The sequence below is a fragment of the Xenopus tropicalis genome, chromosome 4, assembly GCF_000004195.4.
Source record: "Xenopus tropicalis strain Nigerian chromosome 4, UCB_Xtro_10.0, whole genome shotgun sequence".
Lineage (NCBI taxonomy): Eukaryota > Metazoa > Chordata > Amphibia > Anura > Pipidae > Xenopus > Xenopus tropicalis.
Genome location: NC_030680.2, coordinates 33,614,131 through 33,758,309, shown reverse-complemented (window position 1 = coordinate 33,758,309; position 144,179 = coordinate 33,614,131). Strand labels below are relative to the sequence as shown.

Genomic DNA, 144,179 nt, shown 5'->3' with positions numbered 1-144,179 from the left:
TTGGGCGATTAACATGGAAGTGAATAGTAGCAGTTTCTGGGTATTTTAGTTCAGTGGATTAGCACTACTTAAAAACTTGGTGCTCAAAGAGCCCTGCAATACCACCTGTGCCATTGCCCTTAAGAGCAGACATACAAAGAAGTTTTGCTACTGGACAGAAGCAGGAAAACCAGCCTGGATCTCCCTGTCAAATATCTACCCAACAAGAAGGATTATATGGGGTGCACAATGCACAGGTATGTACAAATACAAGCATGGTGGCCCAGGATGAAAAGTACAGAATCTCTGCTTCACCCCACAAATTTATTTCAGGACTGTGCAACATGGAGCTATCATTTGTTGTCCAGTGACCCAAAACTAAGATGTAGCTCTATAACAGCTGGAAACATGCAAAGTGAATGATAAATAGTGGGACAATACATTAGGGGGTATATTTATCAGGCTGTGTTAAAAGTGGAGTAAAACATTACTGGTGATGTTACTCATAGCAGCCAATCAGATGCTTTGCTTTGGTTTGCCAACTGTTGAAATCTAATTGCTGATTGGTTGCCCTGGGCAACATCACCGGTAATGCTTCACTTCACTTTTTTACACACATGATAAATATACTCCTAAGTGTTTTGACCAAAGCCCAGTCAGTACATAGCAAAAGTTTGGTCTGACCATATTAGAATCTTCAATTGCTCCCTTCATTCAAGAGAACATTCTGAATCTGCAGCTATTAATAATATGTAAAATGTAGAAATTGCAGAAGCAAGGCCTAGGGGGCAGGTCCAATATACAGTGGCCACCTTGCCCCTCCACCCACACTATCCCTGTAATATTAGCTTTGTTGAAGGTCATTGCCACGAGGGGCACTTTCCACCATGCTGGCACCTGAAGTTGCTGGGGACCCAAATCACAGACGTGTATGGTTGCCATCGTTTAAAAATAAATAAATAAATAAATAATAATAATAATAATGAATAAATAAATTAGTTAATACTGGCCTTGCTGTGTTTTGTACCCTTTTTCAATAATAACATGGTTAAGGTTTCCAGTGGATGCAGCCCGGGTAAATAAGCATATGAGACCTGGATGGTAAAAATCTCCTATGGTCTATAGCAGCCTCTCCCATGCATACCCCGGGAGCAGGAAGTGGGACAGAAATGCTACAGTAGAGAGTGCAACTGCATTCACTCCAGGCCACAACTGGGGCTAAGCAGGTGGTTTAGGCACAACATTTCCCAGTTGCTGTGCCATGACCTCTGTATGTAGTGTCGGGGCACCTGGCAGCAAGTGGGCAGGGCTGACAGCAATCCAAGTGGACAGGGGACTGTAGGTGGTCTACACTACACTTTAAAATGATGGTTTAAATAACAGAAATTAAGCTCTTAAAGTTGAAAGGGTCCCGAGGCAAGGTTTTTACCATCCCTCATACCAAAAGCAGCACTGAAGCAGCTGCCTGCCATTCCATTTATAGCACTGGTGATAACTCTTTCTGTCATGCGGTCTACAGTCTATTAGTCTATTCCTAAATACATTAAATACAGGGCTGTTATTAAACCATGCAAATTGTAATCTCATGATTCATAAGATCCTGAATGTTGCTGTAGTACCGACATGTGATACTTACATACGCCTGTTTAAGAATCAGCAGGGCCTAGCACTAAGATGCCTATGTTTTGTAACCTAATCTGGAAAATGCTAGGAGCAAATAGAAACATTATACATCAATCGACAAGTCAAATCCATAAAAGTGTTCAGCTTCTCCATTATCTACTTAACAAGCTGTGCAAGTTGTCAGGAGGCATCCTCAGGACACACCAGAACCCATCCACTAGCCCTGGACTCCAAGCCTCTAAGATGCCCCTTTGATAGAACATTTTGAAGGTGAAATAATATTACTACCCTATATTATATCTGTTTCTTTTAGTAACACCAGACATGGCTAGAGCTGTCCATACATGGTAAGATCTGCTCGTTTGCTGAGGTCACCAACCAAGCAGATTGTTACCCAATCTGGCCACAAACAGAGGGGGCTAAATCAGCATGATCACCTGAGAGTCAACAACAGGATCATGTTAGGGCCTACAGAGACATGTTGGCAGAGAACCACATCAGTGTACCGATGCTCTCCTTTTTAAAACGCATTTTCGAACCTGCCTGATTAATATCTGGAAGATATTAATTCCAATTTATTGCCATTTATAAGCAGGAGAAGGCTTCTAATTATAGGCTGGCAGAGTGAGTGCCCCAGAAAGAATTTTCAGAATGTAAATTGGGGTACTAAATTTAATGCATTAGTTATTCATACCTGTAATCCTGTGTTCCACAGCACAGGAATGTCGCAGGCCCGGACAGGCAACCTGTGGATTCTGGCAAATGCCAGAGGGGCTGCTGCAATGTGCCATAGATAGCCACTATTTATAGGGCCATGCTGTGTTTTCAATCTAAGTTCAGACTTGGAATGCAGGGCTTAACTGACCCAATTCTTTACTGTGGGGACTGTACCCACAGGAATGTACTGAAGCACACAGATTAAACCAGGGATCCCCAACCTTTCTTACTCATGAGCCACAGTCAAATGTAAAAAGACTTCGGGAGCAACACAAGCACCATAAAAGTTCATGGAGGAGCCAAATAAGGGCTGTGATTGGCTATTAGGCAGCCTCTATGCACCCTATCAGCTTACAGGGGCTTTATTTGGTAGGAAATCTTGTTTTTATTCAACCAAAACTTGCCCCCAAGCTAAGAATTCAAAAATAAGCACCTGCTTTGGGGCCACTGGGAGCAACATCCAAGGGGTTGGGGAGCAACATGTTGCTCACAAGACACTGGTTGGGGACCACTGGATTAAACACAACATGGGGTCAGAATTCAGAGTATATACAGTTATAAAGGAAAACAAAACATAAGCAAAATGGGACAGATTTGCTCAACACTAGTGAAGGTGAGGACACACAGAGTTACAAGTAGCAGCTACTTGTCATGGCTACTAAATGTCAGAAAATACCCTGCCATAGACAATAATGAGAATTGCCTCTGCTAAAACACACTTAGAGACAATTATCAGTAAATGATCAGCATTGTCTATTTTTGTAGCCATGACAAGTAGCTGCTACTAGTATGTATGTAAATCGCTGGTGGGATGGCATATGCAACTCTGCCGAAGTTGCCCGAAGTTTCCTCTCAAGGCAACTTTGGGGGCGACTTCAGGAAATCGTAGTGACGCGTATGCCATCCCACCAGCGATTTACATTCTACCTGGTGGGATGGCATTGCGGGGAGATTAGTCACCAGCGGCAATGAAGATTTGTTGACTAATCTCACTGTCTGCCACTGCCCTTAGGGTTAAGACACATGGAGCTACTTAGTAGCAGCTACTTATCACTGCTACTAAACTCCAGAAAATATCCTGCCATTGACAAGTCTGAGAATAGCCTCTGCTAAAACACACATAGTGACAATTATAAGTAAATAATAAGCATTGTCTGTTTCTGTATCCGTAGCTGTAGCTGCTACTAGTAGCTTTGTATGTCTTCACCCTAAGGGCTTTGACACACGGGGAGATTAGTCACCCGCAACAAATCTCCCATGTTGCGGGCGACTAATCTCCCCGAAATGCCATCCCACCAGTGAGAATGTAAATCACCGGTGGGATGGCATACCGGATACCGGAAATCGCAGAAGTTGCCTTGAGATGAAACTTCCGCGATTTTGGGGAAATAAGCAGGCCGAGAATCAGCCTATCTTCTGGCCTATGCTGGCTTCCATGTCTGTACCAGGAAGCACTGTGTCGGCCTGCACACATCTGGAGCAAATTTAGCCATGAAAATGCATACTCATGCTTTTCTGTTCCAAAATCTGCTCTGTGTGTCTGCACCAAGGCTGCGTATAAATGGATGTGCTGGATATAGCCTATATGGAGATGTTACATTGGGCATTCACTTCATGTACCATCGCCACCTCTCATTCAATTAAATGAGAAACTCCTGACAGGTATAGGATTAGCTTTTTCTCAGCCTAAAAAAACTGTATTAAGCACTTTCAGTCGCTTCACAGTCATGTAAAATGATGGTGTTTGGGACAGTTATACAGGGCTTTTCCAAGAACTGAAATATGCCAGCCCCATGTGCCATCAGCCTAAAGGGAAGCAGACTCTGTGACTGTGCAACAAGATAAATTACTCCCATATCCTGCAAACCCGGATGCGTTTTTTCTTTTTCAATTATGGTTAAGTCCAATGCCATCTTGCCAAAGGCCATCTTTCAAACGTATGTCTCATGAACATTTCTGATTTATATGAGTTCAATCAGAACCACTGCTCGCATATATAAAATTAGATGTGAAAACTTGCACGGGGATTCAAAAAATTATACAGCATGAAAGTCAGATTTCAATTAGGACAGTTTGCACTGTAGCTCATCTTTGTTGAGATGGAATGAGCAAAGAAATTGTCCAATCATATTAGAAACTGAATCCAGCTTTGAAAAAGTGTTAATGAATGTGATGCCTGAATGCCCCTTGGAACCCTTACATCCCAGTCTGCTCTAAAATTCTGAAAATGTACATAAGGCCTTTTCTTTTCTGTACCCACAGTGCCACCCCCTGGACATTTTTTTTTACAAGAGGACATTTATTTTAAAAGGGGTAGGTTAATTTTAAATTAAAGTATAGTGCAAGTTAGAGGGTGATATTCTGAAATAATTTGCACTTGCTCTTAAATGTTTTTCATCTTGTGTTTTTTTTAGTTTAGTTTTAACTTCTTGTTAAGCATTCGCCAGTTTGGATTTTCACCATCTATCTGTTTGCTAGGGTCCAGTTTCATCTAGCAACCAGGCAGCGTAGGTCCCAACATCTGAAAAATGGAAAGAGGGACAAAAAGATCTGGCTTGTGTAGCTCTGCAATTATTGACCACGCCCACTTTGTGGCTACAACCACCCAATACCACAGCTATTTTACAAAAGCACACCCCTATTCAATGGTTACTATGCATCTAAATAAATTGCTAATTAGCCAAGTTGGATGTGGATTCAAAATGTGATTTATTGTAAAAATGTGAGAAACCAGCCCTACCAAGACCCTCACACCCATGAGGGTTTCATGTGAAACACAATGCTTTCAGTACACTTTTAGACACTGTATTTACATAAGCTGATTTCTGTCTAATGAAAGGATAAACAACTCAAGAGTGAATCAATGCTCTGATAATTCCATGTACAATAGGGAACTATAGAGTGTCTGACAATGAGATCCTGGTGATAGGTTTGAGAAGCACGACTGTCCTTAAGGTGAAGGGTGAAAACCCCCCATTAACTTTAATGCATTTGGATGAAGAAAAAAATCTAGTGTAAAAATATGTCACACATAAAAAATGACACTCATGAGAAAAGCAGTTTTGAAGGAGCCGGGAGAACCCAAAGACAACTGGCGCTCACATCACTCTTACCTCGCAATCTTTCCAAAAGTGTCTGGAGAGACCCAAAGACAAGTGGAAGAGTTAAAGGCGTACATTTACATAGCTTTCCAGGACAGAGGGATGGGCTGCAGAAAATGGGATTATCCCACTAAAAGAGGGACAGTTGGGAGGTGTGACCAGTGGTTTGAAGATGAATAAGTGAGGGCCCAAATAAATAGATTGACAGTAAAAAAATAACAGAAATGTAGCCTCACCGAGCAGTAGGTTTTTGTGACCCCATTGAGACCATATGTGAGAATATTATTTACTCATAGTTCTATGAATATCTCTGGCAGCAATTTACTAGCTTGGCTTTCACTTGTGTATACGAGAACAAATGGGTATTTTTCCCATTTCTTTAGACTGTAAGCTTTTACACCTCTTGTATTTGTTATTGGTTGCTTTGTATGTAATTCTGTATGTCCAATTTATAAACCCATGTATTGCACAGTGCTGCAGAATATGTTGGTGCTTTATAAATACATGTCAATAATAATAATTTGTTATCCTCCTTTATCTTCAGGCTTGCCCCCATTATTCCTAGTTATAGCACTGCAGGGAATACTTTACATTTCACGCCGTTTTGAAGGCTTACACATAGGGCCAGGTTCATTACAGTACGAATTACGAGTGCGATTCACGAACTTTCGGTACGATATGAAAGTTTCAAATTTTTGTATCCGAGCGAACGTAAACGGCGCAAAAACCTTTCTGACTTTGAACATTCAGTGCATGATTTTGGAAGCCTCTCATAGGACTCAATGGCACTCTGCAGCTCCAACCTGGCCCAAGGAAAGCCTCCCATAGGGCTCAATGGCACTCTGCAGCTCCAACCTGGCCCAAGGAAAGTCTCCCATAGGGCTCAATGGCACTCTGCAGCTCCAACCTGGCCCAAGGAAAGTCTCCCATAGGGCTCAATGGCACTCTGCAGCTCCAACCCGGCCCAAGGAAAGCCTCCCATAGGGCTCAATGGCACTCTGCAGCTCCAACCTGGCCCAAGGAAAGTCTCCCATAGGGCTCAATGGCACTCTGCAGCTCCAACCTGGCCCAAGGAAAGTCACCCATAGGGCTCAATGGCACTCTGCAGCTCCAACCTGGCCCAAGGAAAGTCTCCCATAGGGCTCAATGGCACTCTGCAGCTCCAACCTGGCCCAAGGAAAGTCTCCCATAGGGCTCAATGGCACCCTGCAGCTCCAACCTGGCCCAAGGAAAGTCTCCCATAGGGCTCAATGGCACTCTGCAGCTCCAACCCGGCCCAAGGAAAGTCTCCCATAGGGCTCAATGGCACTCTGCAGCTCCAACCCGGCCCAAGGAAAGTCTCCCATAGGCCTCAATGGCACTCTGCAGCTCCAACCCGGCCCAAGGAAAGTCTCCCATAGGCCTCAATGGCACTCTGCAGCTCCAACCCGGCCCAAGGAAAGCCTCCCATAGGGCTCAATGGCACTCTGCAGCTCCAACCCGGCCCAAGGAAAGTCTCCCATAGGGCTCAATGGCACTCTGCAGCTCCAACCCGGCCCAAGGAAAGTCTCCCATAGGGCTCAATGGCACTCTGCAGCTCCAACCTGGCCCAAGGAAAGTCTCCCATAGGGCTCAATGGCACTCTGCAGCTCCAACCCGGCCCAAGGAAAGTCACAATACCAAAGCTTGAATGATTTAGAAACTTTCGTACTCGTTGTGATAAATACGATTTTGTCGCACAAATTGTCGCAAAATAAGAAAAAGTTGTGCAAATAAATGAAAATATTGCAGTAAATATGCAAAAGTTTTAAACTTTAGAAAAAATACTAATTTTTTGTAATCGGACCTGTGATACTTTCATAAATGTGCCCCATACCCTGCATAGCCTGACAGAATAATTCAATAATATCAATCTGTGCTGGCTTATATCTATTTTTTAAAAGAATAATCAATGATTATATGCTGTTATATGGTATTTCTGTCATTGTGTAAAATTTGTCGCAAAGTACGAAAATGTTGCGCAAATTAACGAAAAAAAAAACGCAGAAAATACACAGTTCTATAAATTAGAAAAAATACAATTTTTTTTTTGTATTCGGAATCAATCATACTTTTATAAATGCGTCCCTATGTTTACGAAGAATAAACATAAAATCACAAACATTTGCCCAAACCCTATTGCGACAGCTGTACTGCTGAAACCAGTCACAGCCGGATCAAACTGGTTTTCCAGACGGATCTATTTTCAAACCTTAAAGCTGTTGATATCAGTGCACCGCTGTAGAAGTGTACGGAAATTAAACAAAAAACAACTGTGATGCAAAAACGCACATTTTTTTGGAAGAAGAAATAATAGTAGCATGAATAAAACACAGAAACCATACATTTATTAAGTTAAATAGTGCGAATTCTGCGGAACTTCCACAAGTTTCCGGCGGAGGAATACTTGCCTACGTCACAATGTACTGACTACGTCACAAAGGCAGTCCCGTTTGAGCCTACGTCACAAAGGCGAGGTGATATAAGGAACCCTTGGCAGACGCTGGCTTAGTTGTTGTTGAAGAGTGGAAGGGGAAGGAGCGGAGACTTCGAGCAGCAGAAAATCCTCAACATTCGCAGTTATTTTTTGTTGTTTCAGCGTTCCGTCTTACTCAAAACCATCGCTTTCTTCTGTCAGCTACTTTTACGCGTTTTGCGAACCTGCCCCTATATGAAGGTATTTATAACTAGCTACAATACTGTGCTATTGTGCCTCCCTGTTTCTTAGTTATATATGTATTTCTTTGTATATATTAGTAGAGAACGCAGCGGCTGCCTTTAGTTTTCTCAGTGGGTTGGGATTCTGTTTAATGAGCACAGTGAAAGTATCGGTATCAGCCAGTTTAAAACTAAGCGAGTTCGCTAGAAAACCAAGTGGGAGAAACTATAGCTATTATATATTTAATCGCTTATGGTACGTGATATTGTGCGACTTAAACGCGCTGTTAGTGTGGGTTTATTTGCCACGTCTCGCCGGGCTTAGCGATAGTCTACAAAATGGCGCCTGCTGGTTCTTAGGTGGGCGTGGCTTAGGCTGCCGGTCGCCATTTTAAACTCTATGAAATTCCTTCCAAATTCAAGATGGCTGCCCAACCTTTTATGGGCGGGGCTAGAATGTTCTCGTAAATCTGTATGACGATACCTGTGGTTATTTCTAAGATTAACCACAATGTAATATGAGCGTCTAGTACAATGTAGGCGTATTCTATTGTCCTGAATTTTTTTTCAGCCCCTTTTCTTTCTAATCATTTATACCGAATTAACTTAATGATCATGGCTATTTATAAAACCCAGATTTCAAATGGGCTTTATTTCCCTTGCTGTGGGGAAGGGTTCCTAATGCAGATTTCATGGTAAAGGTATAGGACCTGTTATTCAGAATACTTGGGACCAAGGGTATTCTGGATTAGGGGTCTTTCTATAATTTGTATCCCCATAACTAGTCTATTAAAAAATCAATAAAACATGAATTAAACCAATAGGATTGTTTTGCATCCAATAAGGATTAATTATATCTTAGTTGGGATCAAGTTTAAAATAGTCTGAGACAAGCTTTCCGTAACTCGGAGCTTTCTGGATAATGGGCTTCCAGATAACTGATCCCATACCTGTATAACTTTTCTAAATATAGGTCCGGGGCTTCTAAGGCACAGTAGCACAGTGTTGCATTGTAATTAAATATGTTAAGTTGTGCTGTAAAAGTAGCTGACAGTATTTCTTCTTTGATGCCATTGGATTCAGAATGGACGGCAAAAAGACCGGATCAACGTCATGCATTGCTGGACTGCAATTACTCAACTACATACTCGCTAATGAACGGACATTCCACTTTTTTTTTACTTATTATTCTCAGTTGAGATTTTTTTTACTTTTTATTACTTCTCAGTTGAGATTGGTAATATTGTATTGTCGTACTTTGTGCTGCTTTTCATATGTATTTTTGTTTGTTTTATTCAGCTGTGTTCATATAGGAATAGTATGCGCATGTTTGATATTTGATATAATTTTCTTATCCTTTCAGATGATATCGGCCTCACTAACCATTAGTCTTTTTTACCTAAACCAGATCCCTCTATTGTCTATAAGAGACATGTCCCGTATGTCAAAGGGATGCTGCAGTAGCGGTCTTAATCAGCTTGTGTTACTATAGCAATATTTAACATGTCATTCCCCTGATTTTTATTTTAGTCCACAGTTCACCCTTTTTTCCATTAAATGGGATTATTTTTCAGATGTTAACCAAGTTTGCTTCCATTTTGTTCAGTTGTCATTGGATAGCTTCTTTTGATACCTCATCTTCAATGCAGCTTGGTCCCTGTGATGGCAGTGTACTGTCAGTCCCGTGGTAAGCAATAACCCCACCCCTTACATTACATTTTTTGGCCCAATTAAGCCCACATTTGAATTAAACTAAACCAGCCTGTTCATAACCGTTTTACCTACTCCCTCTTCTGTAGGATTTGCACCACTAATAGAAATGATTGAATTCTTGCCACTAAGCAGTGTATTGTAGTCTCTTGGAGAGTTGTGGCAAGACTTTCTTTAAAATAACACATTCTACAATAATGCTAACAATTGTTAGTAGTATAGTTCCACATTACTCATTATAAGCAGTATAGGGACCCTGTAAACAAGTTTACTAGTAATTACTTCAAGTTTTGTCATGCAGTTTCTTCAATTATGCTGTTGCATTCTTGCTTGAGTAGAAACTTAATGAAATCTGTAATATTAATGCGTTCAGCTGTTCCCAGTGTTTCCGTAGGTAGTTTTTTTTTTCAGATAGTAATGGTTTTGAGTGACTTGTGACATCTGCAAAGTCTTAAATGTATTTACAAGTAAGAATTGATTGTATCAGATTATCATTTTATGTGTAACAATTTTCAAAATTAAATTTACAGATTGATTTGTTTCGTCTCATTTTATTTTTTGTTGGTTATAAACACTTTCTAGTAACTGTGTTTCAGATGAGTATGAAGTGCCCTGGAAAAAACAGCACCTTCTCTCAGCTTCTTACTCTGAATTGGCTCCACTAAATGCTAAGTACACAAATGATGGTTCTCACTAGTAAACAATATGTAATACAATATAACCCGGTTATTTCCGTATAGATTTCTCCTTTCATGATCAAATGATAGGATTTCTATGATACAGACCTGGGTTACAGAATGACTGAAATATCCTAATACTACAGGAAAGTGTGGTAATATCTGAACATTGCTTTCATTTCCTTGGGCAGGTTGCGCATCCTAAGTGGAGGTGAAAAGTCCAAAAAGACTAAAGTGGGCTGAATCTGAGCGAATTCTGCTAGGCAGAAGGCAGTTTGCGTACATCCAGTTCCAGGAAGGTTATAACACTTTTGTCAGGGTTTGGCCTCTGTGCCAGCGGTTCTTTTGCTGGGTAAGGTCTCCTAAGCCCTGCACAAGGTACATGTATACAACTCAAAGGGAATGCACTGTTTCAGCTCGAGGATGTGTATGCATACCTTTATATGTTCCTTAGTCATGGTCTGCACATGCAATGCTGGCTGTATGACTACAGGGAACCCCTTGACCAAGTATATATTTAATAGTTTTAGAACAAATGTGTTGCTGCTTTGGTTTATAGCAGTGCTTGAATTTGTATGCAGAATATTACTGGACCATGCCAGCTGGTTAACTTTGCAAACTTGCATGACAATTGTGTAACCATGCACAGAAACAAATTAAGCATCGTAAACATATTTGCATTACAACATACTTGCATAAAAAGTACCCTCCAACAGTTATCCTTTCTCTCTTTCTGGTCTCCTTGGTTATAAATTCCTCTCAAGAACATAACTATCCTGATCTGCGTAAGCAAGACTTGACGAATACTTGACATCAATTTTGTTGTGGTATCTTGAGGTCTTTGTAAAAGCAACTACAAGGTAAAACAGTGGGGCAAAGCAGTGCATGAAGGAAAATGGGGGGGGGGTGAGATGCTAAAGACTACAAGTATAGAAGGAAAACAATATACACATTTCATGTAGTTGACAGATGTCTCTGTGGGCGTTTTGTACCTAACACTTTACAAAAACATGCCAATCACCTGAATTTAGTTTTTCTTTAGTAGTTAACATTTTCGTCTGATGCCACACACCATGCAAGGGTTTTGTATGTGTCTAAACATAACTTTCCTTTTACTTGACCAGTGATCCCCCAACCAGTGGCTCGTGAGCAGCATGTTACTCACAACCCCTTGGATGTTGCTCCCAGTGGCTTAATACAGGTGCTCATTTTTAAATTTCTGGTAAGAAAGGCAAGTGTATTTGGCACCCTTATGAACCTTTTTCATGCTTGTGTTGCTCCCCCAACACTTTTTCCATTTAAATGTGGGTTGTATGTATAAAAGGTCCCTGCATTAGACTATATTTGAGTATTAAAAGTGCTCAGTTTGTGCTAAATACATTAGCTGCTGCTTGGCCATAGAAGCAGCCATTCATGGTAAATTGGCCTTCATGGTCTTAGGTTTACCTAAAAGATCACAATGGCAACAGAAGTTTTTATCCCTTGAGTGATATGTCAATACTCGGTGTAAAAAAAAAAAAACCTGGTTTGGGTGAGAACTAAAAATACCGGAATGCTTTTTTTATTTCTACCAATGTAGACTATTTCATCTGCTTTCTGAGAGGACTTGAGCTTGTGCCATTGCTACAGATGCCAACAGCAGCCTTCAGTTTGGGGTGGTCTGTTTGGTAAAGATCATGCAACCAATTCACTCAGGACCACAGGTATGGGAACATGAAAGGGAGATATCTCGGTGCTTTACGGACATTGTTTCGAACAATCTCATTTTTTAATTTCTGGTAAGAAAGGCAAGTTTTGGTTGCATAAAAACCAAGTATAATGCCAAACAGCATACTGTAGGCTGCCAGTCTACATAGGAGCTATTAAGTAGCCGATTATAGTTCTTTATTGGCACCCTTCTGAACCTTTTTCATGCTTGTGTTGCTCCTACAACACTTTTTCCATTTAAATGTTGCTCACCTGTGTAAAAGGTCCCTGCATTAGACTGTATTTGAATATTAAAAGTACTCAGTTTGTGCTAAAAGCATTAATTGCTGCTTGACCATAAAGGCAGCCATTTGTGGTAAATTGGCCTTCATGGTCTCAGGTTTACCTAGAAGATCACAATGGCAACAGAAGTACTTTCATCCCTTGATTGAAATACCAAGTTGGTATAAAAAAGAAAAAAAACTGGTTTGGGTGAGAACTAAAAATACCGGAATGTTTTTTTTATTTCTGCCAATGTAGACTATTTCATCTGCTTTCTGAGAGGACTTGAGCTTGTGCCATTCCTACAGATGCCAACAGCAGCCTTCAGTTTGGGGTGGTCTGTTTGGTAAAGATCATGCAACCAGTTCACTCAAGACCACAGGTATGGGAACATGAAAGGGAGATATCTCAGTGCTTTACAGACACAAATGTTTAGAACAATCTTCCAATGAATTATAATTGTTCAAGCAACTTTGTGATACTGCATCATTGTGTGCATCTGTAAATGAGTATTAAGAGTTTTATGAGTGATGAGAAGGTTTTGTGAATATAGACAACATACCGTATGTAGGTCTCTGTTGTGTATATAATGATTTGCCCATTGAAGTGGCATATTAAAGGGGTCTAGAGAAAAAAAAAAACTATTTTCAATGCAAGAGGGGCTAGGTGCTATTTTACTGATCATAATTTATATTAAGTACATTTTAACTCAACACCCAGGGTCAAGCTTTCTGCTGCCTGTTCCAACTACAAGAAGACTCCATTTGCTCATATTCCTGCATCAGGGATTTTTTCCCTCTCAAAGGCTGGATGTGCAGCAGCTGAACTGTTTATCAAATATGTGCTTAGTAGTCGCAAGTCTGAAGAAGTTGAATAGTGGGGTAAGTTTAAAAAACAAACAAAAAAAAAATGAAAAGCAAGGAATGTGTTAGAAGGATTATATGCAAGGAAAGCAAAACACATGGAAGGTGGGCAAACCTTTTGTGGATCAGTAATGTATAGGGTTCCTTGGTTTCCAAAATGTCATATTATTTTATGCCACTTAGTTGACTGAATATTAATTTCTAGGCCTGGGAAATGCAGTTATATGCAAACAATATCATGTGTACCCCAGTCTTATAGGTGGCAAGGATGGTGTAACAATGATATGCAAGCAAATGTCAAGGTTCAATAACTTTTAGGGTGCTTACTGGAACCTGTGAATGGTTACTCTGAATTCACTTAGGTTTCCCAAAACATGAAACTCGAACACTGAAATTATGTGAATTTCATATTGACAGAATTGTAAATTATTGTGAGTATCTCTTAACTTTGGAGAGAAACAAATGTAATGGGAATATAAAAAGTGTAAAGCATATAGACCATAATTTTCCTTAAGCAAGAATACTAAAATACAAGGTCTTAATGTAGTTGCAGCACACAAGGTATACCCAAGTACACAAGCACTTTGTTAATACCTGAAAAGGGAAGCTTAAAAATACTGAAACCCTGATAAACTGGGTAACTCTTTCCTAGAACACTGTTTTCCTTGTAGTGATGTGTAATATTGCCACTAACAGGCAATGTAATAAATAATCTTCCATTGAATAGGACCATCACAACTTTGCAGCTCCAGGGCACACAAGGTGCTTACACCATCACCGTGCCAGAGCATTATAAATAATTTTAAGCACGAGTATGTAACAAAAGAGTATCTTTTTACTTCTGTTTGTCTATACAATTATTAGTGTCATGGGCTTTTTTCTGCTCTAACACTACAAACACTATCTTAAGAGAATGCTACCAGAATCTAGTGCAAACTGAAACACTACCCTTATTTAAATAATGCATGTGCATATGGAGATTATTTTATGAAATTATTGAAACCTATACTTATGCAATACAGAACACTGAACTACAGATAGAGATTATTTAATTACTGAATGTATGCATGGAATTTATAAAGCAAGGTGGGAAACACATTTTATTTTTAAACGTTATCACAAAAGCCATGTATAATTTATATGTGTAGTTGTTTGATTCAGCCAGTGGCTGCTAATATTTTTACAAAATGTGATCACTTTAGACTTAAGGTCCCCATACACGGGCCGATTCTAGCTGCCGATATCGGTCCCTTAGACCGGTTCGGCAGTGGCAGCTAATTGGGCCGTGTACGGGCACTACCGACGGGCCTGCCCGACCGATATCTGGCCTGAAATCGGCCAGATCTTCATCGGGCAGGTTAGAAAATCTAGTCGGATCGGGGACCGCATTGGCTCGTTGATATGGTCCCCAGACTGACTTCCTATGCCCATCGTTATAATTCGATCGTTTGGCCCCAGGACCAAACAATCAAATTATCCTGGATTCTCCCAATATCACCCACCAGTGATGGGGTATGGGGACCTTTAGATGTCCTTGTAATAGATTTTTATTTTTAATTCTGCCTATTTAAAAGTGGATAATTGTTCCTGCGTCTCTAGATAAAGATCCACCAAAGACGCATTTTATCCCGGAATTAAATGCTAATTAACAACTCTTAACAGTCAAGCAATGGAATTAGAAATGCAACTCCACATTATTACAATTGTATAGTGTTGTGGAATTATTTTATTTTATGTTGGTTGAACTAATATTGTGCTGCTTGATCTTTTCAGCACAAGATAAATAATTCCAGGACCTAGGGGCCTAATAAATCTATTAATCAGGTTTGGCCTTTTTGCTTCAGTTAACATTTAGGAGGTAAATCTGTGTTCTACTATGTATTTGCTAAATCTTTTTACTGTAGTGGGAAGCCTCCGGAAACACTGGCCACAGCTGAGAAAATGGAATAGTAAAGAAGTACTAGCAAAATGTCTAGAAATATACTATAAAACAAGGCTAAATGCCTTGTGGGTGTTTGCTTTGACTTTCCATACAGTATTCAGAAGATGCGCAGGACTCAAAAGCAGACACTTCTCCTTAGTTCCAATGACAAAGGAGGTGTAAGCAGGGGCGTTTGCATATGGAGATTATTTTATGAAATTATTGAAACCTATACTTATGCAATACAGAACACTGAACTACAGATAGAGATTATTTAATTCCTGAATGTATGCATGGAATTTACAAAGCAAGGTGTAATAAAAGCCATGTATAATTTATATGTGTAGTTGTTTTATCCAGCGCTTACCTCTCCAGCGCAGGAGCGGGTCCGGGGGCGGTCTGATCGCTAGTGCAGAGAGCGCAATTGCGCTCTCTGCACTAGAAGAGCCGAATTTCCGGTTTAAAAACCGTAAATTCGGCTCTTAAAGTTACCAGGAGCGGCTTTTTGCCGCCCCTTGTAACTGGGGCGCTTCTGCCGCCTGAGGCGAGTTTCTCAACTCGCCTAATGGCAGAGGCGCCCCTGGGTGTAAGAAAAATACATATAGGTAAAATAATTTCTGTAATCAGATACACCATTTAAAATTTAAATGGCAGTAGAAAATTGTGCCCTTGTGGGTGTTTGCTCCGAGTTAAAAGAATTCCAGTTATAAGGTATGCTATTTTTTAATAGAAGTCAAAAATGGGGTATTTGTGGGTTTTTGTTCTGATTCTCCCAACAGTATTGTGAAAAAGCAAAGAACTCACTGAATGGAATGGAATGGAAACTCAAAAGACTAAAATCAGAAGAGGACACTGTCTATTATGAAAAAAATTACCTGCATTTTCTTTGGGTGTTTCATCTGAGTTCCAAACAGTTTTGAGATCAAGTCAAGCACTCTACCCAACGACAAAATGAAAAATCTTTGGTATCCATTCTCTTGAGCTCTCACAACAGCTCATACAAATGACACAAAAAACCAGTTTGAAGTCATGAGAGGGTCGTATTGTAAGAAAGAATTTTCCTATATTTTTTTTTTTTTGCGAATGTAAGACTTGTGGAGTCTAGTGGAGATGTGTTGAATTTTCTGTTGGATACCTATACTTCTTTTATCAGCCAGTGATATAAAAATGTAAAACAGAACACTATGGTCAAAAGAATTCCTATATTTAGGAATGCTATTTTTTTTAATGTAAGTAAAACATTGTATCCTTCTGCTGATATAATGTGAGAAAGCAAAGAACTCAACTCATATGCAGAGCGGAAACTCATCTAAATGGTCAGGAGAGGACAACGTTTTGTAAAAAAGGATTATCTTGCAGTTTTTTTATATTTGAGACTTGTCTAGTCTTCTAGAGATGTGTTGTATTTTGTATGGTATGCCTGTACTTCTTTTATCAGCTCATGACAAAGTAGAAGAAGGAATGTCAAACAGGACCCAATGGTCAATACAATTCCTATTGTTAGGTATGCTATTTTTTAATAGAATTAAAGCATTGTGTATTTGTGGCTGTTTTTTTCTGAATGTCCCGACAGTTTTGTGAGAAAGCAAACAAGTCTACTCACAGGCATAGCGGAAACTCATCTAAATGGTCAGGAGAGGACATCGTCTTGTAAGAAAGGATTATCTTGCAGATTTTTTTATATTTAAGACTTGTGAAGTCTTCTGGAGATGTGTTGTACTTTGTGTTGTCTGCCTGTACCTCTTTTATCAGCCCGTGACAAAGTAGAAGAAGAAATGTCAAAGAGAACCAAATGGTCAAAAGAATTCCTATTATTAGGTATGCTTTTTTTTACTGGCATTAAAGTATTGTTTCTTTGTGGATGTTTTTTTTCTCAATGTCCCAACAGTTTTTTCAGAAAGCAAAGAACTCTACTCATAGGCATAGCGGAAATTCATTGAAATGGTCAGGAGAGGACATCGTCTTGTAAGAAAGGATTATCTTGCAGTTTTTTCATATTTTAGACTGGTGAAGTCTGCTGGAGATGTGTTGTATTTTGTGTTGTCTGCCTGTACCTCTTTTATCAGCCCGTGACAAAGTAGAAGAAGAAATGTCAAAGAGAACCTAATGGCCAAAAGAATTCCTATTATTAGGTATGCTTTTTTTTACTGGCATTAAAGTATTGTTTCTTTGTGGATGTTTTTTTTCTGAATTTCCCAACAGTTTGGTGAGAAAGCAAAGAACTCAACTCATAGGCATAGCGGAAACTCATCTATATGGTCAGGAGAGGACATCATCTTGTAAGGAAGGATTATCTTGCAGATTTTTTAAGACTTGTCTACTCTTCTGGAGATGTGTTGTATTTTGTATGGTATGCCTGTACCTCTTTTATCAGCCCGTGACAAAGTAGAAGAAGAAATGTCAAAGAGAACTTAATGGTCAAAAGAATTCCTATTATTAGGTATGCTCTTTTTTTACTGGCATTAAAGTATTGTTTCTTTGTGGATGTTTTTTTTTTCTCAATTTCCCAACAGTTTTGTGAGAAAGCAAAGAACTCTACTCACAGGCATAGCGGAAACTCATCTAAATGGTCAAGAGAGGACATCGTCTTTTAAGAAAGGATTATCTTGCAGTTTTCTGGAATTTAAGACTTTGAAATGTTTTGCATTTTATATGCTACATTATGTCCTTTTGGATGTTTTTTTTTTGAATTTCTCAACAGTTTTGTGAGAAAGCAAAGAACTCTACTCACAGGCATAGCGGAAACTCATCTAAATGGTCAGGAAAGGACATTGTCTTGTAAGAGAGGATTATCTTGCAGTTTTTTCATATTTAAGACTTGTGAAGTCTTCTGGAGATGTGTTGTACTTTGTGTTGTCTGCCTGTACCTCTTTTATCAGCCCGTGACAAAGTAGAAGAAGAAATGTCAAAGAGAACCTAATAGTCAAAAGAATTCCTATTATTAGGTATGCTTTTTTTTACTGGCATTAAAGTATTGTTTCTTTGTGGATGTTTTTTTTCTCAATTTCCCAACAGTTTTGTGAGAAAGCAAAGAACTCTACTCATAGGCATAGCGGAAACTCATCTAAATGGTCAGGAGAGGACATCGTCTTGTAAGGAAGGATTATCTTGCAGATTTTTTTATATTTAAGACTTGTCTACTCTTCTGGAGATGTCTTGTATTTTGTATGGTATGCCTGTACCTCTTTTATCAGCCCGTGACAAAGTAGAAGAAGAAATGGCAAAGAGAACCTAATGGTCAAAGGAATTCCTATTATTAGGTATGCTCTTTTTTTACTGGCATTAAAGTATTGTTTCTTTGTGGATGTTTTTTTTCTCAATTTCCCAACAGTTTTGTGAGAAAGCAAAGAACTCAACTCATAGGCATAGCGGAAACTCATCTAAATGGTCAGGAGAGGACATCATCTTGTAAGGAAGGATTATCTTGCAGATTTTTTAAGACTTGTCTACTCTTCTGGAGATGTGTTGTATTTTGTATGGTATGCCTGTACCTCTTTTATCAGCCCGTGACAAAGTAGAAGAAGAAATGTCAAAGAGAACTTAATGGTCAAAAGAATTCCTATTATTAGGTATGCTCTTTTTTTACTGGCATTAAAGTATTGTTTCTTTGTGGATGTTGTTTTTCTCAATTTCCCAACAGTTTTGTGAGAAAGCAAAGAACTCAACTCATAGGCATAGCGGAAACTCATCTATATGGTCAGGAGAGGACAACGTCTTGTAAGAAAGGATTATCTTTCAATTTTCTGGAATTTAAGACTTGGAAATGTGTTGCATTTTGTATCTTGTGGCTGTACTTCTTTTATCAGCCCGTGACAATTTAGAAGAAAAAAGTGTCAAGGAGATCCATATACAACGAAAGACTTCCTATAATTAGGTATGCTATTTCTTTAATGGCAGTAAAGCATTGTGTCTTTGTGGATGTTTTTTTTCTGAATTTCTCAACAGTTTTGTGAGAAAGCAAAGAACTCTACTTATAGGCATAGCGGAAATTCATTGAAATGGTCAGGAGAGGACATCGTCTTGTAAGAAAGGATTATCTTGCAGTTTTTTCATATTTAAGACTTGTGAAGTCTTCTGGAGATGTGTTGTACTTTGGGTTGTCTGCCTGTACTTCTTTTATCAGCCCGTGACAAAGTAGAAGAAGAAAAGTTAAAGAGAACCTAATGGTCAAAAGAATTCCTATTATTAGGTATGCTTTTTTTTACTGGCATTAAAGTATTGTTTCTTTGTGGATGTTTTTTTTCTGAATTTCCCAACAGTTTGGTGAGAAAGCAAAGAACTCTACTCATAGGCATAGTGGAAACTCATTGAAATGGTCAGGAGAGGACAACAACTTGTAAGAAAGGATTATCTTGCAGTTTTCTGGAATTTAAGACTTTGAAATGTTTTGCATTTTGTATGCTACATTATGTCCTTTTGGATGTTTTTTTTTCTGAATTTCTCAACAGTTTTGTGAGAAAGTAAAGAACTCTACTCACAGGCATAGCGGAAACTTATCTAAATGGTCAGGAAAGGTAGTCTTGTAAGAGAGGATTATCTTGCAGTTTTTTCATATTTAAGACTTGTGAAGTCTTCTGGAGATGTGTTGTACTTTGTGTTGTCTGCCTGTACCTCTTTTATCAGCCCGTGACAAAGTAGAAGAAGAAATGTCAAAGAGAACCTAATGGTCAAAAGAATTCCTATTATTAGGTATGCTTTTTTTTACTGGCATTAAAGTATTGTTTCTTTGTGGATGTTTTTTTTCTGAATTTCCCAACAGTTTGGTGAGAAAGCAAAGAACTCAACTCATAGGCATAACGGAAACTCATCTATATGGTCAGATGAGGACAACAACTTGTAAGAAAGGATTATCTTGCAGTTTTCTGGAATTTAAGACTTTGAAATGTTTTGCATTTTGTATGCTACATTATGTCCTTTTGGATGTTTTTTTTTCTGAATTTCTCAACAGTTTTGTGAGAAAGCAAAGAACTCTACTCATAGGCATAGTGGAAACTCATCTATATGGTCAGGAGAGGACAACGTCTTGTAAGAAAGGATTATCTTTCAATTTTCTGGAATTTAAGACTTGGAAATGTGTTGCATTTTGTATCTTGTGCCTGTACTTCTTTTATCAGCCCGTGACAATTTAGAAGAAAAAAGTGTCAAGGAGATCCATATATAACGAAAGACTTCCTATAATTAGGTATGCTATTTCTTTAATGGCAGTAAAGCATTGTGTCTTTGTGGATGTTTTTTTTCTGAATTTCCCAACAGTTTTGTGAGAAAGCAAAGAACTCTACTCACAGGCATAGCGGAAACTCATCTAAATGGTCAGGAGAGGACATCATCTTGTAAGGAAGGATTGTCTTGCAGATTTTTTTTATATTTAAGACTTGTCCACTCTTCTGGAGATGTGTTGTATTTTGTATGGTATGCCTGTACCTCTTTTATCAGCCCGTGACAAAGTAGAAGAAGAAAAGTTAAAGAGAACCTAATGGTCAAAAGAATTCCTATTATTAGGTATGTTTTTTTTTACTGGCATTAAAGTATTGTTTCTTTGTGGATGTTTTTTTTCTGAATTTCCCAACAGTTTGGTGAGAAAGCAAAGAACTCTACTCATAGGCATAGTGGAAACTCATTGAAATGGTCAGGAGAGGACAACGTCTTGTAAGAAAGGATTATCTTTCAATTTTCTGGAATTTAAGACTTGGAAATGTGTTGCATTTTGTATCTTGCCTGTACTTCTTTTATCAGCCCGTGACAATTTAGAAGAAAAAAGTGTCAAAGAGATCCATATATAACGAAAGACTTCCTATAATTAGGTATGCTATTTCTTTAATGGCATTAAAGTATTGTTTCTTTGTGGATGTTTTTTTTTCTCAATTTCCCAACAGTTTTGTGAGAAAGCAAAGAACTCTACTCACAGGCATAGCGGAAACTCATCTAAATGGTCAGGAGAGGACATCGTCTTGTAAGGAAGGATTATCTTGCAGATTTTTTTATATTTAAGACTTGTCTACTCTTCGGGAGATGTGTTGTATTTTGTATGGTATGCCTGTACCTCTTTTTTCAGCCCCTGTATGGTATGCCTGTACCTCTTTTATCAGCCCGTGACAAAGTAGAAGAAGAAATGTCAAAGAGAACCTAATGGTCAAAAGAATTCCTATTATTAGGTATGCTCTTTTTTTACTGGCATTAAAGTATTGTTTCTTTGTGGATGTTTTTTTTCTCAATTTCCCAACAGTTTTGTCAGAAAGCAAAGAACTCTACTCGTAGACATAGCGGAAATTCATTGAAATGGTCAGGAGAGGACATCGTCTTGTAAGAAAGGATTATCTTGCAGTTTTTTCATATTTAAGACTTGTGAAGTCTTCTGGAGATGTGTTGTACTTTGGGTTGTCTGCCTGTACTTCTTTTATCAGCCCGTGACAAAGTAGAAGAAGAAAAGTTAAAGAGAACCTAATGGTCAAAAGAATTCCTATTATTAGGTATGCTTTTTTTTACTGGCATTAAAGTATTGTTTCTTTGTGGATGTTTTTTTTCTGAATTTCCCAACAGTTTGGTGAGAAAGCAAAGAACTCTACTCATAGGCATAGTGGAAACTCATTGAAATGGTCAGGAGAGGACAACAACTTGTAAGAAAGGATTATCTTGCAGTTTTCTGGAATTTAAGACTTTGAAATGTTTTGCATTTTGTATGCTACATTATGTCCTTTTGGATGTTTTTTTTTCTGAATTTCTCAACAGTTTTGTGAGAAAGTAAAGAACTCTACTCACAGGCATAGCGGAAACTTATCTAAATGGTCAGGAAAGGTAGTCTTGTAAGAGAGGATTATCTTGCAGTTTTTTCATATTTAAGACTTGTGAAGTCTTCTGGAGATGTGTTGTACTTTGTGTTGTCTGCCTGTACCTCTTTTATCAGCCCGTGACAAAGTAGAAGAAGAAATGTCAAAGAGAACCTAATGGTCAAAAGAATTCCTATCATTAGGTATGCTTTTTTTTACTGGCATTAAAGTATTGTTTCTTTGTGGATGTTTTTTTTCTGAATTTCCCAACAGTTTGGTGAGAAAGCAAAGAACTCAACTCATAGGCATAACGGAAACTCATCTATATGGTCAGATGAGGACAACAACTTGTAAGAAAGGATTATCTTGCAGTTTTCTGGAATTTAAGACTTTGAAATGTTTTGCATTTTGTATGCTACATTATGTCCTTTTGGATGTTTTTTTTTTCTGAATTTCTCAACAGTTTTGTGAGAAAGTAAAGAACTCTACTCACAGGCATAGCGGAAACTCATCTAAATGGTCAGGAAAGGTAGTCTTGTAAGAGAGGATTATCTTGCAGTTTTTTCATATTTAAGACTTGTCAAGTCTTCTGGAGATGTGTTGTACTTTGTGTTGTCTGCCTGTACCTCTTTTATCAGCCCGTGACAAAGTAGAAGAAGAAATGTCAAGGAGAACCTAATGGTCAAAAGAATTCCTATTATTAGGTATGCTCTTTTTTTACTTGCATTAAAGTATTGTTTCTTTGTGGATGTTTTTTTTCTCAATTTCCCAACAGTTTTGTGAGAAAGCAAAGAACTCTACTCATAGGTATAGCGGAAACTCATCTAAATGGTCAGGAGAGGACAACGTCTTGTAAGAAAGGATTATCTTTCAATTTTCTGGAATTTAAGACTTGGAAATGTGTTGCATTTTGTATCTTGTGCCTGTACTTCTTTTATCAGCCCGTGACAATTTAGAAGAAAAAAGTGTCAAGGAGATCCATATATAACGAAAGACTTCCTATAATTAGGTATGCTATTTCTTTAATGGCAGTAAAGCATTGTGTCTTTGTGGATGTTTTTTTTCTGAATTTCCCAACAGTTTTGTGAGAAAGCAAAGAACTCTACTCACAGGCATAGCGGAAACTCATCTAAATGGTCAGGAGAGGACATCATCTTGTAAGGAAGGATTGTCTTGCAGATTTTTTTTATATTTAAGACTTGTCCACTCTTCTGGAGATGTGTTGTATTTTGTATGGTATGCCTGTACCTCTTTTATCAGCCCGTGACAAAGTAGAAGAAGAAAAGTTAAAGAGAACCTAATGGTCAAAAGAATTCCTATTATTAGGTATGTTTTTTTTTACTGGCATTAAAGTATTGTTTCTTTGTGGATGTTTTTTTTCTGAATTTCCCAACAGTTTGGTGAGAAAGCAAAGAACTCTACTCATAGGCATAGTGGAAACTCATTGAAATGGTCAGGAGAGGACAACGTCTTGTAAGAAAGGATTATCTTGCAGTTTTCTGGAATTTAAGACTTTGAAATGTTTTGCATTTTGTATGCTACATTATGTCCTTTTGGATGTTTTTTTTTCTGAATTTCTCAACAGTTTTGTGAGAAAGTAAAGAACTCTACTCACAGGCATAGCGGAAACTCATCTAAATGGTCAGGAGAGGACATCGTCTTGTAAGGAAGGATTATCTTGCAGATTTTTTTATATTTAAGACTTGTCTACTCTTCTGGAGATGTGTTGTATTTTGTATGGTATGCCTGTACCTCTTTTATCAGCCCTTGTATGGTATGCCTGTACCTCTTTTATCAGCCCGTGACAAAGTAGAAGAAGAAATGTCAAAGAGAACCTAATGGTCAAAAGAATTCCTATTATTAGGTATGCTCTTTTTTTACTGGCATTAAAGTATTGTTTCTTTGTGGATGTTTTTTTTTCTCAATTTCCCAACAGTTTTGTGAGAAAGCAAAGAACTCAACTCATAGGCATAGCGGAAACTCATCTATATGGTCAGGAGAGGACAACGTCTTGTAAGAAAGGATTATCTTTCAATTTTCTGGAATTTAAGACTTGGAAATGTGTTGCATTTTGTATCTTGCCTGTACTTCTTTTATCAGCCCGTGACAATTTAGAAGAAAAAAGTGTCAAAGAGATCCATATATAACGAAAGACTTCCTATAATTAGGTATGCTATTTCTTTAATGGCAGTAAAGCATTGTGTCTTTGTGGATGTTTTTTTTCTGAATTTCCCAACAGTTTTGTGAGAAAGCAAAGAACTCTACTCACAGGCATAGCGGAAACTCATCTAAATGGTCAGGAGAGGACATTGTCTTGTAAGAGAGGATTATCTTGCAGTTTTTTCATATTTAAGACTTGTGAAGTCTTCTGGAGATGTGTTGTACTTTGTGTTGTCTGCCTGTACCTCTTTTATCAGCCCGTGACAAAGTAGAAAAAGAAATGTCAAAGAGAACCTAATGGTCAAAAGAATTCCTATCATTAGGTATGCTCTTTTTTTACTGGCATTAAAGTATTGTTTCTTTGTGGATGTTTTTTTTCTGAATTTCCCAACAGTTTTATGAGAAAGCAAAGAACTCTACTCATAGGCATAGCGGAAACTCATCTAAATGGTCAGGAGAGGACATCATCTTGTAAGGAAGGATTATCTTCCAGATTTATTTTATATTTAAGACTTGTCCACTCTTCTGGAGATGTGTTGTATTTTGTATGGTATGCCTGTACCTCTTTTATCAGCCCGTGACAAAGTAGAAGAAGAAATGTCAAAGAGAACCTAATGGTCAAAAGAATTCCTATTATTAGGTATGCTCTTTTTTTACTGGCATTAAAGGATTGTTTCTTTGTGGATGTTTTTTTTTTCTCAATTTCCCAACAGTTTTGTGAGAAAGCAAAGAACTCTACTCATAGGCATAGCGGAAACTCATCTAAATGGTCAAGAGAGGATATCGTCTTGTAAGAAAGGATTATCTTGCAGTTTTCTGGAATTTAAGACTTTGAAATGTTTTGCATTTTATATGCTACATTATGTCCTTTTGGATGTTTTTTTTTTTAATTTCTCAACAGTTTTGTGAGAAAGCAAAGAACTCTACTCACAGGCATAGCGGAAACTCATCTAAATGGTCAGGAAAGGACATTGTCTTGTAAGAGAGGATTATCTTGCAGTTTTTTCATATTTAAGACTTGTGAAGTCTTCTGGAGATGTGTTGTACTTTGTGTTGTCTGCCTGTACCTCTTTTATCAGCCCGTGACAAAGTAGAAGAAGAAATGTCAAAGAGAACCTAATAGTCAAAAGAATTCCTATTATTAGGTATGCTCTTTTTTTACTGGCATTAAAGTATTGTTTCTTTGTGGATGTTTTTTTTCTGAATGTCCCAACAGTTTTGTCGGAAAGCAAAGAACTCTACTCACAGGCATAGCGGAAATTCATTGAAATGGTCAGGAGAGGACATCGTCTTGTAAGAAAGGATTATCTTACAGTTTTTTCATATTTAAGACTTGTGAAGTCTTCTGGAGATGTGTTGTACTTTGGGTTGTCTGCCTGTACTTCTTTTATCAGCCCGTGACAAAGTAGAAGAAGAAAAGTTAAAGAGAACCTAATGGTCAAAAGAATTCCTATTATTAGGTATGCTTTTCTTTACTGGCATTAAAGTATTGTTTCTTTGTGGATGTTTTTTTTCTGAATTTCCCAAGAGTTTGGTGAGAAAGCAAAGAACTCTACTCATAGGCATAGCGGAAATTCATTGAAATGGTCAGGAGAGGACATCGTCTTGTAAGGAAGGATTATCTTGCAGATTTTTTTATATTTAAGACTTGTCTACTCTTCTGGAGATGTGTTGTATTTTGTATGGTATGCCTGTACCTCTTTTATCAGCCCGTGACAAAGTAGAAGAAGAAATGTCAAAGAGAACCTAATGGTCAAAAGAATTCCTATTATTAGGTATGTTTTTTTTTACTGGCATTAAAGTATTGTTTCTTTGTGGATGTTTTTTTTCTGAATTTCCCAACAGTTTGGTGAGAAAGCAAAGAACTCTACTCATAGGCATAGTGGAAACTCATTGAAATGGTCAGGAGAGGACAACGTCTTGTAAGAAAGGATTATCTTGCAGTTTTCTGGAATTTAAGACTTTGAAATGTTTTGCATTTTGTATGCTACATTATGTCCTTTTGGATGTTTTTTTTTCTGAATTTCTCAACAGTTTTGTGAGAAAGTAAAGAACTCTACTCACAGGCATAGCGGAAACTCATCTAAATGGTCAGGAAAGGTAGTCTTGTAAGAGAGGATTATCTTGCAGTTTTTTCATATTTAAGACTTGTCAAGTCTTCTGGAGATGTGTTGTACTTTGTGTTGTCTGCCTGTACCTCTTTTATCAGCCCGTGACAAAGTAGAAGAAGAAATGTCAAGGAGAACCTAATGGTCAAAAGAATTCCTATTATTAGGTATGCTCTTTTTTTACTTGCATTAAAGTATTGTTTCTTTGTGGATGTTTTTTTCTCAATTTCCCAACAGTTTTGTGAGAAAGCAAAGAACTCTACTCATAGGCATAGCGGAAACTCATCTAAATGGTCAGGAGAGGACAACGTCTTGTAAGAAAGGATTATCTTTCAATTTTCTGGAATTTAAGACTTGGAAATGTGTTGCATTTTGTATCTTGTGCCTGTACTTCTTTTATCAGCCCGTGACAATTTAGAAGAAAAAAGTGTCAAGGAGATCCATATATAACGAAAGACTTCCTATAATTAGGTATGCTATTTCTTTAATGGCAGTAAAGCATTGTGTCTTTGTGGATGTTTTTTTTCTGAATTTCCCAACAGTTTTGTGAGAAAGCAAAGAACTCTACTCACAGGCATAGCGGAAACTCATCTAAATGGTCAGGAGAGGACATCGTCTTGTAAGGAAGGATTATCTTGCAGATTTTTTATATTTAAGACTTGTCTACTCTTCTGGAGATGTGTTGTATTTTGTATGGTATGCCTGTACCTCTTTTATCAGCCCGTGACAAAGTAGAAGAAGAAATGTCAAAGAGAACCTAATGGTCAAAAGAAGTCCTATTATTAGGTATGCTCTTTCTTTACTGGCATTAAAGTATTGTTTCTTTGTGGATGTTTTTTTTCTGAATTTCTCAACAGTTTTGTGAGACAGCAAAGAACTCTACTTATAGGCATAGCGGAAATTCATTGAAATGGTCAGGAGAGGACATCGTCTTGTAAGAAAGGATTATCTTGCAGTTTTTTCATATTTAAGACTTGTGAAGTCTGCTGGAGATGTGTTGTATTTTGTGTTGTCTGCCTGTACCTCTTTTATCAGCCCGTGACAAAGTAGAAGAAGAAATGTCAAAGAGAACCTAATGGCCAAAAGAATTCCTATTATTAGGTATGCTTTTTTTTACTGGCATTAAAGTATTGTTTCTTTGTGGATGTTTTTTTTCTGAATTTCCCAACAGTTTGGTGAGAAAGCAAAGAACTCAACTCATAGGCATAACGGAAACTCATCTATATGGTCAGATGAGGACAACAACTTGCAGTTTTCTGGAATTTAAGACTTTGAAATGTTTTGCATTTTGTATGCTACATTATGTCCTTTTGGATGTTTTTTTTTCTGAATTTCTCAACAGTTTTGTGAGAAAGTAAAGAACTCTACTCACAGGCATAGCGGAAACTCATCTAAATGGTCAGGAAAGGTAGTCTTGTAAGAGAGGATTATCTTGCAGTTTTTTCATATTTAAGACTTGTCAAGTCTTCTGGAGATGTGTTGTACTTTGTGTTGTCTGCCTGTACCTCTTTTATCAGCCCGTGACAAAGTAGAAGAAGAAATGTCAAGGAGAACCTAATGGTCAAAAGAATTCCTATTATTAGGTATGCTCTTTTTTTACTTGCATTAAAGTATTGTTTCTTTGTGGATGTTTTTTTTCTCAATTTCCCAACAGTTTTGTGAGAAAGCAAAGAACTCTACTCATAGGCATAGCGGAAACTCATCTAAATGGTCAGGAGAGGACAACGTCTTGTAAGAAAGGATTATCTTTCAATTTTCTGGAATTTAAGACTTGGAAATGTGTTGCATTTTGTATCTTGTGCCTGTACTTCTTTTATCAGCCCGTGACACTTTAGAAGAAAAAGTGTCAAGGAGATCCATATATAACGAAAGACTTCCTATAATTAGGTATGCTATTTCTTTAATGGCAGTAAAGCATTGTGTCTTTGTGGATGTTTTTTTTCTGAATTTCCCAACAGTTTTGTGAGAAAGCAAAGAACTCTACTCACAGGCATAGCGGAAACTCATCTAAATGGTCAGGAGAGGACATCGTCTTGTAAGGAAGGATTATCTTGCAGATTTTTTTATATTTAAGACTTGTCTACTCTTCTGGAGATGTGTTGTATTTTGTATGGTATGCCTGTACCTCTTTTATCAGCCCGTGACAAAGTAGAAGAAGAAATGTCAAAGAGAACCTAATGGTCAAAAGAATTCCTATTATTAGGTATGCTCTTTTTTTACTGGCATTAAAGTATTGTTTCTTTGTGGATGTTTTTTTTCTCAATTTCCCAACAGTTTTGTGAGAAAGCAAAGAACTCAACTCATAGGCATAGTGGAAACTCATCTATATGGTCAGGAGAGGACAACGTCTTGTAAGAAAGGATTATCTTTCAATTTTCTGGAATTTAAGACTTGGAAATGTGTTGCATTTTGTATCTTGCCTGTACTTCTTTTATCAGCCCGTGACAATTTAGAAGAAAAAAGTGTCAAAGAGATCCATATATAACGAAAGACTTCCTATAATTAGGTATGCTATTTCTTTAATGGCAGTAAAGCATTGTGTCTTTGTGGATGTTTTTTTTCTGAATTTCCCAACAGTTTTGTGAGAAAGCAAAGAACTCTACTCACAGGCATAGCGGAAACTCATCTAAATGGTCAGGAGAGGACATTGTCTTGTAAGAGAGGATTATCTTGCAGTTTTTTCATATTTAAGACTTGTGAAGTCTTCTGGAGATGTGTTGTACTTTGTGTTGTCTGCCTGTACCTCTTTTATCAGCCCGTGACAAAGTAGAAAAAGACATGTCAAAGAGAACCTAATGGTCAAAAGAATTCCTATCATTAGGTATGCTCTTTTTTTACTGGCATTAAAGTATTGTTTCTTTGTGGATGTTTTTTTTCTGAATTTCCCAACAGTTTTATGAGAAAGCAAAGAACTCTACTCATAGGCATAGCGGAAACTCATCTAAATGGTCAGGAGAGGACATCATCTTGTAAGGAAGGATTATCTTGCAGATTTATTTTATATTTAAGACTTGTCCACTCTTCTGGAGATGTGTTGTATTTTGTATGGTATGCCTGTACCTCTTTTATCAGCCCGTGACAAAGTAGAAGAAGAAATGTCAAAGAGAACCTAATGGTCAAAAGAATTCCTATTATTAGGTATGCTCTTTTTTTACTGGCATTAAAGGATTGTTTCTTTGTGGATGTTTTTTTTTTCTCAATTTCCCAACAGTTTTGTGAGAAAGCAAAGAACTCTACTCATAGGCATAGCGGAAACTCATCTAAATGGTCAAGAGAGGATATCGTCTTGTATGAAAGGATTATCTTGCAGTTTTCTGGAATTTAAGACTTTGAAATGTTTTGCATTTTGTATGCTACATTATGTCCTTTTGGATGTTTTTTTTTCTGAATTTCTCAACAGTTTTGTGAGAAAGTAAAGAACTCTACTCACAGGCATAGCGGAAACTCATCTAAATGGTCAGGAAAGGTAGTCTTGTAAGAGAGGATTATCTTGCAGTTTTTTCATATTTAAGACTTGTGAAGTCTTCTGGAGATGTGTTGTACTTTGTGTTGTCTGCCTGTACCTCTTTTATCAGCCCGTGACAAAGTAGAAGAAGAAATGTCAAAGAGAACCTAATGGTCAAAAGAATTCCTATCATTAGGTATGCTCTTTTTTTACTTGCATTAAAGTATTGTTTCTTTGTGGATGTTTTTTTTCTCAATTTCCCAACAGTTTTGTGAGAAAGCAAAGAACTCTACTCATAGGCATAGCGGAAACTCATCTAAATGGTCAGGAGAGGACAGCGTCTTGTAAGAAAGGATTATCTTTCAATTTTCTGGAATTTAAGACTTGGAAATGTGTTGCATTTTGTATCTTGTGCCTGTACTTCTTTTATCAGCCCGTGACAATTTAGAAGAAAAAAGTGTCAAGGAGATCCATATATAACGAAAGACTTCCTATAATTAGGTATGCTATTTCTTTAATGGCAGTAAAGCATTGTGTCTTTGTGGATGTTTTTTTTCTGAATTTCCCAACAGTTTTGTGAGAAAGCAAAGAACTCTACTCACAGGCATAGCGGAAACTCATCTAAATGGTCAGGAGAGGACATCGTCTTGTAAGGAAGGATTATCTTGCAGATTTTTTTTATATTTAAGACTTGTCTACTCTTCTGGAGATGTGTTGTATTTTGTATGGTATGCCTGTACCTCTTTTTTCAGCCCTTGTATGGTATGCCTGTACCTCTTTTATCAGCCCGTGACAAAGTAGAAGAAGAAATGTCAAAGAGAACCTAATGGTCAAAAGAATTCCTATTATTAGGTATGCTCTTTTTTTACTGGCATTAAAGTATTGTTTCTTTGTGGATGTTTTTTTTCTCAATTTCCCAACAGTTTTGTCAGAAAGCAAAGAACTCTACTCATAGGCATAGCGGAAATTCATTGAAATGGTCAGGAGAGGACATCGTCTTGTAAGAAAGGATTATCTTGCAGTTTTTTCATATTTAAGACTTGTGAAGTCTTCTGGAGATGTGTTGTACTTTGGGTTGTCTGCCTGTACTTCTTTTATCAGCCCGTGACAAAGTAGAAGAAGAAAAGTTAAAGAGAACCTAATGGTCAAAAGAATTCCTATTATTAGGTATGCTCTTTTTTACTGGCATTAAAGTATTGTTTCTTTGTGGATGTTTTTTTTCTGAATTTCCCAACAGTTTGGTGAGAAAGCAAAGAACACTACTCATAGTGGAAACTCATCTATATGGTCAGGAGAGGACAACAACTTGTAAGAAAGGATTATCTTGCAGTTTTCTGGAATTTAAGACTTTGAAATGTTTTGCATTTTGTATGCTACATTATGTCCTTTTGGATGTTTTTTTTTCTGAATTTCTCAACAGTTTTGTGAGAAAGTAAAGAACTCTACTCACAGGCATAGCGGAAACTCATCTAAATGGTCAGGAAAGGTAGTCTTGTAAGAGAGGATTATCTTGCAGTTTTTTCATATTTAAGACTTGTGAAGTCTTCTGGAGATGTGTTGTACTTTGTGTTGTCTGCCTGTACTTCTTTTATCAGCCCGTGACAAAGTAGAAGAAGAAATGTCAAGGAGAACCTAATGGTCAAAAGAATTCCTATCATTAGGTATGCTCTTTTTTTACTTGCATTAAAGTATTGTTTCTTTGTGGATGTTTTTTTTCTCAATTTCCCAACAGTTTTGTGAGAAAGCAAAGAACTCTACTCATAGGCATAGCGGAAACTCATCTAAATGGTCAGGAGAGGACAACGTCTTGTAAGAAAGGATTATCTTTCAATTTTCTGGAATTTAAGACTTGGAAATGTGTTGCATTTTGTCTCTTGCCTGTACTTCTTTTATCAGCCCGTGACAATTTAGAAGAAAAAAGTGTCAAAGAGATCCATATATAACGAAAGACTTCCTATAATTAGGTATGCTATTTCTTTAATGGCAGTAAAGCATTGTGTCTTTGTGGATGTTTTTTTTCTGAATTTCCCAACAGTTTTGTGAGAAAGCAAAGAACTCTACTCACAGGCATAGCGGAAACTCATCTAAATGGTCAGGAGAGGACATTGTCTTGTAAGAGAGGATTATCTTGCAGTTTTTTCATATTTAAGACTTGTGAAGTCTTCTGGAGATGTGTTGTACTTTGTGTTGTCTGCCTGTACCTCTTTTATCAGCCCGTGACAAAGTAGAAAAAGAAATGTCAAAGAGAACCTAATGGTCAAAAGAATTCCTATCATTAGGTATGCTCTTTTTTTACTGCCATTAAAGTATTGTTTCTTTGTGGATGTTTTTTTTCTGAATTTCCCAACAGTTTTATGAGAAAGCAAAGAACTCTACTCATAGGCATAGCGGAAACTCATCTAAATGGTCAGGAGAGGACATCATCTTGTAAGGAAGGATTATCTTCCAGATTTATTTTATATTTAAGACTTGTCCACTCTTCTGGAGATGTGTTGTATTTTGTATGGTATGCCTGTACCTCTTTTATCAGCCCGTGACAAAGTAGAAGAAGAAATGTCAAAGAGAACCTAATGGTCAAAAGAATTCCTATTATTAGGTATGCTCTTTTTTTACTGGCATTAAAGGATTGTTTCTTTGTGGATGTTTTTTTTTTCTCAATTTCCCAACAGTTTTGTGAGAAAGCAAAGAACTCTACTCATAGGCATAGCGGAAACTCATCTAAATGGTCAAGAGAGGATATCGTCTTGTAAGAAAGGATTATCTTGCAGTTTTCTGGAATTTAAGACTTTGAAATGTTTTGCATTTTATATGCTACATTATGTCCTTTTGGATGTTTTTTTTTTTAATTTCTCAACAGTTTTGTGAGAAAGCAAAGAACTCTACTCACAGGCATAGCGGAAACTCATCTAAATGGTCAGGAAAGGACATTGTCTTGTAAGAGAGGATTATCTTGCAGTTTTTTCATATTTAAGACTTGTGAAGTCTTCTGGAGATGTGTTGTACTTTGTGTTGTCTGCCTGTACCTCTTTTATCAGCCCGTGACAAAGTAGAAGAAGAAATGTCAAAGAGAACCTAATAGTCAAAAGAATTCCTATTATTAGGTATGCTCTTTTTTTACTGGCATTAAAGTATTGTTTCTTTGTGGATGTTTTTTTTCTGAATGTCCCAACAGTTTTGTCGGAAAGCAAAGAACTCTACTCACAGGCATAGCGGAAATTCATTGAAATGGTCAGGAGAGGACATCGTCTTGTAAGAAAGGATTATCTTACAGTTTTTTCATATTTAAGACTTGTGAAGTCTTCTGGAGATGTGTTGTACTTTGGGTTGTCTGCCTGTACTTCTTTTATCAGCCCGTGACAAAGTAGAAGAAGAAAAGTTAAAGAGAACCTAATGGTCAAAAGAATTCCTATTATTAGGTATGCTTTTCTTTACTGGCATTAAAGTATTGTTTCTTTGTGGATGTTTTTTTTCTGAATTTCCCAAGAGTTTGGTGAGAAAGCAAAGAACTCTACTCATAGGCATAGCGGAAATTCATTGAAATGGTCAGGAGAGGACATCGTCTTGTAAGGAAGGATTATCTTGCAGATTTTTTTATATTTAAGACTTGTCTACTCTTCTGGAGATGTGTTGTATTTTGTATGGTATGCCTGTACCTCTTTTATCAGCCCGTGACAAAGTAGAAGAAGAAATGTCAAAGAGAACCTAATGGTCAAAAGAATTCCTATTATTAGGTATGTTTTTTTTTACTGGCATTAAAGTATTGTTTCTTTGTGGATGTTTTTTTTCTGAATTTCCCAACAGTTTGGTGAGAAAGCAAAGAACTCTACTCATAGGCATAGTGGAAACTCATTGAAATGGTCAGGAGAGGACAACGTCTTGTAAGAAAGGATTATCTTGCAGTTTTCTGGAATTTAAGACTTTGAAATGTTTTGCATTTTGTATGCTACATTATGTCCTTTTGGATGTTTTTTTTTCTGAATTTCTCAACAGTTTTGTGAGAAAGTAAAGAACTCTACTCACAGGCATAGCGGAAACTCATCTAAATGGTCAGGAAAGGTAGTCTTGTAAGAGAGGATTATCTTGCAGTTTTTTCATATTTAAGACTTGTCAAGTCTTCTGGAGATGTGTTGTACTTTGTGTTGTCTGCCTGTACCTCTTTTATCAGCCCGTGACAAAGTAGAAGAAGAAATGTCAAGGAGAACCTAATGGTCAAAAGAATTCCTATTATTAGGTATGCTCTTTTTTTACTTGCATTAAAGTATTGTTTCTTTGTGGATGTTTTTTTTCTCAATTTCCCAACAGTTTTGTGAGAAAGCAAAGAACTCTACTCATAGGCATAGCGGAAACTCATCTAAATGGTCAGGAGAGGACAACGTCTTGTAAGAAAGGATTATCTTTCAATTTTCTGGAATTTAAGACTTGGAAATGTGTTGCATTTTGTATCTTGTGCCTGTACTTCTTTTATCAGCCCGTGACAATTTAGAAGAAAAAAGTGTCAAGGAGATCCATATATAACGAAAGACTTCCTATAATTAGGTATGCTATTTCTTTAATGGCAGTAAAGCATTGTGTCTTTGTGGATGTTTTTTTTCTGAATTTCCCAACAGTTTTGTGAGAAAGCAAAGAACTCTACTCACAGGCATAGCGGAAACTCATCTAAATGGTCAGGAGAGGACATCGTCTTGTAAGGAAGGATTATCTTGCAGATTTTTTTATATTTAAGACTTGTCTACTCTTCTGGAGATGTGTTGTATTTTGTATGGTATGCCTGTACCTCTTTTATCAGCCCGTGACAAAGTAGAAGAAGAAATGTCAAAGAGAACCTAATGGTCAAAAGAAGTCCTATTATTAGGTATGCTCTTTCTTTACTGGCATTAAAGTATTGTTTCTTTGTGGATGTTTTTTTTCTGAATTTCTCAACAGTTTTGTGAGACAGCAAAGAACTCTACTTATAGGCATAGCGGAAATTCATTGAAATGGTCAGGAGAGGACATCGTCTTGTAAGAAAGGATTATCTTGCAGTTTTTTCATATTTAAGACTTGTGAAGTCTGCTGGAGATGTGTTGTATTTTGTGTTGTCTGCCTGTACCTCTTTTATCAGCCCGTGACAAAGTAGAAGAAGAAATGTCAAAGAGAACCTAATGGCCAAAAGAATTCCTATTATTAGGTATGCTTTTTTTTACTGGCATTAAAGTATTGTTTCTTTGTGGATGTTTTTTTTCTGAATTTCCCAACAGTTTGGTGAGAAAGCAAAGAACTCAACTCATAGGCATAACGGAAACTCATCTATATGGTCAGATGAGGACAACAACTTGCAGTTTTCTGGAATTTAAGACTTTGAAATGTTTTGCATTTTGTATGCTACATTATGTCCTTTTGGATGTTTTTTTTTCTGAATTTCTCAACAGTTTTGTGAGAAAGTAAAGAACTCTACTCACAGGCATAGCGGAAACTCATCTAAATGGTCAGGAAAGGTAGTCTTGTAAGAGAGGATTATCTTGCAGTTTTTTCATATTTAAGACTTGTCAAGTCTTCTGGAGATGTGTTGTACTTTGTGTTGTCTGCCTGTACCTCTTTTATCAGCCCGTGACAAAGTAGAAGAAGAAATGTCAAGGAGAACCTAATGGTCAAAAGAATTCCTATTATTAGGTATGCTCTTTTTTTACTTGCATTAAAGTATTGTTTCTTTGTGGATGTTTTTTTTCTCAATTTCCCAACAGTTTTGTGAGAAAGCAAAGAACTCTACTCATAGGCATAGCGGAAACTCATCTAAATGGTCAGGAGAGGACAACGTCTTGTAAGAAAGGATTATCTTTCAATTTTCTGGAATTTAAGACTTGGAAATGTGTTGCATTTTGTATCTTGTGCCTGTACTTCTTTTATCAGCCCGTGACACTTTAGAAGAAAAAAGTGTCAAGGAGATCCATATATAACGAAAGACTTCCTATAATTAGGTATGCTATTTCTTTAATGGCAGTAAAGCATTGTGTCTTTGTGGATGTTTTTTTTCTGAATTTCCCAACAGTTTTGTGAGAAAGCAAAGAACTCTACTCACAGGCATAGCGGAAACTCATCTAAATGGTCAGGAGAGGACATCGTCTTGTAAGGAAGGATTATCTTGCAGATTTTTTTATATTTAAGACTTGTCTACTCTTCTGGAGATGTGTTGTATTTTGTATGGTATGCCTGTACCTCTTTTATCAGCCCGTGACAAAGTAGAAGAAGAAATGTCAAAGAGAACCTAATGGTCAAAAGAATTCCTATTATTAGGTATGCTCTTTTTTTACTGGCATTAAAGTATTGTTTCTTTGTGGATGTTTTTTTTTCTCAATTTCCCAACAGTTTTGTGAGAAAGCAAAGAACTCAACTCATAGGCATAGTGGAAACTCATCTATATGGTCAGGAGAGGACAACGTCTTGTAAGAAAGGATTATCTTTCAATTTTCTGGAATTTAAGACTTGGAAATGTGTTGCATTTTGTATCTTGCCTGTACTTCTTTTATCAGCCCGTGACAATTTAGAAGAAAAAAGTGTCAAAGAGATCCATATATAACGAAAGACTTCCTATAATTAGGTATGCTATTTCTTTAATGGCAGTAAAGCATTGTGTCTTTGTGGATGTTTTTTTTCTGAATTTCCCAACAGTTTTGTGAGAAAGCAAAGAACTCTACTCACAGGCATAGCGGAAACTCATCTAAATGGTCAGGAGAGGACATTGTCTTGTAAGAGAGGATTATCTTGCAGTTTTTTCATATTTAAGACTTGTGAAGTCTTCTGGAGATGTGTTGTACTTTGTGTTGTCTGCCTGTACCTCTTTTATCAGCCCGTGACAAAGTAGAAAAATACATGTCAAAGAGAACCTAATGGTCAAAAGAATTCCTATCATTAGGTATGCTCTTTTTTTACTGGCATTAAAGTATTGTTTCTTTGTGGATGTTTTTTTTCTGAATTTCCCAACAGTTTTATGAGAAAGCAAAGAACTCTACTCATAGGCATAGCGGAAACTCATCTAAATGGTCAGGAGAGGACATCATCTTGTAAGGAAGGATTATCTTGCAGATTTATTTTATATTTAAGACTTGTCCACTCTTCTGGAGATGTGTTGTATTTTGTATGGTATGCCTGTACCTCTTTTATCAGCCCGTGACAAAGTAGAAGAAGAAATGTCAAAGAGAACCTAATGGTCAAAAGAATTCCTATTATTAGGTATGCTCTTTTTTTACTGGCATTAAAGGATTGTTTCTTTGTGGATGTTTTTTTTTTCTCAATTTCCCAACAGTTTTGTGAGAAAGCAAAGAACTCTACTCATAGGCATAGCGGAAACTCATCTAAATGGTCAAGAGAGGATATCGTCTTGTATGAAAGGATTATCTTGCAGTTTTCTGGAATTTAAGACTTTGAAATGTTTTGCATTTTGTATGCTACATTATGTCCTTTTGGATGTTTTTTTTTCTGAATTTCTCAACAGTTTTGTGAGAAAGTAAAGAACTCTACTCACAGGCATAGCGGAAACTCATCTAAATGGTCAGGAGAGGACATCGTCTTGTAAGGAAGCATTATCTTGCAGATTTTTTTATATTTAAGACTTGTCTACTCTTCTGGAGATCTGTTGTATTTTGTATGGTATGCCTGTACCTCTTTTATCAGCCCGTGACAAAGTAGAAGAAGAAATGTCAAAGAGAACCTAATGGTCAAAAGAATTCCTATTATTAGGTATGCTGTTTTTTTACTGGCATTAAAGTATTTTTCTTTGTGGATGTTTTTTTTCTCAATTTCCCAACAGTTTTGTGAGAAAGCAAAAAACTCAACTCATAGGCATAGCGGAAACTCATCTATATGGTCAGGAGAGGACAACGTCTTGTAAGAAAGGATTATCTTTCAATTTTCTGGAATTTAAGAATTGGAAATGTGTTGTATTTTGTATCTTGTGCCTGTACTTCTTTTATCAGCCCGTGACAATTTAGAAGAAAAAAGTGTCAAGGAGATCCATATATAACGAAAGACTTCCTATAATTAGGTATGCTGTTTCTTTAATGGCAGTAAAGCATTGTGTCTTTGTGGATGTTTTTTTTCTGAATTTCTCAACAGTTTTGTGAGAAAGCAAAGAACTCTACTCACAGGCATAGCGGAAACTCATCTAAATGATAAGGAGACGACAATGTCTTGTAAGAAAGAATTATCCTGCATTTTTCTTTGAGTCTTTTGTTTTCTACACACACACATCAATATGTAAAGGTTTTTATGTATATTATACTTTATACTTGCACTCTTATTTACCTCAAAGGAACAGTATCTAGTCAGATGTAGGTTTCATCCCATTATCATGTGGGTGCACTTTTATTACATAGGAAAGGATATCCAAATGAATTTATTTTTGTTTGAAAGCCTTAAGCTTGTTTTATTGTGTAGATATTTTTCAGTATGTGATTTTTTTCATTGTTATAACAGAAATACAGATTTAGTAAGGGTAAATTATAAACTGTCAATCACCAAATTACAAGTTGACAGATTTAATGGTCCATTTATTGCAAACACAATCAATTCGTTTTTTGGTTTTCCAGGTATCACCACTAAGCGGCTAAAGCATATTCAAAGTGTACAAAGGCCCTTTCTGCTGTATACTTCCAGGACGTGGCCCTCACACCTTTCCACAGAACTTTTTCCAAAGTATATCAGATCAGGAATCAAGATGGACTGAACTGTTCAAAATGGCAACCATCTGGATCGTAGTGTGGAGCATGCCGTTTGGACGTGTACTAAACTAGATGCTGTCTGGACTGAAGCTACACATGGAATATTAGCCTATGAAATATTCAAGGAAATCATACAGTCAGACAAGTATTGCTAACCTCACAGTGGTTAAACTATTTTGGAATTCTGGACATATAGACACCCCCTTACAAAACAAATCTTGGAACATAAATTATCCTACATGATGGGGCTTGGCATAGCAAGACAAACAATCGAAAATTTCTTCTGATATGGGAAACATACCTAGGCAAACAGGAAAATCAAAAGCAATATACATTACAAGCTCCTTTTCAATTCACCAATCAATGAACAAGACTTAAGGTCTCATCTTCTTCTCTAGAAAAATGCCATCTCATGTAAATGATACTGTAGAGTCTCCTATATCATGTGAATGGGTCTACTCCTTGGAAGATTCCCAAGCCATTATAAAAAATAGCTCTATACCAGGGAGATCAAGAGAGAAAATAGGGTAAACAATGTGATATATTTGACATTTGATATGGCTAAATGATTCATTGATATTATGACATGTAACCAAAGCTACACCAGGGGGCACATTTATCAAAATGTGAGTTTAGCTTAATAGCTTAATGAGCTTAATACATAAAACTCACCTACAATCTATTCATTCCTATGTGATTTTTAGAACTGTATTTATCAAAAGGTGAGGTCTAACTTTCACCCAATGATAAATACACTTCTAAAAATCCCATAGGAATGAATAGGATGTGGGTGAGTTTTATGTATTAAGCTCTAAACTCACATTTTGATAAATCTGCCCCCAGGTGTTTCCACATCAGGTTGGTTTTGCACACCTGTATAGTAAGTAGGGATACACCGAATCCATGGTCCTGGCTAATCCTAAATTAGCATATGCCAATTAGGATTTGGAAGGGTTAAATGTTAGGGGAAAAAAATTTTTAGACACGTGCACAACGATTTTCCCCCCCCCTTACAGATTTGGCCAAATCCCTTGGGATGGATTTGGGGGTTCGGTGCATCCCTAACGGTAATGTATGGGAACTTCAGGCATGTGAATATATTACTGTACTGGGACCCAATGTTGCCATTTAAAGCTGTACCGGTAAAAATATTTCATTTTGTACCGAATGTTAGGAGTTTTTTATAAATGGCATAGATGAAAGTACAAGAACACTAAAGGGAACAAAATCTCTTCCTTCATTCACTTAGCATTTGTGTCCCAGGTCATAGCAGCATTCTGCATCTTTCTCTGTGATTTAGTTTTGCAGATTAAGGGCATAGATGGGGGTGATACCTTAAAGCCATGATACATAATTTATTGTGTATGAAATTATTTCTATAGGGCTTTTCTCATGAGTCACAATGGGTTTTACAGCAATCAAGGCAGTCATGATAGGAGCGCAAAGAATGTTGGGACACCAGGTGATCAAGTGACTTATCCAGGGTTACAAGGAGTTGTCTATCAGGATCTGAAGCATGAAATCCCACACCATTGGTCACTTTCCCTCTAGGCCAACTCCTACGGAAGCCATATGAATTCCCATCCACATATGGAAAATGGATTTATGGATAAAATATTAAACTACTTTATACAACAAGATGAGACTTCGGAATACTGTATTGAAGGATGAACTTATTTCATCATTACTGCTAATATGCTGTGCTCTTAATAAAAGTTTATCATTTTAATTAGTATTCACTGTGTTTCTTTTCATAAGTACATTTGAGTAGATTAATCTTGTAAAGGGTGATTTCATTTTTAGAAAATTCATTTAATAGAGTATAAATATCTAATGTAGTAATGGTGCAGGAACAGTTATCTTCATGAGTGGGCTGATCCACTTGTAACAATATCAGTTCCAACTTTTTAAAACCTTGAGCCTTTCTGTTACTTAAAGAACAGTAACACCAAAAAATGAAAGTGTATAAAGGTAATTATAACATAATGTACTGTTACCCTGCTCTGGTACAACTGGTGTGTTTGAAAGACTACTCACAGATAAAAGACCATTGTATTCTACAGAAGGTATCTGTTATTTGCTATGTAACCTGTGCCTTTTCTCATTTGGCTGCCCCCATGGCTACACTGCAGCTTATTTATGTAAACCACAGTAGTCTTTCTGTAGCAAACACACAAATTTTACCAGAGCAGGGTAACACTACATTACATCTTAATTGTGTTACTGTTCCTTTAATAGAGTGGTGGACAGCAGCCAGTGATGCTGGCTACAGTGAAACTGAGACCAATCTTCTCCATTAGGAAAGGACAGGAATGCATTTATAAACACCCATGTGTAAAGCTGGCCATACACGCACCAATAATAACGTACGAAACCTTGGTGCGTGTATGGCAACTCGGCGAGGGGACCATTATCGCAGGAGGTTGCAGATATCGGTCGACTCGCCAATCAGCCAGGTTAGAAGATTTTGATTGGGCGCCATTGAAGGTGCCTGAGCAAAATCTATGTTCAGGGCTGAATCGGCAGAAGGAGGTAGAAATCCTATTGTTTCTACCTCCACATCTGATGATTCAGCCCTGAACGTCAGTGGAGGGTTGGAACGATCGAAAATCACCATGTGTGTGGCCACCTTAAAGGAACAGTAACACCAAAAAATGAAAGTGTTTTAAAGTAATTGAAATATAATGTACTGTGGCCCTGCACTGGTAAAACTGGGGTGTTTGCTTCAGGAACACAACTATAGTTTATATAAATAAGCTGCTGTGTAGCCATGGGGGCAGCCATTCAAGCTGGAAAAAAGGAGAAAAGGCACAGGCACATAGCAGATAACAGATAAGACACCATTGTATTCTACAGGGTTTATCTGTTAGCTGCTATATAACCTGTGCCTTTTCTTCTTTAGAATGGCTGCCCCCATGGCTACACACCAGGGTTTATATAAACTCTAATAATGTTTCTGAAGCAAACACAAAACTTTTACCAGTGCAGGGCAACAGTACATTATAGTTTAATTTCTTTGAAATGTGTACATTTTTTGGTGTTACTGTTCCTTTAAGAGCCCAAAGGTTACCACAAAACCTGATGCGTATTGAACCTACATCCTGCCTAAAATCCTTAAAGGGATCCTTTTAGACAGGTAAAACTCAGTCCTTTTGTTAAATGTATATTAAGTGGAATTCATAGTGATCAGATAAAAGTCAGTGTAGGACTGGCCAGATTTGGGATGACTGATGTAGATGGCCAGCATAAAGTATATTGCAATATATGGACAAACAATCCCTGTTTAGTTGAAAGGGGAGGGCATATCTCGCTAGCTTAATGGACAGACTATCTTAATATCCTATATATATTGATAATGGGTGAGTGCAGAGGACCTCTTGTTACCTATTTTTATTTTGTAGTCACAGCCTTATTGCACCCCCACCTAAGGGTTTAAAATTTAGTGGTGAGCACAATTCCCCCCTATTTTACACTGTTTACATAGCTAATAATTCACTCCATCATTTAAAATATTATTCATGTACCAACAAATCTCAGTGCATTGTGCCTGAGTCTGAGCTTTCAGAAGGAGCCAGTGCTACACATTAGAACTGCTTTCAGGTAACCTATTGTTTCTCCTACTCAATGTACTGTCAATAAGACACAAGGGGGCACATTTACTAAGACACGAATCTGAACCGAATTGGAAAAATTCAGATTTGAAAACGAACATTTTGCGACTTTTTCGGGGTTTTTTTGCGATTTTTTCGGCGTCTTTACGACTTTTTGGAAATTGTGGCGACTTTTTCGTTACCAATACGAGTTTTTCGTAGCCATTCCGAAAGTTGCGCAAAATCTGGCGATTTTTTCGTAGCGTTAAAACTTGCGTGAAAAGTTGCGCCTTTTTCGTAGTGTTAAAACTTAAAAGGTGCGACGTTTCGCGCAAGTTTTAACGCTACGAAAAAATCGCAACTTTTTGCTCAAGTTTTTTCGCACAAATCGTATTAGTAGCGAAAAAGTTGCGACAATTTTCCGAAAAAATCTCAAAATACCGATCATTACGAAAAAAACGCAATCGGACGCATTCGGCCCGTTCGTGGGTTAGTAAATGTGCCCCAAGGTGTATAACAAGAAGTGCCTTAATACAACCCAACAACAATGGAACATATTCATGTGGCAAAAAACAACATAAAACCTGCCCACATGTCTGTAATTCAGACAAAATAAAGATTCCAGACATTAGAGGAATACAGCATCCATGGCCAGTAAGTTAATAGGGAAGGGTCACTGTTAGGAAGGAGAAAATACATTTTACAAATAGTCATGCCACTAACCAGACGGGGCAATGAGGTCTAGAAATCGTACTGAATGGTCCTATAATGAACAAAAGGGAAAGGAATTTCTAATAAAATGTTCCAGGGACAAAGAAAAAAGGGGACTCAGAGAAAAGGAGGCAGGGCCGCCGGGACGCCAGGAAAAATTCCGGTGAGCCCCAGCTGCCCAGACCCGACCCTTGCCGGTGCTCCCTCTACCCGACCGCTCCTCCCCAGACGCGTTAAATTTAGTCGGGTGGGGGACACTGCGGGGGAAGACGAGGCCGGCGGGAGCCCTGGTGGGCCCGCACACTTCAGTCCGACTCAGAAAGGAGGATATAGTAGGAATAATAACCCCAAGCAGAAAAAGAAAAATTGTGAGGGAAGAAAATGGGGGAAAAGAAGTGGGAGGAAACTTAGTGAGAAGTTTAGAAATAATAGACAGAAGACATGTGGATCCCCATATAGGCATTTACAATTTGACAGATAAACCACTAAACCCCTTTCATATCAATGTACTGAAAAAAGGACTGAAGTATGCTTCAACAAATAGATTGAATACATTTCAGACTTATATAGATGTACCGTATATACTCGAGTATAAGCCGAGGTACCTAATTTTACCTAAGAAAACTAGAAAAACCTATTGACTCAAGTATAAGCCTAGGGTGGGAAATGCAGTCGCTACTGCACAAGTGCCTACATGACTACCATATTAATAAACACAAGGTATGGGTGCATCCAACATAAGATAACCATATGCAAGGTTGTACAGGTTAATATCTCATTTAATTTTACATACATATTGAAATTGTGATGTGTAAATTTGTTATTTAATTCTTATATAGTTCTGTATACTTTTTGGGGTGAGTGATGTAGAATCACAAGTTTAAGAAAGATGAGATCATGTGTACTAGGAAACAGTAAATATTTCTGACTCTTATCTCATCCAGTCTCTTCTGCAAACCACTCTCTGGTTGCTAAAGTAAACAAGGCCCTAGCAACCAGATATGGACCTTAGATTGCAAGCTTCTCCAGGGCAGGGACTGATGTGATATAAATAACAGTAAATAAATAAAACATAAGAGCATTCCCTTACTATGTGCAGGGCAGGATGCAATCTGCCCCCACCTCCTGCTTGTAAGATAATCTGGGGTTCAGCAGCTGTGCATTGCTCTCCTCCCTATCTCCTGGCTGGCACGCTCGAGGGCAGAACATATGTCCACGGGGGGGGGTGTGTGCGAGCGCGCGCGCGCACGCCTGTAAACTACCGTATATACTCCTGTATAAGCTGAGGGTGCCTTTTTCAGAACATTATTGGTGCTGAAAAACTTGGCTTATACTCAAGTATATACGGTACATTAGTTCATTTGGAAATTAAGTATAAAGAAATATTTCATGAAAAGGAACAGGGAAATAGATGTTTATAATTCCAAATATAAACATACGGATTTAAAACCTAAATCCACATTTAATCCATCCTTTGTTAATAGCCATTATATTAATACATTTAGGGACCTAGTATTGGATGATCTAGAAAGCAGAGAGGAGAGAGTGAATTATAATCTAGCAAAAAAAGAAATAGAAGCCCTAAAAGAACTAAAGAGTGACACCTCCATAGTCATTAACCCTTTAAGTGCCAGCCGAATTCGTCATTTCGGTTCCCCCCAGTGCCAGACGTTTTTTAAGCATTTTGTACTCATTCACTTTAACAATGTTTTTTGGTAGGAAAACCTCCACGAAACTAGGGAAATTATATATCGTTTTTTTCGTCACTAATTGGGCTTCGACATACATACCAAATTTTATAACTTTTCTGGAGATATGATGTGTATTTTGGGTGAAATATGTAAAAAAAAAATAAAATTATGAAAAATTTCTGTATATTTTGAGGTTTTTTTCCATAGAAAAGTTAATTTTACTCACTTTTTTTTATTGTTTGTAAAAGCCCTGATACTCCCAATTCCAACGATACCAAATATGTGGTGGTACCCCACAGTTCCTGTCCAGAAGTAACCCCCAAACTAAGGCAATACTTAGTACAATATCACACCAGAACAAAGCAGAAAAGCGCTTGTAACAGTTAATGCAGCATAACTTATATGTAAATCTAAAATATCCCCTCATGTTTGGTATCTTTAGAAACTACAGACCTTCAGGTTTCTAGGTGCAATGTAGTTTTCACTCAAAAGCCAAATACCTTTTGTCAGTGCATTGTGAAATTTGGAACTTTTTATGACATTTTTTTTTTTTTTCTAAAACGTAAACTTGGACGCATGATCAAATGTGGATTTGACAAAAAAAAATCTCATAAAAATTTTCTAGCAAAGGCATATTTGAAAGACAAACTTCTCCTGAATAAAATGATGCCCCATATGTATGGGTGCACATAAAGACATGGGCACCAAACACTCCAAAGCAGGGGCAATGCACAAGGGCAATTACAGCTAAAAATGTGGGGGCTGCGCTCTATGTGCACTTCCTGCAGTTTTTCAGTGTTAACCCCCCCTACCTGTGAAATAACCCCCACAAACTATATATTTCTGAAAAGTGCACACCTTCAGCTATTCAGAGACGCCACTCTCCTCTTTCTACATGGAAAATTGTGGCCGCAGTCCCTTGCAGAAGTTAGCGCTTTGGTCAGAAATCAAGGAAAAACCAGATACAAACCTAGATTTCTCCCCAAAATCTCCATGGCAACTACCAAAAACTTACTAACCATCAATCTGCAAGTTCCCCTGAATAAAACGATACCCCATATGTATGGGTGCACATAAAGACGTGGCCACCAAATGCCCCCAAACAGGGGCAATGCATAAGGGCAATTTCAGTTGAAATTTTGGGGGCTGCGCTCTATGTGCACTACCTGCAGTTTTTCAGTGTTAACCCCCCCTACCTGTGAAATAACCCCCACAAACTATATATTTCTGAAAAGTGCACACCTTCAGCTATTCAGAGACACCACTCTTCTCTTTCTACATGGAAAATTGTGGCCGCAGTCCCTTGCAGAAGTCAGCGCTTTGGTCAGAAATCAAGGAAAAACCAGATAAAAAACCTAGATTTCTCCCCAAAATCTCCATGGCAACTACCAAAAACTTACTAACCATCAATCTGCAAGTTCCCCTGAATAAAACGATACCCCATATGTATGGGTGCACATAAAGACGTGGCCACCAAATGCCCCAAAACAGGGGCAATGCATAAGGGCAATTTCAGTTGAAATTTTGGGGGCTGCGCTCTATGTGCACTACCTGCAGTTTTTCAGTGTTAACCCCCCCTACCTGTGAGATAACCCCCACAATCTATATATTTACGAAATGTGCACACCTTCAGCTATTCAGAGACACCACTCTTCTCTTTCTACATGGAAAATTGTGGCCGCAGTCCCTTGCAGAAGTTAGCGCTTTGGTCAGAAATCAAGGAAAAACTAGATACAAACCTAGATTTCTCCCCAAAATCTCCATGGCAACTACCAAAAACTTACTAACCATCAATCTGCAAGTTCCCCTGAATAAAACGATACCCCATATGTATGGGTGCACATAAAGACGTGGCCACCAAATGCCCCAAAACAGGGGCAATGCATAAGGGGAATTTCAGTTGAAATTTTGGGGGCTGCGCTCTATGTGCACTACCTGCAGTTTTTCAGTGATAACCCCCCCTACCTGTGAGATACCCCCACAATATATATATTTACGAAAAGTGCACACCTTCAGCTATTCAGAGACACCACTCTTCTCTTTCTACATGGAAAATTGTGGCCGCAGTCCCTTGCAGAAGTCAGCGCTTTGGTCAGAAATCAAGGAAAAACCAGATACAACCCTAGATTTTGGTCAGAAATCAAGGAAAAACCAGATAAAAACCTAGATTTCTCCCCAAAATCTCCATGGCAACTACCAAAAACTTACTAAACCTCAATTTGCAAGTTCCCCTGAATAAAACGATACCCCATATGTATGGGTGCACATAAAGACGTGGCCACCAAATGCCCCAAAACAGGGGCAATGCATAAGGGCAATTTCAGTTGAAATTTTGGGGGCTGCGCTCTATGTGCACTACCTGCAGTTTTTCAGTGTTAACCCCCCCTACCTGTGAGATAACCCCCACAATCTATATATTTACGAAAAGTGCACACCTTCAGCTATTCAGAGACACCACTCTTCTCTTTCTACATGGAAAATTGTGGCCGCAGTCCCTTGCAGAAGTTAGCGCTTTGGTCAGAAATCAAGGAAAAACTAGATACAAACCTAGATTTCTCCCCAAAATCTCCATGGCAACTACCAAAAACTTACTAACCATCAATCTGCAAGTTCCCCTGAATAAAACGATACCCCATATGTATGGGTGCACATAAAGACGTGGCCACCAAATGCCCCAAAACAGGGGCAATGCATAAGGGGAATTTCAGTTGAAATTTTGGGGGCTGCGCTCTATGTGCACTACCTGCAGTTTTTCAGTGATAACCCCCCCTACCTGTGAGATACCCCCACAATATATATATTTACGAAAAGTGCACACCTTCAGCTATTCAGAGACACCACTCTTCTCTTTCTACATGGAAAATTGTGGCCGCAGTCCCTTGCAGAAGTCAGCGCTTTGGTCAGAAATCAAGGAAAAACCAGATACAACCCTAGATTTTGGTCAGAAATCAAGGAAAAACCAGATAAAAACCTAGATTTCTCCCCAAAATCTCCATGGCAACTACCAAAAACTTACTAAACCTCAATTTGCAAGTTCCCCTGAATAAAACGATACCCCATATGTATGGGTGCACATAAAGACGTGGCCACCAAATGCCCCCAAACAGGGGCAATGCATAAGGGGGGGCTGTGCTCTATCTGCAGTTATTTAGTCTAAACACCCCCATACCTGTGAAATAACCCCCGCAAACTATATATTTCTGAAAAGTGCACACCTTCAGCTATTCAGAGACGCCACTCTCCTCTTTCTACATGGAAAATTGTGGCCGCAGTCCCTTGCAGAAGTTAGCGCTTTGGTCAGAAATCAAGGAAAAACCAGATACAAACCTAGATTTCTCCCCAAAATCTCCATGGCAACTACCAAAAACTTACTAACCATCAATCTGCAAGTTCCCCTGAATAAAACGATACCCCATATGTATGGGTGCACATAAAGACGTGGCCACCAAATGCCCCAAAACAGGGGCAATGCATAAGGGGAATTTCAGTTGAAATTTTGGGGGCTGCGCTCTATGTGCACTACCTGCAGTTTTTCAGTGATAACCCCCCCTACCTGTGAGATACCCCCACAATCTATATATTTACGAAAAGTGCACACCTTCAGCTATTCAGAGACACCACTCTTCTCTTTCTACATGGAAAATTGTGGCCGCAGTCCCTTGCAGAAGTCAGCGCTTTGGTCAGAAATCAAGGAAAAACCAGATACAACCCTAGATTTTGGTCAGAAATCAAGGAAAAACCAGATAAAAACCTAGATTTCTCCCCAAAATCTCCATGGCAACTACCAAAAACTTACTAAACCTCAATTTGCAAGTTCCCCTGAATAAAACGATACCCCAAATGTATGGGTGCACATAAAGACGTGGCCACCAAATGCCCCCAAACAGGGGCAATGCATAAGGGGGGGCTGTGCTCTATCTGCAGTTATTTAGTCTAAACACCCCCATACCTGTGAAATAACCCCCGCAAACTATATATTTCTGAAAAGTGCACACCTTCAGCTATTCAGAGACGCCACTCTTCTCTTTCTACATGGAAAATTGTGGCCGTAGTCCCTTGCAGAAGTCAGCGCTTTGGTCAGAAATCAAGGAAAAACCAGATACAAACCTAGATTTTGGTCAGAAATCAAGGAAAAACCAGATAAAAAACCTAGATTTCTCCCCAAAATCTCCATGGCAACTACCAAAAACTTACTAAACCTCAATTTGCAAGTTCCCCTGAATAAAACGATACCCCATATGTATGGGTGCACATAAAGACGTGGCCACCAAATGCCCCCAAACAGGGGCAATGCATAAGGGCAATTTCAGTTGAAATTTTGGGGGCTGCGCTCTATGTGCACTACCTGCAGTTTTTCAGTGTTAACCCCCCCTACCTGTGAGATAACCCCCACAATCTATATATTTACGAAAAGTGCACACCTTCAGCTATTCAGAGACGCCACTCTTCTCTTTCTACATGGAAAATTGTGGCCGCAGTCCCTTGCAGAAGTCAGCGCTTTGGTCAGAAATCAAGGAAAAAACAGATACAAACCTAGATTTCTCCCCAAAATCTCCATGGCAACTACCAAAAACTTACTAACCATCAATCTGCAAGTTCCCCTGAATAAAACGATACCCCATATGTATGGGTGCACATAAAGACGTGGCCACCAAATGCCCCCAAACAGGGGCAATGCATAAGGGCAATTTCAGTTGAAATTTTGGGGGCTGCGCTCTATGTGCACTACCTGCAGTTTTTCAGTGTTAACCCCCCCTACCTGTGAGATAACCCCCACAATCTATATATTTACGAAAAGTGCACACCTTCAGCTATTCAGAGACGCCACTCTTCTCTTTCTACATGGAAAATTGTGGCCGTAGTCCCTTGCAGAAGTCAGCGCTTTGGTCAGAAATCAAGGAAAAACCAGATACAAACCTAGATTTTGGTCAGAAATCAAGGAAAAACCAGATAAAAAACCTAGATTTCTCCCCAAAATCTCCATGGCAACTACCAAAAACTTACTAAACCTCAATTTGCAAGTTCCCCTGAATAAAACGATACCCCATATGTATGGGTGCACATAAAGACGTGGCCACCAAATGCCCCCAAACAGGGGCAATGCATAAGGGCAATTTCAGTTGAAATTTTGGGGGCTGCGCTCTATGTGCACTACCTGCAGTTTTTCAGTGTTAACCCCCCCTACCTGTGAGATAACCCCCACAATCTATATATTTACGAAAAGTGCACACCTTCAGCTATTCAGAGACGCCACTCTTCTCTTTCTACATGGAAAATTGTGGCCGCAGTCCCTTGCAGAAGTCAGCGCTTTGGTCAGAAATCAAGGAAAAACCAGATAAAAAACCTAGATTTCTCCCCAAAATCTCCATGGCAACTACCAAAAACTTACTAACCATCAATCTGCAAGTTCCCCTGAATAAAACGATACCTATGTCTGGTTGCACATAAGTACATGGCCGCCAAACCTGAAAATGCATAATATTGGGGCTGCACTCTATGCACCCCTTTTTTTTTGCCTGCACCCGAATGAATGGGATACGCTCGGGTGCAGGCACATGTAGCCGATATACGCATGAAAACGCGTGAGAATGCAAAGTCTCGCGTTTTCATGCGTATATCGGCTACACGTGCCTGCACCCGAGCGTATCCCATTCATTCGGGTGCAGGAACAAGTAGCAGGCGTAGGGCTGAATTTTCGGCAAGCGTTTTTCCACTTGCTGAAAAAATCAGCCCTACGCCTCGTGTGGCATCAGCCTAACCCTTGGCAATAGAAACTACCAGAACAATCTTAGCACCTCTGGACCTTTCTAGAACAACTGAAATCAAATGGAATAAAACCACTAAAAGCAATCAAAGAACAATAGTTGCAATGAAATCGGTAAGAGCCCTGGATCCACCAATGTCACTGCAAAAGCAACCTTTTTGGGGGCACTAAACACACAATAAAGAACAATGCAAAGATAAAACACCGTAAAATCCAATAAAACCACCTAAACCAACAGAAGAACAATAATTGCAATGAAATCGGTGGTCAGAGCCCTGGATCCACCAACGTCACTGCAAATTCAGCACCAAATAGCAATAAAAAAAGTTACAGTGCAATAGAATAATTCAAAAACAGAAATCAATTATGAAAATGCCAAAAAAACACTAAAATGCAACCAAATAAATCAGATAATTATAGAGCAAGATCAGAAATAAAGTTTTAGTAAAAAAAAAGACTGCCAAAGAAAGCAAAGACAGAAAGAAAAGAAAAGAAAGAAAGAAAAAAAAAAAAAAAAAAAAAAAAAAGTGTAAGTGTAAGTGTGTGTGTAAGTGTCTGTGTGTGCTTGGGAAAGTTGTAAATAAGTGTGTATGTGTACAAAAGTGTAATAATGACAAAGATAGAAGAAAAAATGCAAAAAAAAAAAAAAAAAATTTTTTAGACAGTTGAGATAGAAATAAGCAAAATAAACAGTGGTAGAGAGTTGTAGTTCAGCTTACCCAAGGCAGGCAGACGATCAGGGGCGATCAGGGGCGATCAATCCAGCAGGAAGGCAGCAGGGGAGCTCCATCTTGTCCGAAGTGCGCAGCAGGAGTGAGGGAGCCGACAGTAGGCGGCGCTATTTAAAGGGACAGCAGTGGACACGTCATCAACGCGTGTCCACTGCTGTCATTGGCTGGCGACGCGATCGGTGCGGCTGGGGGACCCGGATCGGTGAGTATGTCTTCATTGCTCGTTGCCTAGGGGGATCTGAGGGGTTTACAAGCGCTGCGCTGCTTTAAAAGCGAGCGCAGCGCTTGTAAACCCGACAGTGCCATTGGACGTAGATTCTACGTCCCATGGCACTTTGGTCCCTTGGTACCTGGGACGTAGAATCTACGTCCCTTGGCACTTAAAGGGTTAAGCCTGCAGATAACGGGGGAGGGATTGTAATCATGAGTAAAGACAAATATGTTGCAGAAACTTTATGATAATAGCACATATGAGAGATTAAAAAAGAATCCAGTTGATGAATTTCAATCAAAATTAATGGAGATAGATGGGGGAGAAACAGAAGTATACAAAAATGAACCCATATGACATTTTTGGTGGACTATCAACACACTTTCCCACAGAGGAAAACATAACTGGATTTAAAAACGTATGTGACATAGCAACCAGAATAATAGAGAATTGTATGAATTATTGACTTATTTTTCTAGCCTTGTGTCCCATATAAAGCCACGGCGTCCTTCTCTGTCAGCAGATTTTTAGAGAAATGGCAGCTGTTTGAGGTTATTTATAATTGGCTACTACAGCCTGTTCCGTTGTGCCTCCATCTCTATGTATTGCTAATGAGCCATACTTTCATATATTTAACTTATACTAAACCTGCATTAAGTGCCTGTTCAGTGACTGCAAATGTGTAATGTCTCAGTTAAATATTTTATCCTTAAAGTTGGTGTTAACTAATCCTTGGGGTTTCCCCATTTAACTGCCAGTGATATCCTACTTAAGTGCCAGTTGAGTGCCACAGTCTCTGCAGCTAGCTGCCCATGCTTGACGTTTGGAAATCAGCACGCAACAACAAAATATTTGTTTTTTTTGCATTTAAAGTTCATATTTATCCAGGGTCTACAAATAAACCATTTTTTAGTAACAAATGTCCCGTTCTCTATGAGCCCTGTTTATCTACTCGTCTAAAAACTAAAACTATTGTATTCTGCTATGTAAACATATGCCCTCTGCTTAAAATGGCTGTCCTCATGGCTACACAGTATCTTATTTATATAAACCGTGGTAGTGTTTTCTGACGTGAAGAAGGGATAGATTAATAAGAGAAGGGCTGAAAGAAGCCTACAAGTCCTGCCACTGTGCAATACATGCAATGAAAGACTTGTTATAACAGCAGGTATTTACATGACTCATGTTACATTCCTAGCATTCCCATAAAATCCCCTTTATGTAGCCGTGGCCAACTATGTTCTGCCTTTTGGTTACTGTCCAAGTCCTACCCCTCAGAAATATATTGGTGGAAAAGCCCAAGATCCAAATGAAATACACATATATAGTAGTAGTCCATTTATGTATGTATGTATGTATAACTTTATTACAGAATACAAAATTACACACAGGGAGGACAAGTGATATAATAAATAAATACAATAAATATATATATATATATAAGTGCCATGTGGTAGGGGACACAGTAGGAAGGAGGTCCCTGCCCCGTAGAGCTTACAATCTAAGTGGTTATTATTATTTTATTGCCCAAAAGTTAACATGCAAATTAATAAACTATTTCTAAACAGCTAGTCAGTCTGCTAAAACATTTTTCTGCTTGATAAAGTCCTTATATGTGTAAAATGCATTGCAGAGGTTTATTAGTTTTACTTTCCAATATATAGAGAGTATCCTGTTATAATATTAGAATACTTATAGTAAGGTTTTCTTTATACAGGTATGGGACCTGTTACCCAAAATGCTTGTGACCTGGGTTTTTTTTTCCAAGATATTTTTTCCATATTTGGATCACCATACCTTAAATATACAAAAAAATAATTTAAACATTAATTAAACCCAACATGATTGTTTGGCCTCCAATAAGGACTTATTATATGTTAATTGGGATCAAGTACAAGGTACAGGTATGGGACATATTATCTAGAATGCTTGGGACCTGGGGTTTTCCTTACAAGGGTTCTTTCCGTAATCTGGATCTCCATAACTTAAGTCTGCTAAAAACCATTTAAATATTGAATAAACCCAATAGGCTTGTTTTGCCTCCAATAAGGATTAATTATATCTTAGTTGGGATCAAGTACAGGTACTGTTTTATTATTACAGAGAAAAGGGAATCATTTAACCATTAAATAAACCCAATAGGGCTGTTCTGCCCCCAATAAGGGGTAATTATATCTTAGTTGGGATCAAGTACAGGTACTGTTTTATTATTACAGAGAAAAGGGAATCATTTAACCATTAAATAAACCCAATAGGGCTGTTCTGCCCCCAATAAGGGGTAATTATATCTTAGTTGGGATCAAGTACAGGTACTGTTTTATTATTACAGAGAAAAGGGAATCATTTAACCATTAAATAAACCCAATAGGGCTGTTCTGCCCCCAATAAGGGGTAATTATATCTTAGTTGGGATCAAGTACAGGTACTGTTTTATTATTACAGAGAAAAGGGAATCATTTAACCATTAAATAAACCCAATAGGGCTGTTCTGCCCCCAATAAGGGATAATTATATCTTAGTTGGGATCAAGTACAGGTACTGTTTTATTATTACAGAGAAAAGGGAATAATTTAACCATTAAATAAACCCAATAGGGCTGTTCTGCCCCCAATAAGGGGTAATTATATCTTAGTTGGGATCAAGTACAGGTACTGTTTTATTATTACAGAGAAAAGGGAATAATTTAACCATTAAATAAACCCAATAGGGCTGTTCTGCCCCCAATAAGGGGTAATTATATCTTAGTTGGGATCAAGTACAGGTACTGTTTTATTATTACAGAGAAAAGGGAATCATTTAACCATTAAATAAACCCAATAGGGCTGTTCTGCCCCCAATAAGGGGTAATTATATCTTAGTTGGTATCAAGTACAGGTACTGTTTTATTATTACAGAGAAAAAGGAAATTATTTTTAAAAATTAGAATTATTTACTTATAATGGAGTCTATGGGAGATGGCCTTTCCGTAATTCGGAACTTTCTGGATAACGGGTTTCCGGATAAGGGATCACATACCTGCACTGTTTTATTAATACAAAGAAAAAATATATTTTTTTAAAAATGAAAAATATTTATTTGCTAGTAATATTTTTTAAAATGTCAAATATTTGCTTAAAATTGACTCATTTGGAGATGGCCTTCAGTGATATGCGTGTTGGTCCAATACACCGGGTTTGGGCCAACCTTGGCACATCAAATGAGGGTCGCAGGCGGGTTCGGGTTCAGTGGGCTGGGGTGGGTGGGGCGTGGGTCTATACAAATCCATCACTAATGGCCTTCCTGTAATTTGGGGCTTTCTGGATAATGGGTTTTCTGATAAGGAGCTCCATACCTGTTCTGACTTTTTGCCTGATTTTTCCAGATTGCGTTCAAAGGCATAACACACCACTGGGTTACACAGCTCCATCTTGCATAGTAAACTGAAGGGTTTGCAGTTCAAAGGGTTGCCACTTGTCCAGTGATGCTTAATGCCAATGTTATTAATTGTGAGGTAATATTAGGAAGGCTGGTATGTATTTTGCAGGCCTGAGGCATCACAAGCTACATGGCATCACAGAAGGGAGTGTAATTGAAAAATATCACTATATTGTATATGTTACAGTGCAGAGGGGATTTATGGAAAGGTTAGTATAGGTGCCTGATATTCCCTTGGGTGTGCCACCTATTGCCAGCTGGATTTTTTACACATTTCAAAACTGCCCATCTATCTTTCTCTCTGAGCCCGTGTTAGCAGAGGTGGATTCATCTCCTTTAGGACTCTGGGCAGAGCCCTAGCCCTTCCCCATTTTTCCATGGATTGGCTGTTTTAGCACTTTTTACTGTATGTTGCCAGCCCACTGTATAACTGAATATTCAGACAGCTTTCAGAGCGATTCTAATCCTGCTACGGCCTGAGATGACAGACCTGTCACCCTAAGAAATAACTCCAAATTATTTTCTGTATTGTTAGTTGAGCAAAATAAACTTTACTTACTCAATTAAAGCAAGCAGGCAGCTGCCATTTTGTGGACACTGTTATGAAGCCAAGCTTTGTATCATGGCAAAATCTTGTTTATGTGCCAGAATGGGGGACTAGATGCCCAGGCCCATGCACTGGCTACACAATTAGATGATGAGGAGGGAGGGGGAAAGTGAGATGTGCAGTGACATCTAGGTAGTGCTGAATGGAAAGTTACAGTTATTGTCTGCCCTGCGACCAAGGCATAGAGGCGGGTCAGGCAATATATGATTGACAGCTGGGATTTTTAATTGCCTTTATAATGGGTATGGATGTGTTAATATAAAAATTAATTTGGGTTTCATGTTTAATTTGAAAAGGACTTTTATTATACAGCTTTTTATGTCTGGATGACAGGTCCTCTTTAAGTGGGACTGCTTTAAATATAATTGGGGGCCACCACTCTGTCTATCAAGAAATGATTGGGAGCCACCAGTGTGTCTGTCATGAAATTCTTGGGGCCATTGCTGTGTTTTTCATACATGGGGGCCACCAGAGTCATAAAATGCCCTGATAGCCTGGTTTTGCAAGGGGCTGCCTGGATTTTAACATTCTGAAAACCGGGTAGAAATCAACCCAGTTATTTCTGAGTAATGCAATAACCCTGCCCTCACTGTCATAGCTATAACCTGCAGCAAAGATGGCAATCTCTACAGCTTCTTATCTCCCACATATCATTAGGTACCAGGATAAAACACCCTAAATATGAACGTCAGCAGACACGATAAAATAGTGTCTATTGTTAAAAGTCGGTCCTGCGACAATCGAGTTGCAGGACCAACTTGGCTTATTGCCTAGAGCAGCAGTTCTCAACCTGTGGGTCGGGACCCCTTTGGGGGTCGAACAACCCTTTCACAGGGGTCGCCTAAGACCATCGGGAAACACATATTTCCTATGGTCTTAGGAATAATTTTATGGCTGGGGGTCATCACAACATGAGGAACTGTATTAAAGGGTCACGGCATTAGGAAGGTTGAGAACCACTGGCCTAGAGGGTTGGGGGCATACTGGGCTCTCTGCAATGGCAGCAAAAGCCACCAGTGCAGAAAGAGATGCTTCATTTGCAAGCATGTAAGAGCACTCATACCCCCTGTGAGAGAATAAGAGCACTCGTGCCCCTGTGAGAGAATAAGAGCACTCGTGCCCCCTGTGAGAGAATAAGAGCACTCGCGCCCCCTGTGAGAGAATAAGAGCACTCGTGCCCCCTGTGAGAGAATAAGAGCACTCGTGCCCCTGTGAGAGAATAAGAGCACTCGCGCCCCCAGTGAGAGAATAAGAGCACTCGCGCCCCCTGTGAGAGAATAAGGGCACTTGTGCCCCCTGTGAGAGAATAATGGCACTCGCGCCCCCTGTGAGAGAATAAGAGCACTCGCGCCCCCTGTGAGAAAATAAGAGCACTCGTGCCCCCCTGTGAGAGAATAAGAGCACTCGTGCCCCCTGTGAGAGAATAAGGGCACTCGCGCCCCCTGTGAGAGAATAAGGGCACTCGCGCCCCCTGTGAGAGAATAAGGGCACTCGCGCCCCCTGTGAGAGAATAAGGGCACTCGCGCCCCCTGTGAGAGAATAAGGGCACTCGCGCCCCCTGTGAGAGAATAAGGGCACTCGCGCCCCCTGTGAGAGAATAAGGGCACTCGCGCCCCCTGTGAGAGAATAAGGGCACTCGCGCCCCCCCCCCTGTGAGAGAATAAGGGCACTCGCGCCCCCTGTGAGAGAATAAGGGCACTCGCGCCCCCTGTGAGAGAATAAGGGCACTCGCGCCCCCTGTGAGAGAATAAGGGCACTCGCGCCCTCTGTGAGAGAATAAGGGCACTCGCGCCCTCTGTGAGAGAATAAGGGCACTCGCGCCCCCTGTGAGAGAATAAGGGCACTCGCGCCCCCTGTGAGAGAATAAGGGCACTCGCGCCCTCTGTGAGAGAATAAGGGCACTCGCGCCCTCTGTGAGAGAATAAGGGCACTCGCGCCCCCTGTGAGAGAATAAGGGCACTCGCGCCCCCTGTGAGAGAATAAGGGCACTCGCGCCCTCTGTGAGAGTATAAGGGCACTCGCGCCCCCTGTGTGAGAATAAGGGCACTCGCGCCCCCTATGAGAGAATAAGAGCACTCGCGCCCCCTGTGAGAGAATAAGGGCACTCGCGCCCTCTGTGAGAGTATAAGGGCACTTGCGCCCCCTGTGCGAGAATAAGGGCACTTGCGCCCCCTGTGAGAGAATAAGGGCACTTGCGCCCCCTGTGAGAGAATAAGGGTACTGGAACCCCCCCACAGACTAGGGGTAGACATTCTGTGCCCTGGGCATGCATTTTTCCCCAACCCCTAAGTTCTGGCCCTTCCTGAAGGAAATGCTTCCTTCCTTTTGCAGCACTTCAAGTGCAAAGGTTTCTCAGAAAGAAATCCCTTCTGCGTATGTTCTATTAAAACAATATTAAAAGGCATCTATCGCCTAAAAATTTTCCCCTCTCTGGAGGTTTGGGCTAACAGAGCCAACACTTTTGGGCAGATTTATTAAGACACAAATTTGAAACCCGAATGGGATAAATTCGGATAGGATACGATAATTTCTGATGATCACAAATATCACGAATATGCTTACGAAAAAATCGTATTAGTCACGATAATATCGTATTAGCGATCCGAAAGTCAGGAAATTTTCGTATCCGAACGATTGTAAAATGCAGGAAAACCTTTCTGACTTTGATCCTTCTGTGCATGATTTTGGAAGCCTCCCATAGGGCTCAATGGCACTCTGCAGCTCCAACCTGGCCCAAGGAAAGTCTCCCATAGGGCTCAATGGCACTCTGCAGCTCCAACCCGGCCCAAGGAAAGTCTCCTATAGGGCTCAATGGCACTCTGCAGCTCCAACCCGGCCCAAGGAAAGTCTCCCATAGGGCTCAATGGCACTCTGCAGCTCCAGCCCGGCCCAAGGAAAGTCTCCCATAGGGCTCAATGGCACTCTGCAGCTCCAACCCGGCCCAAGGAAAGTCTCCCATAGGGCTCAATGGCACTCTGCAGCTCCAACCTGGCCCAAGGAAAGTCTCCCATAGGGCTCAATGACACTCTGCAGCTCCAACCCGGCCCAAGGAAAGTCTCCCTTAGGGCTCAATGGCACTCTGCAGCTCCAACCCGGCCCAAGGAAAGTCTCCCATAGGGCTCAATGGCACTCTGCAGCTCCAACCTGGCCCAAGGAAAGTCTCCCATAGGGCTCAATGGCACTCTGCAGCTCCAACCTGGCCCAAGGAAAGTCTCCCATAGGGCTCAATGGCACTCTGCAGCTCCAACCGGGCCCAAGGAAAGTCTCCCATAGGGCTCAATGGCACTCTGCAGCTCCAACCTGGCCCAAGGAAAGTCTCCCATAGGGCTCAATGGCACTCTGCAGCTCCAACCTGGCCCAAGGAAAGTCTCCCATAGGGCTCAATGGCACTCTGCAGCTCCAACCTGGCCCAAGGAAAGTCTCCCATAGGGCTCAATGGCACTCTGCAGCTCCAACCTGACCCAAGGAAAGTCTCACATAGGGCTCAATGGCACTCTGCAGCTCCAACCCGGCCCAAGGAAAGTCTCCCATAGGGCTCAGTGGCACTCTGCAGCTCCAACCTGGCCAAAAGGAAAGTCTCCCATAGGGCTCAATGGCACTCTGCAGCTCCAACCCGGCCCAAGGAAAGTCTCCCATAGGGCTCAATGGCACTCTGCAGCTCCAACCCGGCCCAAGGAAAGTCTCCCATAGGGCTCAATGGCACTCTGCAGCTCCAACCCGGCCCAAGGAAAGTCTCCCATAGGACTCAATGGCACTCTGCAGCTCCAACCTGGCCCAAGGAAAGTCTCCCATAGGGCTCAATGGCACTCTGCAGCTCCAACCCGGCCCAAGGAAAGTCTCCCATAGGGCTCAGTGGCACTCTGCAGCTCCAACCCGGCCCAAGGAAAGTCTCCCATAGGGCTCAGTGGCACTCTGCAGCTCCAACCCGGCCCAAGGAAAGTCTCCCATAGGGCTCAATGGCACTCTGCAGCTCCAACCTGGCCCAAGGAAAGTCTCCCATAGGGCTCAATGGCACTCTGCAGCTCCAACCTGGCCCAAGGAAAGTCTCCCATAGGGCTCAATGGCACTCTGCAGCTCCAGCCCGGCCCAAGGAAAGTCTCCCATAGGGCTCAATGGCACTCTGCAGCTCCAACCTGGCCCAAGGAAAGTCTCCCATAAGGCTCAATGGCACTCTGCAGCTCCAACCTGGCCAAAAGGAAAGTCTCCCATAAGGCTCAATGGCACTCTGCAGCTCCAACCTGGCCAAAAGGAAAGTCTCCCATAGGACTCAATGGCACTCTGCAGCTCCAACCCGGCCCAAGGAAAGTCTCCCATAGGGCTCAGTGGCACTCTGCAGCTCCAACCCGGCCCAAGGAAAGTCTCCCATAGGGCTCAATGGCACTCTGCAGCTCCAACCCGGCCCAAGGAAAGTCTCCCATAGGGCTCAATGGCACTCTGCAGCTCCAACCTGGCCCAAGGAAAGTCTCCCATAGGGCTCAATGGCACTCTGCAGCTCCAACCTGGCCCAAGGAAAGTCTCCCATAGGGCTCAATGGCACTCTGCAGCTCCAACCTGACCCAAGGAAAGTCTCACATAGGGCTCAATGGCACTCTGCAGCTCCAACCCGGCCCAAGGAAAGTCTCCCATAGGGCTCAATGGCACTCTGCAGCTCCAACCCGGCCCAAGGAAAGTCTCCCATAGGGCTCAGTGGCACTCTGCAGCTCCAACCTGGCCAAAAGGAAAGTCTCCCATAGGGCTCAGTGGCACTCTGCAGCTCCAACCTGGCCAAAAGGAAAGTCTCCCATAGGGCTCAATGGCACTCTGCAGCTCCAACCCGGCCCAAGGAAAGTCTCCCATAGGACTCAATGGCACTCTGCAGCTCCAACCCGGCCCAAGGAAAGTCTCCCATAGGGCTCAGTGGCACTCTGCAGCTCCAACCCGGCCCAAGGAAAGTCTCCCATAGGGCTCAGTGGCACTCTGCAGCTCCAACCCGGCCCAAGGAAAGTCTCCCATAGGGCTCAGTGGCACTCTGCAGCTCCAACCCGGCCCAAGGAAAGTCTCCCATAGGGCTCAATGGCACTCTGCAGCTCCAACCCGGCCCAAGGAAAGTCTCCCAAAGGGCTCAATGGCACTCTGCAGCTCCAACCTGGCCCAAGGAAAGTCTCCCATAGGGCTCAATGGCACTCTGCAGCTCCAACCCGGCCCAAGGAAAGTCTCCCATAGGGCTCAATGGCACTCTGCAGCTCCAACCCGGCCCAAGGAAAGTCTCCCATAAGGCTCAATGGCACTCTGCAGCTCCAACCTGGCCCAAGGAAAGTCTCCCATAAGGCTCAATGGCACTCTGCAACTCCAACCCGGCCCAAGGAAAGTCTCCCATAGGACTCAATGGCACTCTGCAGCTCCAACCCGGCCCAAGGAAAGTCTCCCATAGGACTCAATGGCACTCTGCAGCTCCAACCCGGCCCAAGGAAAGTCTCCCATAGGGCTCAATGGCACTCTGCAGCTCCAACCTGACCCAAGGAAAGTCTCCCATAGGGCTCAATGGCACTCTGCAGCTCCAACTTGGCCCAAGGAAAGTCTCCCATAGGGCTCAATGGCACTCTGCAGCTCCAACCTGACCCAAGGAAAGTCTCCCATAGGGCTCAATGGCACTCTGCAGCTCCAACCCGGCCCAAGGAAAATCTCCCATAGGGCTCAATGGCACTCTGCAGCTCCAACCCGGCCCAAGGAAAGTCTCCCATAGGACTCAATGGCACTCTGCAACTCCAACCCGGCCCAAGGAAAGTCTCCCATAGGGCTCAATGGCACTCTGCAGCTCCAACCCGGCCCAAGGAAGGTCTCCCATAGGGCTCAATAACGCTCTGCAGCTCCAACCTGGCCCAAGGAAAGTCTCCCATAGGGCTCAATAACGCTCTGCAGCTCCAACCTGGCCCAAGGAAAGTCTCCCATAGGGCTCAATAACGCTCTGCAGCTCCAACCCGGCCCAAGGAAAGTCTCCCATAGGGCTCAATAACGCTCTGCAGCTCCAACCCGGCCCAAGGAAAGTCTCCCATAGGGCTCAATAACGCTCTGCAGCTCCAACCCGGCCCAAGGAAAGTCTCCCATAGGGCTCAATAACGCTCTGCAGCTCCAACCCGGCCCAAGGAAAGTCTCCCATAGGGCTCAATGGCACTCTGCAGCTCCAACCCGGCCCAAGGAAAGTCTCCCAAAGGGCTCAATGGCACTCTGCAGCTCCAACCCGGCCCAAGGAAAGTCTCCCATAGGGCTCAATGGCACTCTGCAGCTCCAACCCGGCCCAAGGAAAGTCTCCCATAGGGCTCAGTGGCACTCTGCAGCTCCAACCCGGCCCAAGGAAAGTCTCCCATAGGGCTCAATGGCACTCTGCAGCTCCAACCTGACCCAAGGAAAGTCTCCCATAGTGCTCAATGGCACTCTGCAGCTCCAACCCGCCCAAGGAAAGTCTCCCATAGGGCTCAATGGCACTTCTGCAGCTCCAACCTGACCCAAGGAAAGTCTCCCATAGGGCTCAATGGCACTCTGCAGCTCCAACTTGGCCCAAGGAAAGTCTCCCATAGGGCTCAATGGCACTCTGCAGCTCCAACCTGACCCAAGGAAAGTCTCCCATAGGGCTCAATGGCACTCTGCAGCTCCAACCCGGCCCAAGGAAAGTCTCCCATAGGGCTCAATGGCACTCTGCAGCTCCAACCCGGCCCAAGGAAAGTCTCCCATAGGACTCAATGGCACTCTGCAACTCCAACCCGGCCCAAGGAAAGTCTCCCATAGGGCTCAATGGCACTCTGCAGCTCCAACCCGGCCCAAGGAAAGTCTCCCATAGGGCTCAATAACGCTCTGCAGCTCCAACCTGGCCAAGGAAAGTCTCCCATAGGGCTCAATAACGCTCTGCAGCTCCAACCCGGCCCAAGGAAAGTCTCCCATAGGGCTCAATAACGCTCTGCAGCTCCAACCCGGCCCAAGGAAAGTCTCCCATAGGGCTCAATAACGCTCTGCAGCTCCAACCCGGCCCAAGGAAAGTCTCCCATAGGGCTCAATAACGCTCTGCAGCTCCAACCCGGCCCAAGGAAAGTCTCCCATAGGGCTCAATGGCACTCTGCAGCTCCAACCCCGCCCAAGGAAAGTCTCCCAAAGGGCTCAATGGCACTCTGCAGCTCCAACCCGGCCCAAGGAAAGTCTCCCATAGGGCTCAATGGCACTCTGCAGCTCCAACCCGGCCCAAGGAAAGTCTCCCATAGGGCTCAATGGCACTCTGCAGCTCCAACCCGGCCCAAGGAAAGTCTCCCATAGGGCTCAATGGCACTCTGCAGCTCCAACCTGGCCCAAGGAAAGTCTCCCATAGGGCTCAATGGCACTCTGTAGCTCCAACCTGGCCCAAGGAAAGTCTCCCATAGGGCTCAATGGCACTCTGCAGCTCCAACCCGGCCCAAGGAAAGTCTCCCATAGGGCTCAATGGCACTCTGCAGCTCCAACCTGACCCAAGGAAAGTCTCCCATAGGGCTCAATGGCACTCTGCAGCTCCAACCCGGCCCAAGGAAAGTCTCCCATAGGGCTCAATGGCACTCTGCAGCTCCAACCCGACCCAAGGAAAGTCTCCCATAGGGCTCAATGGCACTCTGCAGCTCCAACCTGGCCCAAGGAAAGTCTCCCATAGGGCTCAATGGCACTCTGCAGCTCCAACCTGACCCAAGGAAAGTCTCCCATAGGGCTCAATGGCACTCTGCAGCTCCAACCTGGCCCAAGGAAAGTCTCCCATAGGGCTCAATGGCACTCTGCAGCTCCAACCTGGCCCAAGGAAAGTCTCCCATAGGGCTCAATGGCACTCTGCAGCTCATACCTGGCCCAAGGAAAGCCTCCCATAGGGCTCAATGGCACTCTGCAGCTCCAACACGGCCCAAGGAAAGTCTCCCATAGGGCTCAATGGCACTCTGCAGCTCATACCTGGCCCAAGGAAAGCCTCCCATAGGGCTCAATGGCACTCTGCAGCTCCAACCCGGCCCAAGGAAAGTCTCCCATAGGGCTCAATAACGCTCTGCAGCTCCAACCCGGCCCAAGGAAAGTCTCCCATAGGGCTCAATAACGCTCTGCAGCTCCAACCCGGCCCAAGGAAAGTCTCCCATAGGGCTCAATAACGCTCTGCAGCTCCAACCCGGCCCAAGGAAAGTCTCCCATAGGGCTCAATAACGCTCTGCAGCTCCAACCCGGCCCAAGGAAAGTCTCCCATAGGGCTCAATGGCACTCTGCAGCTCCAACCCGGCCCAAGGAAAGTCTCCCAAAGGGCTCAATGGCACTCTGCAGCTCCAACCTGGCCCAAGGAAAGTCTCCCAAAGGGCTCAATGGCACTCTGCAACTCCAACCTGGCCCAAGGAAAGTCTCCCATAGGGCTCAATGGCACTCTGCAGCTCCAACCCGGCCCAAGGAAAGTCTCCCATAGGGCTCAATGGCACTCTGCAGCTCCAACCCGGCCCAAGGAAAGTCTCCCATAGGGCTCAATGGCACTCTGCAGCTCCAACCCGGCCCAAGGAAAGTCTCCCATAGGGCTCAATGGCACTCTGCAGCTCCAACCCGGCCCAAGGAAAGTCTCCCATAGGGCTCAATGGCACTCTGCAGCTCCAACCCGGCCCAAGGAAAGTCACGAGTACGAAGCTTGAATGAATCCGAAACTTTCGTACTACTTGCGACAATACGATTTTGTTGCGTTTTTTTTACGCACAGTACGAAAAAGTTGCGTTAAAACGTGGAAAAATAATCGAAAATATGCAAGGAGCGAAAAAGTCACAGAAAACATGAACGGTCTGATCGAACAAACAATCGGACCATTCGTGGATTGATAAATCTCCCCCGTTGCATTTGGGTTATTAACAGGATTTTACATGAGCATTCTGGCTGCCACTTCGTAGGGGGATTTTCTTTTAAAATACTATTGTTTCCCACGTCCAAAGTGTTGCCTCTACCCATGGGGGAACAATTTTAAGTTTATTTGTGCCCTTTAAAACCAATTCTACATACGAACAGAAGAACAAAAGCTACGTAACAACTACGGCTGTTTATAATTGCAAACAACCCCAGCAGATATTCAGTGTGCAACAGTAACGCAAAGCGAGTGTATGCGGCGTTCAGCCTTCTACATTTACTTCAAGCATGAATCATTTTTTTGCCCCGCCTCTCCAGGTCAGCTGACGTTCCAAGTTTGTCATGTGACCATGGTGGTGACGCGGCGCACCGCGCAAGTCACGTGATATTAGAAGCAACACACACACACACACACACAGCGGGGGTGTGACGTCACGGTGACGTGTCTGCTCCGAGTGTCAGGATGTGGTTCTGGTCTCGGGATCCGGCCCGTGATTTTCCCTATGACGTCACCGGGGAGCGGGAAGAGTTACCGGCAGGATGGGGGGTACAGAAGGGCAAAAAGAAGGTGAGTGTTCGGTTAACCGCATCAGCAGATAGCACCTATGGGTGCAGCCTCACACGTACAGCACAGTTACAGGGGGACATGGAGGGATGAGCACATACAGTACTGTGCTGCCTGTCTCACACTGGTGCTGGTAATACCAGCCATGGCTACTAACCAACTAGTGCTAAATAAACATGTATTTATTAGCTACATTCCAATAATATATGTGTATAGGTAGGAGCTTTGTTTGTTTATAATTATACATATCTGTTTTCTTATCTTGAGTAAAACTGAGTATAAAGTGCACCCTCCCACAATTAGACAGAGGAAATAACATAGATGGTGTATAGGGGTATGATGGAAATTTAAAGGGGTATTAGTAGTCATTGGGCCTGGGCCCACTGGGAGGTTACTCTGCCAGGTCAGCCCTGTGAGCTGTACAGATAAAGCTGCAGTAGGGAGCATGCATGGGGGATTGCTATATATATATATATATATATATATATATATATATAACAAAGTAGGTGTCTGCGTCCAATGGTACACCATTGTTTCTGCTTACACCCATGGTACCCTAAAAGCTTTGAGCAGTGTCTGACAGAGTTATACAGTTGCTTTATATAAGGAGGTAAAGGCCGCTGTCATTTGTGTAGAACAGGGTAGCGCTCCATAACACTTGCTTCCCAAATGGTGCTGATTTCATGCCTCTATGGCTTTTTTTATGGAAATAATTAATTTGCCCTGTCCTTCTAATTAGCTAGTGAAATTACTTTACTCCTCCTCCTTTGTGAACACCATCCTCCTCTCATGTATGTAGTGTATGGCCACAGGTTTGTTTCCTAACCCGCTATTGATCTCAGCAAAATGTGCGTATGTCCTACCAGGATCATGTGTTAGTAGCTTAGGGGTAGGTTGCCAGCTTTACCATAGAGTTGACATGTTTTCTGCTTGGCTGTGGCCACTCAGCCTGGGGGTATGGTGCAGTGCATCGCTCGGTGCTATATATAACATGATGGTGTGACAGCGCCTACTGTGAGACCCCTCTGGAAGGGGTTGGCAGTGGAGTGAGTAGAGGAGATCATAAAGTAAGGAAGCTGAGTGCAGGTAGGAAATAGGGTAAAGATGGCAAAATATTTGGGAGAGTTAAAGGGGGAGTCAGTGTAAGAATGACTGGGTAGTAAAATGGGGGAAAGGAAAAGAGAAACTATTGTGGGAAGTACAGAAGGCACAAGAGTAAGAAAACCTTAAAAAAAAAAAAAAAAGTGTCATTCATATGGGATTGTAGGGTCATTGACTTCCAGTGACGACCATCCAGCTAAGAGCAGAACTAAAAAAATACACTTGTTAGGTATTTACTGAGCAAATGTCCTCTTTTAGGTTTAACCTGTTGTGTCTTGATGCCTTCACTATTTAGCATGTGTGCCTAAACTGTTAAAAGCTCCCGGGTGCTCATGCAGTATTACTCCACAAGGTATTGCTGGGTTGGTTAAATGGCCTTTTGCCTTTTAAGCCTACCTGCTTGTCTACTGATTAACTGGAATACATTGGGAGAGAAGATATTATATGAGAGAATGGAAGGGGATGTCAGTGATTACCTATGATATACTTTAAAAATCTGCAGTAAGATGAATTTGGAATGTTTTGATGTGTTGATGGGTGCAGGATAATAATGTAACCTCACTTGTTACAGACTGGCGGAGATGCCGTGTCAGTATTCACGTACGAGATCCGGCCTGGGGCTGAAGAGCAAACACAAGCCGCCAAAACAGCCTTAAAAAGGATCAAAACCCTGAAACACCCCAATATTTTATCATACGTAGATGGACTGGAGGTAACTTAATTTAAGCTACATTATCCTAAAGAAACTTTTTACCCTTTTTTTGGGGTTTGAAGTTATTTAATGCCTAGAAAAATAGGTTGTATTTACTTTCCCATCAACAGAGGGAGCTCTATGGCTGTTTACTCAGGTATGGTAAAGCATTCTGTAGAATAAATAGTGTTCTAGCTTGCACTATAGTGACTAATCTATTAGCTTTCCTTCTCCTTTAAGGGACTGTAAACCCAAATCTAAAACTTGGCCTAATAAAAGCAAATTTAATTTGAAGCAACTTTCCAATTTTCAGTTGAAACCAGCTTTGCATGTTCTGTAAATAATGGACTTTTACAATGAAGTGTTGAAGGCATTGTGGAAAATGGAGTCTGAATAAACAGAAACAACAGCAAATCCATTTGCAAATAACTTAAGACCAATATCTACTGGAAAGTTGCTTTCATTATACAAAATGTCATATTTGGGTTTATATTCAATTTCAATTCATTTTTCAGTTACATTTTTAGGGTTTTTAGCCCCTTCAGGTGCACAATGCAGTTGGGCACATTACAAAGACCAGAATATGTTTTCTTTTTCCTGGAGTTAGAGGGAAATGTAGCTGTGGTTGACACTCTGCCAGTCAGGACAGTGAACATTAAGAATTGGAAATGACTCCTGTCAGAATTTATAGTTTATTGCTAGTAACTGCTCATTTTCCCATAATCCCTTCCTATCGCTCAGACCGACAAATGCCTGTACATTGTGACAGAGCCTGTTACACCGCTGGGGACATATGTGAAACTGAGAACGGACAGTGGAGGAGTCAGTGAACTTGAGATATCGTGGGGGCTCCATCAGATTGTGGTGAGAATATATAAATGTCTTTTAAATTTAATTTTTTTTTACTTTTTACTCCTTCCCTCTCTCCTAACCCTTTCCTTACCCTCCTTTGTAGAAAGCTCTGAGTTTCCTGGTGAATGACGGTAACCTTATTCACAATAATGTCTGTATGTCGGCGGTGTTTGTGGATCGAGCAGGTGAGTGGAAGTTGGGGGGCCTGGATTACATGTACACGGCTGGAGCTGAAGACACTGCACCTCTAAAGGGAATTGAAATGGAGAAGTACAACCCCCCAGAAAAGACCGACCGCAGCAAGACCTCCAAGGAGAAGTGGTAAGAACAGTCGAGGGTCTAGACCTTCCCCACATGTATTTTGTGTTGCCTTTGCTTTGTGCCCATATTCTTATATTTGCCCTCTAACAAACTGTTTCTGCGTAACAGGTCAGCTGACATGTGGTGCCTTGGCTGCTTGATCTGGGAGGTGTTTAATGGGCCACTTCCTCGGCCAACTGCTCTCCGGTCTCTCGGAAAGGTATTGCCCTTCTGTTACAGTATCGCCTTTACTACAACACATAAGGGCTGTTAGACTCCCTTTAATGATACTGCTCAACTAGAAATAATTCACATGCTATCCACATCTTTTATATAGGGTAAATAAATAATGTTTATACAAATGTGCATATAGTATGCCAAATAACATATATACAGCACAGTCACATGGTTTGACAAAAATAAGTTTTGTGTGCGTATGAGATGTAGTTAACTGTACCTTTGAACATGGCATCAGCAAAATCTTATCCACTTGGTAGGACAGAACCATTAGCCGTCAAATTGCATTTGCCCCAAGGAATGTTTTATCCCGTAACCAGTTCATGGGCTTTGTATATCAACAGCAAATATGAGGTTGAGAGAACCAGGGAATTTGAGCTATGCTGCAATAATAAACAATACTTTACTACATGTTACAGGCACAATAACAGCCGAAAGAACAACCACATCATACTATAAAGCCCACACTATAATCCACCCATACTCCAATGTAATTGGAGCAATATGATCAGAGGAGGGGTGCTTGTTCAATAGAGCCTTAACCAATTACACATGAGGACGCGTTCACTTACCTGGTGATTGCAAATGATACATGCAAATTTGCTGCTCCAACCACAGTTGCATCCCATTCACCAAAGTGGACACAACTGTGCATGCAATTTATCATAAAATATTTTCTAAGCATCTGGCGTCATTTCTGGTGTTGAGCGTTTGAGTGACATATGTATGCTGTGTCTATTGACGCAGGGAGCTGAGGAAACACTGGAGCTACCACATGGTCAAGACGTGGAGGTAGCTCCAGGGTTCCCTGTGTCATTAGGAGCAGCAGCACCTGATTTGGAAAGGAAGGAAGGGGTTAAGTGGCACCAAGCCAGACTCTACAATAACATGAAGAGCACATTTGATGCAAGTGCCTTTAGTGAAAGTGGTTTTTGGCACAACTCCTGCAGGAAAAAGTGTAAGTTGCTCACTGCACTTGTGGACATAATGAGCCTATAGCCAAATGGGTCATTTGGACAAAAATCCATTATTGTCCAAACACTGTATTGCTGCCCAGAAATGACCCTTTAGGGATCTACCATGGGGGACTGGTATAATATACATTTTAATTGCACCAAAAAAAACATAACTAACCTGCCAACATTACCATTAGTGTTAACTGAAAGCTTAAAGGGATACTATCGTAATTTTTATGGTGTACTTTTTATTTCTAAATTACACTGTTTACATAGCAAATAATTAACTTTACCATTTAAAATTTTATTCTTGAACCAACAAATGTATTTTTTTTTAGTGTGTAGGCGCCTGAGTCTGAGCTTTCAGAAGGAGCCAGCGCTAAACATTACTCCCATGTAACTGGAGGAGTCCCAAGCCAGCCTTGGATTTTTTACTATTGAATGCTATTCTGGGAGCTGCTATCTTGCTCCCTTCCCATTGTTCTGCTGATCAGCTGCTGGGAGGGGGTAGATATCACTCCTACTTGCAGCACTGCAGTAAAGTGTGACTGAAGATTATCAGAGCACAAGTCAGATGGCTGTGGCACCCTGGGAAATGAAGAATATGGCTAATTTCAAAATTAAATATAAAAAAATCTGCTTGTGTTTTAGAAAACATATTTCAATGCAGGATTCTGCTGGAGACACTCTATTAACTGATGTGTTTTTTAAAAAACATGTTTTCCCATGACAATATTAATTTTATTAATAATAATTTAGGGACATCAAAACAGGTGGCTCTCATAGGTGTTGTCATATGATTACATGCTTTCAGATCAGATTCCATTGAATTCAGTTGAACAACCCACATACACACACATTATACAAGAGAGAGAGACTCACAGTGCTCAGAGAATAGCTATTTGTATATATGCACAAGACTGCTCCCCTGAATCATTTTTAATGCTGTATTAGTATTTTTGTTCCTTGTATGAATAAGACGGTGCAGTGTAGCTCAGCGTGTGTTTTCTGCTTCAGATTCCCAAATCACTGGTGCCTCATTACTGTGAGCTGGTCGGGGCCAACCCCAAAGTCCGTCCCAATCCTGCACGCTTCCTTCAGAATTGCCGCTCTCCGGGGGGATTTTTTTGCAACAGTTTTGTGGAGACCAACCTCTTCCTGGAAGAGATACAGGTCAGATTCAGATTTTTCTCTCATGTTCTTTCATTGTCTGTGTTTGTATCCCTATCTGGTTCTCCCTGTCACAGAAAGCTTCCACCCTTCTCAATCCTTCCAGGTCTAACTGATTTTCTTATGCACTGCTTTAGTGTAATGTTTAAAGTTGAACTATACCCTCGGGTGCTAAAAGCCCCCTTAACTATCACTGCCTTGACACCCCTCACCTCGCCCTTATCGCATAGTACCTAAGTCTGAATGCTGTCCCTGTTGCTAACCCCTAGCTAAAAATGCAGAGTAGCACAGCAGCGTACCTGGCCAACATCTTCTTAGCAACTGAAGACTCTTCGGGTCTCACCGTCGACACGGACCCTGGTTGTGCATGCACAGCTAAAGCTCCTCCAACTGCGCATGCACAAGCAGATTCGTAACGGCGGTGAGACCTAAAGAGTCATCAGTTGCTATGAAGATGTTGGCCAGGTACGCTGCTGCACTTCTCTGCATTTTTAGCTTGGGGTTAGCGATAGGGACAGTGTTTAAACTTACAGACTATGCAGTAAGGGAGGGGTGAGGGGGGTCAAGGCAGTGATAGTTAAGGGGGCTTTTAGCACCCGGGGGTATAGTTCTCCTTTAAGCTTTTGTCACCTACTCTCTTTAAAGTGGTAACTCGCCTTCAGAAAGCATTTTGTTGGAATGTTGTGTATACCATAGTTGCTTTTTAATTGCTAAAAAATTGCTAACTTGCCAGACAAGTTAAGATCCGTTCATTTAGCGAGGTCGCTAAACAACTGTATCGTCCCCTGATATGCTAACTTAAGGTGGGCATTATTGTGCTTAATGATTGAATAAGAGTTGTTAGGTTGAGGACCGCATCAGTGATCCAATGCAGTTCCTGATCCAGTGGGACAATCAAACATTTCCAATCGACACCTGGATGATTTTTGGCCAGATATCTTTTGGGGAGGTTTGTCGGGGGGGCAAATAAGTTGCCGAATCAGTCTACAGGGCTCGAATCGGCAGCTTAAATCTGACCATGTATGGGCATCTTAAATTGGTTCCCCTCCCCCATCTTTTCCAGCTAACCTAGACATGCAGACACCTCAACTGCAGCTTATGCCCCTACTGAGAATAATTCCTGAATTTAAGGGGAACTCCATCCAGTTAAAGAGAATGCAACTCTAAGAAACTTTTTTTTTTCTAAGAAACAAGACAACTCCTGCTCTTTTCTTTATTCTCCTGATTAACCTCCCATAAGATATTTTTTCAGTGTCCTTTTTAGTGAACCATAGCCTTCAGAGAGGGCTCCAGAGATGGTCTAAGTCAATGATCCCCAACCAGTGGCTCGCAAGCAACATGTTTCTCACCAACCCCTTTGATGTTGGTCCCAGTGGCCCCAAAGTCTGTGCTGATTTTTGAATTTCTGACTTAGAAGCAAGTTTTGGAGGCAATAAGATCATGTGTACTGCTAAACAGAGCCTCTAGTAGTCTGTCAGTCCATATTGGGCTACTCTTTAACAAATCTGAGTTCTTATTGGTCACCTTTTAGGAAAGTTTTTGTGTTTGCGTTGCTCACATGTCACAGGTTGGGGATCCCTGGTCTATACATTGGCTCTTCCTATGAGCAAATCGCGCTTACACAGTTGTGAGACTGACACCAGTCCTTTTTGAGATCCTTTTCAGACTGCTTGTTTGATGCCTAGGAATTCCCTCTGAGTAAGCAGGCCATTGTCCTGCCATCTTTGCCACAGGCTCTAATTTTCAAGCATATTTTGGTGTCTTTAGGGGATCTTGGGAATTGAAGTACTAGCAGTTCACCTTGGCAGACTTCTGCCCAAGCACACTCAAGCAATAGATTAAAATAAATTACCTGTTATGAACAAATTGAAAACAGACAGCTTGGGCTAGGGAAACTGCCCATTTAACTTCTCGTTCTTGTTTCCTTAGATAAAGGACCCAGCAGAAAAGCAGACGTTTTTTGAACAGCTCAGTGAAAACTTAGACTCCTTCCCTGAAGATTTCTGTCGACATAAAATCCTTCCACAGCTGCTGACAGCATTTGAATTTGGCAGCGCAGGCGCTGTTGTTTTGCCCCCACTTTTCAAGGTAAGGTTGGTTCTCACAATGGTAGTGTGTGCCTACAAATTCTTATATTTCCATTTCCACCCTGAGATTCTACCATCTTAAAGTTAAAGGGAAAGTGCACTTTCAGCTTTTAGGGCTCTGGCACACGGGGAGATTAGTCGCCCGCGGCAAAACTCCCTGTTCGCAGGCGACTAATCTCCCCGAGTTGCCTTCCCCTCGCGAGTCTTTTTCGGCGATTTGCGCGAAATCGCGCCGCCGCGTCTGCCATCCCGCCGGCGACTTACATTGTCGCCGATGGGATGGCAGGGGAAGGCAACTCGGGGAGTTCCAGAGCCCTTAGCGATACAGACCGCTATGTTTCCAACATGGCCAAACACCTTCAGACAATTGCATTGCGGGTGGGTATGTAGTAATTTGTTGCCACCCACTGAGCTATAATTCACACTATTCAAACTAACTTGGATATGTACCATTGTTTTTAGTTTGCATTCTGGTTGCTATGGATAATGACCCCAACAGGGTAGGGAAAGGCCATAATTATATATATATATATAAATTATATGCATTATTAACAATATACAATGCAGTTACTTTAACTTATAGTAGCTTGTACACATACTTAATTCATTTCTAAGGTGCACTTCTCCTTTAAGGTGTGGTAGCTTGTGTTAGATGTTTATGCCATAAATAAACAGGCACAGTGAGCGGTTTTATGTGACGTGGCAGTGCATTACTGTGTCTGAACAACATATCAAGTATTTGCTAAGGCAAAAATTCTGCCAGCACTTGTGACAAATGTGGAAGTGTACTCTGACTCACCCCCTCCCTAATTTGGTTTGTTCCAAAGCTTTAATTTCATATTGTATTGTTTGCCGTACTGCAGATATGCCCAGAGCATAGCACAGCAGCATTTTAACATTTCGTGTGTTTTTATAGATTGGGAAATTTCTGAATGCTGATGAATACCAGCAAAAAATCATTCCAGTTGTAGTTAAAATGTTTTCCTCCACTGACCGTGCCATGAGGATACGACTTCTGCAGCAGGTGTGTGCCAGCCTCCTTCCATTGCTTCACTGTGCTTTGTTAATATGAAACCTGTATGGGTCCTTATGTGTTTTATTTTCACCAACTGCACTGCTCATATGAAAATAAATGTCCATTCCTTTTACTTTCTAGTCAGCACTTACTAGATGTCACTACTCTTCATCTCATCTGCATAGCCAGTGCATTGGATGGGCATTAGGCCCCATTCTGGCACATACACAAGATTTTGGGGTGATACAAAGCTTGCCTTAATAAGTATCCACAAAGTGGCACCTTCTTGCTGTGATTGTGTAATTCCAAGATGGAAGGGAACAAAATATAAATAACATATATAGTGTAAGTAAAGTAAACGATTGAAAGGGATTTAGAATTATTTCTTAGGGTGGCAGTAGTAAGTAGTTACAATAACTCTCATCAATTCTACATTCACTTATTTTAAAGTTTTACTTATCCTTTAAGTATAGGATTGGGTGATATAAAAGACAAGATGATTCTGAAGGAGAACAAATGCTATGCAGGGTTTTCCAGAATGGTAAAGGATAGTAATGGGTTTGTTGTTGCCAAACTTCTGGATATAATAATTCTGTGATACATTGATATACTAAGCAATTGGCAGGTTGCTAAAGTGCTGCTGTTCTTTAACTTTCCTCAGCAGACTGTAGGCCTGTTAGTGTGCCTTATGGGGGAGGCATACTATAGAAAATATTGGAATTTAAAATACAGGAAAATACAATTTTCTAAAAACAGAAGTGATTCTAAAACCTAAATCATAGTACAGGTATAGGACCTGTTATCCAGAATGCTCAGGACCTGGGGTTTTCTGGATAAGGGGTCTTTCTGTAATTTGGATCTCCATAACTTAAAATCATATAAATATTGAATAAACCCAATAAGATTGTTTTGCCTACAATAAATTTACTATACCTTAGTTGGGATCAAGCACAGGTACTGTTTTATTATTACAGAGAAAAGGGAATCATTTAACCATTAAATAAACCCAATAGGGCTGTTTTGCCTCCAATAAGGGGTAATTATACCTTAGTTGGGATCAAGTACAGGTACTGTTTTATTATTACAGAGAAAAGGGAATCATTTAACCATGAAATAAACCCAATAGGGCTGTTCTGCCCCCAATAAGGGGTAATTATATCTTAGTTGGGATCAAGTACAGGTACTGTTTTATTATTACAGAGAAAAGGGAATCATTTAACCATGAAATAAACCCAATAGGACTGTTCTGCCCCCAATAAGGGGTAATTATATCTTAGTTGGGATCAAGTACAAGGTACTGTTTTATTATTACAGAGAAAAAGGAAATCATTTTTAAAAATTAGAATTATTTGCTTATAATGGAGTCTATGGGAGATGGCCTTTCCGTAATTCAGAACTTTCTGGATAATGGATTTCTGTATAAGGGATCCAATACCTGTAATAGCAACCCTGCAGCGGCAACAAGGTGAATGTCCTGTAACGGCCCAGTCAGACCTCTCATCTCGATCCAACTGAGAATCTTTAGCACCATTTTAAAACTAAAGGCCATACTAGTAATTCAGCTGTAATCTGATAATAAAGTACATTAAATCTTTATTTTTATGTGGCAGATGGAGAATTTTATCCAGTATTTAAATGAACCAACAGTCAATGCACAGATTTTCCCTCACGTCGTACATGGTTTTATGGATACCAACCCTGCTATTCGGGAGCAGACAGTAAAGGTAAGTAATGTGCAACATGGCCATGCATAACAGACACCCACTCTTTATCTCTAAGGTTTATTCTTGGTAGGTTCTGGGGAAAACCCTGCCATTCAGTTTAGATGCAAAAGCCACTTTGATGATTGCTAACTGAGCAAGTGCGGCTAATTCCAGATATATCATGGCCAGGAAGGATTGGTTCCAGTAGGAAGTGACTGCAGACAGACAAGGAAGTGCTGTGATTCTCCCTAAGTGTGCAGCAGGGGTCAGAAAGCCCAGGCCCAGGAATGAGAGGAAATAGTGTTTATAATACGTAGGGTCGAATAGTTTGAATGCAGTCAACGAGTATACATTGTTGCCAAAAGCTTAATAATATTCTATTCTCTCCCTTCAGTCCATGTTGCTCTTGGCCCCGAAGCTAAATGAGAATAACCTCAATATGGAGCTAATGAAGCATTTTGCCAGACTCCAGGCACGTGATGATCAGGGACCAATCCGCTGTAACACAACTGTCTGTCTTGGGAAGATTGCGCCATATTTAAATCCTGCTGTAAGTGTTTATGTGTAAGCTGTGTGTGCATATTGCTACTGGGTACATGTTCTAAATATACATCTATCATTACTGGGATACACTGTCCTTAAAATCCAGGAAGCTTGTTGCCATGAAAGAAGTGCAAGCACATGTGCTCAGTGCAAGCTTTCCCTTTTTGCAGACACGTCAGAGGGTTCTGATTTCAGCCTTCAGCCGAGCCACCAAGGACCCGTTTTCGCCATCGCGGGCAGCAGGTGTTCTTGGTTTTGCTGCTACACACAACTTTTATTCCTTGACTGACTGTGCTGGAAAGGTTCTGCCAGTTCTTTGTGGGGTCACTGTGGATCCAGAGAAAAATGTCAGAGAGCAGGTGAGGCATCAGAATTTATATCAGCCCTAGCGATATTACAGAGTAGGGCTCAGCTTTGTGTTGGTTGTAATGTCAGTGACCAATCACTACATCCCATGACTTGGGCATTTATTCATCTCAGGCTTTCAAAGCAATCCGCAGCTTTTTGGATAAACTGGAGACAGTATCAGAGGATCCATCGCAGCTGGCAGAGCTGGGTAAGTGCCATATTTATCTCACTTTTAATCTACAGATCTGTTTGTGTGTAAATAATGGTGCTCTGTCATGGACTCAGATTCCATAAACCACAGCAGTGACTTCTGCCTCTGCTTTTATACATAAAGTGATGCTAGCATCGCCCAGGTTTGTTATCCCTGCACCCTTGTCTCGTGCCTGTGGCCATGCTTGTACAGTCGGTACGTAACCAGTGCTACCCATTGCCTTATGCAGTGTCTCATCTCTCAGTGCAGCTGTCTTGTGCTGGTGCCCATACTCTCACAGGTGGTCACAAGTAACTGCACACAGTGCCACTACTGACCTGACAAACTACCCCTCTATCGCTGATTAGCCAGTGGGCAGAAAGCAATTGGCATTTTGTGTGCAAACAGACAATACAATCCTGAATGTAGTGCATCTCTTCATCAACCAAACCTACCCCCACGAGCCGCAGCCACCAAAAGCCAGGGTTTACCTTGAAATCGGACACAAGAATAGAAGGAATATATGAGAGATGTGGACTTTGTACAAAGCAAGAATCTCCATCTGTCTGTCTCTCTCTCCAGAAACTTGGTGCTGCTTTTCAGAAGTTGACTACCAATATGAATCTTCCTCTGATATAAATATAATTACTTTTTAATTTCTGCAGAGAAGGATGTACACACAGCTTCCGTAAGCCCAAGTGTTGTGGGAGGCTGGGCTGGCTGGGCCGTCACTGGCGTTTCTTCCTTGACCTCCAAGTTCATCCGCACAGGTGGTGGAGCCCAGGATGCAGCTGCTTCAGAAGGGGCATCGGCACCTTCAACTGCCTCAGAAGCAAGCAAACCAGGTGCAGATAATCTAAAGTACCAACCTAATACACAGACAGGAGATGCACTGCATTACATGTAGGGCATTTAAGGGCAACTGTACCTTAGAAAATGAATTCATTCAAACTTACCTAGGGTGCTTTTTTGTGCACTTTTGCAGTTTATGCTTTTTTAAAATTATTTTTAATGGTTTCTGAGATTTTAGACTGCTAATAGCAGGCTTCCAACTTAGTGGCTCTCTTTGAAGTTCACAGTGCTAGTGACATTGACTATCTATGAACTTTGCTTTCCTGCATTTGTTTAATCCTAGGGTTGCTGAATTTCATTTTACAGAGCTTATCTGTTATGTTATTTTTACCTGTGCCACTTGGCCCTGTTTCAACTTGATTTTTTGTACTGTACTGATTTTAATGCTTTTTATGCATTTGTATTTGTACTTAGAAGTGGATATATAATTATATGGGAAAGAGCGCCTGTATCAGTAGTTTCCCTCCTTGCGGTGGAAGTACAACCACCTATGAAAATAGTAGCTGTCATATGACATGTACATGATTTTCCACCATTTATTATTTATGTGCATAATGTTATGTGACAGAAATGACATCACTAAGAACCGTTTTTAATTCACAGGATATTTATAGCTCTTGCATTATAATATTATGACCCTCTGCTTCCATATTACCTTGGCTGGTCTTGTTAGGAACCACCTGTTAACACTATTTTTTCATTGTGTTTTTTATAAGATACTGCTCCTTCATCATCTGCTCCCCCTGCTGCTGCATCAACTGCCCCAACCAGTTATGAACCTGAAGAAGAAAAAGGTGCTCCGGATAATTCCTTAGATCGATGGGATGATGAAGATTGGGGCAGCCTAGAGGTGGGGTAGAAAATATTGGTATTGAAACATAGGAACACTGACCCCCAACCCTGAGTGATGGGCTGGAATAGTATACTCCCCAATGTATATAGTATGCCTGTTTTCCTTGCAGGATGCCGAACAGAACAGGGGTCAGACTGAGAATGACGACTGGGACACAGACTGGGGCCACGGGAAAACACAGGAGAAAACTGTAAGTGGCTGATACTAAATGTGACTCTGCTTCTCTTACAGCCTTGCAGGCACTTTGTGCAGGGTTAGTTCATGCTGTTTGTACATTTCTGTGCAACGTATACTCTATTTTTACTTATTTGTCCTGTTACTCCAGGTTGACTTTTCTTCCTCAAGGTCCAAAACAAAGCAGGTTTCACCCCCTCCTAACAGAACTTCTGCTCTTGATGATGGCTGGGGATGGGATGATGCATTCCAGACTGTTCCTCCCTCTAAGGAACACACAGCATCTAAATCCCAACAGCTGGAAGGTACTCGGCCTGCTAGCGACTATAACTGGGATACCTCAGGCAGCAGCGGCCGACAAGGGGACTTCTTTGCATCTTTGTCAGAGCCTTCCAGCCAGGTACCAGTTGTAACACTAGTTATAAGCCTTTGTATTGATACCTGCAATACATACAGTAATTTAGCAGAGAGACCGTTAGGTGAATATCTATTGATAGAATGGAGATTCTCAATGTCTAGTAAAATATATAGCTTGTTATTCTTCCCAGGGAGCCTTATTTATCTGTAATTTGTTGTACTTTAGCACAGCGCTTGGTTACATATTATTGATAGGCTGAGAAACAGAGGTATTGGTAGAGTTTCACTTTCCCTACCTTTGGAACACTGCACCTCTCTGACATTGCAACACCCTGATTTTATCCTGCAAAAGTCAGTATTCAGACTTAAAATGTCCCATTAGCATTATTCATACCCCAGAACACACGCTAGCTTATGTATCATTCAGATGTGCACAGAGTATTGGGGAGCATAAGTCCTAAGGAGTGCACCCTTACGCTAATGTCAGACGTGGTGTATCCTCCTACTTGTGCCTGCACTAGAAAGCATTGAACACGTTGGTCGCAGGCACATGTAGCCGATATCTGCTGAAAATGCAAAGTCTCATGTTTTTTGGCGGGTATCAGCTTAGTGTGCCTGCACCTGAGAATATTCAGTGCTTCCCAGTGCAGGCACAGGTAAGAGTTTTCTTGCATTTATATTATTTTTACCAAAGTTCATAACTTTATACTTTTCAACTTTCTACCTCATTTTCATTTTTGCTGGCCAGATTTTCAGTTTTGTCAAATCGCTCTGCAAAGCGGCAGCATCCTGCATGGAGTTTTGCACAATTTAGTGCTGTCAGCAAAATTCGAAACAGTACTGTCTATGCCCACCTCCAGGTCATTAATAAACAAGTTAAAAAGCAAAGGACCAAGGACTGACCCCTGCGGTACTCCACTAACCACACTGGTCCAATTAGAAAATGTTCCATTTACCACCACTCTTTGTACTCTATCCTTCAGCCAGTTCTCTATCCAAGTACAAATATTATGTTCTAGGCCAATATTCCTCAATTGTATCATTAACTTTCTGTGAGGTACTTTATTAAACGCTTTAGAAGAGTCCAAGTAGATGACATCCACTGCCATTCCAGCATCGAGGTTCCTACTCACCTCCTCATAAAAGGCGACTAAATTAGTCTGGCAAGATCTGTTATGCATAAAACCATGCTGGCACAAACTAATAGTATTGTGAACTGCAATGTATTCAAGTACCCTATCCCTTATTACCCCTTCCAAATGCTTTCCTACCATTGAAGTCAGACTAACAGGCCTATAGTTTTCATGCTGAGAACGGGATCCTTTTTTAAATAATGGCACTAATTAGCCAGACCTCAATGAAGCTTGAAAAATTAAATAAAGAGGTTTGGCAATCACAGCGCTCAGCTCGTTTAATACCCTGGGATGAATCCCATTCGGTCCTGGACCTTTGTTTACCTTTACATGTTAAAGTCTCTTTTGAATTTCCTCCCGAGTGACCCACGCACCAGTAGTTATATTACTAGCACTGGTTATAGTTATAGTTCTGAATTCCCCCTCCCCCCTGTGATAAGGGTCCCACCCCTTCTGGCTTAATTTTTTTACTATTTATATATTTCAAAATAAAATTTTCTTTATTTATTTTACTCCTTGCTGCAATACCCTTTCCATCCCTACTTTAGCTTGCCATGTTTTTTTTGCATGGTCAGTTCCTGTAACTGTACAGTCAGAGGGATATACCTTTAGAAGGAAAGCAGGGAAGTGTTCTGGGGTTGTTCTGCTCAGGAAGGAGATGTGAAAGGGCATCTGAGGCTTCTGATCTCTTTCCGTACCAGAGTAACACCAGAACACTTCTCTGCTTTCCTTCTGAAGGTATATCGCTGTGACTGTATGGTTACAGGAACTGACCAGCAGGTGGTGGTGTTATTGTTACAAAATTTACATTGGAAGTTACTAAAAACTTTTACATGAAATTAGGGATAAGTAAACCTTAAAGGTCACTTAAATTTAATGCTACCAAATAGCTTGGGGGTGGCTGGATATTGCATTGAACTGAGAAACTGTGTTAGTGTGAGAGATTACACCTTCTCCAGTTGTTCAACTTGAATTTATTCCACAATAACATTGGGCATGCCATCACAATCTGTTATGAGAAATGCCACACAATGTGTAATGGCACACTGCAACTCTGCTGCACAGTATAGTTGTTGTACCAGGAGAACAGTGCAGTGCTGTGAATAGAAACTTAACCAAGAACCATAAGCATGTATAACTGTTGTGAGGGCTTGCATTCCTATCAGTTGGAACAACTTTGTTTGCACATACAATTTACACACACATAAGGCATTCTTTGAGCTCCGCTATGGTTTAGAATATGTGGAAAACTTTTCCAAAAACCTGTTTGGTGTGTTACCAAGAATAGTTGCCTGACCTACAATGAGGATGGAACAGACTCCTGACCAATCAGTTAGTGCCACATCACCCTGCAGTAATACAGAACACACAAGTCTTTTACAAAACAAAGCACAAACGGGTAGATATTACCTTTACAGTAGATTTTTAGTATGATGTATACAACTTGCAGTTGGTCTTCATTTTGTTCTAAATCATTTACAACAAGAAATGTAAGTGGAACACAAAAAGCCATAACAGCACAATTTTCAAAGTTTTCAGATTATCTTTTTCCTTTGTTCTGTATCAGAAAAATGATAATCGGAATTCAGATAGCGCCGGGGATTGGGGAGGAGACGACAACTGGGAATCCGTGGAAGCAGATCAGGGTAAGTTTTGTGCTTCCTTTCACTTCTAGTTTATAGAGATTTGCATAGGATTTTTTAACGATTAATTAATTTTCTTAGGTCTGAGTAAAGCTGAAATGGCCCGGAAAAAGCGAGAGGAGCGTCAAAAAGAAATAGAAGCCAAAAGGGCTGAGAGGAGAGCAGCCAAAGGGCCCTTGAAACTGGGAGTGAGGAAACTGGACTGAGAGGAGCTAGGAAATAAATAAAGGACACATTGGTGATGTTTTATTATTAACTCCACAGCAGAAACATCATGTTCATTGTTTGTCGGACTGGTCCAGTTATGGCTCAGAGTCATACTCCGTGCAAGGCCACCCAACCCCAGCAAGCTGTGACACTTCCCATAATGAAGAGAGAACAAGGTCAGAGGTTTCATAATATTTATGCTGTATAAATTTTTATCTTACATACAATGCTGTACGTGTACAGCCAAAGAATAAAATGGAATTTTACGAACCAGAATGTCTCCATTGCATCTGTAATTTCACATACAATAAAATGAAGCAATGAGAATCCATCCGCAGACACATTCATGCAAGGGCTTATAAATATGTGCTGTCCTCACTCTGGTAATGAATATGAATAAGATGAATATTGTGCTAGTAAACATTTATTTACACATATATATTTAACATGGCACCAGCCATTTGGCAATAAAGATATGTAATACACACCTAAAATATCTCCTAAATGTGCAGTAATTGCACGTTCAGGGGAGGTGCTAGTGTAAAGCCTGATGAATAAATCAATCAATATTTAAAACAAAAACATTTGCAATACTCCTAAAATTATTGCATTATATATGCAAAGTGGTGGTTTTTTTTCACATCCTATAGAACTTAGTTTCATGATTAAATCAGTAAGGCCAAAATGGCTCCTGCAGAGGTGCACTCAGATAATGATTGGCAACCCAATTATTTAGCCCCACCCCCCATGACTATAATTACCTACCACTCCTACCTCCACTTACGGAAAAAAAAATGCACTGGGGCAGGGTGCACAGAAGCCATCTTCACCCCTCAAAAGACTTGGGTGTGGTCCTGAGCTGCTTCAGCAAATTGCAATGAGCAGGCACCCAGTTTTTATTGGCTCAAGGGAGGCCTGGGACAAGCTGCGCACTCTCTCTTAAAGTACCACAAGCCAGTGCATTTTACTTTAAGGAGACTGCTGGCCTATGGTAAGAGCTTAGTCTTCCTAGACCAGTGTGCTGACCCGCTGTCCTGTTATCTAGCAGCAGAACATAATCGTACCTTTTAAACACTGCATTTATGTGAAATACTGGGTAGATGAATATGGAAAAACTCTGCATTTATCTTTTGAATGACAACAGCCATAAATATATATATATCACTGAACCCCAATAACCTACTGAGTTATGTAGCTAGAGCTCTGAAGGTTTCTTTCATTTTTGCTCACCAGCCCATGTGACCGTGTCCCTTTGCATCTTTCTGTAAGGTCCAGCAGGGTATGAGAGTGCAATACACACTATTCAAAGGGGCTGAGATCTGAAACAATATCTTTAAATCTTTTAAAGTTAAACTAGAAACTTTCATATAAAAGTAAACTTTCATTTCTGCGGTAGGGTTCTTCAGAGAGTCCTGTTTTCACTGCATATTTAAGGGGCATTAGGGCACTGTTGTCATAATTAGCCAAACTGCAGCTCCCAGCCTTTGGCACAAGACTCCTCCGCTTGTTAGTATGAGGTGTTGGAGAGGTTTAGGCCTGTGTGGTCAGAAATCTGAAAAATATGGCAAGGATAAGGCATTAACACAGACCCAATGCTGGTGCTATTCTTTATAGGAGATGAATTACTCTGTACTGATGTTTAAAAAGCAAAAATATCCATGTCACCTCCTGTAGAATGCAGTGGAAAACCACCCCCACTAGTGGTGACAAGTGATTTTCTATGGGAGGTAGAGGTTTTGGGAGTTTCTGCCTGGTGTGATATTAAACTAAGGAAAAATAGTTCATGGGCCCTTTTTATTCTTGCCTAGAGGAAACCATTTTTTTTTTAGTACTCTTGAACCAGGCACTGGTACTAATTAAAGACCACGGTGCACAGTGTATATGTCGCTGTAACTTGTGGCAGCAGTTAATATGCAACTAATCACCCAAGTCATACATAAATTACAATTCAGTTGAATGGGAAGCACTATTGACTGGCCGGCACCCATTCCTTTTACTTGACCAAACCGGGACACTTTTTATATGACAGAATGAGAAGTGGTCTTGGGTGAATGTTGGTATCACCCAGATAAGTACTGATACTCAAATCCCATGTACTGTAGCCCTAACATGCTACACTGCTCCTTGAAATGCCTGTGGCTGATTTTACAAGCATAATCATTCAGTTTTTAACCTTCAAGAAGGGGTTGGATGGCAAGTGAAGGGAATACAGGATTATGGGAGATAGCTCTTAGTACAAACTGATCCAGGGACTGGTCCGATTGCCATCTTGGAGTCAGGAAGAAAATGTTTCCCCTCTGTGGAAAGGCTTCAGATGGGGGTTTTTTGCCTTCCTCTGGATCAACTTGCAGTTAGGCAGGTTATATATAGGCATTAAGGTTGAACTTGATGGACATATGTCTTTTTACAACCTAACTTACTATGTTATAAACAGAATCTGAACCCTTATTGTGAGAGAAAATAACACTATTAGTGCTTGTGTGCTTAGCTCCTGTGCTTTCATAGTTAGAAGCAAACCTCAATACAAGGTGATGTATAAAATGCAAAGACATTCTCTCACCTCACTCAGAATATCTGAGGACAGCATAAGCCCTTGAGGAGAAGAGAGTGAGTCCTCGGATTGGGAGCTGCTGGAATTTCGCTTTACTGAAAGAGAAAAAGAAGCTTTACGTTTCTTGCCTAGCACATACCATTATGCCCAATTTAACGGAATGCTGTGGGTTTTACCATTGTCAATACTGGAGGAAAGAGATGATCCTGAAGCAGACACATCTTGCCCACTGCTCCTCCGTTTCTCTTCTTGTGCCTAACAAAAGAAAAAGAAAATGAGGGAAAAAAACGAGAGAGTTGTAACAGCCCTGATTTATAAACCTGTTGGGAAAAGGTGTTGCTGTTCTGTTCTTGCTTTATTATTCTGTGGCTTTAACTGGGGAAAGGGGAAGCAGGAGTCCAGGTCCAAATATACGGTTTGGGACAAAGACACATTTCTCTTTGGTTTAACCCTCAGCTTCTCAGTGTAAAATTTTAAATTAAAAAACAAGTCAGATGTGATTAAAGGGGTGGTTCACCTTTAAGCTAACTTTTAGTATGTTATAGAGTTGCTAATTCTAAGCAACTTTACAGTTAGTAACCAGCTATAAAGAAGGAAGGGTAGGATCGATCAATCGATTGTCGCATAGTGGATTCTGCTCCTTCTGCATCGCCGTATCGCCTTATTTCAAATGACCAGAAGCCAAGTTTTAGCTGGTATTTTCTAATAAAGCATTCAAAATAATAAATGGTTTGCAGGATAGGGCAATTATTGGTACAGGGTAGAATAGATTTTTTACTTTTACTAATTTTAGTGTTACTTTTCCTTTAACTGTTGATTAGGAAGGGGACCAGGGCATGATCTCTGCACTACATGGATCACAAAAGTGGTTTTCCAAACCATTGCTTCTGAAGGCAACTTTGAAAAACCAAATTGACGCAAAGGCCTTTACACCGGCGACTGCTATTGTTACCATTGGAAAGGCATTTTGGAAGCAGTTTGTCGACTGCAATAGCGGAGATCTATCGCGGGCGACTAACACTCCCCATGGGATATCACACAGAGCTACTAGTACTAACTACTTGTCACGGCTACAAAAATAGAAAATGCTGATCATTTACTGATAATTGTGTCTACGTGTGTTTTAGAGGCAATTCTCATTACTGTACTGTACAGGGTATTTTCTGGTATTTAGTAGCTGCTAAACACTGCTACTAAGTAGCACCTGTGTGTTTGCCCTTAGACATGGATTTGTAGTTTTTGATAAAGGGAGCACAGGGTAGTTATGTTAAAGGAGAAAGAAAGGTAAAAACTAAGTAAGCTTTATCAGAAAGGTCTATTTAAATACAGCCATAAGCACTAACAGAAACGCTGCACTGAGTTCTGTCAAAAGATTAGTTGTGTCTGTTTTCCTCTGCCAGAGACACGCAGCTCTCTCCTCTCTCCTGCTCCCCCCTCCCTCAAGAATGCTAAGAACTCACTCCTCCCCCTTAGGAATGTGGATCTGAGCCAATCAGCAGGAAGCTGACTCATAGTCTAACACTGAGCATATACAGGGGTCTTGCTCTTGGTGCAGGAGTGAGGCATTATGGGAACTTTCTTTACACAGCTCAGCGTTTTTTCTTCCTGTTCGGAATGGGAGAAATATGGGGAGACTTAAGGGCACTATTGAGAGAACTGAAGGTATGTCTGCAGCTTGAGATTAACTCTTTATTAGCCTTTCCTTCTCCTTTAAGAGTGTATAAGCTAGATAATTAAACACTATGCAGGGCTCTAGGTTCTCCATATATTTCCTATTTAAATGAAATATCTCTTAAGGGGCACTAAACTTGAAATACTTAACAGGAATGTAATATCTGCTGGTGTTATTAAACCATGTCTTATGTGCTGGTATTTCCACCCCCACAGCTGTGACCCATTAATCCATTCATCCTATATCACTGGCAGCAGGCCATTTATTTAGGTCACTTCCATCATTCGGCGAGAGCCGAGTAAATAATAGTGCCTGCAGCCTGGTACACTTACCACTGCTAGGTCTTTTAGCTGATGTTTTCCATCACCAGGCCCAACATGAACCAAATGGTTAAAGTTCTTGGGGTTGGAGATCAACTTTGACCTAAGTTCAGGGTCTTTCATCATCACTCTGTGTATGACATCACAAAATTGGTTATTTGACATTAAATGTTTAAGCAAAAGGAGATTTTGTGTACTCACCGTTAAATCTCTTTCTCTCCAGTCGCTTGGGGGACACAGGAACAGTGGGGTATAGCTGGTACCACTAGGAGGCAGGACACAACAACTACTGTCTATACCCCCAGCAGGCGGAGCCTAGGTCAGTTTGTACCAAGTACGTAGGAGTGTGAAACCTTTTAACATATTAACATAATAACGTATTCAACTTGCAACTGTTATAACGTGTCTGATGCTACAGCGAGGGCCTCTCCCAGGGAGGGAAGTCCCGTGTCCCCCAAGCGACTGGAGAGAAAGAGATTTAACGGTGAGTACACAAAATCTCCTTTTCTCCACCGTCTGCTTGGGGGACACAGGAACAGTGGGGACGTCCCAAAGCTGTCCCCGTAAGGAAGGGTGGGAGAGAGGCCTACGTGGATAGATCCACTGCGGCTTGGAGCACCTTCCTGCCAAAGCGGGTGTCAGATGCTGCAAAGTTACCGAATTTGTAGAATTTGATGAATGAGTGGACAGATGTCCAAGTGGCTGCTTTGCACAGCTGTTCTGCAGAGGCTTGATTCCGGAAGGCCCAGGACGTACTCATCCCTCTGGTGGAGTGTGCCTTCAACCCCGGAGGGGGTTCCATTTTTTGTGATACGTAGGCCCTTTGGATTGCCTGCTTTATCCAGCGGGATATGGCCGACTTTGATGCTGAGGTGCCCTGGTGTGGGCCTGAGGGTAAGACTAGTAGGGAGTCTGACTTTCGGATGTCGCGAACTCTGTGCAGGTAAAACTTGAGGGCCCTCACCGGGTCCAGGGAGTGGAGGGCCACCTCCTTGGGATTGGATGGAGATGGGCAAAACGTAGGTATGACTATTTCCTGATTCAGGTGGAAGGAGGAAACCACCTTGGGTAGAAATTGCGGTACAGTACGCAGGACTGCTCTGTCGTTGTGAAAGGTTAGGAATGGGGCTTTGTGTGAGTGCAGATACCTGTGACTTTAGTGAGCCGAGGGATAGTCCCATGGAGAGACCAGCTTGTAGGAACTCTAGAATGTTGGGAATCGAGAATTCTTCGAAGTCCACTCTTTTCCGGTCGCACCATTGGTGGTAGGTGGACCAGACCCTGTGGTAGGTCTTGGCGGATACCGGTTTGTGGGCTGCCCGCATGGTGAGGACCACGGCTTCGGAGAACCCCTTGTTTCTCAGTATCTGGGTCTCAAGAGCCACGCCGTCAATTTTAGGTTGGAGGGGTTTGGGTGCAGGATGGGTCCCTGAGTTAGCAGGTCCGGGGGGACCGGGAGGGTCCAGGGTTCTGCCACCGAGAGGCTGATGAGTTCCGAGAACCAGGTTCGACGGGGCCAGCTGGGCGCTATGAGAATGAGGGTCGTGTGTTGCGTTCCGAGCTTCTTGATTGTTCTGGGGATGAGTGGCAGGGGGGGGGGGAAGGCATAGGCGAGACGAAAGTTCCACGTGGATGTTAGTGCATCGACGCCCAAGGCCAGAGGGTCCCGATAACGGGCGATGAAGTTTGGCACCTTCCTGTTCTGTCTTGAGGCCATCAGGTCTACATCTGGGATTCCCCACCTTGATGTTATGTCGTGGAAGATGTCTTCTTTTAGTGACCACTCGTTTGGATCTAGTGACTGGCAGCTCAGGAAGTCGGCCTCCCAGTTTAGGAGGCCCGGGATGTAGATGGCAGACAGCTGGGTCTGGTTGTTCTCCGCCCAGCGAAATATGAGTTTGACCTCGTTTAGCGCTGCCCTGCTCCTCGTGCCCCCTTGGTGGTTGATGTACGCCACTGCTGTGCAGTTGTCCGATTGGACCTTCACTGCCTTCCCTATCAGATCGTGCTGCCAATGGCGTAGTCCGAGTCGGATTGCCCTGATCTCCAGAAGGTTGATTGGAAGAATCTTCTCCTCCGGTGTCCATTGGCCCTGGGCTGTCTGGCCCTCCAGCGTCGCTCCCCATCCGAAGAGGCTCGCGTCTGTCGTCAGGATGTGCCAGCGCGGGTCCCCGAGAGGCTTGCCTGCGGTGAGGTTGCTGGTCTGCAGCCACCAGGAGAGTGAAGCTCTTGTTTGGCGAGATAGGGGGATCTCCTGGAGTAAGGACCTCTGCCTCCAGGAGTGGAGAATGTTCCACTGGAGTTCTCTGAGGTGATGTTGGGCGAAGGGAATTGCTTCTATGGTGGATACCATTACCCCTAGGACTTTCATGCAGAACCTTATCGTGTGGGACGGTCTGGATAGCAGAGACTTGACCAGTGATTGCAGGTGAGTGATCTTGTGCTGGGGGAGAAGGATCCTCCTGGCCCGAGTGTTGAATTCCATGCCGAGGAATATCATGGATTGGCTGGGCACTAGGGAGGATTTGCTCAGGTTGATGCACCATCCGAGTTCCTGGAGAGTGGTCGTGGCGGAGCTTAGTGCTATCTGCGCCTCCTAAAGAGATGGCGCCTTGATGAGGAGGTCGTCCAAATAGGGAGTGATCGACATTCCCTTGTTCCTGATTACTGCTGTGGCTGCTGCCATGAGCTTGGTGAAGACTCGCGGGGCTGAGGATAGCCCGAACGAGAGGGCAGTGAATTGGTAATGTTGGTTTAGGAAGGCAAAACGCAAGAATCTCTGATGGGGAGGGAAAATCGGTACATGTAAGTAGGCATCTTTTATATCGAGGGATGCCAGAAACTGGTCCGGGGACATCGCTGTGATGACCGATCTGAGGGACTCCATCTTGAACCTCCGAGGACGAATCAACTTGTTGAGTTCCTTGAGGTCGAGGACTGGGTGCACCGATCCATCCTTTTTGGGTACTACGAAGAGGTTTGAGTAGTAACCCTTGAATCGGTCGCCTGGTGGGACTGGGGTAATCACTTCCGTGCTTAGGAGCTTGGAGATGACGTCCTGAAAGGCCCTGCGTTTGTTCGCTTCCTGTGGGAGTCTAGACATAAAGAATCGGCCTGGTGGGGGGGACACGAATTCTATGTGGTAGCTGGAAGACACAATTTTGTAGGCCCATGTGTCTTGAGTAAGGGTGAGCCAGGCATTGGCGAAGTGGCGCAGTCTTCCTCCTATGGCCATGTGATCTGGGGGCTGGGTTGAGTAGTCATGCCGATGTGGGCTTTTCAGTCGGTTTGGTGAAAGACTTTCTGCCCTGCCAGGTAGGTCTGTGTTTATTCCCGAAACGGCTCTTGCCTGATGTCGACTGGCGTGTGGGTGATGATCTTGCGTGCTTGTTTTGTGAGCCACGAAAAAACCTTCCCCTGCGAAAGGGTGCGCGGGTCTTCGGCTGTGGGAGAAGTGTACTCTTCCCCCCTGTGGCTTGACTGATAAGTTTGTCGAGGTCTGGCCCGAAGAGTAGTTTGCCCTTGAATGGAAGGGCAGTCAAGGACTTTTTGGAAGAAAAATCTGCTGACCATAGTTTCATCCAAAGGGATCGACGGGTTGCCACCGCTAGGGAGGAGGAGCGGCTGGCGAGTTGTGCGGCATCCAGAGATGCTTCGCAGATGTAGTCATTTGCCTCCTTGATTTGGGCGGCCTGCTGAGATAGCTCAAGACGCGGGGCCCCAGAGACGATCGCTTGGAGTAGTGAGTCCACCCAGGACTGGATAGCTCTGCTGACCCATGCTGTGGCCAAGATGGGGCGGAGGGAGGTGCCCGAGGCCGCAAAGCATGAGCGGAGAAGGCTCTCCATTTTCTTGTCCATTGCGTCCTTGAAGGAGGAGGCGTCAGGGACTGGCAGAGCAGTGTTCTTGGAGAGACGGGAGACCGGAGCGTCCACTGAGGGAGGGGAGGACCATTTTTCAACCAGTTCCGCGGAGAAGGGATACAATTTTGAGAATCGGCGATTTGCTTGAAAGCGCCTCTCTGGTTTGTCCCATTCCTGTTGGATAATCTGATCCAGCTGAGAGTGTGTAGGGAACACTGGTGAGGATTTGCTATGCCTCTTGAAGAGTGCTTTGGAGGGGTCAGAGGAGGTTTCGGGCTCCTGTAGATGTAGTGTCTCAAGGACAGATGAAATGAGAGCGTCTACTGCCTCAAAGGAGTGTTTGGTTGGCTCATTCTCCTCCTGGTCAGATGAGTTGGACAATTCTCCCTCCGACAGGCTGAGGTCTGGGAGAATGGGTGAGGGGGCTCTGGAGCAATCCTCACTGTCCTCGTCCGAGGGGGAAGGAGCTCTGCGCTTGGCAGGCTTAACCTTGGGATTATCCAGCCGTGAGAGGAGTCTGTCGAGTGATGAAGCCAGTAAGGGAATGCCTGTAGCTAGCTGAGAGGCCCACGTGGGTATGGCTTGTGTTTCTGCCTGCAGTGGTTCTGCGGGTGTTGATTCTTCCGGACGAGGTTGTTCCACTGGGGGGGGAGCAGGCCTTGGGAGTTCTGGATCTCGCTCCCGCGGTTTGCAAGAGGCGCAAATAGGGTCTTTATGGCCTGCCGGGAGACGTTTGCGGCATTTGGCACAGGCTAAAAATTTTATCTGCGCCGAAGTTGCGCTCCTGGTAAAGAGGCTGTCACTTGAACACTCAAACATGATGAGGGTTGCGGAAGTGAATGCACGCAGCGCGCTATGAGATTTTTTTTTTTTTTTTAATATAGTACAGACTGTGCTAACTACTGACCTGCAGGTGGAGAGCAGGAGAGAGGAGCGATAGAGAGAGACGGGGGAGCCCCCTAGAAGAGTGTCTGCTGTAGTGGCAGCAGCTAACCCGGCTGATAGTGTGCTGATATGGTCTCAGGACGGATATAGCGTCTGTGTGGCAAGCAGGGATTGCTGCAGGTCACAGGCTGGTATGGGGTAGCCAGGAGAAGTCTCGCGGGCACCCTCTGGAACGGATCTGCAGAGCTTGGTAGGCGCTATAGCAATGCGCCTTACGTGTGGCGAAAGAGAGCCGAACTTCCGGGTTTAGAGCGGAAGTGGCGCGAGGAAGAAGCGCGCGCGAAAATGGCGCCAATTTTGAATTTTTTTTTTTGTGGCGCCCCTAGGTGTGTTCCGTGTCGCCTCACAGGAGAGCGCAACGGGGGAGTTCCTTAGGAACTGTAAGTGTGGCGCTACTGGGGGCTCCCGTACTCTCTGGTCTGAATGGCTGTGGGGGGGGGGGGAGCCCAACCCGATAGCCCTGAGGTGGGGGGAGGAGGAGGGGGGGCTGAAGGATGAGGTGGATCCCGGTACCGTAAGCAGGACCCGTTCCATCGCTGGTTCCTCCCCTGTCATCCGGGCAGCTGGCTCTCTTCCTGTAAGGGGGAAGCAGAGGTGAGGTAGCTGGGGATATCAGTGTGAACACTGAAAACCCGGAGACAATCCCACGTTGGGGGGTGCCAGAGGGGGACCTCCTACTCAGTGTAGGGGTCCTGACTACCCCCTAAGTCATATAGCAGACTTAATAGGCTGAAGATTGTAGGAAAATAATAAAATACGTCCTAACCTCCTGAGGACACAACAAAACTGACCTAGGCTCCGCCTGCTGGGGGTATAGCCAGTAGAGGAGGAGCCAAAATTATTCTAGTTGTTGTGTCCTGCCTCCTAGTGGTACCAGCTATACCCCACTGTTCCTGTGTCCCCCAAGCAGACGGTGGAGAAAATTATATTAGTTTCATAAACAATAGTTCTATAGTTTTAGTTCCCAGGCCAGTGAAACCCGAGACTACAAATCCCATGGTAACTGCGCTGACCATGTAGGCCCAGTAGTTATCTGCAGCATCACTTCATTCCCCAGAACATATTACAGTAACTATTAGGGCCTCCTCATCCTGATCCTCAGCCAAAGTTTCACCAAGCCATTTTTGCTGTTTTCACCTTCTTTGCTGTTGCCGCTCTTCATCCGAGATTCTGAAGGAGAAATGCCTCTTGCTTTTCGTCCTTACCATTTGTCTCCGGCTATTATCTGAGGTTTCTGGCACGTTAAACTCATCTTGATCTACGTGGGATTACAGAATTGCACAGTCAGATTATCCAGAGTTAATTATTTCAAGATCAAGTCAAGTAAATTTGACCGAAATGCATGGTTATCCAGAGCTTAATTGCAGTGCCTCAAAATGTCAGGCTGAGACTTATGATACTTGTAGTGCCACGAAAGGTGGAGGGGCTACTGCATATCCAGCCAAGTTTACATGTTTGCTGTCACAAAGAACTGTTGAATAAGAATTTTAAAGTAGAGAGGTAAGCTTGTGCCACTAACCAGCGAGTTTGTTCCTTAGATATACCAAACGGACCTTTTCACTTCCAAATATGCAAAGGGAACCCTCCGCATTTAGAGATCGAACCTGTGTGAGTGGACAGAGAATATGGGATTACATCCAATAACAATTATATAATAACCAGCTTTGGCTCTGATTTACAGAACAAATCTACCAGTTAAACCAGAAACATCAAGGCCATAGCAGGCCATAAATCTACACAATCTATATAAAACAAAATATTGTGTAGACAGAAGAAAAATTCAAACAATACAAAACAAATAAATGGCGGTTGAAAAGCTGCATACAACTGGTCTATCTTTAACATATGAAAATGTTATGAATTTCTTCTTTAAACTGCTGGTTTAACTGCATGTGTGTAAGGTTCCGCACATTATTCTCCTCCTAAAAGAAGAAATCACAGCAGTGTTTTGTCTTTACGGTTGCCATTTTGATTCTCAGACCTAGCAAACCACCCTTCCAACTGAACAATCAATTCTGACATCCACATGGACTGCCAATGGCACAAAGTAGCACATTAGAGCAGAAATAGAAAGGAACAGCTGGGCCCTGGCATTTCCATGGTCTATCGAGGCCACGGGCTGGAGGCAATAGCAGACCAGACTGGTGATGGAGATCCATACATGCACCAAGGTTTAGGTAGCCAGGGCAACACTGGCACCACGCAGACCATATCAGCATATGTATGTATGTATGTATGTATGTATGGTCTTTCTGAGAAAACAAGACATAAGCTAAATGTACTAGTGCAGTTACCCATAACAAATATGATCTTTGCTTCCATTGTCTAGATCAGGGATCCTCAAAGTTTTTTTTACTTGTGAGCCACATTCAAATGTAAAAAGAGTTGGGGAGCAACACAAACAGGAAACATGATTTTGGGTTGCCAAATAAGGGCTGTAATTGGCTATTTGGTAGTCCCTGTGTGGACTGGCAGCCTACATGACGCTCTGTTTGGCAGTACAACTGGTTATTATGCGACAAACACTTGCCTCCAGTCCAGAAACTTAAAAATAAGTACCTCCTTTAAAAGGAACAGTAACACAAAAAAATTAAAGTATATCAAAATAATGAATATATTATCTACTATTGTCCTTAACTGGTAAAAGTTGTGTGTTAGCTTCCAAAAGACTACTAAAGTTAATATAAATAGCTGCTCTGTAGCCATAGAGGCAGCCATTCAAACTGGAAAAAGGAGAAAAGGCACAGGTTACATAGCAGATAACAGATAAGTTGCATAGATTCCCATTTTATTCTACAAAGTTTATCTGTTAGTTGCTTATGTACCCTGTGCCTTTTCTCCTTTTTTCCATTTTGAATGGCTGCCCCCGTGGCTACGCAGCAGATGTATATATTATATAAACTATAGTAGTCTTCCTGAAGCAGACACACCAGTTTTACCAGTGCAGGGCAACAAAACATTATATTTGAATTACTTTAAAACATTTTTATTTTGTTGCTGTTCCTCTATGTCCACTGGGAGCAACATCCAAGGAATTTGGGAGCAACATGTTGCTCACAAGTCACTGGTTGCAGATCACTGTTCTACATTTTAGTAGAGTGATCTTAAATAATAATTACTATCTGATACAGGGCAGTAACTCATGTTAACAGCACCGGTTTATTTTATCACCAATGTTAGTAAATGGAGGCCTGTTTATGGCCACCAAAACAAAGTATTAAAATTCAAAAAAAGCTTTATTGTCCATCCAACATTAAAAACATAGAAAAAGATTCCATTCCAAAAGATTTCCATTCAGAAACACATCCTCACCACCACGATGTGTGCAATCACCTGACTCGTTTTATGCCTCTTTCTGAAGATTTGTAGGCCCACGGTTTTTGTTTTTTGGACTGGCATTGTGTATGGGCTGAGAGCCTTATTGCAATTGGGTATCCCCAAGATAAACATACTCCTCAGTGGGAGAAGCCTGGGACTGTGACATGTAAGTTTTGTTTTATGGCCACCCTTAACAGTAAATAATGTGTGCCACTTAGATATTCTAGCGTATTTGTTTGTGGATCTAAGTAGATATCAGGTCTAGAACAGGAAACAACATTACTTACTTTTTTGAGAGGAATTGTTTGAATCCATTCACTTCTCCTGACATCAAATATATCTAAGGCATTTTCACTGAAGACTGTGAGGTGGGGAGCGGTGTACACTGAAGGGAAAACATTCACATGTCAAATTGTAGTAATTATCAAGTCACACCCAGCAAGCCTACTAAAGCTGGCCATACACTATAAGATCTGATTGTGTATGCAGTTTTGTGCCGGATTCCACTCAGTGTGCCAGCACCTGGGTCGATGCTATGGCTCTGAGTGTAGGCACATCCATAAGATAATCACTATTTAGTGGGTGCTGTGTGGGCTTCTCTGCACTTAGGGTTGCCACCTGGCCGGTATTTTACCACCCTAGATGGTAAAAATGATGCTTGATGCCAATGTTATTAATAGGAAAAAAAAGAAAACATATAAGGAGGCCGGTATTTTTTTCCAAAAAAGGTGGCAACCCTATGTGTACTTGAAATGCCAGGACCTATTCTGAATCTCAGTCTGGGCTTGACTGTGACTTTAAATGCTTAGCAACAAAGTGAAGGTCCGATTAAGCCTAATGAAACTTACCACAGGCCACTGGTGGTGCAGGCCACATAATTTCCTGTGTCCGTGACTTCCTTCCTTGCGAATCCACATAGACACCAAAGGTTGAAAAACAGAGTAAAAATTCACTAAGTGTCACCCTAGCTGCGCACAGCGCATCGGGTGTAGACTGCATCAGGAATGTCAATTTAGGCTCATTTGGGTGTGGTAGTTGAATAGGAGCAGCCTCATTAAGAATAGGGTGCAGCGAGAAGCCAGAGGAATAGCCCACACAAAGACGTTCACCCAAAATATCCATGCATTGCACCACCCCTGCAGCCTGAAATTCCTTAATTCTCCGTGGGGAGCCCTTGTTGCTGGTTAGCTGGAAGCAATAGACCTGGCGCTTGGAGGCAACACAGAGCACCGGTGAGGATCCCTGGCACACAAGCCCGGATGCAATAGCATGGCAGCCTTTTGCCTCAGGAATTTTCATGCCAGTAGAGTCTGGGAGGAGGAGGAGATCCCAAGAGAAGAGGCGCACACTGTGACTTTTTCCACAGAGCACAGCCAGTTGCTGAGCCTCAGGGACACAACGCAGAGCCAGGACTCGCTTGCAATCCCCTAACTGCATGATTTCTGTCAAAGAAATGAACAAACGTTATAGACAAATATGGGCATTTCCACATCCAAGTTTTCCAGTCCTTTTTATCTTCATGGTAACCACACAAAGCTCATGGTAAATCAGTAAGATTGGTGGCAATTACACACACACACATATTATATTTAATCCTTTATGAGTCACAAATTTAATCCCTACCTAAAACCCAGGCTTCACCACAAAAGTACTATTGTACCATCTGCTTGGGTCCTATGTTAAAGGTTCAAAATATCTTGTCTATACATGGGATTTATTCTCCATCCTAAAAAAAAAAACTTTGGTCTATTTTAATGGCTTCTATGAAGGGTATAGCAGGTTTAATGGGAAAAAATGACTTCAAATGGAAGCAGATCTCACCATTTTTGTTTACATGCAGAAGGAAAAGTCCATCCTCATTTCCCAGAGCGAGTCTCTCTTGATCTGAAAGAGCATAACATTTTAAGGAAAATGTACCTCATATAAGAAGGCTGATTTCTGTGGATTCAAATTCATGTCCATCAGACACTCCAACCATTCAGTAAGTGGACAGCAAGTTGTATTTTATATGCAAGTCTCATTATTACTATGCTTCAAGCTGAATTTCCTCCCTGCTGGGTTCTTTTCTTGCTGCCGAGCCTCTGTGTAATAGGATTCATAGTTCTGAGGTTCTTGTGTGGTAGCCTAAAGCCGTAGTCCCCAAACTGTAGATTGGACCCTGAGTGGAGCTCAAAGCCATGGATTGAGAGTGGGAGGTAATGTTCCTCTAAGCTGTGCGCTCGTGCACACAAATTGTGGTGTGCACAAAGAGTTTTGTGTAAAAACACTTAATTTTGCATTTATTATGACCGGAGTGCACATAGAAGAGAAGGAATTAGAGGGAGCATTGGTGGGAGGTGTGCTATTTAGGGGCAAATGCTTTATTATTCTGATAGAATTATCCTAGAACTACACAAGACTGACTGTTACAGCCATGTTTTCATATACATCTAATCTGCTTATTTTTTCAGAATTGCCTATCCACTGCAAAGGTGGCTTTAACTCAAATACTTTAAAAACCTCTGGCATACAGCCTGAGATTCAGGCTTCATATTCAGTTTATGAATGAATAAAACACACCCATAACCCCCTATGCCCTTCTGTTTCACTTACCAATGATTGTTGCACACAATGCTGTGCGTATAAGAGGTAGAGCACTATCGTATGCCTCTTTCAGTACACGGACAGACTGGCTGTGAGGTCCCTTCAGGAGGCCATGAAGCTCCTTCAGCACTTGCACCCACTTCTGCATCTCTTCCCCTGTCTCTGCCAGCAGCAACTGGGAGGATGTAGTGGGTGGAGAGGACATCTGAGAGAACGTGATCTATGGAAATCAGAATATACATGTGAAAGTAAGAATTCTGTATTCAATGCCATTTCATTCAGAAATTCCAGTATGAAAAGATTTACAAGGTAAAACCTTTCTCAATTTTGGCAGAACTATAGAAACAGCCCCAGCCATGTTTAATGGGGGGGGGGGGTTTATCCATATTTTAAATGCCAGGACCAAACAGAAAATTAGAGGAACAGAATTCATTCTCACTTACTCGGAATATACATGGAATGTCTTTAGTGCTGGCATGAATGACATCAGATTCCAGTACAGAACTAACAGAGAAGTTTTCATCTCTAACAAAGAAAAAAATGTCTGTGAGACACACCAATGCTTGGTCCATAGTAGCAGTGTTAGATCTTGAATACTCACCTCATATCAATAGCCTGTATAATAGCTGTGTTACATGGAGGGCAGGCATCATATACAAGGACCTTAAATTCACTTAAAATTACATATGCCTTTTGCCACCCTTTTCTAACTCCAGCAGGCTTGGGAACCTATGGACACATTTCACAAAAATAAGTTTTAATACTTAATATGCACTTTCCAATCAGGAGCAGTAGCAAACAAAGTTCCCAAACACAAAAAAACCCCATTATTTTAATTATTTACATGGCTTTTAGGGTGCCCCGTGGCTGGAAGAGCTACAAATATTTCAAAAAGGTTTTTAGGGTGCTCTATGGTTAGAATAGCACTTAACAGGCATCTATCACACTAAAAATGTCCTCACCCACCAGAGGTAGGGGTGAACAGAGCCTGCACTTTGTTAGGCCATCCACACCGTGCATGCACATAATGAGTGAGACTTCCCATTTGCTTATTATACACATGTGTGACTTAGGAGCAGTGAATGCGACTCACCCACTCACACGCATGTGCATAATGAGCAAGCTGTGGCCTTGCTCCTTATAAGCGAGTGCCACAACATGGCTGTCTAAGCCTGGAGCTCTCTCCCGGTGTAGGCAGCTTTGTATTGTAGGGGGATGTTTCTTTTCTTTATTGAAGACCTTAATGCTAATACCACACAGGATGAAGCCGAATTTGGCAACAAAATCCGCTCTCTGTGCCCATGCCTGAGCTAACAATAGCGGTGCAGGCACAGTGAAAGGCTGATGTCAGCGCAGGCCATACATTTATCCGCAAGCCAAGAATCAGCCTCCTGTGGCATAAGGCTAAAGTGAGAGGAAAAGCAACTCCCTCTAGCTACTAATCAGTGCTATTTAGCCAGTATGAAATAAATCAACCCACAGGCAGAGAGGACCAATTAAATGTGCCAGGGCAAAGATTTTATTGGTGGCCTGCCTGCGGCCTCCCCAATAAAACTGTGATTGTATTACCCTCAAGTACGTAATCTTCAGTTAAATAAGGTAGGAAATTAAAAATAGCCTGTGTTTAACCAAAGTAAAAGTTGGGTTAAGTTGCACCACCCTGGACCAACAGCCATGGGAGCAGATAAACCATAATTATAAAAATGGAAAACAAAATAAAAAGTTACAAATTCAGTTTTTTTATAAATACATTATGAGGCCTAGACTGGAATTTAAAATAGGTTCTGCCAATTCAGGTACACAGAGGCCCAAACAGCCACCCACCAGCCCAATAAATAGTGACTGTAGCATCTATGGCATCTTTCAGCAGCCTCTCTGCCATTTGCCAGCTGGGTTCTAGAGCATTCTCAGTTTATTAAAATGAGCATTCTATCATCTCAGGGGGATGCTTTAGTCAAAAGTTATAGCAGATGAATGGTCAGATTGTGGACCCCCTGTCTTGGTAGGCCCTGGGCCCACCATTTATAAAAGCAGCTTTGCAGGCAGACATCACTACCTTTGGAACACTTTCCCCTAAATAGAAGACAGTGAGCAGAAACGTCTTTTTCGACCACATAGAGTAAATATAAAAAGAGATTTACCGAAAGAGATCCTTCCAGTGCAGTCCCACTGCCAGTTACTGGATCCACTCCCAGGATCTTCTTGATCTGACTTGGAGGAGATGGGCAAATTGGGGCCTTCTCAGAACAGGACACATGGCAGATATACCCACAGACTAAAAGAAGACTTAGAGTGGTCAAATCAAACAAAGGCATTAACCATACGGACTTAAAAAAAAAAAAAAAAAAAAGAGAACACTGAGCTTTTACCCCTGCCCAAGTTAGGCTGAGAAGATTTTGAAAGAAGGATAGCTTCTGTTATAACAACTGTTATATGTGAATCCCAACTGACTCAAATGAATACCTAATGCTAAAATAGGTGATTCTCAGCATATGTTGGTTTAATGGGATATTATACATAATTTATACAACCGGTAGTAACTGCACACCCATCTGTCACTGCCACTTGCCTTCACAGCAGAGCCCTTGGCGACACAATCCAATCATAACAGATGTACAACGCAGACATTTAGTTGGAGATGTAAAGGTTTTCACTTTAAACGCATGGGATTTCATCTGTTATAAGGCAATAAAGATATAATTACTATGCATATCAATAGAATGGTACCAATAATACAACCAAAATAGATAGTTATACAGGTATGGGACCTGTTATCCAGAATGCTCAGGACCTAAGGTTCTCCAAATAAGGGATTTTTTTGTAATTTGGATCCCTATACTTTAAGTCTACTAAGAGATCATTTAAACATTAAATAAACCCAATATGATTGTTTTGCCTCCAATAAGAATTAATTCTTTCAGTTGGGACCAAGTACAATATACAGTTTTATTATTACAGAGAAAAAGGAAATCATTTTTAAAAATTTGAATTATTGGCTTATAATGGAGTCTATGGGAGATGGCCTTCCTGTAATCTGAACTTTCTGTATAATGAGTTTCAGGAAATGAGTTACAAAATGAAATGAAAATTCACAAAGTAGTTTCGTATGATTTTCGTACCGTACATGGGCTAAGAATGATCGTCCCGATAATTTTCATACCATGGCGATCAGTCGTTTAGTCGATCAGCCAGGTTAGAAAATTTTGGTTGGAGAATGATAATAATTAGAAATGTAATAATTTGCTGTCATGTGTTGGTGCTATATTAATAAAAAAAAAGGGTACTAAATAATAGGTACCTTTTCAGATGCCTCTTCTATAGTGTCAAAGCCAGCAGATCTCCGGTTTACTTTATTTTTAACAGACTAAATAAAAAGACATACAGGACAATTAAGCATATTATTAAATGTTCAGCATCACAATAAAGGCAAGCACACAAGAATTGTCATTGAATTTCCCATAGATAGGCTAAAGCTGATCATATATATATATATATATATAAAGATCTGTATATTTACATAGTAAGTTGGGTTGAAAAAAGACATACGTCCATCAAGTTCATTTAGTAAAGTCTACAAACAAGCAGTTCTTTGCCCATTCTGGTCACCTACGTGTTGTGTCAAATCGGGCAAACCTGGGTTTTTTAAACCTGTCTCATAGATAGCTGGCCAATTTTCTAACAGATATTGGTTGGTGAGGTAGTTGGGGGGTTGATGAAAATGTTCACTCATCTCATTATTATATAGGATTTAAACAATTTGCAAATCATCCCATTTTGGTATTTCAGGCATTTGGGAAAAAAGATGGCAGCATCCCTTTAATCCTTTCTAGCAATATTTATCAAGCTTTGTTTGTATCCCTTTCATTGTGGAAGTTTCAGTAGGAAAGACAGCCATGCAGAGGTACTAGTAGTACTTTTAATCATTAAGTTAATACTTGCACAGGTAGCTGACATAAGTAATTCCCATAATATCTTTCAGAGGATCTCTTGGGGCAAAGACACACAGGGCAATTAGTCACCACAACCTTTATAAACTTGGTCAATTGTGCGCCATTTGTGGCATGCCGATTAGTTGCTGCAACTTAAGCTGGCCTCGATCTTTCAAAGATTGTCCAACCCTCCACTAACGTTCAAGGCTGAATTGTCAGATATGGAGGTAGAAACAATAGGATTTCTACCTCCTTCTGCCGATTCAGCCCTGAACATAGATTCTGCTTGGGTGCCTTCAATGGCGCCCGATCGGCGAGTCAACCGATATCAGCAGCCTCCTCCGATATCAGTCGCCTCACCGACTTGCCATACACGCACCGAATATCGCAGGAAATGAGGTTTCGTACAATATTATCGGTGTGTGTGTATGGCCAGCTTTAGTCACAATGACTAATCGCCTCACGTGTCTCCGACCTTAGTGATCACCAGTATCATACCCACCTCTGTTCTGCTATCTCTTCTAATCATGACATTATTTTGAGTTTGATCTTCAGCATTAATTGGATCCTTCTGCAAAAAGGAGAAGAATTAGGTTGAAAATGTATATGTACATGTAACCATTGGGGATCAGAATGTCTGGATGTCCATCTACTAGAAAATAAAATCATGTTTTCTAAACAGACATCTGTTGGTACATTTTCTACTTTCAGTGGGGTTCTTAGTAAAGTGCTGCAGGGTGCTCTATTGGGTCCACTTTTATTTACTTTGTTCTTTAGTGACTTGGGGAGGGCATGGTAAGCAATGTATCAGTGTTTGCCAAAGATATAAAACTGTGCAGGACAATTACATCGGTCCAAGATTTGTAAGGGCTCTGGCACACGGGGAGACTAGTCACCCGCGACAAATCTCCCTTGCCGCGGGCGACTAATCTGCCTGAAATGCGGCGCCGCAACTTCCCCCGAAATCGCCTTTCCTCTCAAGGCAACTTCCGCGATTTCGGGGAAAACGCGGCGCTGCGTATGCCATCCCACATTTCAGGGAGATTAGTCGCTCGCGGTAAGGGAGATTTGTCACGGGCGACTAGAGCCCTAAAAGGTACAGGACAAACAAGCAAATAACGGCAGCTAAATCAATGGATTAGATTCAGATTATTAGGCATTCACAGCTTCAGTGTATACAATAGCATAACTCCTTCAACGCAGAAACACCTCAATCCTTTTGTATTTGTCTAAGGAAAAGTAAAATATAAATTTAAATACATAGCCAATAATTTCTACACATTTTTTAACATCTCTATGTAGAATCTTCCTTTTCAGGTATATGCAACTCCAACACACAATTCCAAGCTCTAATACTATCCTCCCTTGGAAGTCTCTCTAATTTCCCATACAGACACCTGCGTGACTGAATAAAAAGTTTGGTGTCCTTTTTTTTTTTAAAGCTTAATTGAAATCTTACCTCAGTACGGAAGGACAGGAACGGTATTAAAGGTCTTTGCTGCTTTGTTTCTGAGAGGGAAAAAATGAACTAATTAATGTGATTATAAAATCGATGCAATTTTTTTTCATATAAATTTTTAGTTCTGGATGGCCATGTCATTTTCCCAAAGTCACATTTACCTGTTATTGCCTTTTGCTTAGCTTCCTCACGGACCTTTTCCACTTCCGCTCGCAGTTTTCTATTTTCTTCCTCTGCCTCCTGCAGCTTTCTGTTTAAAATAGGAAAATTCAATAAAACACTAAGTAAAATATCCTGATGCCTGCATTTGCAATGCCTACAGTGACATAATTATGACCCATCACCATGTGTTTATGTTGGGACTGAAAAGCATAAATATTTAAATGTTTGCTAACTAAAATACTAGCTGTGGTAAGGCTTTTGTGCATTCATCTTTGAAAGCTAAAGGTGGCCATACACGCACCGATATCATCATATTCGGTGCATGTATGGTATGTTGGCGAGTCGACCGATATCGCAGGAAGCTGCTGATATCGGCCGACTCGCCGATCGGACCAGTTTGAAAATTTTGATCGGGCGCCATAGAAGGCGCCTGACCAAAATTTTCCTTCAGCGCTGAATCGGCAGAAGGAGGTAGAAATCCTATTGTTTCTACCTCCTTACCTGCCGATTCAGCCCTGAATGGTGTGTGGCGGATCTGACGATGTTTCGTGACTGATGGTCACACGAAACATTGTCAGATCACCACGTGTATGGCCAGCTTAACTAACCCAAACCACTCTGAACTGTGAAGTGAGAGGCAGAGTTGCCCACGGTAAATCTGATCTGTAAGAGGCAAATAATCCCGTGAAAAAGTGGAAAAATATAATTCAGCCTTGCTTTGCATAGTAGCCTAAAACTGCCTGGCGAGGAAACTTTGGACCACTAGGTGGTGATTTTGTTTTCACACTGGTGATTTACATTAATGCCAGTGGGATTATTATTATTATTAACATTTATTTATAAAGCGCCAACATATTCCGCAGCGCTGTACAATAAGTGGGTTACATACATTGGGCATACAGAGTAACATATAAAGCAATCAGTTACCGATACAAGAGGTGAAGAGGGCCCTGCCAAAAGAGCTTACAATCTACAAAGTGGGATAATTTTTTTAGGAGATAGCCGTCTACCAAAAAGTATATTTACCCTAAGTGCAATAACAGGTGTATGCCGTGTCTGTAGATATGTGGGCAGAGAATATGCCAGATGGGACATGGCTCTTAATAGGGATGATTATTATTTATTTATTTATTTTTATTTATTTATTTTTTTTAACAGGACTGCACTTGCTATAAGAGGTCTTTAAACCTGGCCAAAAAAACAAAACTGCACCATCGCAGATTAATAATCAGTTCAGAGGCATGATTTTATAAAGCCAAATAGAATGCAACTGGATTATGAATCAGCAATGCATTTGTGCATTAAGAACTCCTACATCACGAGTGGTCTCCAGAAATCCCATTCCGCAATCAAGAGATGCTAATGAGAAAACTGACACAGGTCAGAGAATGCCTTAGGAGACACAAAATGGATAAAGGCAGGAGTTTAACCTCAGGGCAAGCAGAGACCAAATAAACTGCACAGAAGGCTGTCTTCAGCTATGTTGGAACCTAAGGCAATAGAGGCTCTGTGGGGCCCTGATATTTATTTGAAATAGACAGACAGGAACAACCGGTGAAGGGTCACAAGAGTGCAATAGTGATATAAGCTGTCTCTACAACTAGAGACAGTTAGCTGCATGAATAAGTACAGTGTCAGTTTCGTAGTACTGCTGACTTGTACCTGAATATGATTGATTCCCTTTACTGAAATAAGAGTTAAAGCATGTTTTTGACCAGAAAAACGCATACTTTTCTAAGACCCACCTCTCCGTATTGTGGCTTTCAGATTTGAACCTGTTCAGTTCTTCCTGGATACATTGTTTGGCCTTTATCTCAGCTTCCAGAGCAGACTGAAGCTCCAGTCGGGCTGAAGCTTCCAGCTTTTGTAGCCTACGTGCTTTCCATTGACTCTCCTGATAGAATACGAATGCAAAAAAGAAATAAGGAATTAAGAAATCAGCAGAAACTATGCCGAAGGCTTTGTATAAAGAGAAGCTTTGACTGACTTCATATAAAAGTCTTCTACACTGGATCTTAGTTGCAACTTAAACACCGATGACTCCTATCTATGTGCCAAAGCCAGAATCACAAATAATGCATGGATTCTGTTAATCTACCCAGTTCAGTATTCGGTTGGCCACAAACAGGTAGGTATTCGATACTGATAGTAAATATACATAAATGGAAGGCACTCACTTTGCATGCAAAAAAACAGCAATGTAAGTATTTGGTGCAAAAAAAACCAAAAACAGTACCCCCATACAGGGCACCAAAAACAGTAATTGTAAATAGAATAAGGGTTTGCACACAAGAAATACAAGCACGCTGGTAGTATTAATAATAATAATAAATAGTAAAAATATAGTCCTTTATGTAATATACAAAAGAATTTTTAACAGCAGTCAATTTTAATTGCAAAGTTACTGCAAGTACATAGATTAATAAGATAATACTACCACAAAATGTGCACAGGCAAAAGAAGACACACAAGTTAGCGGATATATTTGCCAAAGATGAGAATTACCCCTATTTGGTATTAGATACTGACCCAGTCACTCTATTGCCTCAAAAAACTACTTTCCTTATCCCTGAATCCGATAAATAGCCAGTCAGTTAACGCTAAAACATTTAGTTAACGCTGTAATTTATGAGTTTGTTTAATAAAAAGTGCAACATTTGCAAAATCTATAGCAACCTATTAACAGATGCCTTATTAACTGCTATGGTTTACTGCAGCATTGGGAACAATATAGTAGTGAATGGTTTATTTTGTGTGACTACTAGTTCACTCAGTTGTTGCCTTGCCAGCATCTAGGGGCACTTATACACCATGGAACTAGCTTCTGGACCGTGTGTGGGAATACTGTCGTTAACATTACTAAAGTTGAACAACTTTTGCACGGTTTGAACTTTTTAACTGTTTTGCAATGCTTCTAAAAGCAAAGACCTGACAGGGTGAAGTACTGGTGTAAACTGTGCCTCCAGCCTACTGGGCCTGTGCTTCACTTCCAAACCCAAAGGCACCCCTAGATTAGCCATGGCTAAATATGATATTTAAAGCTGGCATGGTTAAGTAAAAAGGGACAGGAAAGAGGCAAAGTTTTACTCTCACCCCAGTTTTGCTTGATGGTGTCTGACCCCCTGAATTCTTTAAGGTATCCAACTCATCCGTCAACCTCACAGACAAGGCCTGTAGATAAACTCGAGACTGTTTCTCATCATTTACCCTACAAAATGAAAAAGATTTTATGGAACAAAAGGAACAGGATGAATCTGTATCATACAAACTTTGTGCTGCATAGTAGGAGTTAGTTTATTTGCAAAGATAAAGTAGGTTAAAAGAAGGCAACTGGATCAGTCATAGAAAGTAGCTCACCACTGTAAAATGTCTGTGACTTGGGTTTCCCAGTTGACTAATGAGTCCTTTTTCACATCCAATAGCTGAAGTTCTTCTTCCAAACTCTTGTGAGAAGCAGCAAGTTTGTCAGACTCTGCGAGCACCTAAATATATTTAAAAAATATTAATGGAGTAAAAGGAACAGAATGATATGTTAGTCGTCATAAGCTGATTAAAGGGGAACCAAACCTCTACTAGCCAGCAAAACTGAAAATGACTAACCTTCTCAAGTTCCTGCTTTAGTTTCTTATTCTCTTCTTTTAATGAATTTCTCTCTCTCTCATTTATCTTTTGCATTTCCTGTATCTCCTCTTCCTGGGCCCGAGCACTATATTGGTATAGAAAAAGATATAGTCAACAAGAAATAATGTTAAACAAACACATTTAGAAACATTAAAGGACATGTAAACCCCACACACAAAAATGTAATCAGTGAACAGCCTCTTTCAATCTTTCAATACCTGCCACACTGGTTGTCCAGAGGTTAATAGTAAGGCTGTAACATCCCCTTAATCAATTGCATTTGCTTCTCCTCCTGTAACCCACTCTGCCACCTTCCTCAGGCATTTGCTTTGGCTGTTGGCTTGTGGGCATGCTCAGTTGTTCTAAGCTCAGATTACGAAACACGCCCCCCAGTCTAGCAGCCACAAAAGAGATGGCATTGCTGGTTCCCATAGAAACTCAGCTCTGGCTGTCTGCTTCAATTTTTTTTCTCCCAACCAACTCTCCAGAGAACAGCTCAAACAAAGCAGAACTTTTATCAAAGACAGTTGTGCCTGTGTGAGCCTGTATTCTTGATTAATGTACCCTGAATAAGGGTCTGTGTGTATGTATGCTGTTTGCAGATTTAAATGTATCCGATTATGTATCAGAGGAATAATGGCCACTGGGAGAAAGCTGCTATTTGGTTTAGGAAAATGTGATGGTGCTGGCAAGCGGAGGGGATATATGCAGTACAAATGATGCCATTTGGGTGGGGGAGACGTGCCCAACTGATATACATTGTAGGCAAATGTAGGCTTTACATGTCCTTTAATGAAGTATTTACCGATCACTGCTTTTCCTTCCCAAGCTTTCCTGCAATGCCTCCATTTCATGCCTCAGGGATATTAGTTCTGTTTCTCGTTCTCCAAGTTCTCTACGTAGCGATTTTGTCTCTGTAGCATGCTCTTCCTCTCGACACGCAAGTTCCTTCCTTAAACGTTCAAGCTCAGTCTCATGATGCTGGCTTCTCCTCTCAAGATCTGTTCTTAGCTGGGTCATCTCAGAATAATGAAGTGAACCACTAATCACTGGTGAAGTGATAGACTGCTGGGACTACAGGGTGAAACAGATAAAATTGATAATGTTCTTCTTCATTTGAAGAAATGGTATCGAAGGCAAATGCAGTGGTGCCTTAAGTCTATTTGGACAATTACTATTAGCTAAATAAACAAATGGTGGTAGAACAATAAATTGTGTGGGACAACAAACATTGTGGACCCACACAACAAAGGATTACTGCATTTAACATAGCCAATACCTTTAAGCACTCAAGTTCTTCGGTAGCTTGTGTGGCTAGAGCTTCACTTCTCTCTCGCAGCTTCTTTTGTTTTTCCAATTCTAAGTTCAAATCTTCTATCTGTGATTCAATCTAGAGGGGGAATGGATATACACATGTTCTATTCTATAGTTTTGGGAAAATCGCATAGCAGACTTTAAAATAAATATTTTCAACAGCTGATAACAAATAAGAATAGAATTTCAAGGAGTAGGTTAGCATTTTGATTGTAGGACCTCATACATACAGACACAACACATAAAGACACACATCAGCAGAGTACAAGACATATAGGGGGGAATTCACAAAAGTGCTGATATTGAGACAAAATAAAAGTGGAGATAGATTTGTTGGATTTTCCACCTAATTCACAAACATCTATCTCCACTTTTGTGAATTTGTCTTTTAAACAGACAGTTTTCAGATTTTGTCATTTTCCAGATAGTTTTTTTTATGAATTTGCCTTTAGCTGTTAGTAAATCTGTCGGTGCCATCAAACCCAGTCTCACAGTGACAGGAGCCTCAGGGTAAGGATTTTACCAGCAGGATTTTGCATTTCATATGCCATTTGCCATTTCACTTTGGGGCATTTTCCTGAGGGGTAATTTTAGTTTGCCCAGGGAAACTATACATTATTTTTTCAGGACAATCTGGGCTTTCTAAAGTTTTCTATATTTCTGTGTAATTCTGTAACAAGATTTAAGGGTCTAAATACCTTCTTCTCTAGCCCTTCTCATTACTGATCAGCAGCAACCCAGCCCACACACCAACATGCCCGGTGAATAGAGCTCCAACAGGACTAGGGCCCACTGGGCCCTGTTGGGCCAGTCAAACCCTGTACCCCAATATCCCAGTTTGGGTGCCAGTGTGTATGTGCCACCAAGATGGCTGCTGGGAACAGGTGGGGACCAATGCTGTTAAGCAGCTCTGTAGTTCTGGACATGCTATGGGAGCAGAGATAAGTTGGGGCAAATGTCAGTGAAGTGGTTAAAGAGGGGGCACTGCTGCTAAAACTAAAAATTTGCCTGGGAGGCTTTACTTTTTCTTTTAATAAAAATGTTTACAATATATTCACACAAAATGTTATTATTGTCTCTTTGATTAAGCTAAAACTAGCATAATTATGTAAATAAGAGGTAACAACTTTTTATATATAAGATATAAATAAACCTTTTTTTAATCAGTGTTTTACTTGTTTATAAAATGTTAATTAGGCTTTTTGCACCTATTGTTCTAGGGTTAGACAGAAACTTGTCCCCTAACAATAAGCTGCTAATCCCCATTAATATGTTAATGATCCCCCAATGGGGCCCCTACCTTAGGTGTGAAATGGAGACTGGGGAAAACAAAACAAAACAGAAGAGCTTAGAATTTGTCTGACAGAGTTACAATGAGCTTTACTCCATTTTGAAAATGTTGGGAAAAAATGTTGTTAAAACGTTGTATAAATGTCGTATAAACGACAAATTCACAAAAGTGTCTGTAAACTATCTATCTCTCTTTCACCAAAAACGGAAAAGTGGCGGTTGAGTCGGAATTTAGGTGGATTTCTGTTTGTGAATCTGGAGAAAGTGTTTTTCACCAGTTTGCAGTACTGTACTGCAAAAGGGCTCTCTCCACTTTTGTGAATTCCCCCCCTAGTAACTGTTTTCGAGTCAAACAGCATCAACGGTTTTAGATAGTTAAGTAGATCAGTTGATAATTATGTATCTTTTGCAATATGAATTTCGACAGTATAAGAAAAGCTTATGTTCACATGGGTTCCTTTCTCACCTCTCTTCTGCTGCCCTCTGCTTTATGAAGGTTCTTCCTTAATAGCCTCACTTTCTCTGCAGTTGCCTCCACCTCATCTTCTTTGTCCTTAAGCCTGCGAGTTAAGCGACCAACCTGAGAGTTTAAGCTCTCACACTTTTCTTCTGCTCCACGTAGTTCTTCTTGCATGGTCTTCTTTTTCTCAAGTGCTGCCTTCAGCTCCACTCCCTGTGACTTTAATCGTTCCAGCATATCAGAAAGCTCCTGAATAAAGAAAAAAAAAATAAGTAAAGCTAAAGAGACACATGAACATGAAAAAAAAAAAAAAATATATATATATATATTAAAATATTTTTATGTAATATAATACACGGACATTATAAGTCCCCAAGAAGTTGCAGGACCATATAAAAGCACAAGGCCGAGTGCTTTCATAAAATTTATGAAACTCCAAATTGACTTCTAATATCCTCAGGTGGTACATTATTTATTATACTGCACCAGCAAGTCATGAGACAAGAATTACATCACTTAGCACTGATTATAACTGATGACATCGCTAAGTAAAATTTATAAAGATTATAAAGATAATTTACAGGATATTTATAGCACTTATGTATTATATATGTATTATATATTCAGTTATTACTTGTGTTTCCCTAGAAAATATTATTGTAACACTGTGAATTTTAATAGAGCAGTTTTATACCTTGTTACATGATTCTTTTTCCTGTTTAAGGGATCGGATCTCTTTTTCAAGAGACTGGAATTGAGAACCTGATAAACCTTCTTGCTCCTTGGCATTCACTGAAGAGACAAATCACACAATGTAAGTATTGTCAATGGGCACAAATATTTTATGTTTCAGATGGTGATATCTGCAGCCGGACAGAGTTTGCAAAGAGAGGATTGATACTTAAAGGAGAACTAAATTCTAACTAAAGACGTAGGGCAGAAATGTTGTACATTATGTTTTGGGCTTTTGTTCTAGCCCAAGGCAACCCCAGCCCTTTAGTATTATAGATCTGTGCCTCCGAATATGCCCCTAGGGCATCCACATATTCTTTACTGCTGAGTCACTCCACATGCTCTGTGCTGCTGTCAGTACTAAGCTTAGGGACACATAATATATACATTACATATAGATTATGAATGTCACAACAAAAGACTAGTAATAGTAAGTAAGATAAGATTAGTAATTAATACAGACAATTACTACATGGCAGCTCAGAAACTAGTGAAATTACCATCAGAATTTAATAATCAGCCCTGTAAGCATCAGCTTGTATGACAGGCCAAACTAATTTTCTGCTTGATAATTTGTGACAACCCCTAAGCTTAGCTTCTAAAAAGCTGCTCAGAGCGCACTGAGTACATGAGTGTCGCAGACACTTTCCAAGATGGGGAGCTCCTGTTACAAGTTTGAAGTTCTGCATCATAGCTGCCACCAAGATGCTGAAAATTATTTGTGCAGACTCTTCCTGTTCAGAAGAACTTCAAAAGGAGCTCATAAAACTAATTACCAGTCCACTGAAAGGCACTTAATAACGAACTGCTCAAATGTTGCTGCTGTTTAGAGAAGGGGTCTGTTTGTTCAATTTGTCTAAACAAATTTCCCTGTTTATAAAGGAGTATAAGCCCAAAGTTCAAGTAAGTGCTTTAGGGCTCTGGCACACAGGGAGATTAGTTGCCCACGACAAATCTCCCTGTTCGCGGGCGACTAATCTCCCCGAAATGCAAAAATGTAAATCGCCGGTGGGATGGCATACGCGGTGGCGCGATTTCCCTGAAATCGTGGAAGTTTCCTCTCAAGGCAACTTCCGCGATTTCAGGGAAATCGCGCCTCCGCATATGCCATCCCACCGGCAATTTACATTTTCGCAGGTGGGATGGCATTTCGGGGAGATTAGTCGCCCGCGAACAGGGAAATTTGTCGCGGGCGACTAATCTCCCCGTGTGCCAGAGCCCCTATAAGGGCAAAAAATTGTAAAACATGTATGTATTACATTTTAAACAATGAAAGGCAATTTCATCACAAAGCCTATTTATTGTGTTATTTTAGCAAAGAAATTTAGGTGTATAATGTCCCTTTAAAATAGACTATGAGGGATGGCCTCTCACTGGTTTCCAGATAAAGGATCCCATACCTGTACATTGTACAAAATATAAAATGGTTTAAGCACTTTACAAATAATATTCCATCTTGTATGCAAAAATAACCATGACAATAGTTAAATTTGGACTAACAGATAGCAACGGCAAATTAAGAGCTACATACGGGACTTGCCCTTAGAAATCCTTTATTGCGGAAATGAAATAGTTAAATTTGGCCCACCTGCTAATTTCTTTTGTAGGATTTCCATCTCCTTCTTCAGACTACGAATCTCACCATCCTTAGCTGGAATTTCAAGGTTTAAATGAATAATAAAGCTTTCCATGAAAGATAGAAATCAACAAAACCCAAGCATGAAGTGCCAATTGTTAACTTTTTAATAGAATTTGGAAGGTATCTGAGTATTCTGCAGGATAGATGCAAACAGTTAGATGAAACCATCTTTCCTGTATATAGGAGTGCCAATACGAGTACTACTCAAATACATGATGGATTTCCACACTTTATAATTAATTATTTTGCACACACTGTCACTCTACCATTTAGCTGCTCTTTGTCCTGTCCTGGCTTGGTGGTCTTCTCAGAAGATGCTGTGCCACTGCTGACTGCACAACTCAGTGAACCTCTATCAGACAGTGAACTGGATATCAAAAAATAAACACATCATTTGAGAGGCATTAACATTTTATAATTTTGTTATACACTGCTCAAAAAAAATAAAGGGAACACAAAAATAAGACATCCCATATCTGAATGAATGAAATATTCTTATTAAATACTTTACATAGTTAAATGTGCTGACAACAAAATCACACAAAAATGATCATCAATGGAAATCAAATTTATCAACCCATGGAGGTCTGGATTTGGAGTCACACTCAAAATTAAGTGGGGAAAAAAAACACTACAGGCTGATCCAACTTTGATGTAATGTCCTGATGATGTAAACAAGTTAAAATGAGGCTCAGTAGTGTGTGTGGCCACGTGCCTGTATGACCTCCCTACAATGCCTGGGCATGCACCCACACAAATGGCTCAGGTAGCGCAGCTCATCCAGGATGGCACATCAATGCGAGCTGTGGCAAGAAGGTTTGCTTTGTCTGTCAGTGTAGTGTCCAGAGCATGGAGGCACTACCAGGAGACAGGCCAGTACATCAGTAGACGTGGAGGAGGGCGTAGGAGGGCAACAACCCAGCAGCAGGACAGCTACCTCCGCCTTTGTACAAGGAGGAACAGGAGGAGTACTGCCAGAGCCCTGCAAAATGACCTCCAGCGGGCCACAAATGTGCATGTGTCTGCCCAAATGGTCAGAAACAGACTCCATGAGGGTGGTATGAGGGCCCAACATCCACAGGTGGGGGTTGTGCTTACAGTCCAACACTGTGCAGGACGTTTGGCATTTGCCAGAGAACACCAAGATTAGCAAATTTGCCACTGGCGCCCTGTGCTCTTCACCGATGAAAGCAGGTTCACACTGAGCACATGTGACAGACGTGACGAGTCTGTAGACACCGTGGAGAACTTTCTGCTGCCTGCAACATCCTCCAGCATGAGCGGTTTGGCAGTGGGTCAGTAATGGTGTGGGGTGGCATTTCTTTGAGGGGCTGCACAGCTCTCCATGTGCTTGCCAGAGGTAGCCTGACTGCCATTAGGTACCGAGATGAGATCCTCAGACCCCTTGTGAGACCATATGCTGATGCGGTTGGCCCTGGGTTCCTCCTAATGCAAGACAATGCTAGACCTCATGTGGCTGGAGTGTATCAGCAGTTCCTGCAAGATGAAGGCATTGATGCTATGGACTGGCCCGCCCATTCCCCAGGCCTGAATCTAATTGAGCACATCTGGGACATCATGTCTCGCTCCATCCACCAACGCCACGTTGCACCACAGACTGTCCAGGAGTTGGTGGATGTTTTAGTCCAGGTCTGGGAGGAGATCCCTCAGGAGACCATCCGCCACCTCATCAGGAGCATGCCCAGGTGTTGTAGTGATGTCATACAGGCACGTGGCCCCACACACACTACTGAGCCTCATTTTGACTTGTTTTAAGGACATTACATCAAAGTTGGATCAGCCTGTAGTGTTTTTTTCCACTTTAATATTGAGTGTGACTCCAAATCCAGACCTTCATGGGTTGATAAATTTGATTTCCATTGATAATTTTGTGTGATTTTGTTGTCAGCACATTCAACTATGTAAAGAACAAAGTATTTAATAAGAATATTTCATTCATTCAGATCTAGGATGTCTTATTTTTGTGTTCCCTTTATTTTTTTGAGCAGTGTATATTATAATGTTATTTGATAAACGGCAATCAAATAATATACATAAACATATATAATGTGATGCAAATTACATATAAAAGCTAAGGGATGACTCCATGCTTAAAGTAAAACTAAAGCCTAACTAAAGAAGTAGGGCAAAAATGTTGTGCATAATGTTTTGGACTTGTATCAGCCCAGGGCAACCACAGCCCTTTAGCAGGGAAGATCTGTGCCGCCAAATATGCCCCAGTAGCCCCCCATCTTCTTTTCTACCGATTCACTGCACATTGCTCTGTGCTACTGTCGGTTACTGAGCTTAGGGACCGACTCATAATATACTGTATATATAGAATATAAATGTCACATTAAAAGGCTGACTAGTAATTAATACAGATTGATTACTACATGGCAGCTCAGAAATCAATGCAAATTGCTATCAGAATGTAATCATCAGCCCTGTAGCATCAGCTTATATTACAGACCAACCTCATTTTGTGCTTGATAGTTTGCAATGACCCCTAAGCTTAGCTTCTCAACAGCTGCTCAAAGCACATTGAGCATGTGCAGTGTCGCAAACACTTTCCAAGATGAAGAGCTCCTAAGACAAGTTTGAAGTGAAACTTGAGGCTGGTGCAGTAAATACAGTATATAAAATATAGCATTTTTAGTCATTCATTTTTAGGGTTCAGTTCTCCTTTAAAAAGGCAAATGTATACCTGCCTTAAAGCAACAGTAACATCAAGTAATTAAAATATAATGTACCATTGCCCTGCACTGGTAAAAGTTGTGTGTTTGCTTCAGAAAGATCACTATACTATTAGCTGCTTTGTGGCCACGGGGGCAGCCATTCAAGCTGCACGGGTTACATAGCAGATAAGCGCTGTGGAATAAAATGGGAATCTCCATAGCTTATTTGTTATCTGCTATGTAACCTGTGTCTCTTCTACTTTTTTCATTTGAATGGCTGCCCCCAGGTCTACACTGCAGCTTTGTTTATATAAACTATAGTAAGGTTTCTGAAGCAAACACTCAGCTTTTACCAGTGCAGGGCAGCAGTACATAATATATTAATAACTTTGATACACTTTAATTTTTTGGTGTTACTGTTCCTTTAAACACCTAAAAAATATTCCTAATAAATAATGTATTATGCATAACTATGTTGCACATATGAAGAACTATGTGGCTTTTTTTTGGTCCTGTATAAATGGCTCTGTAGATGGCTAAAGTGATGGCATTGGCTCAATTTGGCCCACAGCAGTCAAATGATCGGATTTGTTGGATTTGACCCACCACCAGGGTGGCCAAATCAGGAAAAGAACCACTTGTTTGGGCACTTTATAAATACAATTATACACCTCATGAAATTCATAAAAAGATACTTGATATTGGATATTAGATGCAACAAGAATGCATCTAACAGAAGGATTGTGAGCATCTTAAATGATAGTTTATATTATAATATATGGCAGCACTAGGCCTACACCTGAAGGCACCCAAGGCAGACCCCTCTTCCCTGATCTCTCCTGTTCTTCCCCCACACACCCCTCTCATGAGTGTGACCTTGCACAGACCATCCTGCCAAATCCCTTCCTTGACTTGTAAACAGACTCCCCCTCCCTGCAGCAAAACAGCAATGCATCTGCAAACAGGGCAATTTGGTGCACCAGGCTTAGATAAGGTCCCAAACTTACGGAAATAAAAGACGAAGAGGTATTTGCCCAGGGCCCCCAACCACCCCCCACTCTTGTGCCTTAGGAATGTGCCTCTTCTGCCTACCCCTAGTTTCGGACCTGTCTCATGGATTGTAACATTAAAGACACTTACCACTCCGATGTAAATGTAAAGCCGACAAAGGGTAACAGATGAGCAGAAAACCCATTGTGATTATTCGGAGGCAATGTGTCCTGAAAATACAAACAATTCAATAGTTATTACCAGAAGTCTCAAATTAGTAATTGTGTCACCCTCAGGAGACACTGATACACTCCTATAACAGATTGTATCATGTCAGCATTAGTAGTAAAGGAATGGCCTTACTTACACATCTGGCAATCCTAAACGGTCTAAATCAGTGCTGTTAAACTTCTGTGGTAAGGCAGGCAGAAAATAGCACAGACAGGCAGCATAGGGCAGGCAGAGTGTGGCACAGAGCATAGGGCAGGAAATACATACAGTGACATGATGCTGGTGTGAACAATACAGGAGCTTACAGTCAGAATCTGAGATGTGAACAATGCAGAGGGGCAGTTAATCTCAGTATGGATACCATTTAAATCTTACACAAAGGTAAGCAGTCACAGCAGCCAGACAGGTGGGGAGGGGGGGCAGGCCGCAGGCCAGATGCGCCCCAAGTGCCACCAGTTGGACAGCACTGGTCTAAATTATCAGAGCAAAGAGAGAGAGTTTTACCAGCCATGCTGGTCTAGGGACAGCAATATCCTTCCTCAGGTCCTTGCACTGTTAACATTTGTGCTGAAGTCTAAAGATAGATCCCCTGCCTAGCATTACAGACAAAATTCTCTATCTGCGCCCTGATAATACACGTCAGTGTTGGATCTGTAACTACTGAATTACTAACTACTGTCCTATCAATTACAGAAATGTGTCCATATCACTTTAATATGTAGTAGCTATATGCTTATATTTCTATCTATTAAAAACATAATAAAAAAAAATAAAAAAAAAGGTCAGCTAAAGAGTTGCTGAGATTACTTCCCTAACATGCTAACATGTTAGAGGAAATTCAGAGGTCAGCATCCCCTTTGAAAATTGAAGTCTTTGTTGCATGAGACTGCAAGGAAAAAAAACTAACCAAATTTTTCAGGGACTCATCATCCACATCAAAATTAGAGGTGTCTGCAGGGCTGTCCACCTCTGGGGTGTAAGGAGGAATGGCGTTCCTAATATTATCCCAGTCTACACCATTAAAGAAAGGATGCTTTTTAAAATCATCAATGCCTCCTTTTCCAAGGCGCTCTTCCTTCCTGCAGATAAGGCGCTGGATCAAATCCTTCGCTTTCTCAGATACATCTGTAATGTCAGATGGAAACTGCAGATGCTCCTGCGGCAGAAATTCAGGAGGTGACCATCAGTGCAAAATAATTTTTTGGAGATGCAAAAATGTAATTATAAAATGATAGAAACAAAGCAGGTTGAGGTTTGGCAGTTAAATAAAGCTGTTAAATATTGAAGCAATCCTTGGGCTAATGAATTGTAGAGACAGCAGAAACCCAATAACGTAGAGTTCAACCAGAATTGGGTTTTTCGAACAGCTGGCTTAAACATCCAGCCACAATATGCAAGTTTTAAACAAGCAGGGACAAGGTTTTCTAGTTACTGCAGGAAGTAGGATAGAATAGGCAACTTTCTGTACAATTATGGAACTTATTATCCAGAAGTCTACTAAAAAAAAAATCATTTAATAAACCCAATAGGATTGTTTTGCCTTCAATAAGGATTCCTTATTTCTTAAATGGGTTCATGTAAAAGGTTCTGTTTTCTTATTTTACAGATAATACTGTAGGGTTCCTGAAGATAAAGGATTATATACCTTAAGAGGTGAGAAGAAAGAAGAGGATTGGCCCTGGGTATCAGGTAAGTGATAACAATCACTGGGAAGGAAGAGGGGGTTTTGTAACATCCATTGGAACAAAGGCACATAAAGATATGCATAAGAGAGTAACCAATACGGTTGTTGGGTTACCTCATGGTTCATGATCTTCCCATACGTTTCCACTAAAGATTCAGCATAGAAGGGGGTCTCTCCAAAGAGAAGTTCATACATAGAAACACCAAGAGACCACCAATCGCATTCTATCCCATACTTTCCCTTGCCATCCTCCATAGCCTGAAGAATTTCTGGGGAAATATAATCAGGGGTGCCAACAGCAACAGAAGATTCCACCTGAGAGACAGCAGATCAAGTCATTAACTACAAAGGTAAGTCAAGTCATTTTTAGGGTTATGATATAACATGGGTAAGCTTTTCCCAAGTTCAGTAACCCAGATCAAGCCATCAGATGTCTTTCATCATTCTAAATTTGATTTATCATGTAAAAGATAACTGCAGTTTGGCTGCTATAGTTTACTGGGCTGGGACAAACCTTGCCTCACATTTACTTTATATAAAAACATACTTGCACCCATACATGCTATTTTAAATTTGCGGCAAGTGCAAATACAGCAGTTTAGCCTGCTCTACTTAGCAACATGCAGGTGAATGTATTGCCAGGGAACCACAATTGACTTGCACCAAGTGAATCAATGAATGCCATTATTAATGCAAAGTGTTGGAAGGGACACCATTCAAACACAAACTCTGGGGAAATAGCAAGTGATTTTTCCCAAAACAAGTGCTAATTTAAATTTATGCAATGGAACATACATATGGTACATCACAAGCATGTTGTGGTGGACATGCTGTAATCCTGGGTAAAAACTTGGCGATTAGCATCCAAAATCTGCACTTTGCAAATACACATTGAACTTTTCTGTCAGTAGAGTTGTGGACCTACGGGATGTTGATTATAATTACCGTTCCATCTGGTTTCATTTTCAGACAGGATCCAAAATCAGCAAGACGAATGTGTCCTTTCAAATCAATAAGTACATTATCTGGCTTTATATCTCTGTGGGAAAATGTAAATAGATAATGCATTTTCTGCAATGCTATGCAAGTACATCTACACATACAAGAGACTTGTTTTACTCAACTTTATATCTTTGATTGTTTTACAGATTAGGATCATAATATTACAGTTTGGTGTGTCAGGGACCCAGGTATATTGTCTGAATTATGACTAAACATGGTAACATTTTGGGCCCTCACTAAAGGTTCAAGCTCCAATGGAGACTAGAACTAAAATACAAAATGGTTGTTTAGGCTTTAGAAAAATAATGTCAGTTGTAGGACAGTGATTTTTGGACATATGCAGTTTAAACCCCTTTAAGCATCTTGAGACCTAACCTTTCATCTGGGCTTAAAAAAAATTGCCAACATGAAAACACAATTCCAGCTATTAGTCTAACAATATCCAGGACTTCAAATAATTGCTCACCACCATATCTTACTGTGATCTTCAACTTGGTCTCCCAGAAGTATACAGAAGAGCTAACATAAATTATCTCAAAATCTCGCTCTCAAAGTCTTTGGGCTTGGCAATCCATCCAAAGCTTTATAGTGTATGCATCCAGAAGTATCTTTAAGAGCAAACAGGCACTTACCCAAAATCTTTCCCTAAGTGGCTTTTAGACTGAACCCCTCCAGACAAGGCTCTGATCTACCCTAAGGAAACTAACCCTGTTGTTTGGAAACCAATAATCTAGTGAAAGTATGCATTGCCTCTAGTGTAAACAGAAGTGGGTATTGTGCAACACAGAGCTTGGCATATATTTCTGCTTTAAAAACTAATAAGCTAGTAAGGCCTTTCAGTCACTCAAAAAAATAATTCAGTGAAATTAGAAGGCTGTTATTTTTTTTTAATGTTTAGCATTATATTGTATTGTATTATGACATACTGGACTGCTGTGTGCGAGGTTTCCTAGACACTTAAAATACCACCAACTTGTATTGAAGATCACAGGATCTACCATGTTTCCCAATTACCTGTGTACATAGTTCAGCTGGTGTATGGAGTCTATCGCTAAGACCATCTCAGCCAAGTAGAATCGAGCCATATCCTCTGGTAACCGATCCTCAAATTTACTCAGCAGGGTTAGTAAGTCTCCTCCAACATAATAATCCATTACCAGGTACTTTAATGGGAAAAATGACAAGTAACCAATTTAAAGGACATCTAATGAAATCAATTAACATAACACACAACATAAGAGATGTTTCCAAAATGTTTGCCTGTTGCAAGTGACATCACTGTCAAATCAGTTTTAAATAGATCAATTGTTATTTAAGTTGGGTTGAATTTCCTCTCGAGGCAACTTCGGGCGACTGAGGGACATCACAGTGACGCGTATGCCATCCCACCGGCGATTTACATCCTAGCCGGTGGGATGGCAATGCGGGGAGATTAGTCGCCCGCGACAACGAAGATTTGTTGCTGGGCAACTAATCTCCCCATGTACCCCTGCCCTTAGAATGTGTTAGGATCTGCATGTAGCACTTAAATGAGTTTTAAAGTAATTTTGAATGGTTCATATATTGAAATCTATATGATCTTTAAACTGCTGGGGAAATATTTATCATTGCTTGGTAAATTTTTCAAAATTTCAAAGTAAAACAAACATTTATTCACATTCTCATGGTTAGGTGCAAATGCACATTTTATTTACATACTAAACTCCAGTTAGCATGTTGGTAAATTTTACAAAGAAGTAGAAATAGTTATTGGTTGACAGTTTATTTGTTCCAACATAAAAATTATATGGAGGATTATTTAGACTATATGATTTTGTGTTTTAACCCCAGCACCACTAATTTGAATATTAGTTTTTGTCAACAGTAGAAGTATAACTAGTTGCCTATGTACACAATATATAATCAGTAAGGAAAGTGAAGGAATATTTTACCAAGTAATTATCATCATGAAATGCATAGTGTAGGCTGGGTATCCACTGAGTATCTCCTTTAACTAAAACATCTCTCTCCTCACGAAAGCAAGCTGTCTGAAAGAAAAAAAAAAAGTTGTTTTACAGATAGGAAGAGTAAAATCAGGCAACATCATTATTTAGTTGCACAGGTTACATTTAACTACAGTTTTATATCCCACATGTATCCATTAATTTGCAGCAGGAAGGAAAATCTCAGAAATCTCCTTGAGAAAAAGCCTGAAACATCTCAAGCGCCTCTTCTCCAGTGTAAACAGACACAACTTGGACAGTTTTTCTTCAAAACAGACTTTCCATATTCTTTACCAGCTTATTTGCCCTTCTCTGGACCCTCTCTGGAGACCAATCTATGCTCATTTTAATACAGCTCAAAACCTTGTTTGCCCTTGCAGCTGCTGACTGAATTTACTTGTTACAGCCAAGTGTACTATCTATTCTAGAAGGGTTCCAAGGTCTGTCTCCATTACGGATTTGCCTAGTGAAGTCCCATTGAGGGTGTAAGTGGCTTGCATATTTTTATACCCCAGGTGTATTGTATTTAGTGACACCAAATCTTATCTGCCACTTAGCTGCCAAGATTGCCAGTTTATCAAGATCCTAAAGCAAGGATGCCATTTCCTGGATGAAATTAATTGGGCTGCATAGTTTTAGGTCATCTGCAAACAGTGATACAAGTTAAATAAAAGTGGACCTAATACAGAACCCTCTGGGACTCCACTAAAAACCTAAGAATATACTATTAACAACCACCCTCAATCCTGCACCCAGTTTCCTATCCATTTACAAACATCTTTATTAAGACCAACAGACCTTAGCTTAGAAAGCAGTTGCTTTCTAATGGCAGAATTCCAAAGTAAAACCTTTATTTACCACCTCCTGGTGCAAATGCACTATTTTATATTCTAAACAGCAGTTGGTGCGTTACTTTTGCCACTCATGGCACCAAACCAATATCCTAGGGGTGGTATAAGTGTTTGGGTTTTCACTGTCTGTTGCATTGTTTAATCATTTCCTGCTTTGTAAAAAGATGCAGAAAGTGTCTGTACTATATAAATAAATGATGAGCCAGACTAATGATACAAACACAGATACAAACATACACACAAGCTCTGGCTGATCACTCAGGCGAGGAGCAAAGTGGAGGTGCCTGTAAGAACTTGCCTGATTTCTGGAAGGCATCCCAGATATGACAGCAAAAAGAACAGAACAGTAACACATCTTGGCATTCCAGTTTAACATGTCCCCAGGGAATAAAAGGTCAGCTCTGCAGACCTCCCAAACCAACAATCTCACACACTATGAAAATTACAATAAATCAAGTTTATTTTTAATTTGTCAATTTATAGCATTTCTTAAACCCCTTCATTTATGCACTTTAAGCTTTATATTTAATGGTTTTATTTAGTCCCTTTTATAGTAATTTGCAAAGTACAAAGGGCAAAGTACTTAATTAGAAACCATTTTCATACCATCAGTTCAATGACAATAAATATTAATACATTTTAATTCATCAAGGCAGTTACATTTCCCATGTTAACTAATTCATCTTTAGATCAAAACACCACCATGAGCTTATACAGTCTTAAAAAATCCAATGAAATCCCATTACTCAGGATATTTAGGCACCCATAATGTGTCTCTTATCCTAGAAAATTCCTGTGGATGCTAAAGCGCCTAAACCGGAATATTATTGAAGATAGCACATTTATAGAAGTTTGTGCTGCAGTATTAGTGCAGTGAACTCATTGTAGCAGTATGAAAAAAGAGCATAAGTAAAAAATGTGGAAAACATCAATTTGTATTGCCTGGGGGGGGGGGGGGGGAGAAATTTGTTATAAAATGTGTGTGTATTCACTGACAGGTAACCTACTGTGGCAACATTTAGCTTTTGTTTCAAAAATATTCTTGGGTGCCTATTGAGGCATATTGTACATGGGCTTTTTCCCTGTTTTCTGTAAAGACCTGTCCGTTTCCTTCTGTGCTGCACTACACGAGCATAGTGACAATCCCTGCACATGATGAAACAGGCAGAGGGATTAGGAGAAAGTATAACCAGTACAGTAAGGAATCAGCCAGAAACTCACAGTGGTAAGGAACTGGTAACATTAAAAAGGGTAAATATATTTAAGTTTGTATTTCTTTATCTAGCACTGAAAAATATGCTGTTTCTTGATGGAAAACGTTCTATATGAGGCAGGTCTTCATTCTATAGCCCAGTAGAGAGCATTTATTGGAATGTGACTCCTGTTTATCATCCTGTATAAGAAATAAACGTGTTGTATTTTACACTGTTTTGTACAGCATAAATCTGTGCCTTTTTGCCCTAGTTACAGCTGTGTAGCCCCTGGGGCAGCCACGGAATGGCTTATGTATATAAACTACACTAGTGTTTCTGAGGAAAACTTAAGGCACACAGGTCTGGGGATCCACTTTTTCACTCTGTGTTTTGCACACAAGCTAAGAAAAGCTAACACAATAGGTCACTAATAATTATATACATTTCCTGTTGGTTAAGTATTAATCCTGTAGGTATAGTTTACCTTGACATGCTTTACTTTTTCAAAGGCCTGAAGAGGCACTGTTTTTTTTTTGTGTGTTTTTTTTTTTTAATAACTGTGACCCTTAGCTGCAATTTAAATAGCAGCTACAGTATGGGGGAAGAGACAAATGGGTATATATGATTTTTAGCAGGTAGGGGGTGGAGGAGGAGAGAAGTGAGGGGGTGCACTCAGTGCCTGGGGGCTTAAGACCGCCTAGGTCTGGCACTGACTACTAATATATATATAACGCCAGTCAGTTCAATCACAGCTAGAGTATGAGGTCATAACCTACCTTGCTGTAAGGTAAACTATAATGAACACAAAACTTTTAAAATGAGCTTTATCTCATGGAAAGAAACTAAATATAATCATTTAAAAAAAAAAAAAAAAAAAAAAAAATATATATATATATATATATATATATATATATATATATATCAGTGCTGTTTCTGAAACAATTAGGTTCATCTTCACAATCCCCCTTTCAGCAATCTGTCCCTCCTCACTCAGGCTCCATGATTGTTTTAACTGTCCATCATTAAATCTGACCGACTCTATGCACATAGAGAGACAGATTGCTGAGAAGGGAAAAGTAAAGAGTAACTTAATTGTTTCAGAAGCTCTTTTCTAATCTTGTGTCTCCTTGAGGTGAAGCACATTTTTTGTGCTAGTTCCCCTTCAACTTCTCCCTCACAAATCCCTCCCTGTTATATATTGTGCTGTTCCAACATGAACGATACAGTTTTCTTTACCAGTATGATCTGCTAGTTTAGTAGCAACATTACATCACATTACATTGTTACACAACACTTGCATTTCAGGTTTGTGATTCAAACACAGAGGCTTGTTCAGTACATCCAAAATGTGCCAAATACAAGTGCTAATAAAACATTTTAGTTTTCCTGCTATGCCAAGTTATAAAATGTATACATTATATAATAATAATAATAATAATAATATATATATATATATATATAGATATAGATAGATATAGATAGATATAGATCTTAGTGCTTAGTACTCTTAACCTCCTCTTTTGAACTTTATTTGTACATAATTTTTATGTTTAGTGTAAATACCCTCCTACAGAACAGAGCTGTGCAATATGTTACTTCTTATGAATAATGAAAATATGGTGGCAATGCATAAAAGACTATTTAATGTTATGCTTTATTAAAGGAAAAGTAGAGGTATAACCACTGGGGGAGGGAGGGGTGATTATAACCACTTACTAATACCATGGGCTAGGGCTCCTGTTCTGTGAAAAAAAAAACACTGACCCAGGGTACTTCTGTAGAAGATCATCACCATCTTGTTCGGCTTCTTCTGCCTTCTCTCGTTCTGGTCCAGGTGCATATGCTTAGCAGAGTGAAAAGCTTACTTTAGTAGCAAAAAGCCAGCTTTTCACTATACTGTGCATGCACACTGGCACGGGCCTGAAGGGAAGTCTAAAGATGCCAAAGACGTGATGTGATTCTCCTACAGAAACACCATGGGCCGGTACAGGTCTAGTGAACAGGGGCACTGGGCCAGGGTATCAGGTAAGCAATTATAATGACAAGGGGGTACATAATATTGGGCCACCCCCGCCATGATTTTAACATTCCTTTTTCTTTAAAATCTACTGCATTTTCTTTGTCCTACCATTGATTACCAATCTCCTACTCTCTCTGTGTCTCTTGTTTTCCTGTCATAGAAGACAACTTGATATTTACACTCTATGGTTTTGCACGTTTTGTGGCCGAGCCCTACCCAAGGTCTCAGCATTCCTCAGCCCCAGTTATTTCTTTTATTTTTTTCTGCATCTCTGAAATTCTTCATTTACATTTGTTCTATTAAAAGGTAAAAACCATCTGCACTTAGTAATATTAGAATGATAAATTATTAAAAATATGCCTATGAACATATGCACATAATGATAACTAAAGCAAACAGCTGCTCCCGGTTTATGTGCCGACACCAATGCAAAGTTTACTTCAAGGAAAAACATACCCTATTATTAAGCAGAGTTTTGGATGGCCTTTTTTTTTTGTTTGTAAATGATTAGAAAAACATTTGGACATGGGGTCTCCTTCACAGAAAGCTTATTTGTATATAGGTTATATATTAATTTTGTGTTGTAATATTTATATATATGAATGAGCAGTCACAATTGCCCTGAAAACAAACATTCAAAATAGGTAATTTACTGCCACCCTGGGAGCAAGTGCAAGAGCAAAAGTGTGCCCCTAAGTGCTTGTTCAAAAAGTACCTGAATCTGTTGTGTGGCTGTGTTTTATATCACATGGTACATAAGTAATCTGGCGCAAGGAGCAGAGCACAGCTCCAGCAGGTGCAAGACATTTCTGTCCTTACCGCCTGTCATAGGAAGGTGAATAGTACAAAGCTCCATTATGGCCTGTATACAGCACTGTATTCACGGGGTGAAAACAAGTGTTTGTTCTTCATTTTGGAGCAGAGAGATCTGTTGCAACTCTGCAACCTGCCCTGCAGGTAGAAAAGTGCCAAAAACATGGTGGATTGCTCCCATTTTCTGAACTTTGCACCTTGCACTGCAGGTAAGTAATTGACTACTAATGACTTTGGTGCCCTCTGGTGATCAAAGTATTCTTAAAAATGCTTAGTTGATTTGCTCTAACAATTGATCTATGAATCTATACTGGCAGCGTTTTACTTGTTACACATTAAGTCTCTTTAAAGTGGTTTATTAGTTTACAAAGCTGCAAGAGAATCTTCCTCATGACTACATGAATGTACAGTATCAAAAAAAAAAAAAGCCAGTGTACCTGCTAATGGGTACATTTTTACTTACTTCAGCACGTTTTAGCATCTCCCACTTATGCAGTATTTTCATGGCAAAAATTTTTCCACTGCCCTTCATTTTCACAACTGCTACCTGGAGAAAATAACAGGAGACACAGTCATGGAATTGTGGAAAAACTGGGCAGATTAAGTACATGGGCATTTGCTTCTTTAACAGAATAGACAGCAGAGTAGTTCTTGTTATTTCAGTATAACTACAGGCAGAGAATAATTAAGTGCTTTGTTCTAGTCCTAGAACATAATCTAGTTGCTGAGTTTAGACTCATCAGTCTTTTCTACATACTCACAGAATGTATCTTTACCGGGTCACAACCTACCTCTCCAAATGCTCCCCTCCCGATAACTTTTACAATCTCAAAGTCATCTCTTTTCAGTCTCATCTGTTTGACTTTTGAGGAAAATGGTTCAGCTAATTGGAAGAGGGAAAAAAATGTGTTTTTTTAATTGTAACATTAACATTTTTTATGTGCTTTGATGGAATTCAATGCAATTCCATTAGGCCTTCTACACAGTGATAAATCAAAAATGCTACAGATCTTCCCATATGCAAGTCACAGAGTAGGACAGAATGCTGGTACTATTCACCAAACTTCCAGCCAGGACAAAAGGTCCTGATTTTTTATAAACCTGTTAAATGCCTCTGCTGCACAGCATCACTAACAATACAGTCTTATGCTAGAGCCTTTAATCTGATCAGAGATATGAAAAAGTTCCACAAACAAAATAGGTCTACCTTGGGCACCCATCCCATTCATTGGGGGCTAGTTCTGGTGTTAGAGATACTGACCAACCGATCTCTGTTTTGCCTACTCATAACCTCAAAGTTGGCATATTAATGAACCTCTGTTGTAGTCCCTGATATTGCCCATGAGGCAATATAAACTAAAACCTTTTGCCAGACCTGCCATTAGGGAAATTATATGGTTCAGGTATGTTATCCAGAAAACCATTATCAGAAAGCTCCAAATGTCCTTTTTTCTCTGGATCCCAACTAAAATATAATTAATCCTTTTTGGAAGCAAAATATTCCCCCTGGTTGTATTTCATGTTTAAATTAATTTTTAGTAAACAAAGTATGGTGATCTACATTACAGAAAGATCCCTTAGACTAATGCCAGACGAGGCGTAGGGCGGATATTTTCGGCAAGCGGAAAAGCGCTTGCTGAAAATACCGCCCTACACCTCCTACATGTGCCTGCACCCGAATGAATGGGATACGCTCGGGTGCAGGCACATGTAGTGAAAATACGCATGAAAACATGGCCTTACATGGAAAATCTCAGGTCCTGACATTATCTATTAATGGGTCTCACACCTGTATTAAATATTGGAGAGACTTCTATTTTCAAATGATTAATTGTTTTTAACATTGTAATGATTAAGTATCAAGGATATTATTCTTTTTTGTGTCTTTCTAAAGAACAGTGAGTGATATAAAACATATAGGTATCATACATTTAAGTGACCAATAATTAAAGTATGTCCCCTCACCCCCCCTAAAAAAAAAAAAAATTCATAGACCACTATTGCAAGGCAGATTTCTTTTGCTTCTTCTGCCCACAACATCCTGCACAGGAGCTTGAATGTTCCTACAACAATTGAGTTGTCAAGAGAAGGTTTCTTGAAGACCTGAAGTTAACCTCCTCAGAAACAGTAAAGGTGTTTATACACGCAGAGAAATTATCATACAACCATCAAACAGGTGTAAGACTAGTTTGTTTGGTATACAGAATTAACACAAAGAAAAATCAAAAATTGGCAGAATGGTAATGCATGTAGAGATAGCAGTCGGAAACATCATCCGTCAGCAATCAAAAATTGATCCAAACTACGCAAGTGACTGATATCTACAGCAAGACCATGTCTGTTTCAAAGTTGCTACTAAAAGGTGTCTATACACGTTAATATATCTCTCTAACAACCAATTTCAGTGAAATCCGACAAATTCACAAAACTATCGTAAGGTTAGTGGGTACCGAACAATCGTACATCTAGCAATTTTTCATCCAACAACGGTCAGAAAATCGATCGGGCAGGTTTGAAAATTTTCACTAGCAATGAAATATCCCCACTGTCCAAGCATTTGCAGGACCAAGCAGGTAGTTTTCCTGGCTTCAACTAGACGATATTGCTTGAAATGGTCATTTTCGTGGATGGACAAATTGTACTTTTAAACGATTGTTTCAAGATTACCTACAATTACAGAATGATCTTTTAAAAATCTTAACGTGTATCTAATAACAATGTTTATGGCCAGATTAACAACTGGAAATAGCTCTAGGAAACAAAGGTTGGGAACCAGCCCTGATTCAAAACAATACTTTGCTAAGTTACAAGCTCATAATGTATCTTCAAGGTAAGTTTGTACTGTAGTAAACTTTAGAACCAATTTCCTCACAGTTATGGGATCCATTGTCTGGCAACCCTGCTCCTATTAAAGCAACCCTCTATTGAGTACCATAAAAGTTACTGTAATTTAAGAATCCTGGGTCATCTTTGGGAACCACACACAAAGAAAAGATATCCTGACACTACGCAGAAGAGGTAGTAAATAAATTAGCTGCTAAATTCAACACCCGTGTCTCCCTTTGGGCATACCTGAAAGAAGGAAATATTTGTAGATCTGAGAGAAGCAGCAAGATTAAATCCCCAAAGGGCGTTAATGGTTTGTAAAATGTACACTACCTATCCTGCTGTAATTAATATCTAAATAAACACATACACTGGTACAAGTTTTTTGAATATGTGTGAGTCCTGGGCATATAAGAGCATGCAGGCAATATCAGGTCTGTAACATGATATTTGCAAGCACACGTGTGTCAGAGTAAAGGTATTATCTGCCCCTCAGGATATGTAATGTAGAATTTCTACATTCCTCTGCAACAAAACAGAATTATAAGCTTAATGCTGTAGGAAGAGTGAAGAGATGGAGGCAAGGGTTGATGTTCTTAAAGGGGCAGTATACCATTTTGTTAAACATGCATTAAATTAACAGACGTTAAGCTGAACAATCTTTGGATCTCCATAGCTTAAGTCTACCAAAAAATAAAAGATTATTTATATCTTAGTTGAGATCAAGTACAAGCTACTGTTTTATTATCACTGATAAAATAATGAAAATTTGAGATGGCCTTCCTGTAATTTGGAGCTTTTTGGATGGGTTTCTGGATAAGGGTTACCATACCTATATTATATTCAGACGGAGAGATTTATATTTTCTTTTTTTGCACATCCCTCATCTTTTCATTGGTCGGGTGCAGCAGATTTAACTACACTACTTTAACTGCAATAGTTTTGTGGCTCAGATTAAGGAACTACTTACTGCCTCTTTGATTATATATAGCACTATATATAATTAATAGCTCTACCCCAGCAACCACAATGGTCATAAATCTGGTCTCATTAAAAAAAAAAAAAAAAATAATAACTGTGAGAGTTGTAATTGGATGATGGCTCTTGAGTATAACTATAACTATGAGGTTCTGGACATATGCCCAACATTGGAGTCTACTGATGTATACCTATTTGTTGCATTCAATGGCCAGGGTACCAAATATTCTGATCGCCCCAAAGAAAAAAGGTATCTATAGACATAACTCCTCAAGGTTGAGGAGTAGTGTGTATTTTTTTTTAGCTATACAGACAGATCTGTCAGCCCCCAGCCAATGAGATGGACTGCAGTTTGGTTACTCACAAAGACGGACAAAATTGTTCTGCGCATTTAGCCCAGAGGTCAAAAGAACCACATTTTCTACTCCCTTCTTGCATAAGATGCAAAAGAAACTGAAAAGAAAAGAAGATGGAAGTTTATTTCCACAAACCTAATTATTGCCAATTATTTCCCTATAAGAATAGAGAAATAAAATGACCAGATGCCTGAGCAGCTAAAAGCAGAACCTTTAAATAGTTCTTAATCATCATTGTCTGGTGTTGACACTTATTTACAAACAGATGATTTTCATATAAACCTAAAAATTACAAAAAGGACAATCATCTGTATGTCTGCAAACACCCAAACACTTTATTACAACCAGAAATCCTCATTCGTAATAAATGTTTATCCCCCTCTGGCTCTGTAGGCACTGTTTAGAAAGAATTGTCTGAATTGTATTGTGTATAAATAATTCATGTTTTATTGCACTGGACATCTGGAAAGCAGCATATAAAATTAATTTCACTAACTTTCACAAATACATGATTGAGAGCATTTTGTAATATAACAATGACTAGACCACAGACCTGTTATCTGGAATCGCATTCTCTAGAAATCCCAAAATAAAGAAATGCTATTTTCTATAACCAAACTATTCTTACTTTTTTGCCAGATTTGCTTATTCAGTGTAATAATTAAACAGTATATTTTTACCTGATGGTATATAAGTTATTTGTAATGTGTGGATCAGGTATTTCCTAGTGCAAGAGTCCCCATTTTGCCACAATGGGATTTCTCTGCACAAATATATCTCTTTAAGATTTTTTACTTTCCCTGGTTGGCCTCAAAGTGGAAGCGTACTACAAGTTAGAAAATTAACTACTAGCAGCATGAAAAATAAGGTAATTAATTTTTAGCCTATTTTTGTAAAGGAGAACTAAAGCTTAACTGAAGAAGTAGGTTAGAAATGTTGTACATTATGTATCGGCCCCCTGTACCAGCCCAAGGCAACCACAGCCCTTTAGCAGGGAAGATCTGTGCCCCCAAAGATGCCCCAGTAGCCTCCCATCTTCTTTCTGCCGATTCCCTGCACATGCTCTGTGTTGCTGTCACTTACTGAGCTTAGGGATTGACTCACAGTATACATAGAACATACGTGATATAAGGTACATTTATTAAATAATTTATTCAGATTCACATGACATGGCATGGCAGCTCTGAAACCAGTACAATCAGCATCACAATTTAACAATCAGCCCTGTAGCATCAGCTTATACGATAGGTCAGTATTTTCTGCTTGATAGTTCAAAAAAATCCCTAAGCTTAGGTTCTCAACAGCTGTTTAGAGCAGACGGAGCATGCGCGTGTCACTGACACTTCAAACAGAATCCAAAATGAAGAGCTCCTGTAAAGACCTGGATCATTACTACTACTGAAATACTGAACCTTAAGGCTGGTGCAATAAGTTCAGTATATAACATTTTTGGCATTTTTAGCAATATTTAATTTTATGATTTAGTTCTCTTTTAAAAAAAACTTAAAAAAAGGTTTGTAACACGTTATGTAGCATAGTCAGCATGCTGATATTGTATAATATATCTTTTGTATGCAGCGTTTAGTGTTGAGTTAAAGGATAAGAAATGTCCCAAACACTGGTAATATATTATGCACAATTGTATTTTTGCATACAAGAGTGGGAGATGTCCTATAGTTTGCCTCTTCTATGGCATTATCCATAGATAAAGCAAAAATATGGATCTCAGTTTATTCTATCCTATTATATACCACTATGAAAATACGCCCTTGTTGTGAACAGGATAGGATATTAATTTAAAGTATAATTACTTGTTGCATAGATCTTCCCGCTAATTAATTTGTCTGCCATATCTGGACAAGGCTTTAATTAGACATTGTAGCTGAAACCATGACGAAAATGGTGTGAAATAGAAAACTGTACCTACTTTAATTTCTGTTTCTTGAATAAACATCTTACACAAATGACACCACAGCTCTACCATATTTCTTCCTATAAAAGGGTTAAATACCAGTTTCAAACTGCCTTGAATATCCTGGAAAATATATCCTAATAAGCGGTGCTTAAGATGTCATCAGTTATAATGGGGGTGATGTAATTTGTGTTACATGACTCACTCTAAAAACAGATACCCTCCATTTTTGTCTAGCTTCACCAAACATAGAAAACAGGCCTTCCAGTGAGCATCAATAAAGTTGAAAGAATGTCACAAATGTTACAGCAATGCACTATAATACCACTTTGATAACAGATATGGTGTTACCTAGTTGTTTAAATATTTACAGCATGTTGCAACAATTATACAAGAGGTATTTAGCTGGCAGTGACACACACTCCTATATAAATATTATAGAAAAACTGATTTTTCTAAAGAACTAATAAACAGCACATTCGGTTACCTATATGCTGCAAAGTTATTCTTGAGTGATTTGGGGGCCCTGTGATGATACTGGTGAAGAAGCATGTTATTAATAAGAGATATCCAGTTTATGATTATTGAACCATTACTGTTCTTGACCTATAACTTCCAGACACTCCGGACAGTATACGGTTATAAAAAAAATTAATGGACGGGACCCTCAGTATATATATATTGCCTGTCTGTGACTTGATGTTGTGTAACATAGGCAATTAGGCATCCACAATCCCAAGGTTGCCATACACACACAACAATGGGCAAGGCAGTTTGCAAAATGTCAGCTTATTGCCAGATCATCCATGCATCTGTGTTTTGAATGGAAGGTATTAGGTACACTGAGGAACCAAGTAACCCTATGGCATTTGGATGAAAATGCTCCTTTTAAACCAAATTATGCTTCATTTTAAAATCAGTGGTAAACATACCATGGGGTGCCCCATTTGAGTAGCCTGGAGCAATGCCAGGATGGGCACTTTGAAGTCCATTTAGGGTAAGATTTGGGTAAAATAACTGTTGGCACTTTTATATTTATATAACCTAAACCCCTAGCTAAAAGGTAAAAGGTCAGTTAGGATAAGAGTTAGAGTTAAACACTTATTTGCGCCCCTAAATCTGATTGTAACTATGGCTGAATGAGCAATACATCTACGTATTCCTATATCTGTATCTTGTTGTGAACCAAGGGGGGCACAAAAATAAAGGGGGGGTTGGCCCTCTAAAAGATGCTTGAACCAAAAAAGTCTGACAACTACTGATCTAAAAGATAAGAAAATAATGTCTCAAAAATGCCTAGAGTCTAGATGAATATCACCCTAATGACATGGCATTAGCTGACATCTCTACATATACTTTTAAAGCACTAACCAAAGTTATGGAGAGAGTGACTCTAAAACAGTCATATGACATTTTTGCATCAAATAAAAATGGAGCATGGTGTCTAACAAAGGGCAAACAAAACCTGATCTGTATGTTTGTCTAAGTAACAAGGCTATAAATAAATATCAAACCCCAACCAATGGAATGTAATAAAAGTTGTCAGCAAGAAACACCTTGCTTTTATTTGATTTTAACTTATCCACTAGCGAGAAAAAAAAGGACACTTTCGAGGAGGTCTGTAAAAAAAAAAAAAAAAAAAAAAAGAAAACAAAAAGGCATAATAAAAATGCATCATGTAATACCTGCCTAATAAACAATAAGACACTGCACAATGCAATTTCTTTACATTCTTAAATTTGCTTGAGCAGGGGAGCTGAAAAAAAGTGAGTGAATGAATGTAATCCTAATATACTGGCTTGTAGTGGAATACTTGCTAGGAATGCACCAAATCCACTATTTTGGGATTTAGTCAAATGCTTTGTGGAAGATTCTGCCCAAGCCCGAACCGAATCCAAACCCTAATTTGTGTAAGCAAATTAGGGCAAGGAATGGCTAAAGCAAACCACACAGTGAACATTTTTCAAGTTCCGTGTTACAAAAAGTCATGTGATTTTAAGTATTCAGTTTGGCCAGGCACTTTTTGCCAGATTCAAATCCTATTGAAAAAGGCAGTATCCCAAGCCGAATCCTGGATATCCCGTATAATCAACATACAGCAAATAATAAAAGATTTGTAAAAACATCAGTTAAACCATTTTAGCATGTAAAAATGTAACTTTAAATTAATAAAAAACCTAAGATAAATGTGGCCATTTAGTAAACACTGAACTTGTTCAGGTAACATTTAAAGGGAGGGGGCAAAGCCCTTAGAGTATTAGATCAAGTATGAATGCTCTGGACTGGCCATGGCTCATCCTAAATCTTAGAAGTATGATATGTCACAGATAATTGATGAGGTTTTCTGATTCATTTTAATAGCTTGGGCGCTGGCCCAAACATTTTCAGGACATGAATCACTTAAACGTATCTTTCACTAAACCCTTGTACAGGTGATCAGCATCCTAGCATTTTGGTTAGAATCTCTAGAAGAAACGTCTATGTTAATTTATAAGGAATCATAAACCAAAAACATATTTATGCATATGCCCCTTTTATTAGCAAGCACCTATTCTCTTGTGTTAAGGCCACATAAATGGCATGTACCATTCATTACGACTTCTGTAACATTTTTAATTGATGCATGGTCATAAAATGTTTAGGCCCAAAAAGGACATTCATCAGGATTACCCTGAATTAGGTCTGTAACTGGGATGAACGCTTTTTTATGATCATGCAATAAGTCTAATACTAAATTATTGTAACAAGTATGAGCTACTTATTTATATTACACAAGAGCCATTAACATCCTGTAAAATATCCTTATAAAAAGGTGCCTAGTGATGTTTTCGGTTATAAACTATTCTTGGTGACATCATCTGTATCATATGACTCACTTAAAAACTGTGTATTATAAGTATTAACATATCAACTTGTAAAAAATAAAGACATCAGAAACAGCCTCAGAGTTCCATGACCTGTATAAAAGTATTATGCCTTTTTATAACCACGACACTCCTTGGCGACTTCTCGTTTTCCTTATATAAGGTATATATTATTCATTGTTCATATATTATATATTGGCAGCTTATTATGTCATGTTTTTCATTTATATATATATATATATATATATATATATATATATATATATATATATATAATATATAAATACATAGTAATAAAGGCACTGACGTATAATTCTGGAGCCAATGTGCCTGGGTGCAGTATAGCAGATATCACAGACCATAATAGATTCCGCACTCACAGGACTTAAATAAAAGTGGTAATTTATTGTGACGTGGAGCCAACGTTTCGGCTGTGTCCACAGCCTTTGTCAAAGGCTTCAAAAGGTATCAAAATAAAAAAATATAAAAAACAAACACAAATAAAAAGAGTTGGTGGCACGGAACTGCATTACTCATACCTAATACTAATGCGGTTCCGTGCCACTGACACTGCTAACCTGGCGTTTTGTGCTGATTTCATATTTAATACCTTTGCAGGTCTGTGCTTACACAATGCAATAGCAGTCCTGTTTTTCATGCTATAATTTAGCTTCACTTATAGGCACCGGTCAGTGAGTTGCAGTTCAGCTATGTAGGATCTCCCGCTCCTTTATTTCCTTTCAAACATATCTTTCTCCCACTATTTTACAGCTCTCAATACTCACTCGTACTCTTATTTGTGATTATTTTTTATTTTTCTATTGTCATTCTTTTCTGTTTTTGACTTAATTAGCTTGCAATTTTGTCTCACCTGATGATGTCACTACTTGTGCCTGCACCCGAATGAATGAGATACGCTCGGGTGCAGGCACATGTAGCCGATATACGCATGAAAACGCGAGATAATGCAAAGTCTCGCATTTTCATGCGTATATCGGCTACATGTGCCTACACCCGAGCGTATCTCATTTATTCGGGTGCAGGCACAAGTAGCAGGCGTAGGGCTGTATTTTAGCCAAGTGTTTTTCGGCTGGCCGAAAATATCAGCCCTACGCCACGTCTGGCATCAGCCTAACTGTGACAAAGGCTGTGGACACAGCTGAAACGTTAGATTCACGTCACAATAAATTACCACTTTTATTTAAGTCCTGTGAGTGCCGAATCTATCTTTATGGTCTAATAATATATATATATATATATATATATATATATATATATATATATATTATATATATATTAAGGTATATATATATATATTACACATTGCCAGCTTATTGTGCGATGTCTGATACATGGGTCAGTAAGCTGCCAACTTGAAATATGGATCCATGTCAACACACAAGAAGATTTAACACCAAAAGACTTTGCTTGAAAAAACTGTTCCAAGTCACAAAGATCTGGTAACTAAGGAAATATATGTAGGGGCTGATATAAGAGGGTGCCAGCTGCAAGAGGTGTGTTTGCAAGTCATCCAACATAGACTTATGCCTTTCAAATTCCCAAAATCCCTGGGGATATTCAAGTAACTCTTTAGACAATATGGTTGTGGAAATTATTTTCTCTGCAATGGTGGCACTTCAGAACAGGTCAATATTGCAATATCCAACCTGATTTTCTAAAAACAATGTTTTATCTGTAAAAGAAACAATACACTTCACAGTCACTTTCACTGGGTCAACAGCATCCCACCTCTGGCATGTCTTAGGTCCATGGCAGACGCGTGACTAATCTCCCCGACATGCCATCCCAACGGCTTGAATGTAAATCGCTGGTGGGATGGCATATGCGGCGCCGCAATTTGCTGAAAGTTTTCTCTCAAGGCAACTTCTGCGATTTCGGGAAATCGTGGCACTGCATTAGCTATCCCACCGGTGATTTACATTGAAGCCGGTGGGATGGCATATCGGGGAGATTAGTCGCCCGCAACAAGGGAGATTTGTCGCGGGCGACTAATCTCCCCGTCTGCCACGGCCCTTAGGGTTGCCACGTGGCCAGTAAAAGAGATACTTGATTCCAGTGTTATTAATAGTGAAGACAAATATATAGGAAGGCCGGTATTTTTTTCCATAAAATGTTGCAACCCAAGCATGGCTCATACTCACTCAACCTACTGCAGGGATTGCCTAATAATATAGTGTGTAATAGTTGCAGAAAAATACATTCCCAACACCTAGGCATGGAAAATAAGTGCTCTAACACAAGACAGCAGACACTAATAGATAATGCTAATAAACAGGAAATGAAGATGATTTGGTATATACTAGTCACAATGCTAATTTATTTCATGTGTAATTAAAAAGTTAAAAAGATGCATTATTTTCCAGAAAAAAAGTTTCATTTGTAAATGTTTACATCACCTGGTGATTGCAGCATGGAATTATTATCTCTGCACTAATGATGTGGCCCCCAATGCAGAAGCAAACCTAACAAAGAGGGAAATTATATGCTATTTAGAATTTAAGACCCTTGTTACCTTTTGAATCTGTCTGTATGTATGTACCTGTATGTTCAATGTATACACCAAAGTACAGCACTGCGAAATAATGTTAAAAATCATCATATTTCCATTTTCAGCAAAAGGGCATATTATTGTGTGTAGAGAATATTTAAATGATGCAAATGTGGGAACTGACAAGACAGAAGCATTCTCCATATTCATGAACAGAAATCCAGCTCTTAGGAGGTGATAGATAGATAGATCATGTCACTCTAATTTATTCAGCCAATAATCCCAACCAAGCAAATGGCTACCACATATGTTTTAAGGCAAATATGCAAAGAAGGGGCTTCTATGCTCAAAAACTGAGCAGAATACTTAAGGGCAAATAAATGGAATATAAACCCCAATTATAAACAGGGCATTTTATGTTTTAAATAATTGGCAGAAAAATTAGTTTTCCCTCTAAATACTTGGCAGGAGGCTCATTTGCCTCTCAGTGATACTGAAACTTCAAGAACAAAATGACAGGCATTTAAACTACGACTGCAATCAGGCACGCATTAACCCAAAACATTTTTCACAAAGGCCTCGAGAGATTTGTCTCAGAACGAAACATTCTGCTGGGTTCTGTATGGACATGTTTAACTAGAAAAACAAGTCTGTGTTATCACTTAGAAATAATAGCATTTAGGTTTTGGATGTGCCAGCTGCCTTTCTGGGAAACTTGGGAACAACTGCAGGAAAAGCTGGGAATCTATGGACAAATTTGAAACCAAAAGTTTTGCATCATTATACAAGTTTTGGTACCAATAAAAACCTGCCACCAAAATGCATAAGTTCAGCATCTGCCAGATGAAGGACTGCACAGAATCATTATTTTTGTATTCAACTGAATGCCAAATCCTTGTTTGAATATTTATCATTTAGTAAAATCAAGACATCTTTATTTGTTCAGAGCTTTGAATTATCTTGCCTTTGAGGGTTCAGATTTGGTTTGGTCGCATGAAAGATCGTTGCAATCCGCCACTAACCATTCAGGGCTGAAACGGCAGATAAGGAGGTAGAAACAATAGGATTTCTACCTCCTTCTGCTGATTTGGCCCTGAAGGCAGATTTTGCTCAGGCGCCTTCTATGGCGCCCAATCAAAATCTTTTAACCCGCCCGTTCGGCGAGTCGGCAGATACCAGCAGCCTCCTGCGATATCGGTCGACTCGCCGACTTGCCATACACACACCAAATATTGTACGAAACGAGGTTTCACAACAAGGGAGGAGGATCGTGAGTGTAGACCACAGGACCACTCTTCAAACTATGTTTCGTTCTGTGTTCACTAACTTTTTTTATTCTCTTAATTGCTTTTCAGTACATATTAATCTATCCTTCCCTCAGTTCTTCATGGCCATGACACATGGGGCAATTGGTGGCCACGAATATGACTGTGGCGACTAATCAGGACGATTTAGCTGCCATAGGCTAATGTACAAGTCGCAGAGACAATGTTTCAGGGGATGCCCCCCCTTCCTCAGGTGCTTTAACCTGAGCTAAGGAGCGCATCCTCTGTATAGACCAATTCAGAAATCACATACAGGAACAAACATGAAAGCTGAATACAAAAGATAATATTTTTATGCACTCCGTATTCGTCTTCATCCCAAAGATGTAAGGATTAAATGGACCAATTATTGATATAAGGCCAAAAACAGTGGCAGAGAAGCCACGAATACAGCTCAACTCTGCCTGATGTCTCTTAGCAGTGACAGGAATAGCAACCATTGTCACTGTGCACACAGGGTGGATTTAAGCACTTTTCCGGTCCTATATCTTACTTATGTGCAAAGTGACAAGTGGATAGCATTCTTGTCACTGCTAAGAGACACAGGCTAGCATCAGGAAGTATTTTGATTTTCTCCACCAGCATTTTTTCCACTGGCAGGGAACAAGCTTGGTCTGACATTAGCCTATGGCATCTTTACTCTACATCCACGAACACTGCTAACCTACAGATCCCATCTAACAGCATAGAACAGCAGCCCAGTGCAGACTAGCTCTTCAGATATTTCTAAATTATAACTAAAAGCATGTCTCGCCAAATGAGTCTATCAGCTTGCTATTGTGCACTAAAAAGAAAAGAGATATTATATTATCTAATTTTAAGGGGCTCTAGATATAACTTCAATAAAATGGACTGAAAGGCACCATGTGGTGGCTACAGCTCAAAACAGAATAGCTCATCTTCAAGCATTTATTAAAATCAGTCACTTTTTTAAAAAAAAAATACTTAATTTCTGATGTAAATTAGGCATGCATAACCTGCAGAGGTATTCCAAAGATGACCAATTTTAACGACAAGGAGAAGAAACTAAGTTTTGTTCCTCCTCCTCTTCCACAGTGTAACACAAAGGTAAATATACTAAATCTGCTGTGACTGGGAACCTGTGGTTAGAAATCCAGATAAACCAGCTGAAACCATGACAACATCACAGCCACCCATACTAATGATGGAATCAATGCGACAGGCAGGGTGGCAGTGATGTCAACCTTTGTTGTTATAACTCTTCGGCAACTTTGAATGAAACCACAGCAAGGCAAAGGTGCCACAAAAGCAAATATTTTGTTTTACTGCTTTTAAATTCTTGCCAGTGGGATGGCATGTTGGGAAGATTAGTCACCCGCAATAGTAAGGATTTTTCACGGGCGACTTATCTCCCCATGTGCCATTGCCCTTAGGGTAAAGACATGGACCTACTAGTAGCAGCTACTTGTTGTGGCTACTAAAACAGACAATGCTGATTATCATTAACTGATAAATGTCTCTACGTGTGTTTAAGCAGATGCAATTCTAAGCATTGTCTATGAAAAGGTATTTTCTGGAAGCCCATAAGGGCAATTCCACAACTAGCGATCAGATGCACGCAATAGCTTCACAAGTAAACACTTGGAATCATTGCCCATTGACTCCTACTGTAAAATGTTTCGGAACAATCACCACCTAACTCACTAGGGCACCCTCCATACAAGGTGACTGATGCTGAAGTAAGTGGGGAGGGATTCCATTTATTTTGTCACCCACCTGTGGAGAAATTGATCACGCAAGTAACAAAACATCTAGGGCCATATTTATTATAGTTTGTAAGCTAAGATCACCAATGATGTTGCCCATAGGAAGATCTTTGCTTTTGGTTTCCAACTTGTAGGTGACCGTTTAATTCTAATTACTGATTGATTGCTATGGGTAACATCACAGGTGATGTTGGCTTATACACAATAATAAATATGCCCCCTAGAGTCATTACAAGTTCCAATGTAAGTTAATGACAGAAGCATGAAAATCTTGTGTTTACCTGTTTGCTATGTTTACCTGTACACTATCAGGTAAAGCGTTATATAAAATGCTTTGAATGTCAAAGAGGAATATAGAAGAGGGATCAAATAAAAAAGTCTATAGTCTTAATCTGCTTTGGTTGCCAGAGATAATGACTTCAGGCATTGGAGAAGCAAAAAATACCAGCAAATAATTAAAAAGGAACAAAGACCAATTGACACTATAAATTATAAGCACCTACAGCATTTAAATGACTGACAACACTTATTCAAGGCAAGGGCTAAGGCACCACTGAAACTCAGGCTGAGGGAAACCTACCCCTTGTTTACCTGATCTAATCCTGCAGGCACCACCAGCCATTATGGGCTACTACCCTTGATCTCTACCCGGTCTTGGAGCACACACATATCAGTTATGTACCCCAGTTCATCTATTGTGTTGGGAGAACTGGAACATTTAGGAACCTCATCTGAAGCCACTCAGAGGGGAAAAATTTCCTTCATGACTCCAAGATGGCAATCGGACCAGTCCCTGGATCAACTTGTATTAAGAGCTATCTCCCATAACCCTGTATTCCCTCACTTGCTAAGAAGCCATCCAACCCCTTCTTAAAGCTATATAATGTATCAGCCAGCACGACTGATTCAGGGAGAGAATTCCACAACTTCACAGCTCTCACAGTAAAAAATCCTTTCCAAATATTTAAACGGAACCTCCCTTCTAAACGGAGTGGGTGCCCTCGTGTCCAAGGACCTACTGGTAAATAAAGCATTAGAGAGGTTATTATATGATCCCCTTGTATATTTATACATAGTTATCACATCCCCCCTTAAGCGCCTCTTCTCCAGTGTAAACAGACCCAGCTTGGCCAGTCTTTCTTCATAACGGAGGCTTTCTATACCCTTTAGGCTGATGCCACACCAGGCGTAGGGCTGATTTTTTCGATAAGCGGAAAAACGCTTGGCGAAAATTCAGCCCTACGCCTGCTACTTGTGCCTGCACCCGAATGAATGGGATACGCTCGGGTGCAGGCACATGTAGCCGATATACGCACGAAAACGCGAGACTTTGCATTCTCTCGCGTTTTCATGCGTATATCGGCTACATGTGCCTGCACCCGAGCGTATCCCATTCATTCGGGTGCAGGCACAAGTAGCAGGCGTAGGGCTGAATTTTCGGCAAGCGTTTTTCCGCTTGCCGAAAAAATCAGCCCTACGCCTGGTGTGGCATCAGCCTTACAGCTTAGTTGCCCTTCTCTGGACCCTCTCTAACTCAATAATGTCCCATTTAAGCACTGGAGACCAAAACTGAACAGCATATTCTAGATGGGGCCTTACCAGCGCTCTGTAAAGGAGAAGAATAACACCCTCCTCCTGTGAATCTATACTCCTGAAAAGGAAGCTTGTTCTACAAATTGGGGTTATCTAGCAGTTCCCTCAACAAACTTAACTGCAGTGGCGACCCAAATTCAAGACCCAACTAGATTGCAATACAGATACATGTTTCAAAATGGACCCTGACGCTATATCTTTCCTATTCACCTGGACTCGCAGTTAGCCATCTGCACCAGACGAACACCCCCTTTGTGATCGATTTCAATGCAAAATTATTAGTGATAGCTACCAAACTGTTAATTGGTGCAATAAGCACAATTTCTAAGGGCAAAACGAATATATCTGGGTAAACTGTGTGCTGGAGTGTTCATGTGTTAAGGGTAGTTTCTGTAAACCTCAATTTGTTCAGTAAAAGCACTTAACAGCTGTATACTGGGAGCACGGGCACACTATAATTATAACGACACAATTTGCATAATGATGGGGACATCTGTGCACACTAAACAATGAGGTTGAATGGCTTACCCCAGGCCAGAAATTCTGTCACGTTCTTGTCCCGTCGTAAAGGTGCTGCATTGCATGCATGACACAGGCAGATAAGGGCATCTATTAGAGTCTCCATGCTGAGTGACCCAATGCCAGGCCCTTGGGGGCCTCTCAGAATCATGTCCTCCAGCTCCTTTAGCCTCCTTTCTACTGACATGATGATAATTTTCAGTCCACAAACCTTGACACAGTCGGACCTTTAGCACAGCCCCAGCAGAATTATCCACTGTGCGTTTAGTATATATTTAAAGTCTCTCGGAAGTCAGGCAAGGTGATAATTCTGAAGACTCCAAGGCGAATGTTGTTCAAAAACTCCAAGCTAAAAAAGCCTTATCCACATTCAGAGGTAGGAAAGCGCATTATTAATCCCCAAGAGGTTTGGAAATGGGATATCCAGGAATATTTGCAGCTCCTGTAATCAGCTGATACACAGTCTGTCTGTACAGAGCAATGTGGTCCCTTCACAGGGTGGCAATACAGACAGGAGGCGCTTGAGAGAGAAAGTGTGCCTCAGAGTAGGCACTGTGTGGGCAAAAGCCTTAGGACCTTGGTCAGGTATCCCACAATCCTCTAATACTCCCAGAATCCCCTAACAGCTCCTAAAGTTCACTATCAGACACAAGGAACAAAACATATAGGCTGACACACACAACTTTCCCCCCACGCACATACACACACTGCCACACACTTCTCAGCTGTCATGGGCACACAGTAGCACACACCTGAAGCAGCACCACTCAAATGCATTGTGCCACAGTCACACACAGCCAGCAGCCATGCTCTCCTACCTCTGGCCTCTCACACACAAGCAACACTTTTGCACACTTGCATTTGCACTAGTGAGGCACACGGGCTGTCACTCGTCACACTCACCTCTACAGCACTGCCAGTGTCCCCAGTATATACGTGCGTGTGTGTACTGCTGCACCTATCGTACATTCTAATCGTTAAACCATGTTATGCAGCTGTCTAGCCATGAATTGTATTTTTCAGCAGTGAGCTCCGACAGTCTCTCTTCCTGAAGCCGCTGCAATCACCTCCCTTCTCCTCTCACCTGGTAAAGACACGCCCAAATAAAAAACCTGCGTTCTGCTTACCATTAGGTACCGCCCACCGGCGCTGGCGAAGCTTACCTGCAGCCCCGCCCCCTTATTTTTTTACTCCTGCCTGCTCTGAGGCTGACAGGTAAATTCAGGAAGTTTGCAGTTCACACTGGCAATGCCAGTGCCCTTTCACAAGTACCTAATGCAACTGGCTGGTATTTTACCTGCCTGACTGGTAAAAATTATGCTTAATGCCAATGGTATTAATAGGAAGAAAAGAAAGAAAAATAAAGGCCAGTATTTTTTTGCAGAAAAGGTGGCAACCCTAAGGGGCACATTTTCTTACTTACGAACTGGCCGAATGCGTCCGATTGCGTTTTTTTCGTAATGATCGGTATTTGGCGATTTTTCGGAAAATTATCGCGACTTTTTCGTTGCCATTCCGAATGTTGCGCAAAATGTTGCGATTTTTTTCGTAGCGTTCGGATTCATTCAAGCTTCAGTATGGTGACTTTTCTTGGGCCAGGTTGGAGCTGCAGGGTGCCATTGAGTCCTATGGGATGCTTCCAAAATCATGCTAAGTCTGAAAGTTTCGCCCGCCGCTTACGAGCGTTCAATACAAAAAAGTCGCGACAAGATACGAGCGAATCGTAATGGCTACGAAAAACTTGCGTTTTTTCGTGCAAATCGTATTGGTAACGAAAAAGTCGCGACAATTTCCGAAAAGTCGTAAAGGCGCCGAAAAAATCGCAAAAAATACGAAAAAGTCGCAAAATGTTCGTTTTCCAACCGGAATTTTTCCAATTCGGATTCTAATTCGTGTCTTAGTAAATCAGCCCCTAAATGTAAATGTGAGCACAGGCCTGGCTTTAAGGCTAGAACACTTACTGCCTGCTTGAAATCTGCTCTTTTCTACCTGTGCCTATATGGGAGGCACCTCTGTGTTACAGGAAGAGGAAGCCCCCTGCAAGTCTGTGTGGATATAATACTGCTTCCAATGTTTTCTGTGACTGAGTAACTTTAAGTAAAGTTGTCAGAATGGGAAGTTATGGGGATGTAATGTGCAATTAAGATGAAAACTGTAAACTGTTCTTGTAAATGTCCATTTTTTTAGCTGGCCATCTAAGTTTTAATAAGTCATTAGTCATTAGTTAATGATCTTGTTTTCAAAAATCTGTTCTTTGGGTACTCCCTTAAAATACAATAACAAAAAAAAGGCATATGTAATACAGTGTGTAAGCCAACATCACCGGTGATGTTGCCCATAGCAACCAATCAGATCTTTGCTTTTGTTTTCTAACTTGTAGGTTACTGTTCAATGTAATTGCTGATTGGTTGCTATGGGGAACATCTCTGGTGTTGTTGGCTTACACACTGTAATAAATATGTCTCTTAGTGGCAATTCTCCAAGTGGAGAAGATTGCTAAGGCACTCCTTTCAAGGGACATTTTTCACCTCATGCCAGCAGCACCCCTGGATGAGTTGAAACACTTTCTTTTAGGAGGCACTTGAGCTCGACTGCCAGTTATGCAGACATACCTCCACACTTCCATGCTTTTATGAACCATTTTCCAACCCCTCTTAGGCTCACACTGTCATGCAACCTCTCCCTCACCTTATTCTTTCATTAAGGGATAGATTCTGTGACTTGAAGTCCCTCTGCTTTCTAGAAAATCTGTGCATCACCCACTATAGAAAAAAGAGGGGCTTAAAATCCCAGAATCCATCACTTCAAAGGTGAGGGTGGGGTTGCATTACACAGGGTGCTTAGGGGGTAGGGAACTGACCCCTGTGGGCAGAGAGCAACTATCATGATTTACTTTTAATTTTTGGAATCAAGTATTTAGGGAAAGGGAAATTAAGGGAAAAATTAGGGAAAGGGAAGTGTACAGTCCATAACGCTAATGTTCTGTTAGGCGAGCTTCGACCTGAAACTTTGACTTTAGCGCCTGAGTGATCCCTACCTGACAGCTACAGTGGCTTCCAAGGCATCACATTTTTTCCCTCAGGAGTAATTAAAGAATATATGAAACTGTATCCCAATTGTGCCCTCTCTACCTTTTAATGAGGCTCTGACTTCATTGTAAGATTCAAAGATAAAACATGTATATAATACAGTATATACTGTATATGGTTCTGCAGCTGTTGCAGCTATTAAGTAGAATATGGCAATGGCATTCCAGGTTTCTCTGCAGTCATTCCCTAGTGCAACCAGATGCAACACATACATGTTTTTCTTTCTGAGTGATC

General features: G+C 40.7%; 2 protein-coding genes and 5 long non-coding RNA genes across 7 annotated transcripts; 3 read left to right on the top strand and 4 right to left on the bottom strand.

Annotated features, from left to right (window-relative positions):
- Window positions 1-7,932: 7,932 nt before the first annotated feature.
- Window positions 7,933-15,573, top strand: LOC105947280. Its single transcript, XR_004222312.1, has 2 exons — window positions 7,933-12,833; window positions 13,172-15,573. It is a non-coding gene; the product is annotated as an uncharacterized LOC105947280 (long non-coding RNA).
- A 5,508-nt stretch (window positions 15,574-21,081) lies between these two features.
- Window positions 21,082-21,386, bottom strand: LOC116410348. The gene is made up of 2 exons (XR_004222313.1): window positions 21,310-21,386; window positions 21,082-21,275 (listed from the first exon to the last, which is right to left on the bottom strand). It is a non-coding gene; the product is annotated as an uncharacterized LOC116410348 (long non-coding RNA).
- A 2,305-nt stretch (window positions 21,387-23,691) lies between these two features.
- On the bottom strand, window positions 23,692-23,862 carry LOC116410349. The gene is made up of 2 exons (XR_004222314.1): window positions 23,786-23,862; window positions 23,692-23,751 (listed from the first exon to the last, which is right to left on the bottom strand). It is a non-coding gene; the product is annotated as an uncharacterized LOC116410349 (long non-coding RNA).
- Window positions 23,863-29,955: 6,093 nt separating this feature from the next.
- Window positions 29,956-30,563, bottom strand: LOC116410350. Its single transcript, XR_004222315.1, has 2 exons — window positions 30,487-30,563; window positions 29,956-30,452 (listed from the first exon to the last, which is right to left on the bottom strand). It is a non-coding gene; the product is annotated as an uncharacterized LOC116410350 (long non-coding RNA).
- Window positions 30,564-33,961: 3,398 nt separating this feature from the next.
- Window positions 33,962-40,140, top strand: LOC101731863. The gene is made up of 2 exons (XR_001170706.3): window positions 33,962-37,729; window positions 38,274-40,140. It is a non-coding gene; the product is annotated as an uncharacterized LOC101731863 (long non-coding RNA).
- Window positions 40,141-64,346: 24,206 nt separating this feature from the next.
- On the top strand, window positions 64,347-81,218 carry scyl1 (SCY1-like, kinase-like 1). Its single transcript, NM_001016149.2, is given in 18 exon segments — window positions 64,347-64,536; window positions 66,206-66,346; window positions 67,067-67,189; window positions 67,281-67,498; window positions 67,607-67,697; window positions 69,688-69,843; window positions 71,770-71,928; window positions 72,844-72,951; window positions 74,553-74,666; window positions 75,040-75,195; window positions 75,359-75,547; window positions 75,669-75,744; window positions 76,392-76,571; window positions 77,295-77,428; window positions 77,541-77,621; window positions 77,757-78,005; window positions 80,663-80,741; window positions 80,820-81,218. Coding segments are annotated over 18 exon segments (2,484 nt in total). The 5' UTR covers window positions 64,347-64,431; the 3' UTR covers window positions 80,945-81,218.
- Window positions 81,125-141,952, bottom strand: LOC100497498 (serine/threonine-protein kinase MRCK alpha). The gene is made up of 37 exons (XM_002938708.5): window positions 140,866-141,952; window positions 125,039-125,130; window positions 124,711-124,794; window positions 119,320-119,415; window positions 118,403-118,551; window positions 117,332-117,425; window positions 116,501-116,701; window positions 115,610-115,858; window positions 114,622-114,701; window positions 111,070-111,170; window positions 110,753-110,815; window positions 109,127-109,224; window positions 108,439-108,681; window positions 106,648-106,758; window positions 106,174-106,442; window positions 105,348-105,453; window positions 105,105-105,229; window positions 104,841-104,955; window positions 103,493-103,641; window positions 101,747-101,835; window positions 101,586-101,635; window positions 100,629-100,697; window positions 99,496-99,561; window positions 98,767-98,872; window positions 98,339-98,472; window positions 96,799-96,926; window positions 96,641-96,722; window positions 96,207-96,417; window positions 95,436-95,498; window positions 94,463-95,056; window positions 93,902-93,999; window positions 91,816-91,900; window positions 91,434-91,554; window positions 85,501-85,618; window positions 83,673-83,751; window positions 83,506-83,591; window positions 81,125-82,497 (listed from the first exon to the last, which is right to left on the bottom strand). Exons 1-37 carry the CDS (start codon window positions 141,041-141,043, stop codon window positions 82,453-82,455), a joined length of 4,827 nt encoding a protein of 1,608 aa, XP_002938754.3. The 5' UTR covers window positions 141,044-141,952; the 3' UTR covers window positions 81,125-82,452.
- Between the last annotated feature and the right edge of the window lie 2,227 nt (window positions 141,953-144,179).

Bases quoted from the DNA above. Each gene is read 5' to 3' on its own strand.
- LOC100497498 (XM_002938708.5), bottom strand. From the start codon at position 141,043: ATGTCAGTAGAAAGGAGGCTAAAGGAGCTGGAGGACATGATTCTGAGA. The intron at 115,859-116,500 runs GTAACCCAACAA...TTTCTGCCGCAG, and splicing joins GGAAGATCATGAACCATGAG to GAGCATCTGCAGTTTCCATC. The intron at 99,562-100,628 runs GTGGGTATGATA...CTTTTTATTTAG, and splicing joins GAAGAGATAGCAGAACAGAG to TCTGTTAAAAATAAAGTAAA.